This window comes from Haliaeetus leucocephalus, unplaced genomic scaffold, assembly GCF_000737465.1.
Source record: "Haliaeetus leucocephalus isolate CR32 unplaced genomic scaffold, Haliaeetus_leucocephalus-4.0 Scaffold162, whole genome shotgun sequence".
NCBI classification, from domain to species: Eukaryota; Metazoa; Chordata; class Aves; order Accipitriformes; family Accipitridae; genus Haliaeetus; species Haliaeetus leucocephalus.
The window spans coordinates 6,210,588-6,354,766 of record NW_010972598.1 but is presented as its reverse complement, the minus strand read 5'-3'; the positions used below and the strand labels follow the sequence as shown (position 1 = coordinate 6,354,766).

The following is a 144,179-nucleotide window of genomic DNA, read 5'->3' as shown; positions in this document are numbered from 1 at the left end:
TCCAAATAAATGAAAAGAGTATGTTTTATAATGCATGATTCTTGTTCTTATATTGCATTTAGTCACTTCCTAATTTGCAACATATAGTGATTCACTGCAAATTAATGCTATTCTAATGCACATATGTTTTACCAATGAATCTTTAAACATCTGTTCTTCTTCTCTCTGCGAAAGGTACCTGTGAGTGCAACTGAGAAAGAAAGCAATCGGCCAGCAGAAGAGAATGAAGTGTAAAGAGACACACAAGAAACACACAAAACATGCAGGAAAAGTCCCGCTTCACCTGTCTTGTCTTTTGACCACCAGGACTCACCAGAAGATATTTTGCTTTGCAGGATTTCTGAGATACTTCAGGAGCACGCGAAAGACTGACTAAGCTTCATCAACGCTGTGCTGGTAAACCAGAGTAACACTGAGTGAGGACCCCTCGTGAGGTTCGGGGGGTGGTGTAGAGCAACATCTGCAAAAGATGGGTGCGTTTGCAGGTCTCGTTCGTCGGGCAGAGTCGTGACATTGCCACACACCCCCCAGGACGCGGTGCGGGGCCACGGGGCTGCTCGCTCGCGCAGACGGACACCAGCTGCAGGGACTCGGAGCTGGAGCACAGCAACGAGGGGTTACAGGGGAACGGGGCCTGCCCTCTCTTCCATCTTTATGTCTTGCTTGCTACGGCATGACTGAGGTGCTGCGCAGCCTGGGCAAAACATTCAAACATCCCCTGTTCAAAAGTGAGTTGGAAGGAACAGATCCTTAGCCTCCTGGAAAATCACAGCAGGTTCCTTAGGACAGGATCTGACTTTGCCCAGTTATTTCGAGAGCAACACACAGATTAACACATGGATGAGAGAGAGAGAGAGAATGAGACAGAAAAGAAGATTGATAATCATAATTAAAAGTCTATGAGACACTCATATACGATGCTTTGTTACCGGAGTAGGTTGTATTGTCTCCGTGCCAGTGGAACTTAATAGCAAGTCATTAGCCATCAAATCACTAATACTGATTTTAAATCAAATATTGTCTCTTTGAGATTTATCTGTAAGAGCTTGGGTGTCTGAAAAATAATGTGCTACTTAATCATTAGACCAATTAGGGGCTGCAGGTTAAATATGCTACATAAAGGAGAGCCACTGTTTTCTGCACGACAATAGGTCTGGTTCTGATTTCATTTACTAGGAGAGCCCCCACCAAGTCAAATATTTGAAGTCAGATCCATGAGATCAGAGCTGGGCGTAGCCTTTCAGATTTTTTTCTTTTTTTTTCACCCAGTGATTAAAGACAAGACCTCATTACGTGTGATCAGCTGCTGTGGCATACTATTTTAAATGTAAATCTTTCAAAATGTGAGAAAGTGAGAAAAACAAAGTGGTTTAAATAAAAATATGTGCCTTTCTTTTTTGCCTTCCGGTATAATTTACACATACTCACCTTCCTGTTTATATTGTAAAAATAGTCAAAACTAATGAAAACAAAATCACTTCCTAGCTAGCACTTTGAAAGGAAGCTTGAGCCTGTAGGAAATTTCACAGCTGAGCTGTAGGCTTCTGGGGAAAAGGAGGCTTTATAACACAAGTGCTGCTGACACAACCTTCAGTGCAGTGATGCTGGTAGTCCTTACAATGTGCACAAGGTCTGTTAGTTTGACAAGTGCTAAAAAAAATTGAAGGCAGTTTGTTTTCAAAGGCATCACTTTCCATCTTATCATGGGCAGGTTGCAGTTAGGGGGGTGTGTATTTGCAATCCATGATATCTCTGACCAAGCCCTCTTTAGCTCTTTTTTTCTGGACAAAATTTCTTTTGAAGTGAGGGAGAAGCTCTGAACAGGGTATAGTTATATAGCAAAGCCCAAATTACTGAATATAATGGGGAGGACCGTAAAAGCTGCAGATTCCTTCACTGAGAAGGAGAGAGGAGGCATAGATGAAGCAGCTCCTGTTTTCAGCATGGTACAGGTTTTCCTATATGCTGCATCACTATGGAGGACTCAGCGCACTATGGTAATGCAGCCAGCTGATCTCTTGTTCACTTGGGCTGTACAGTCCCTATGCATCATGTTGTATGACAGGTTATCATAGCAGAACCTGGAGGAAGTCCTGGCTCCTTTTTCTTTGGTCGGTGGAAAAATTCCAGCTAAGGATTTCATCCCAAAGGTCAAACCCAGGGAGAAACAAAAGAGTGAATGGGGACATGGGTTTACAGAATTTCATACTACGGCCTCCATATCAGGGCAGGATGGTTCAGGTTAGCACAAATAAGGCACCTTTTGGTGCCTTCAAAGATGCTGAAAGAGCAACAGTTGGCACTTCTCATGCTCTTTCCTTGGGGGTACCTCTAAGCGGTTTAATGTCACCTCACTGATAATCTGCACCAGTCCTCCAAGATGCATTTGGCTAATCTCCTTTTTACAGCCCTCAGGGCAGGGAGAGGGGCAGGAAAGCGAGACAGGTGTGACAGGGACACAGAAGCAATCTTACATGATTTTAAAGTGAGATCTTTGGAGAGTCCAACTGGGTCTCCACAAAGGGTTACACTGCTGTAATGTGTGCCAGAGAATCACTAGTGACTGTACCCACATCACTGCTCTGCAGCTCCACTGACAAACAGCAACACCAGCCACACAGGGATCCCTATTGCCCACTGGGCTTACTGGTTTAGTACTTTGTCATGAATCATCATGATCATTTTCCATTGGTACCTGCTTGTTTGTGAAGCACCTTCATGGAAAGCATAATGAAGAAAATGCACCCAGCCCACAGCCGTGCGTGGCACACGGTATTAAACGTGTTCCCTTTAATGCCACACAAGGGTCTTTTGTCTGAATGACTTGCCATACCTCAGTCAGGCGCATCGTTCCAGGCCTTTTTGTTGTAGGAAATCTTTGGGTCTGAATAGAGAGCTGAGCTTTCTTAAATTATAACTATCCACTGCCAAACCCACACTATTTTTCATGACGTGGGCTGTGGGCCTCTTACTCGGCTGTTTGTAATCTAGAAAGTAGAAATTAAGCATCTTCCTTACCTGCCATTTAGCCTCCAGTTTCAAAACCCCTAGCTTTTGTTTTCTTCACTGTTAACCATTTCCTCGCTATTTATCCATTACAGCCTTGTCGTGGGGAAACGTTCATCTTCTGCACTAGCATTTCACAGAAACCGAAGCGGAGCCTTGAGGGTATGTCTGGGACGCAGGCGATGTCTGCAGTGTCAGTTGCTTTCATATCTCTGGAAAGTCATGAAGCGGCGAAAGCCCGAATAGAAGTGCCCTTCTCCGTGCCTAGGGGCTATAACCCCGTCTGCTGCGTAAGCCGCTGACCTCCAACTCCACGCCACGCATCGCCAGCGCTGGGCGAGGATGGGCAGGAGCTCTGCCGGAGCTGCTGCCCTGAGGGCTTGACTGCAGATGGTCCGTGGGAGCCATCCTGCCTCCTTCCCCTCTCGGCTCCATCCCTTCAGGGGGGAATCGCAGACCTTGAGCTGCAAGAAGATTCAAGGACGTGGTTCATCCTTACCTCAACTGGGAAGTGCTGGAAGGACCCAGGCAGCCATCTGGCTTCTCCATCAGGTTGCTTTAAAGCAAATCCGTCAGGAGTCTTTAAAGTCAGGAAGTGACCCTGGATCACTGGTGTGGAGAGGAAGGAGCTACTGGCCAAGCATTTCTGATTTCAGCTTCTTGTGACCCCAAGAATATCACAAATCTTTGCTGAGGGTTAAAAATCAGCCCATCAGAGAGATGGCTTTTATTCAGAGACCTAGGTTACTGTAAAGATCTGGATTTTGGAAAGGCATGAAGCAAAAGTGATTCATACTGCAGATTTCTGTTCAGCATTTATGTCCATCCACAAGAAGCCCAGGAGTTAGTAAATCTGTCAGAGATGTTTTAATAACTCCCTGCTAAAGCCTAATTCACTAATCTGTCATACAGAAAAGCTTTATTGCTGTGGAAAAGTAGATCCACTCAGTGCAAGCATGTATTTTGCTAAGTGTGGGAGGATTATGGACACAGATAATCTCCTACTTTTGCTGCCGGTTTATATTGTTTATTAACTGTCCTCTATTCCAAAAGCTCATCTCTTGCCACTTGCCAGCTTTTAGGTGGAATTTGGAGCGTATGTATAATTACAGAAGGACACCTACACACACAGAGCTACATATACATGTGTACCTACATGTGCAGTTTTCTATACAATTTCTTACATTGCAGAAAGTGCTGCCCAGGCATTTCCATTTGAAAAAATAATCGTATTAATTGCTGAAAACTTTCTCAGCCATTAAACTTTCTGACTGAATTGTGGCAGATCTGAGCAAGTTGCTTCATCTCTCTGCTTCAGCTCTGTGGCTGGAAAATGGGGAAACCAGATCCACATATACAGCTCTTCAAGGTGTCTCAGGTGCTGGAAGGAGAAAGTTGGAAACCCCTAGGATAAAAACAGAGGACACCACTTGGGGCATGTTCAAGGTTTCATAGGAAGTTCCTGATGACTGATATGGGCATTTTATCAGGCTCAGCATGAGACACCAGGCTATGCATTTTCTGATAAGGCTAGAAAGAAAACCACAGCTGCACAGTGTCTGTCCTTCCAAAAGAAGAGGTAAAGGTCCTGACAAAACAATTATGTGAGGGTGCAGTGAAAGTCTGTATTGTAATGGGGACACATGCGTGCGCACACACACACACAGAGGGTTACAGGTGTGAAAACTCCAAGGGCAACTTTATCACAGTCATTTCCCTGCAGCTGGCTTTGCAGCCTTGAAAACCTGAATGTTCTTCCAATATTGGACTTTTGGTATGGTGTTTTATGACTTCATTTGTCATATAGTTTTATCTTAGGTACTGCGTTTATTTGTGCTTTAAACCGGAGGATATGTGGAGAAAGGGCAATAACTTGCCTATAATAGGGGGCAGAAAGAACAATTTCCTTGCCTATTTTTGCACAAAACAGAGGCAAAATATTCAGTGTAAGAGAGTTTTGATGACACCTTATCTTTCAAGTCTTTCTCATATTTTCCAGTAATGGTGCTATTATGTATCTTTGATTCTTTTTATGATTACAGCCTGTGACATCCTAGTGCAGTGCATGAATTTATCTGTTTGCAATGATATGGAAGCTTTCATTTCCACTTCACTGCTTCCCTTATCTACCAGCTGCCTATCATTCTCTGTCTGTTTGGCATCGTCTCTTTTTCGTCAGTCCTCACCCCCCCTTTCCCCCCCAAAAAGAAGAAATTGACTTTCAGTTGAAAAATAATCTTAGTAAGATAACTTTCTGACCCTGGGTGGAAATACTTGTTACAAATGGGACCTGCTTGCCCCATGTCAATGAAGGGGTAAGTTAAAGACAGCGCCTAAAATGGAGAGCGTATAGAAGTCCAACAGATGTGCACCAGGACTTCTCCGTGCAAGACTGGCAAGGCTGGTGAAAACGTGTGCCTTTGCTCACGTAGGTGCTTTAATCGTGGCAGCCAAAACAATAACGGTTTTCTTTACAGCCTGGTAAGGACGCAGGTGGCCTGGAAAGATTATTACTTTGGTGATAGGATAGACAGGAATAACAATGATTAATAAATCAGAGAGCTCTGATGTGTCCTACCTAAACCCAGATCCCTAAACTCTCAAAGACCGCTCTGCATGCAGGGAGAGGGGAAGGGAAGGGAAGGGAAGGGAAGGGAAGGGAAGGGAAGGGAAGGGAAGGGAAGGGAAGGGAAGGGAAGGGAAGGGAAGGGAAGGGAAGGGAAGGGAAGGGAAGGAGCAGGACCTTTTCAGGAAGATGCAGTACTTGCCATGGATGTGGCCCATGGGCATGGCACAGAGCTGGGAGCTGACCTGCTGCAGGGTGATCACACTCTCTAGCTGCAGGCAGCTCTTGGGAGGGCTCTGAATCTCTTTTTGGAGGAAATCCTCTCGCCGTTGACTATAGACAAAGTCTAGGAACAAGTCTCTAGCCTTGGCACATAAATTAAAACACCATGACCATTTACTGTTCCTCCCTCTTTCTTCTCTACCACATGACTGAATTCCTTTTTCAGAGAAATGGGTTTATTTTCATAATCTGTTTTTTTTAAATAACATGAATAAAAAAGACTGAGGGAAGAGTTGGGCACTATTGACTTTATGCCATTAAAGCCACTGCGAATTTTTAACTCCCGGAGGCCTGCAGGCTTGAACCTCAGTCTTATAATCTGCCTGCCATGAGCTGCAGAGCACTAGTGATGATGGCTGGGTTTGTGGCTAAGGGGCAGATGTCAGAGTTGGGCAACCTGAGCTCTGCCACTGCTCCCGTGTCACCTTGGCCAAGTCACTAAGATGCCCCCAGTGCCTGTCCTTACTGCTTTTTTATTGAACCTTGTCTACTCACAGCTGACGGGAGGATGGTGCAAGCCACAGAGGACAGACGGACCGCCACATTTCTCTGGTTCCCACCTAGTACGGTGCCAAGGTAAAAGCAACCGCAATACCCTGGCAATGGAGCTCCTCTGCTTCACCACTTGCAGATAGCTGTATGACTCACTTAGCAGCCTGCAGACCACAGCCTCTCCTGCTGTAAGAGGCTGCTTCATTGATTTCAGTAAGCACTTCAATCCTCTCCCCAGATAATTTAGCCACAGGTGTATTTTATCTCCACACACTTTCCTGGAGTTATACATGACCTTCCCAGAAGCAAATTTGGTTCATTGGGTTTTATCCTTTGATATATCCCCTTATGCAAAATATAGCTTAGAAAAGACATATTTATCACATTCTCAGTAAAAGTAAAGAGAAAAAGCCACAACTACTTCTGAAAAAAAAGCTGCTCAGTCTTGAAAATTTTCTGGACGAAAATTAAACAATCAGCTTAAGCTCTATTTCCTCTTCCCTTCCCCAGAATAATATTAGCTTCTGCTTCCACAAAGCACATAGATCATCCTCAGCAGGAAGCCAGGTAGAGCACATTAAAGAAGAAATGATATAGTGGATTGGGGTTTATGAAGAGAAGAGGCAGTGCCTGGCTGGTCTAACCATGAAACATTGTCTGGCTGAGGTATGTTTAATCTTCTGCTACACAGACACCTTCTAAGCAACTTATCTTATACAATATCTTATGAGATATTTTTAATAGCCTTTTTGGAAGCAATGAATAAGGCCTTTCTCAGTGTCATGCAGTGATCCAGTATACTGCAAATCCTTCTAGCTACTAGAGGTGCACAGACCTCAGGAATTTCACATTTAAAATAAATATTTGGTCACTGAGACTTGCTTAGAGTTAACCATAAGGCAAGGTACTGCTCCAAAACAGCACTTCGTTAATGCAAGTCCCATTTAAATAGATTAAAAAAAAAGGAGACGAAGTTTGGATTCCCATCCAGATCGCAATCATACAAAATCTAAGCAACATTTGGTTTGAAGGCCTTTTTAAAAACACTCAGTAGTCACAGGCTACAGCTCAAATGTAATTTCAAATAGCTGGTGGTCAAACGGGAGATGTCCATGTCTAACTCAGGCATAGCATTGAGTTTGGCCATGTTTCTGATGAAAGGTATATCCATGTCCTAGTAAGAATTGGGGGGGTGGGGGAACAAAATAACAACTCTTATAGCACAAGCAAACCAAAAGGGTTGTCAAGTAAGAAGTGTGGCCCTGGGCTCTTTCTCTTCTTTCTCTCCCTTTTTACCTCCTTCAACACAGGGCTGTGGACTTCAGTCCAAGAAAAAACCTGTGATACCAGCCCCTTTGATATCATGGCGCAGAAGCTGATGAAGGTACTGGGTGGCTATTGCACTTCTACCTTCACCTTGTACTCCCGCGAGATTCAGGGATCAATCTCGTGCTGGTGCCGACAACACACGAGCCAGCAGTAACAACACGCGGCTGGGAGAGCTACAAGTGACAGGGGTGGATGGACCACAGACACATCTGGGCCAGCAGCTCCCGCCTGGCTGGTAAGCTGGTTCACCCAAGCAGATCTATTTAATTACAGACGCCGAACGCCCTTGGTCACTTCATACATTGCTGTCATTACCCGGCCAGGCCTGGAAGAGCATCTTTTCTAATCAAAACTGAAAGGGGCATTTATGAGCTCAGCTTTTTCTCGTCTTGCTGCTGTTTGGGGGCATGATTCAAAATCAGCCAAAAAATTGCCGGAGTTGGATTCGTCTGAGTTAGTTGCCCTCGGCTCACTTTATACCCTGTGGAGAGAAAGAGCCATGTTAGGTTAGCTAGGTTTCCTCTGCTCCATCCTGTTGACACCTTTGAAACAAACCATTGGTGACAGGCTACTGCTTTAATTGCCACCTTCAAAATGGGAAAATAGTGTTGCCTGTCTCCACCTCCCAAAGGTTATGCAAGATTTAATTCATCCGTTCATCTGCTCACTCCTCTTGTAAATGGCTTTGAGATTCCTGAAGGGGAGGAAATTAGTGGGTATGCATAAGGTCAGGTTAGCTCACCCACCCTTTGCTATGATGCAGCTCTGTGTGATCATCTTTTAGAGGAAATCTTGTGCTCAAACCAGCGCTAAACTCAGCAGGAGTGAAAAATCTTGCATTGCCTAAAAAATAATATTTCTCTTTTGGCATACTCTAATATGCTCATTCCTCATAAGCGTTGATGTTGTTAGTTCTGCTTGCCTTGCGATCTCAGCTGTAAGTAAAAACATTGTGAAAAGAAAAACAAAAGACCTTTCTGGGCTGATCTGTCATTTGCATTTTCGGTGTTACAGTCTGTGTGTGTCAAGGCTTAGAGGTTTTGCCTGAAAGTTTATTTGCTCTGGGGATTATCATTTTTCCTGCTATGTCTTCATCTTTACAGCTTGTTGTGCTCTTCCACCTGCCAGTGCAGGGACTGCCTGAGTGCCAGCAACACCTAAATGGTGCTTTCGCTCTAACAACCTCCCGAGGGCCCGGTGCTGCCAGCAGGTTGGCACGGGTAGGACACCTCCAGCAATGCCGCGGAGGAAGTGATAATGTCAGGAAGCATTTGTAAACGTTTCTTTTTTTGGCTGCCGCTGGTGGTAAGGACACAGCCACCCTGGCAACTGGTGAAGCTGGAGGAAGCACCCGCTTCAGTCACTCCAGCTCATGCACCTTTCCACTTTCCAGTCCGGGTGTTTTTCCTGCCAACATGGGAAACGGGGGCTTGAGCTGCCACGCAGGGAGCTGGGGGATGCCAGCGGCTGCCCACCTTCCCAGCCGCCCTGCAGCTGCCAGCTGGGACGCACTGAACCCGAACCCACGCAACTGCTCAGCACCAAGGTCTCCCCAGGGGCTGAGGCATGGGGACAACATGCGCCTTATGCGAGGTGCCCAGGCCCCCTGCTCCCCGAGGGCAGGCGAGTGATGCTTTGCCGTGGCACAGACCCTTCGTGGGGTCTCTTTGGACCTTTGTGCATGGAGGAGCTCCTTCCTCCCCTCTCAGCACTTAAAAAGAAGGAAAATAACAGCATCATGTTTTTAACCAAGGCAATTCTGCACTGGTGCCAAGTTTTATTGTCGTCCCTGTTGTTAGATTCTTACGATAGAGCCACCAAGCTAGATCCTTCACCGCACGCACAGAGTCCCTCTGTGCTGTGGGTATGGGTGCTACCAGAAACACTAGCGAGGATGGGGTCACAAGCCTTTACTCTTTTGCAACTCCAGGATAAGGAAAGTTTATAGCCACTATTTGAAAATGCGATGACAATGTTATGCTACTTTTGAGGGCTTCGTTAGGCTTTTCTTCCAGCAGGTCCCACACAATGTAGTTAAACCGACTGCAGTGAGGGGAGGAAGCACATACAGGGTCACAAAAAATGGCTAGGACAGGGCTCAGATAGATAAAATGTGTGTCTCTTGGGTTCCCATGTATGTGAGTGACGGTGCCCCTCTGACAGCATCCGCTTCTCTGTGAGAGCAAGTATGTACTGCTTGGGCACAACTCGTCTTTTATAAGGGTGGGCTCTGGCTCTTGGCAGAGCTCCTAGAGTTTAGCTTGCTCCTGCCTAGCAAGCTCACGGACCACTGCTAACGCACTGAGTTTTCTCAGGAAAAAAATATCTTTTCAGCTGAAATTACCATTAGGAAACTTCAGCTGCCAGGCAATATAGGTTTATAAGTATATGTATTTAAGGTACAACTGAAAGGAAATATACTGACATGAGGAAAATGCCCAAAGAAATTACGATGCGCACTAACAATGTTCCAATTAATTAATGGTAAGTGACACGGGAAGGAAACGTTTGATGCGGGACCATCTGCTCAGAGCTGTGGCAGTTCTACAGCGTGGGGCGAGTCGGAGCACAGGAGCCGTGAGTAAGCGAGGGCTCCCCGCTGCACTTTGACGCAGGTGGCTCCATAGCTGTGAAAGGAGATTTTTGAAGGACACAGGAGTGTACTAATTAAAAAGATAAATCTCCTGAATTGCACTCCTATAATTACATTGTCATTACAGCAAACGCAGCTAAATTAACTTACAGGAGCATGGCTTTTGCCATGCCCCACTATGTTTACATACAAATCCCTTCATGTAGCAGCCCCTTGACTGCTTTGCTGGCTTGTTTAGTACCATATGTTTCATCCTGTACACTCCAATGGGCAAATACAGTCATCTTAATAATCCCAATAACTACATCACAAAGTCCAGAACATTGATTTTGGTCATATGGTACTCTGTCTCCCCAGTGACAGGGGAGGCTGACTCTCTGCCTGAGCTCAGATCACCTGTCAGAACTCATCTTTTCTCCTTAAATCATTGCATTTGGTATTATTCTGCCACAGAAACACACTCAGACCTTTACTTCTTGCAAAGCTCAGCTCTGCTTCTCCACAACTCAGCATTGTGCCTTGGGATTGTTGTGCATGGCTCTTTCTGACTGTGATTTAAGTGAGGCCGGTTTGTACTGAAGCTGGGGAGTTCAAACCAGGAGCAGAGGAAAGGAACAGTAATACCAAAGCCCCAGGCTTTGCAATGAGAAACACAAGCATGATTAATAACAGCTCAGTTTCTCCTTGGGTGCCATTTGGGTGATGTTGTCCTCACTGCTGTCAGCAGGCAGGTGAAGGGGCTGTGCTGCAAAGAGCACCGTGTGGGACGGGGAAAGGGAACACCTTGTTAAATGTGTTTAATATCAGCTGCTAGAGAAAAAGCATCTTTCACTCAAAAATATACATGGGACAAATAACAGTACATTTCTAGTCCTCTTCCCTTCAAAGATAACTTTGAAAAGCTTGATAGACTTAAACCATTATTTAGCACCACAATAACGGTGCTAAAGTAGACATGGCCCAAGATTGTCCTGTAAAGCAAGGTTCTGCTGGAAGATGCCAAGGCCACATAACCTCTGGAAGAGCTGGTTTAGCTGTGGGCTGCCAGCTCACCTAGCAGCTCCTTGCAAGCCTGGTGTTTCCCAAGGCAACATCTCCAAATTTGCCCCACTGTACCAGGCCCCTGAACTCCAGGTCTGGGGCTTGGCCACAAAATGAGGAGCCCCGTGGACCACGGCTGAGCTCAGTGCCAGGGCCTGGGCTCTGGGGTCTGGTCTACCTCGACTAGCCAAGCCAGCTGTATACTGCTGCCAAGCTGAAGCAACATTTTTCTTCCCAGGGCTCTGCAATTTACTGTGACCTCAAAACTCAAACCAGGCACCAGATTTATTTGACGCAAAGGCACAACCATCATCGGTTGTGCAACAAGAACCGAGCTTCAATAGCCAGCCTACGCACGTGAGGAGGAATGCGCGCTTGCGCTGCCAAGCCTGACGTGTGCCATCTTGTGCTACCTTGCAGCGTGGGACAGTTGATGGTGCAGCGGGTTTTGGTGGCACGAGTGGCCCTGGTGTATGGGACTTGCTGGTGCTGCTTAGCAAGGGAGCACCGAGGCAATTGGCCAGGTCTGCTCCCCAGACCTGGTGGCTCCCTCTGACCACAGGCAAAGGTGTTGATACCCAGTGGCTGCTGCTTTGATGAGGCCTAGAAGAAAGCTGCTAGGAGGAGAAAAATGGATGGAAGTCACCCACTTTCCTCCCCTCCCTCCTCCACAGCGCACCAGCAGTTCCTCAGTCCTCATCTTGGCTGACTGTGGTGAGGAAATGTGCTGCAACCAGCAGTCCCGGCATGGCTGAATTAGAGGCTCCAACACGGCGTCTGAGGTAGTTGGGGTGGTTGGGGCCCTCAAGGGGAGAAGGAAGCTGCCAGACCAAAGCAGAACAAAATGCAGAGGAAAGGGGGAAGGAGACATGGCTGGTCCCATCATTCTGGCCAAAGGCAGGTATGCACTCCCTTTCCCGAGGCAGATAGAGGAGACTCCGCACGCAGCAGATATGTGGTGGGGGGGCACTGCCCGAGCAGGAGACACCTGTGTCCAAGCTGCCTCCCCTCCTCAGTGGGAGCAAGGCCTCCAATTCACACATGCTGAGCAGAACAACGCTGCCTGCCCCTACTTGTCTGGGCTCCTGGTGGGAGCCTGCAGTGGATGCAGCCTCTGTTGATGCCTGGCATGGTCCAGCTTCATCCCCTGAGGCAGGAGCAGGGAGCTCCCGGTGGTTTTGGAGCCGTGGGGAGGGTGGAAATAAGCGCCTCAGAGGCTCAGCCACTGCTGAGCAGAGTTTCGAGGGTGCCGATGGTTGAGCTGGCTGGAGCTGAGCTGGGAGAGAGGCAGAGCCTAGCGCTACCTCCCCAGCAGCCAGGCAGCCCCGAAGGCAGCGGCCCCAGCTGCCTGCCACTGCTGTTGACAGCAAATGCGAGGCTTGAGACTGAATCCTGCCTCCTTATCTCCCCTGAGCAGCCTTCTGATGGAGCGAAGAGGGGAGCCTCTATTTAAAAGCCTTATTAAACTGTCCGGGGTCACAGTCCGTAACAACATGAGGGGTTAAAAGTCACATAAATTTCCAATCCCAAAGCTTTTAAAGGGCTGGCACTAGGGAGGAGCCCTTCATTTCATGTCGCTTTGCGGAATAAAATGTCAGTGCAACAACAGCTCCAAGCTCTTTGTATGTCTTTGCAATTCTTTCTTTTCTGAAATGAAGAAAAACAAAAGGAAGGTGACTTTTGCTATTTGGCTGGCTCGACATCCAGCTACATGTCAGAAATATCCATAGGTCAGCCAAGTCACGCTCATACGGAGGGGGACACCCTCACCAGCTGCACTCTTTTATAAGCACAGGATCTTGGTCCCAGGAGGCAGGATTTTATCCCTTGCATAACACGCTGTTAATAATCAACAAGGTCAAATATTCCACTAGGACAGGGCTGTGGGTCAATCATGGCCTTTGGTAGCCAGGTTTCAAAAGGAGTGACACCGCTCTGTGCCCCTCGTGTTGCCCTGCAGGAAATGTGGGTGGATGGAGAGGAGAGAATGAAAGGGAGGAGGACAAGGAAGGCATCAAGGGGCCACAATTCAGAAAGGATCTGAACCTGCCACACCTTTTTCAGCATTTAGCCAACTCCGAAATAGACCATAGGCAAGTTTGATTGATACTGTTGTTCATCGCTTTGCTCTTCAGAGGATCTGTCTGCTGAAAGCCACCCTGGGAGCTTCCTTCAGATGGTTTTATTCCTTTCTTCAGGACAAGAAACAAAAGCTGAGTGTTCAGCTCCACCACAGATGGCTGCAACAGCATTTTGTCTTGGGTGACTTTTGTCTGGCCCACTGTCTGCCAGAGCTTCAGTTTGTGTTCAGTGATGGCAACTGTAATTTCTTCTTCCTTGTAGTTTTTTTCCTAAGGGACTCAGGGAACAGGATCATCATAAAGAAGAGCAGAGGGATCACCACCTTTCCTTTTAACTGATGGAAAAGTCTATACATTGCACACTTCATTGCCCTTCAGTGCCCATGATGAAAGTAGATATATGAAGCTTTGCAGCACTGAAGGTGCACAGGTACCATAAACTGGGTACTTGCAAACACAAATTTCAGTTCCCCTGTTTTCAGGAACCACACATAGAAATTAGACAAACGATGGCTGTGCCAGCCTCTGGCTTCATATTTCTTCTCCATAAGTGCATCCAAACAGGTTAACAACACAGCCCAGCACAAGCTTTTCAGCACTAGCTGTAAATAACCTGGAAACACCAAATTGTCCTGCTGTAGTGGTTCCCCATTTGGCAAAGCAGAGACCTTCACAGTTCCTCGTGCTGCCACCACGATGTACTTGTATGCGGGTATTGTATCTCTGCATTGCCCGTCAGCTCTCCTCATGAATCCCACATTGTTAGCACCATATGGATACAAAATAAAAGATCATCTGGCATACAGATGGAAGTAAAAGAGGCAATCACAGGTGAAAAGTCTGCTGCATGGATATAATAGAAAAAGGATGCTGGGCTGAAAGCAGTCACTGAAGGCATCGTTCTTGTTTGTTCTTCCTTCCCGACACAAGGCACGAGCAATGCTCCTGATTACCCCTGGGCTGTGGGGCAAATAAGGTGCTATTCAGAATGAAAAAGTGCCCCAAGGCACAGTCTGCTCCCTAGTTGCCTCTGATCCCTGGAGGACCCACTCTGCAGCTGTCCTTGGCCGGGTGGCCACGGCTTTCCCCTCTGCTCAGCCCTGCTACCAAGCCCAGCTACCAAGCTCAGCATCGCTGACTGCTGTAGGCAGTGTCAACGCGTCAGTCGAGACATCCCCCACCCTCTCCACACTGCTCCCCCAACCCATCTCCGTGGTAGGCTCAGGAGCCAGGAATCAGAAAGGCAAGCACATCCAGCAAAGTCACCCTCCGGGGCTTGCTTTCTCCTCCCTGGCAGCATGGTAAAGGCTGATGCCCGAGTCCCATCACATGAGAGAGCTGCAGAAGTAACCACGGTGCTTGGCGGTTTGCACGGTGGCCGAAACCAGATCCACCCCCATCGCAGCCTAAGGTGAGGGAACTTTTTTCTAAGGGAATTGCCCATGTACCGAGGTATGTGCATGCTTCTACGAATGCTCAAGCAATTCTGCTACTGTCAGCCACAAAGACTGAAAAAAAAGGGGGGGGGGGACAAAGCCAAGCCTTTCGATGCCCAGCACCATCCAGTGAAGCAAGCCATGCATTTAAATATGGCTTCAGGCATGGGTATGCTCAGATCAGTTTTTTTACTTAGAGCATTACTTTTCCATTTTTACTCCATGTATTTTCTGCACAGTAACCCTGGCAATGGAAGGATTGACAAGTTCATGTGCCCATCATGCTATTGGGCTGTTTCAGGGGCCTCCTGGAGAGAATACCTTACTGTAAACCTTTGCTTTTTAGCGTATAGTACTTCTGTGGTTATTTTCCTGAAATGTATTTATGGGTTACTCCTAAAGTAAGAGTGTTATCTACATTGCTATCACACAACAGACTTCCCTATGGGCTGATCTGGCCAGCACCAAGCTCTGTACCACTGCAGCTACAGAATTACCACTGCTGAAGCCAGTTAGATTAGTCCTGGCTGAGGAATTTGCGCACTAAACTGTGGCTGCGTCTGTGTGGATACAACCAAAGGTGCTGCCTGCCCCAGCCAGGTATTGCAGGAGTGCCCAGCTTGGTGGCATGGGGAGCACCCCACCCCAGGTGTTTGAACTCCTGAGATCAAAGGTGAGAGGAGGGTTATCTCCAGGAGATGTGGCCATGGCAGCAGGGGAAAAGCATAGTCACCTTCCTCCCCTCCCTGGGGGGAGGAAAGAGCTTGTGCCGTGACTTTCAGGCGAGTGGAGGAGGCACACCATCTTGCAAAGGATTTCCATCCCTCTGTCTTCCAGCACACCCATGAGCTGCCCCTGGTGCGGAGACCCAACAGCACTGCTGGAGCTCCTCAGCACATCGTGGTGGTCTTAGCAAAGCCCCAGGAAAGGGTTTCAAGTATGCACACAGCTCTGCCCTGAATATTGTCTGTAGCTGCTGTTTGCCAAATCTCACAAAGAGTCTGGCTCTTCTCAGATCTATTCAGCTCTAGTTTTCAGCCTGTATGGTCACAGCTCACAAGCATCTTGATAAGCCGTTGTGCCCCTTCTCATAAAGGTTTTTTAAAGACCGAGTACAAAAGAGTCTGGAATGTGTTGGAGACCTAAGCCATAACTGACATCTTGGGAAGCAAAAGGCTGGAGACAGAACTGGTAAAGTTTCACTGTCTTGAGTTTGTAAGGGCAAAACCACACAGAGCTGTCATGCCTTCATTTCACTTAGCAAGCAGCAGCGTGCTGGAAAACTTTTTTTCTTTTAATACATTTGCTGCAGGTGTGCAGAGCTCGATAATTAAGAACAATGCCATATTCAAGACATATCCACCAAACCTTGATTACTATAGATGTTCCTCAATTTAAATTCAGTTGAATCTAAATTTAACAGGTTTTTGTTATTGCTATTGTCATACAAAAGTTCTTGGCAGCTGCAGGGACCAGGGAGAGCTAGCTGACTGAAAAGCAAGGCAGCATCTAGTTCTTCTTTCACATCCTTTCCTCCTAGCTCTTGTTTCCTCTCCTGCCAGAAGCCCACACACTTCTCTCAGGGGTGAAGTACACTAGTGCTGTAGAAACACAATCTAACAGAGTATACAAGGCTTTATAAAATATATTTTAGATGTATTTTAAGCTGAACTGGTAGTGTCTCTTATTGTTGAGACCACCTCATGCTTCTTGGTATAAACATTTTCTGTCTGCTGATTATAATTTTTTACAAATGCTTTAAGGCTTTAGGTCCTGAAATTTTCATGCCCCTGTGTCCTCCACACAGTGAGGGAGAGCTTCAGTCAAAAAATCTTATCTGTTTTTGGAAAAGAAACCCAAACCCCCAAAAAGCATAGCCAAGCAAAACTATTCTGGTAAAAAAACTACCTATTTTGGGGTTGGTTTAAAGAACCCACAACACCATACTTCAAAGTCAAAGCCTGAAACCTGCAGCAGGAGTTGCCTTTTGTCAGGGATAATTTTCATTTTATCATTCCCATAAAAAGCCGCCTCAATTTGACCATAATGTCAGTTTGACGAAGCTCATTAAAGACTGCTAGCTGCTTGCTTAGCTGCGGGCAGGGTCCGGCCCAGGGAGAGCGTGACATTGCCACGGTGGTGGGTCCGTGCTCACAGCAGCTTTGGCAAGCAGCGACGAGCCCTGTCCTCCCCCAAAACATCTGGCTACGCCAGCATTGTGCCCCACGCCGAGTCCCCTGCCCTGCTCTGTGTGGCCCCGGGGGGGCAGATGGTTTTTTTGGTGGGGAGCATCTGCACCTCTGAGGCTCTGGAAGAGCTCACGAGACCCTGCGGTGCCTCACAGACCACAACACGTCCTCGGTGCTGTGAGGGCAAATGGAGCTGGGCTGTGGCAGATGACCCTCACCTTCTACAAGCCCTATCCTCCCGCTTACCTCTCCGGTAGCATCCTTCTTCGGGTCATGGTCACTAGAAATGAGAAGCTTGCCTCTCCTGGCCTCTCCAGCTACCTTTATGCTAGTGTACGAAACAAGACCAGGGTGTGGGCTCAAATACCAGTCTTTCATCATCTGCACACAAATAATACGCATGCTCCTTGGCATGGTGTTGGTCCACGGCCAACAGTACCTGGGCATGGTTCAGTGGCACATGCCAGGGACGGCTCCCCACAGACAAAGCCTGCCCAGGGTCAGGAGAAAGCTTCGGTGGGCCATACAAGCTGCGTCATATCTCTCAGACTCAGGAGCAGGGAGACATCCCCAGGTTGCGTAGCTAAAACTTCAGTGGTGTCACTGCTGGGCGCAGGCAATGTGAGGCTGGGAGGGTGCTGCCCAACTCCAAGCAAAATGGACAAGAAGAGTTGCTTCAGAGAAGGAGCAGGGAAGGCAGGAAACTAAAAAGATTGCACACTCTGCTACACATGTTCCCCACATACATCCCTCAGTGCAGAAAAAGGGATTCCTTTTATGCTCCTTTTTAAAGGAGCATAAATGCCAGGTACTCAAAGTCTAGGAGATGCCTGTGTGAATCCAGTTTTTCCTTTTTCTTTGCCCATTAACTGCATTCAGTCTTTAGAGCCATTTATTCAGTCCCTGTAGCACACAGGATATGGACACCTTATGGATGCACCATGGTTGGGTAGAGAGGGAGTCTCTTTTGGTGAAGGAGCTGTGGAGCGAATGAGGGAGGGAAGGGACTTCACAAGGAGAAGGATCTGAATACTGTCCAGGAGCACTAGCTGTTAGTCCGGCCTTTGCTGCAAGATCCCTGGGCAAAGCTGGGTGAGTCACTTAAGCCAAAGATCATCATAGTGTCTTGTTTTCCGTGTACCTAGCTTGAATTTTGGGCTTGGTTTGCAGCAGAGATGAGCCCTCAGAGGCACAAAGCTTTTCCTCTTGTTTCCCCTTCCTCAGTCTCACAGGGTTGTTCTGGAAAGAATTTAATTGATGTCTGAAGTCCTCTCATGTCATAGCAATGAGTCCCACAGAAAATCCTGGACGAAATGAATAGCTCCTGCTTGACAACGGTGCTTACATGGCAAACTGCAAGTAAGGCATGGGGCCACATACTGAACAAAATAGCAGCCAGTTGCTTCTGAAGCCGCTTCTCTTTCCCGTGCACTCAAGCTGGCAGGGGTGTGTAAAAGCAATTTAAAACTTCTCTTCCTTGCAATGCCTGCAGGAAATTTGACAAGCGATAAGGAGGCTGGTGCTCTAGGCTCCTGGTTTGCCTTGTTGATGGGCGCTTTCTTCCTCCACTCCTTCATGTATTCAGATCCATCATTTGCCTTGTCTACCACTCTGGAGCAGGGACAGGGCAGGGGATGGCTTATGTTGATACAGCTCTGAGCACACTGGGAGCCCTAGCCAAAAACAAGTTTCAGAGGCTACTTCAATGTGTATCCTAAATGACTGGGATAATACAAACATGTACACAAACCTCGGGCCAGTCTTCTCTCTCGCGTGTAGCTTCCTCTTTGCCTCCTGTTTTCCCTCTTTGTTTTAATGAGGCTGCAATTCTGCAATGTTGTAACTGGGATCATCTCGGTGCTCTGGCTTAGAGCCAGCGCAGGAAAGAGTTGTGATGGGAGAGCTGGCAGGACACGGGGCTGCATCAGGGCAGTGTGGGCATGGGAATGGGGGGCAGCTCCTTGCACTGCTTACAAGCAGCATGTGGTAAACTCCTGGTGTGAGATTTGTGTCTGACAGCTCGAGGAAGATTAAATGTGGGCCTCAAATCTTGGCCCAGTAAAACTTAACAACTCTTTTTATCTTCAAAGCACTTCATAAATGTCAACGATTTCACCCTTATAATACCACCCCAAGCTGGGTGGGGAACTTAAAGGCTCGGTAGGGGCAGAGCTGAAGGAGATGGGCGCTTGTAATTCAGGCTAGAGTTTCTAAAGCATTTAGTTCCCCCTGAAATGCCTCAGCATGAGTCAGATTTTCAGATGGGCACTGAATGCAGCTCCAGACCTGCAATGGGTCTTCGGCAGTGCCTCCTTCCCTCTGCTAGCAGATGATTTCTGGGGCTATTTGTCTCTGGTTCAGGTTTGCACAAGGAGGCAGCATTGCCACCTCTCACAGGGGCTGCTTGTCCCTTCTCAGGGACAACTCCTAAGGCTTTTTTTCCTGTTGTCTTCCCCAGTTCTCAGACTTGGACCCCCCCACCCCTCCCTGCTGAGAGACGCTGACCCCACCTGCCAAGCACTGCCCTGTGCTGAGCTTTATTATGTGAGTGCACTGCTGACACCAAAAAGCCCTCACAGCGTGAAAAATGTGCCCTCTGGCCTCTGGCTCACCCTGCCCTTGTCATCGAAGTGTTTCCTCTCTGCCACTCATCAAGCTGTTGCAGGAGCAAAGCAGAACCTCATTGTTTCTCCCAGTTTCCTGCAGCCTATCTGCCTTCACCCACAAAATGGGCTGTCAGCCACAGCAGCCAGGTACACAAAAGGGCCCGTGCTGTTCACGGGGGCTGCGTTCCCATCTTCTAGTGCTCCCCCAGCCTGCCTCTTGCCAGCACTCTTCTGGGAGAGCTGCCGGTAGCACAAGGGTTAGCTTTCTTTGCCGAAAGAGATGCCGTGTAGCAGAGTCATCCCCCGACACATGCTCCCCAGGATGCTCGCTCGGGCAGCGTGGGATGTCGCGCTCTGCTCACTTTGCACTGAACAATTTATGGGAGCGAGAGCCGTGTCTTCCCCTGCCTGCACACCCCAGCACAGGGCAGCACATTCGGGATAAGCCTCTCCACTCTCAAGTAGCCCACAGGGAAACTTTGCCTTTCCTTAGCAAGAAAAGCAGGATGTGTCTCGCAGCAGCTTTGCGCTTTAGACCAGGGAAAAGCCCGTGGTTGAGGGATGTCGGAGGCAACTTATCCCTTTGCAGAAAGCGGCTGGAGACCTGCTGGCCCGGAGGTGCTCTCAGAGGCCCAGGCTCGGATAACAGTGCTCTGATCTGAATCAGTGCTTCCCCTTCCAGGATGTAAAAATCTCACTGGCAATGCTTAAATAGGGCACCTGTTTTTCTCTCTCGGCCCCAGGCTGACCTAACGGTGGTGAAGCAATTTCTCTTCCACTCAGTAGCAAGACTCCTTCCCCTCAGCGCACAGCTTGGCTGCTGCTCACCGGTGCCGAGTCCAGGATTTTGGCCTTTGGGAATGATAATCATTTCCAAATTATTTTCCATTTTGCGGAGTGCATCCTGAGCGCGCAGCCCGGCTCGGGGCTCCTCACGTAACACCTGGGGCCATTATTTCCTCCCATGCTCCCCGACATCCCAAGAGCCTCCTCCAAACAAAGCCCCAGACAAACAGCCAGGGAGGCTTTTCAAGAGCCTGTGCGTGCTCTGAAGTGGAAACTACATTTTGTCTGCAGTTCCCAGGGGGTCGGGGCGTGAGAGCTTTTGCACTAAAGAGGAGAGTAAGCTGGGGCACACAAGGGGCTGCTGACCCTTCCCAAAAAAGAAAGGAAGGGAAGACATCACCAGGAGCTACGCCTCAGTGAGACACAGCAGGTGGGATGGGGTTTGGGAATATTGAAGTACTGGCACAGGTACTAAGCAGGAGGAAAGAGAAACTGCCAAGCATCACAGCTTTGTTAGCTATGCGTGGATCCAGCAACCAGAGAGGCTCCCATACTTTCTGGGTGGCGTACAGTGACCATGCTGTGGATTTGGGTCAGGTGAGACTGCCAGGCCAAGAAACCTGCCTTCCCTCCTCCGAGAGACCAGGAAAACAGCAGCAGGAGGCAGGGTCCCCCCTCCACTTGCAGGGATCTCCATGCTGCTCTCAAGCAACCACCTACAGACAGCTGTGCTTGCTCTGCTACGGCACCAGCTTAATTGGTGAATTGGTTGTTTATCTTTAAAAATACGCAGTTGCCCTTCCTGTCCAGCCTTATGTCAAGGAACTCAACAGCTCTGATCTGACCCAAAACACTTTTCCCCTTCCAGATCATCAATAAAAGCCTTCCCCTTGCAGTTTCTTGCTCTCTGCCTGCCTTGGTGTGGTGCTTCATCCTGGCAAGCCAAAGCAAAGTCAGCCGTACGACTCCACGGGGAAATGATTTTGCTGGCATGCCTCATGATGCTGCACCAGGGCATCACTGAGAGCTCTGCCAATGCCTGTCATGGTGGCTCTGCTTTCATTCAGCCCATGACTTAGGGATGGATTTTCAGAAGTACTTAAAGGTTGCGATTTACAGATAAGTGCAGGTTTTCTTTAAAATCCCCTAGGCACCTAGCTGCTCTAAACCCTTAAGTTTCTAAATGCATTTGAAAATATTGGCCTAGAGATGTTTAAACAACAGCAGCAACCCCCCCTACCCTAACTAGCTTCCAGGCGTTTCTCAAAGTGACCCTTGGCAGCTCCCAAATGGACCGAAATGCATTCCCCGGGGTCAGATTTTTAAGGAAACAAAACAGCAGCTGAGAACATCAGTCACAGCAAAGACTGTTTTGGCAACACAGAAAAACTCTGGATTAGGTCATGTGCAAATGGCACATATGCAATTACTCCTTTAGTTACAGGCTGAAATTTGTGTATCATCTCACGCAAAAAGGACTTTTTTTTCCCCTAAGTTTTTTAAGAGCTTTTAAGTTAAAACAGAGGAAGGGGACCTGATGTGAAAGGGTTATCATCATGTAATAAAGTGATGGTGCTGTCATGTGTCACATGTCTCATGAGAGAGTGGGGAGGAGAAGGGGGACATGGCAAAAAAAAGTCTCCAACAGGCGACCACATCCCCAAACACAACCAGGCAAACGCACATGTGCATGTGTATATACGCCTGTGCATAAAACACTGGCAGGATCCAGCTGTGCTTATCGTTTCTCCCAGACGTACTATTACAGCAGTGCTTCTAACCAGGAAAACTTTATAGCTTTAAGCCAACAGAGAGACTGGTGGTAGTGGAAGTCACGCAGGGGGAGTGGGATCCCTTAACACAAGAGCAAAGGGAGAAAAGGGAGTTTTGCTTTCCTCTGTCTTTGCAGAAAGGTTGGCCTTGTGCAATGCAATGCAATGAGGTTTTGCACCTCTTTTCTTTCTCTTTTCGGTTTTGCTAGGGCAATGGCAGGATCCAGACCACACTATGTTTATGGGAACGTCCATTACATAGCCCCTCGTGCAAAAGAGTGTCCAGTGAAACTGCTGATCCATCGTTTCCCCTGTGTGAGGCTGACGCCTACGCACTGCCATCACTGCTTTCATGGGCAGCCAGGCCACTGCAAGGACCCCGATTATGCTGGAAGTTCACTGCATCACCACATCTCTGCTTCTTGAATGGAGCTACAGGCTCGGCACATTGTGGGACAGCTGATAAAGACAACGATCTTGCTGGGAAAAATATCCAGGCCACAGCGTCCTTGAGAGTCCTGCTGCAGCCCCTCTGCCCCCAGGTCCCACCATAGCCCTATGCGATGGGCTCAGCGGTGCTGCGTTGCCTGGCTTTTGCCCCACTCACAGCTTGATAGCGGCATGGAGGGATGGGCGAGTTCATCCCCCCCACCCCCCTCAAGGTGTTCGCTTCTGGGAGGCTGCAGCTGCAGCCGGCCTCACCAGCTGGCCCCTGGCCAAAACCACGGCTTCAGTGAGATCACTGCCTCGGTGGGATCAAAATAATGTGGCCAGCGGAGAAGCATGGAAAACTGTAAGATTTGCTTCCAAGAATAATCTCCTTTTATTCCTTTTTTTTTTTTTCGTTTTTAACACAAGTATATTAATGGCAAGTATCTGTTAAACTATTGTAGCAGATATGATCCAAATATACACCAGAAATCTGTGTCACAAGACTATTCCTAGCAAATGCTACTTCTGTCTTGCCGTTCATTAAAGGTACACATCGATGTTCCTGCATTGTTTTGCTGCTACTCGGGCAGGGACCCTGTCTTTTGCCCCCAGAGCAGCCAGGTGCACAGCATGGCACAGGATCAGGCCCGTGGGAAATGCTGAGAGGCAGGGAGGGAGCAGGGAAACAGGGTATGTTTCCAAATCCTAAGGGAGTCACTGCATGGAAAATGCATCTCTTCCAGTCCTGGCAGAGTAAGAACAAAGGAATTGAACTGTTACATAGAAGAGTGTAAGGGAAAAAATTCTGAGCAAAATCAGTGCTCTGTCATGGCACCTCCTTAGGATGAGCCTTCAGTTTCATTTTTTACTTATTTATTTTTCACTATCTACGTTTCATTTGTGGTTTATACCCACTGTATGGCCCCGGTGGTGCCACTGCCCTTCCTGCTGCAGGGATCTGGCTTCCAGCACCCACAGCCTTGCCCACCCTAGGAGCCACCCACCTCCAGGGCATGCTCAGGACTCCTGGGAAGCACCATTAGCCACCAAGCACCCCACGGGGCCACCAACTTCCCCACCGGTGCATGAGAACTGAGTTGAGTAGGGACCCAGGACAAGCCCAGGGCCAAGTGTCTTAACAGGCAAAATAGTGGCTCGGCAAGTATCTGATGTGCACAACTCAATAAATGGGAGGTAAATCTGCTGTTTGGATAATGATGACTCCTCCTTATGGTCTCAGAAAAAGCACCACTGAAACCTCACAGAATCAAATTACCACCTAGTTTTTCTACTGCCCAGCTACAAAAAGACCCAAGATTGCTGAAGGCTGGAAGGACATGTTACTGCAGCCCATAGCTCCTTGAACTAGGAGTTACAAGTGTTTAGCAAGGATTTCTGCCATGTGAATCCTGCCAGGAAAACAGACCCCTTGGGCTGAAAGGTTTCCAGGCATCAAGCTTCTAGGCTACAGCTCCCCTGAGGCTACATACTCTGTAGTACAGCAAAGGGAGGAGTGGTAGGGTCACCAAATGGGGACAAAAGAATGAGAGATGGGGAAAGCACTAGTCCCCCACCAGCTCTGCCTGTTTCTGTATTTCTCCCCCATGCCTTGGAGGTAGCATAGCCACCTCTTCTTGGCCAGGAGTAACACTCAGGTTTGAGCACTCGAGGTTGGAATTCACGTCTCTCCTTTTAGGGGTGTAAGGTTTAGCTAGTCTGCATGGGTGCCTTAACAGTTATAGGAGAACGACAGACCTTGACTTCTAGAAGTCAATATATGCCACCCATTTTGACAACCTATTTTATGAAGATGACCCTGGGTGGGCTGGTGAGAGAACAAGCTTCAGAAAATAAGTCCGAGAAGCTAAGAGGGCCTCCGTAGCTAAAAGAAGATCAAACATGGGCTGTGTCTCTGAGACCTCCACTCAGTTTGTCACTGACCACCAGCAGTGTCATGGGAATGTGAGTATACAGTGACAAAATAAGCGCTCTATATTGGACTCTTTTCTTCACCTCCTCTAAATTAAGGAAGAACAATTAAATGACGGCAAAATCAAATAAATAGCAAGGAAAAGAGAAGAGGTTTCCATTTGTTCTGCTCGCTAGAAACCCTGCAGACACCTGCTGGGTTAGTGACAGACCAAAATGCTTTCTATTTGCCTTGGGAAAATGGCATCACACAGCAGACAAACTTAAGAGAGCAATGTGTGTGGGCTTAGCATTGCCATTGCAGTCACACTGGTATGCACAGGAGAAGAAAGTCATCAGTAAGTCTACTTCAGGGGAGAAAGGCAAAATCCAGGCCAATTAGCTTCTGAGGTAGCTCAGAAAACCTGGCAGCTGCACAAGGGAAGTGAAGAAATCAAGAGAAACACCAGACTGTGAGGGATCAGCTGCGAGAAACACAAGCCAGTATGAAAATCTTCTCAATCCTTCTCTAAATAAGACCTTGGGAACAGAGTTAATCTGTATAATATTGATCTAATGTAATAATATTGCTGCTCCTGAGTCTATAGCCAGAGATGGCTGTGTGAGACTGGAAAAGAGCTGCTGTTGAGTCCACAGCTGCTCAAGGCAGAGCGTGGATCAGCTCCTGGTCTGCACACCCCCGAGGTGCTCCTGGGAAGAGCTGGCTCAAGAACTGGAGATGAGAAAAGCAAGGCTTTGAGTACACTGACGGAGTAATGTCTTGTCACCTGGAAGGTGGCACGGCAGCAAAAGCTGTTCCTTAATGTTCCTCCCTGACTTTGGACTCCTAATACTGACTTTATAGCACAGTTTGGCGTCATCAAGTTTTGCTCTCACGGGACTGCTGCTGAGTGTAGACGCCTAAGCAGAACAGGCCACCTGCCTTTTTTGGTGGTGACATGGTCTTCTCTCCTCTTCACTCTACTTCTTTCACTGGGAGCTTCCCTCTTCTGCACTCTCCTACAGGGCAGTGGTGCAGGACACTTGGGCTTTCACTCCCACAGGAGGAGGAGCAGGTGCTGTGTCTCACCACCCCCTGTGGGGCTGCACTCAGGGTGCCCCCTCTGTCCTGGACAATTCTCCTTCAAACCCCTCCGTGAGGGCCCAAAGTGCAACACAGTTATAGGGTGACTTTGCAGGGAACAAATAAACTTTTGACTACGAAAGACAGATTGAAACAAGGGAAACCAAGGAAGGAAGAGCTGATGGGTGGACGAAACCCAGTGAAATAAAGAAGAGCAGGAGAAGTTCGTGCTGCAGCCAGGGGCCACCTGACTTGTGCACCCTCGATCCCATGCTGCCCAGACAAAGGCCATGCCCTTGACATAAATCACAGCTACCTGAAGGCTGCTGTAATTTATTGTGGACTGCCAATAGTCCCGTGAAGCAGCTACAGCAGCTACTATCGCAAAAGAAAAGGAAACCCAGTGAGTGATGTCCCTGCTGTCAGGCAGAAAGAGCAGGGTGGGAGAGCAGCGCCTGCTCTGTGGCATTACGGGAACCAGTGCGGCATTTCACCATGACTGCAATGCTAATGATGAGCTGTTGTCTGCATCTCAGTCTTAAAAAACTGGATAGCTTCAGCTCCTGGGTTGTTATAGCACTTTGAAGGCTCTCACGCTCGCGGGATGCTGGGTTGCAGCATCTAGCCAGAGATAGGTACTTCACACCGCTTACCCCAGCATGTCAGCACAAGTGGCGTAAGGCGATATGACTCAGACTGAAATTGAGGTGTTTACCTTTGGGGAAACTGCAAGAAAAAAAAAATAAAAAAAACACAAAAAACCCCCAAACCAGATTTAGAAAGATTTTAACACCCTAAATGAAAGGTGAGCTCACCACAACAGAGCACAGGGTAAGTGCTGGCTGTGGGAATGTCCCCGGCGGGGAGGACGGCAGGGCACAGGCAGCCTTTGGAAGGTGCCGTGTTTCCCCGCCAGCCCCGCAGCAGGCAGACGCAGGCAGGCTGCAGCCGTGAGCAGACCAGCCTCCGACTCCCGGCGGGCCTCCTCCATCCCGGGCACGACTGGGGCAAACTGCGTCAACAGCTTCTTGGGTGGAGCAGTCAGTTACTGATGGTTTCAAAGAAAGTAACCGGGGAAAGCTTCGCCTTTTCTTCTGCTGTTCCCAGGATAGCAAGGATCGCAGAGCCAGAGCCTTACTTGCCGTGATGGTGTTCACTCTGCCCCATTATCTGCTCTGGATAATGGCAGCTCCTTCAAATGCTCTGAGGATCCCCTGCAGAGCCCTCACTGATGCTCACCTGCTCCGCACCGCTGGTGCAGGATTAAATGCAGAGAGCCTGCCCGCCTCCCTGAACTCTCCTGAATTAGTGATTTGTACCCTCCCTTTCCTGAGGACTTTCTTTGCTGTCATTAGAAGTGCCGTTTCCTTCTGAGCACAAACGACTGCTGTGCTTTCCGCGGGAGAACGACGAGCCGTGCCTGGCAGCTCTCGGGGGACAAGAGGAGAGGCAGACGAGGAAGGGAAGGTCTAAGTGACAGCCCAGCCATCAGGCCTGAGGAGGAGAGGTCCCTCTGGGCCTCGCTTCAAAGAAACAGCTCAGAAAACGCCAGGGGAGAGCAGGAGGAGTGACCTGAAAGGTGCCCGGCCCCTCTGTGAAGGCCATGTCGGAAGGAAGGAGAGGGGAGGATGGCTTGGGAAGAGCAGTTTTTCGCACTGTGTTTAAACGGTACTTGGTGCCTCTGTAGCACCGCATTTGAAATGTCCGGGTCTCTGCAAGCTGTTAATGAGCTCCACGCCATTCGTTATTGCAGCCTTCGCCTACAGCCGAACAAACACCATCGCGAGTGGGCTGCGTGCAGCTCCCGAGGAAGGTGGTGAGGGGAGCCATGTTGGCTTCCTGGGGTGGGCTGAGCCCCAGGAGAAGGCAGCACCTGTGTGGTAAGACTGTGTTGGGGCAGTGTGGCAGATTTCAGTCCTGCCATCCCTGACCCTCTGACATCGGTTCCTCTCCTTTTTGGGAGAGACTCAAGGCTCGCTCAGGGGAGGCCTGCGGTGAACTTAATGCTGCTGTAAGTGATACCACTTTCTTCCCCGGGGCCCAGCGGTTTTGTGACTTCCCTGAGGCTCGAAGCTCCCCAGCAGCTGGGGTAGCTGGCTACGGAGAGCTGCCTGATGATATTCCCCTGTCTGGGCATGCTTTTATGTATATATTTATGTGCATCTTCATCCCATAGTGGGCAACATTGAGGTGCCTTTGGCAACTGAGAGAGGGTGAGGGTTCGTACAGATGCTGAGAGAGAAGGAAGCACAATTAGACTGAAGAAGGACAGGCAATAGCAATTTTGAAGAAAAACAATAACAATTTTAACAGTAGCTGACATCCTGTTTGGAAAGACAGCAGGAACATTTGTTATCTTTTCCGCCAGAATGGCCAGGTCTTGGTTTATTGATGTTATCTTGAAGACAACAGGAAAGCGTATTAATCTACCTGAAATGAGAATCTGGGCTTTGAGAACAGCAGTTGATGCCTTCTGAGGGACAGAGTGATTGAAATCAATCACATTTTACAGCCCACAGCAGTTTCTGTAAGCAACTTGATGATCCAACTGCCCCACTACTACCAGTTTTCCCTCAATGGCTACAATCCAGCTGTCAGAAGCAGCTCCTCAGCTCAAGTTATCCTTGCAGTAATGGTGGCAAATGAACAAAACCATATGACCCCTCCACACAAATGTCTGACCAGATGCGCAGCAGTGTGACGAGGCAGACCTGACTGAAGACTAAACTGAATTTTTTTGTCCCAAGGACAAGGCATACAAGCCAAGATACTCCTGACACATGAAGAGTGAGCTAGAAGAAGAGAAAAGTCTGAGGTATTCAGGCTGCAAGTGGAATGGGAAGTGACAGTCTGAACAACACGGTCATGAAGTAATTTTGCCTCTGGACTTCACCCAGTCCAACCCACTTCTCAAAGCAGGTCCACTTGCAAAGTGAGGGCAGGTTGCTTAGGGCCTTGAGAAGTAAACCTCTGACCATCTCCTCCAAAGATGGAGGTCCAGCAACCTCAAGGGGCAACAAGTCTCAGTGAGGAACCATTCTCACTGCAATAGTTTTCCTGATACCTAGCCCAAATGTTCCTAGTTGCATCTTGTGATGGTTGCATTTTGTTCTTTCTGTACCTTGGAGAAGAGTCTGGCTCTCCCTTCTTTATTAAACCCCCATCAGCTAGTGGGATCCTCAATTATTTCCCCCCCTTAACCTGCTCTTCTCCAGGCTGCACAAGCCCATCTTCTTCAGCTTCTCCTCATCTGTTATATGCTCCAGCCCCTTAATTATCTTGGTAGTTGTCTGCTGGCCTTGTCCCACTCTGTCCAAAATTGAATGCTACTCCTCATGTGGCCTCACGAGTGCCAAACAGAGAGGCATAATGTCTTCTCCTGACTTGCTGGTGTGCTCTTGCTAGTGCAGCCCAGAGTGTGGTCAGCCTTCATCTCTGCAGGGGGTTCTGCTGGCTGCTGTGCAGCCTGTTGCTCACCAGGGTCCCCAGTACTTTGCTACAGAGCTGCTCCTGAGGCTCTTGGTCCCCAGCCTGTGCTGTTTTATGAGCTTGTTCTGCTCTAGATACAGGTCTATGTTGGTCTTCAGGAGATTTTTGTCAGTTCATTTTCTCAGATTGTTGAAGTCCCTCTGAATGGGAGCCCTAATGTCCAATATGGTGACCACTCCCCACCACCACAGTTTGGCATCACCCAGATTTGTTGAAGGTGCGCTCCATCCCATCATCCTGGCTGTTAATGATCATGCAAAATAGTATAAGCCCAAGTATCAACCCTTGAAGACTTCATAACAAGTTGCCAGTTAGACTTTGAACTGTTGACCACTACCCTTTCACCCTGATGGTCCAGCCAGAAAAAGCTGTCTTGATGCCATCCTTCCCTCTCTTTCAACTTCTGTTTTCCTTCATGTGTAGTCATTTACCTGGTTAGTATTGCATGTGAAGTTGGGGAAAATGACTGACAGAATGTGCAAATGTACCCCAACATCACACATTTTTCCTTTAGAGTAACATTTCCATTTGTATGTCTGGCAGCACTGCCTGGGCAATTCCCTTCTGGTTTATTAACACTATCAGCAGGAGACATCAAAATTTTCCTAAGAAATACAAAAAACCATGACAGTTGTCTCAGCAGGTACCGGCCTCACATGCAATGCACATACTCTCCTCTATTGCTAAAGCCCAAAAGGGGCTGATTAGTAGTCCTTACCAACTTATTTGCATAAATACACACAGGGATCACACTGAAGAGACTCAAAGAACGTCATTGTTGTTTATCAGTGGTCCAAGGGCAGCAGAAAACCCCCTCCACATGCCTCATCTCTGACACCCAGGGGCTGTCTAAAGCATTCAGCTCCATGCCACGCAGGGTCCCACACTTCCACTGGGGTCATTAATCAGTGCTTTGCCATCATGGTGATGTAGGGCAGAGCTGAGGAGAGAGAGGGTGAGAGCAAAGGTACCAATTAGTGCTAGGTGGGATACGAGCTCCTGTCTACTGTGACAGGGACTGGGGCTTCATTCCTGCTTGTCTGTTTAAAATGTTGACTTGTGCTACCCGCTCGTACAACACGTGTCTTGCCGGGCACACTGATGGAGCTGACGGCAATCTGAGCTGCCTGCTGTCAGACGTACAGCCCCAGCCTGAGCTGATGGCTCTGATACTGTACCTCTGACTCCTCCTGTCCACAAAACTGATGAGGACAGCATCATAGTGAATCCAGAGGGTTAACAGAGAGAAAAAACACCACTGCGGTCTGATGTATTTGTGTATGGCAGCTCTTTACCATATACAGTTACTGTGCCTCCACTTATGAAGTGCAAAGCACGCAGGCATTAAGCACAAGAATTTTGTTATTTCCACAATCCTCTTCTCAGCAAAGGTACACCTGTTTTACACCAGGCCAAAATCAGAGACTTGGAGGAACTAATTTTCTGTCCACAGTGTGCTCTGAATCAGTTTTGAATGAGCAAAGGCTTCTTATCCCAGGCCCCCACCCTGGGCATGCAAGGAGGAATGAAAGCCTCCCCATGCCTGGGCTGGTGCATGCTCTGCAGATGATGGGGTCAAACACAACCATCTCCTCAGCTGTGTCAGCTTTGCTTGGCTTTGAGACAGCACACTGGAATGTCAAAGTACTTGGATTAGGAGAAGATACGTGCAGGGATGTGAGGAAAGTAATGCAGGCATCAGCACGCTGCTGCAGCTGCTGCAGTTCAAACCTCAGCCAGCTCAAATGCACACACCAGCCTGCTCACATACTCAGCCTGAGCGCTCCTCTGAGACAGAGGCGTGTAATTAATTAATTAGTCAATAAAAATATACACTTGGTTATTGTTTGTTGGTCACTAGTCATCACACAGAGCTATATTTACCCAACACCACTAGAAAGCTACCACCAGAAAGACCTGACCCCACCCTGTTGACTGCTGACCTCAGCAGAGATGGCATCAGGCTTAGGGACTGCTGCATACCTGCATGGCCAGCTGCTTTGCCTTTTGGGAATGTTTAAACCAATCCAGACCTTCACTTTGGGGAGATACTTCATTTAGACATAGATCTGTTTTTCTCAGGCAAGCTGGATGCCTTGAAAACCTCCTGGAAAAGTCATGCTCAGCCCTTTCTTTCTCTTGCTATATTGGCAAAGGGATGCCAGATCTTCATCTCTTTCCATCAGCGGGAGTTCAGTAAAGTGGAGCTGATCACTCCTCTGCCCAACGCTCCCTTTCCCACCTGCACAGAAGGATCAGCTCCACAACTGATGACCCTGGGAGCTTCTTAGAAGATAGAAAAAAACCTTGTTAACTTCTGTGTCCTGATGCCTCACGACTGAGGCTGCAGTAACTAAACATTTTAATCCTTCCCATTATCTTTGCCTTGAAGAACGTTGTAATATTCCTTAATAAGTTTTAATTTAGATAGGAACAACATGCTCCTAAATGCAATTCTTCTCATGCTCTAATGCACTCACTCAACTGTAATATTCAGGGAATTGAGTAATATCAGCAATGTATACCCCTAATTCAAACTATTTAGTGGAAGGGGGATCTAAATTGAGTTTCTGAACCTGATCTTCATTAAATGCAGCTAGGACCAAAAAAAGTTGTTGGCTCGCTGCAAAATAGCCAGCCCAGAACTTGGCCTTATGAGTTTTGAGTTCCCTTTAACAAACCCCTGAACGCACAGGAATTTGTTGGCTCTTTCCAGAGCAGCAATGGTTATCATCTGCACTCAGTGTTTTCTGATGAGTTTATTATGCCCACGGTAGCATTTTTAATATATGACTCGATTTTTTTCATGACTTTGTTTCTGCCTCATCAAATGGAATTGATTGTATTATTCATGGTTCAAATCCAGCCGGAGTTTTCAGTATGTATTACATGGACTTGGTACACACAATTTCCCCAGTAATTAAGGAATTGCTGTGGATGGGGCATGCCTTCAAGCATAATGCTTGGAGTACCTCTGCCCTCTTTGCAAGCCTCATCATACATAAACGTGCCTTGTCATACCACACATCAGAAATTGAAGATGCCTGTACAAATCTGGAAGAGAGATGGCAAGCTGCCATATCATCTCAGGCTGTAAGCACAGCAGAGGTTTAAACACACTGGAAGTTAGAGGCAAGAGAAACTCTTTGGTCCTGTTTGACACCGGAGATGAAACGTGGCAGCTGCTGTGCTCCATTTGAACCTGATCATTTATGAATCAGCTATCTTACCCTAAGGAGAGCCAGACCTGGTCAGTGGTCCAAAGGAGAGCCTGTATAGAGCAACATGAGTTACCCATGGGAGATGACTCTCTCCAGCTGAGAATGCAGATGTCCTGATGGAGACATCCTGATGAAGACGTCCTGATGGAGATGCAGGCAGCACTGTATTGAGGAAAGCCCTAAGTTCACCAGAGGTTGTTGTCTGGCTGCTCCTAAGGAGAAACACCAGACCTTACAGTGTATCTATAGCTACAGTGTCTTCTGCCTCTGTAATCCAGGGTAGGACTGAATCAGAGCCCAAGTCTAGCGCAGCAGATCTTGGTACATGTTTATGTTGGCATCAACACTTCCATTCTGAAAACAAAACAAGGATCCTTTAGCCAGGCATACTTTTTCCCACATGCCCATTTTTGTGCGTCCATTACACCAGCTGGCAAAGGAGTGTGGCCAGCAGCGCTCTGCAAACAGTCTCTTGCTTTTTATTTTGGGGTGTTTCTAAGCTGGTTGGTTGAAGTTCTCTTAAGTCTGCATACCTACTAACCCAACCCTGACCACTATTTCAAACATCACCCCAGATCCCACTCTCTACCCTTCCCTCTCTTACAAAGGGACGATTGAGAAGATCCTATACAAACTAAACCAGATGGAGTTTCCTGGGGAAGTTTTCCTGGCACAGCAAGAGACCTAGTCCCTGAGACCTGGCCAACCTGAGAAGCAGCACAGTGTACAAGGATGAATAACTCATCGTAGATGAAAAAATAATGTTCTGAATCAGTGAAAGAACAAAAAGAAGACCTTTAAATTTATTAAGGTGCATGATAAATTGTACCTTTAAGGGATTCACAGTGATTATAGCTATTATCTCACTGGTATGTCTTCAGGTAATGCATAGGAAGCTACTTGATTGGGAAGAGAGATGATTGTGTTTTGAGGATATTCTGTTTGTTTCATCCACTTTACCATACTGCATGCTGTTAAGCCACGCTGAAGACAATTGTTAGTGTTGTACCACAAAGTCGTCAAAACAAAATACAGAGCCTGTCCTTAGCTATGTTATTTCTGCACTTCTACCCGACCAGCCACTGCACTGTGGGAGGCAAAGGTCCTGGGACAAAACCATGTGTGACCAGACCACAACGCACCCACATCTTCAACAGGGCAGAAGCAACCAAAACTGGCCAGTCCTTTCTTCTGGGAACACTATTAGCTTAACCATGCAGTTTTCTACATTTTTAAGCAGAAGACGGTTCAAACGATTTATTCCATTAGAGACCAGTGAGCCTCCCCTCCCATGCCCCCCATCTGCCTCTGTGGGGCTGGGCTCCTGTATTTAGAGGCAGAGTGATGCTCTCTGAACCAGCACACTGACAGCAATGCCCCACTGCTGCAAAGGCTGCTACCTCTGAAAGGCAACCCAGCTGCTCAAACCACAACCCAGCTGCCTGGAAGGTTTGAGAGGTGTGGGCAGGCTTAGCTCTCTCTCCATCCTTCACCACCCCTGGTACTTGCAGGTGCTAAAACCTGCACCCTGCAATGGCCACATTCGCTTATTATTTTGGGATGCTGCTGACTTTGGAGAAGGTTAATGAAGGAAAAAACATCCATAGCAGTTTATAAGTAAGCTAATTCTAAAACAGATTTTTGTGGGTGAAGTCGGGGTATATCTGTAGATCAGCATCTCTCCAGATGCCAAATTCTAACCATCTGCTATTGGCAATGACAGAAAAAAAAAATCCCTAAAAAAAATAATCTCTTGTACAGGAAAGCATGCAGCAGTCCAACTATATAGGTAGATATCAGCAACCCCCAGGCCCTACTGTTTAAAACAAAACTTAGGAAACTGAAGGAGAAAGCACCTCACAAAGCTCTTGCTTTATTTGAGTTTCTGTACCAGGCAGAAGAGGGATATGAAAACCTGTCAGTGAAAAGTTACTTGGATTTTTATTTTTAAAGAAATGCAAGTCAAGCTAGTGAACGTGTTGTCTTTGCTGGAATACAGACATTATTCCAGGGCATTGTCATGTAGATTTGATTCTTTTTATTGCAGCCCACTGGCTCTTTTCAATAGCCTTCTTTTGAGTTACCTCCATAGCTATACACTGAGTGCCAGGCAGCTATGTCACGTAAACCCCGAACAGGCAGTACTCCCACGTGAGCAGTGGCAAAACCCTCATGTGGTCTACAGGGCTTTCGCTGTTGCAGATATGTCTGAGGACAGAGTCCACAGTGCTGAGCTAGAAAACTGGAGAGGAGCTCCTCAGGCTGGCAGCAAAGACAACCAAAAAAATAAAAAAGAAGAAAAAAAAAGAAAAATATTCTTGTGAACTATACATCACTAAGCACTTAACAGTGTTTTTAGCAAGGATTCCTATGATGTTTGTGACAGATACACCTTTCTGCATATCCCCTCCCCCGCCAACGCACACATACACACACTTTAAGATGCTCAACAGCATGCCGTATTTTTCTGTAGTTGTCAGGTCACATTGAAGATTACAACAAGTAACTTTACTAATGTATTATTACTGCCATTATTCAAGCAATTCCTTCTTTAGAAGTTATGAAATATGGATCATGAATAGAATCTGAATAAGCACATATTTTCTTTGTTATGTTAATGGCCTGGCTGAAGTCCACCAAAACAGGCTTGTTGTGTGTGGCTGATTGTTTTGCTTCAAACCTCTGGGTACTTCATACATACAGGCTAGAAAGAGAGCGCTCAGCACAGATCTGTTCATTTGATGCGACCTCTGCCAGGACAAAAGCCTTGTTTGAAAACTGTTTTTTAATCAAGACATTCTCACGCTAATGAATATAATTTTGTAATTGGCACTTGGAGAAAAATTCTCCTAGCAGTAGACAATGTGAGAGGCGTCTTTAGGCTCGTCCTATAAAATAGCATATTTCTTATGTTTATCAAAGCCCAATATAGTGACAAGAGATGATTCAGTAAAGTTACAGGATCACATGGATGAGCCAGTTACTCTAATAAATTCTAGTTTCTGTGATGTGAAAACTTACCCAGACAATGAAAACTCAGTTAAAGCACAAGCTAAAGAGATGGGTGAAATTTCTAAAGGTTGGCCACTAAATCCTTTCAAGGTATGCCCACCACCTTGGTTTAGGAAAACTGCTGTAAATAGAATTTCCTCCAAGCTTCACAGCATTTTTGGCCTGGTTTGAATAACACAGCAGTGAGAATATTCTCTTTTTTTTCCACCTCTGGTTTTGGTGTCCTTGAATTTTAGCCCCTCACCTGATCAGCAACCAGGACTATAATCATGTTTTCTCAGACCCCAAGCTCTTAGGCATCTGGCAAAAGACCATCATGAACAGGTTTTTTTCCCAGTAGGGAGCTGGGCAGACCATACAGCTGAGTCTCATGAGATGCTCCAACACCTGGAAATGGAGGACACGTAAGGTGACCAAAATAATATATCTGCCCTTCAGTCTTTGAAAATTTCCAGGAGGAAGTGAGGCAGTTTCCTGAAGTGTTCAAATGGCAAGGCCTTTTCATCCACAAAGTAGTCCTGTGAACCCTGGGCATCTGCCATAGCCCTGGCAATTTGCTTTGGAAGAAATTCTCATGAGCTGATTGCATCCAGCTGGATTAGTGAGAGAAGCTACCCTGGATAATCTCTCTTGACACATGTGATGTTCACCTCTTTACATGCACTTACAATGAACCATCATAAACATCTGATCAGAGCCTCTGGTTCCCAGTGCTATGGGAATTTAGGCTGATAAACACACCAGCAGCCTTCACTTTTGTTTTGTTTTACTGACATGGATTTGGAGCTTTTGAGAGCCTCCTCAGTGCCAGTCCTGACACAGCAGCACTGTGCACAGTCACACAGGACACGTGGAGCTTGAGCAGCCAGAGTGTGAGTTCCCTTGCTCCATGCAATGATCACATTTCACGTCTGAACTGGACGAAGCACATTTGGGTTGAGTCTCCTGTCTGTAACTCAGCCTTTTGCCTCTCTTTCAGGACCGAAAACAAAAGTGCCTGCTAGCAGCCGTTGTGATATTAATACCTTTTAGAGCCATTTCTAAGTATGTAATTGGAGTATGACAACATACTGCCTCACCACATCTAGGCTACCAAAAAACCTGCTGCTTTCTTTGCTCCCTGCAGCTCAGGGAGGAGTGTGGGGAGTGGGGCAGGGAGGAGGAGGAAGGACTGCTGCTCTAAGCATGTAAGGTACAACCAAACCCCTGAATCCTCCTCTTTCCCTGTCCTTTACTTTATTCTTAAGCCAGAAGTAGTTACTGTCTTTCTGAGCACAATGTTAAGTCATCAAAGGTGTTGTGCCTGCCAAATTGCTCACTGAAGATGGAGTTCCTTTGAGCGGTGCTCCTCTGGAGCCATTGCCTCCTCAAAGCACAATGCTGATGCCACACCAGGTAACCAAACAGGAGAACTAGTTCCCAAGGATTTGCAGGCTGTGGGATCTGGCATCTGACTCTGCTTTTATACCCCTGTGTAAATCAATAGTAATGCCTGACTGTGGGCGACCTTAGATCTGGGCTCCTGAATGAAGACATTCCACCTTGTCTCCTAAGAGGAGCAGGCGCAAGCCCTTGAGCTATAAAAGTGCAAACCATTTGATGAATTCTCCCATACGAAAGTTTCAGAAGACATAAATACAGATCTGCAATTTCATTTCGGAGCTGCCCAGAACACATGTGTTCCAGGGAGGCACCTGGAAGTAAGTAACAAGAGAGGGGGAATGAACCCATGTTAGACCTTTCACCCAAAGCAAATGCCGTCTGCTGTGCCAAGACTGCTGCTTCACCTGCCACATCCTGCCTGCCCTTTTCTTCTTGCGAGATCCCAGGCTAGAGCTGGCAGAGGCAAGTGAAACTCCCTGTCTGAGCCATCCTGTGGGTGAGAAGCTTTCTTCAAGGGAGTTATCCTACTCAGGGAATCTGGCAGTCCGTAAATCACAAGATTAATGTTCACTGTAAATTAAGGCAGAATCAGCCAGGCAGAAAACTCCAGTGGCTGAACATTTCAGGTGTTATAAATAGGAGTAGTTGCCTTGTACAACATGAAATTACCAAGAAACAACAGGACGTCCCTTACATTGTGGCTACAGAGACTCTCTCCGTGCACCTGGAGGAAGCACGCACTGTAATAGTATCATATATTTTATGGTCAATTCTTAGGCTTCAAAGACAAATTCAACTCCTTGTTCTTGGCTGCTCTCGGGTGAAATTGAGTTTGTTGTTCACTTCCTGTACTAGAGAGGGAACAAAGCTTTATGCATTGTTCATTTGTGTGGAAGGTAAATAAACAGATTTCAATTTAACATTTCCCTGTCTCCAATTCATATCAAAGTGCCATTGAACCTGCTAAAAGATTGAGACTTAATGACGTACTTAGACCCATGGAACCACCCAAATCTGACTCAAGGCTTATCCAGGGTAGAGAGAGAGCCTTACGGGCCTGGCTTGGAGCAGGCTGTCAGCAGAATATATGGTGGAGGTGGCAGTGACTCTGGTTTCCAGGACGGTCTCCCCATCTTCTACTCAATTTAACTCAATTCCCTCTCCCAGGTCTGGCTGTCCAGGGCTCTGGCCCAAGCAGAGAAAACACTGAGACAAGACTCATTTTAAGAAGACCATCGCTACCCCAGCTGTGTGCAGCTTGAAGCAGCAGAAATCAGCTGCTGAGGAAAGAGGTATACCTCCAGAAACAAGTCAGATGTCTGACATATTAATGAGTTGTGTCACTGGTTTTTCATTCTTAAAACAAAAGTCGATATGCCTTCATGCACAGTGGTGGTGCTTGAGTCACATCTGGCCATGGCAATCTGCATGTTGGGCACTCCTGGGAGGTGTAACAGCCTGCTCCACCTGGGATGGGAAGCCACATGGGACCACCAGCAGATGTAAAACCACATCAGCCCAGAGCTCCAGGAGGAATAACTGAACAAAGCCTGTCACTCCCATGCTCTCCATCGCTTCCCTGTTGCTGTGGCTGCACTTACATCCCCCTAGCCCCCCCCTTCCAAAGCTCTAGACTTTCACAGCCAACTGCCTTTGAAGCTCCCCTGGCTTTCCCATGCATGCACAATTCTTGCTGGTGTCTGAAATGATGAAGTCAATAGTCTGCAGTGTGAGCAGCCAGGTCAGGAGTCCTTACTGCAGCAGTTCTACTTAAGTGGTAGGAAAATGCCATTCCTGCCAGGAAAATATCATTCCTCCTCATTCTCCATGGGGAGATCGCAGTCTCACCACGTTTCTAGGGATTCTTCATATTTTTGCCTTACTTCTCTTTATGTCCCACATAACCAACCTTTACTCACCCATTAACAACACTGAGCAAAAGGACTCTCAAGGTAATGGATGTCATGCTTTGCTGTCCCTATTTACTTCAGTCTGTAACTTTCTAATTTCCCCTGGATGATGGCAATATCAGAGGGTCTTGTGTTGTTTGCAGCCACGGGTGGGGTAACCCACATTCCCTGCCAGCCACTGGGGACTTCACAAAATGCCCTTCAGTGTCTTCAATCCCTGACCTAAGAGCAGAGTTCATGCAAGTCATTAGCAAGCACAACATCAGCTCAGCAAAAAAACAGATGAGTACCCTTCAGACAGGCAAAGCAGAGGCAGTGTTTGCATTGCAGAACGTCCAGAGGACATGTAACCATGACTCCGTGCTGAGGAATCTGCTATCATTGCCCATCAGTGGCTCTACTGGTTTACATCAGTTGCCTGCTTGACCCCATACCTCAAGAACTGATGCGGTGTATGAAGGACCTCAGGGTCACAGCAAGCAGGGAGGTACCCAACTCTACTACACTCAGTGGGGGTTAGGCAAAGAGGACCACAGAGTTCAAATGCTCCTGCTGTAACACATGCTACCTGGATTCACATGACTCCTCAGGATGAGCTCAGGGCTCCTCAGATCTGGTAGCTGACAAATGTGGTGAAGTTACTCGCCCGGAGCCACTCAGGCTCTGTGGCTGCATTGCAGCATGGGAAGTGCATGGGACCCTGCACCCCCCCACAAGGTATTAATGGGAGAAGTGGACATTTCATCTCAGTAAATCTGACTGATGATTTACAGATTCATAGAGCAGGGTTTTTTTCAATTTGCACTCTCTTTTATCTTCAAGTGTCCTATTTCCTTCAGCAGCGATGCCATTTACTCCAAGACTATCAATGAGCATTTTTTAAGGCCTCAGGAGATGAAGTCACTCTATGAAATCCTGCACTCTTTAAATCTAAAAGGACATTTGATATATGGTTAGGGATTATTATAAAACATACATATGGTCCTAAACCCAGTCTTGGAAAACTCTTGTATTCCTTTCCTAAAGGATAAGTACCAGATATAGACTGGAAGTCAGGGACAGCGTCCTTTCCCATTCTGAAAATAGGTCTTCTCTGTCATGAGACTAGCAGTGTGTATTCGTACTTAACAACAAAGTCTGGGGGTTTTTTTCTGCGTTGGGAATCCAAAATATAGCATTTTCAGCTGGTTTGGTTTTCTTCCGCAGCTGAAACAGCCTTCTGAAAAAGGGAAATGGACATTTTCTCAGTGATAATCAAAGAAACTCATGATTCCACAGAAACACTGTGACTTTGACTGTCATCTGTGTATAATGAGGCAAGCAATAGAAACAGCATGTCTCCTGCTACTTACACTTTCGGTGTGTCAACATATTCACCTATATATACCTTACATCATCCTGTGTATATTGGCTCAAACACAATTATTTAGAAAATCTGTGGGAAAAAAGTGTGTGACCGAAAACCTGAAACATGGTATTATCCTAATAACTCCTCGGTAACCTTACATAGATCTTAACACAATCTCTCCACTCATTTGATTTTGCTACTAAATCCCTCCTGCTTTCTCAGGCTACTTATCCTTGCAGGCTGGAGGTCAGGTTGCACCCAGAATGGCAGATTCTTCTCTGATAGCATGTCCAATATGAGGGAGATTCCCTGCCTTCAGCAAGTTTTTTAAATGAGATTATTGATTTCACTTTGCAAGCGAATCAAAGTAGATCACCTGACCGAGAGCACTGGGATTTCATTTGAGGGGTAAGGACAAAAGGTGAAAGTTTTTCTGTGGAGTGACGAGCAGAACAAGCAAAGAAAGACTCCTCTAGTTTTGAAACTCCCAACTCATCCTTGGACGTTATCGGAGAAAACAGAGCGCAACAGAAACCCCAGTTCTTTTAGAAGCTCGTTGAGTTGTGGTTGCTTAAAAAGATGTAAGATTTTCCTTAAGACATTTGCCTAATACAAGACTGCCTTCTCTACATTGGTTATCAGATCTAGCCACCAAAACCTTTAAGTGCAAAAGGGCCTTCATTTCTGAGTCTGTGGAGCATATGGAAGGAAGGCCAAATGATCTGAAATACAGGATAGCCCCAAAAGGAGATTCTCCCATGAGGCTTGACACTATCTCATAACATCACTGTTCCTAAACCCTGCCCTGGGTACGCTGCTAGAGAAATACACGTAAAAGAAGGAATACTTATCGGCTAAGGGTAGTCTTGCAAAAAGCAACTAATTTTGGTTCGTCTTTTGACAGGGGATATCGCACACACTGTTCCCATAATCACGGTTGAATTATGGGTCATTTGTACCCCTCAAACCAGTGCCTGGCACCAGTACTGTCACCTCTGGGGTAAGGGGCTCTGTCAGCAAAACCAAAGATGCTCTGCCCTCTGGTTTCTGGAAGGAGGGACAGAACTCCAGGCTCCACAGAGCTGGGCTAGTTTTCCTGCTACAGCACCAGTTAACATCAAAGGCATGTCCTGCCAGACTGAAGGCAGTGTCTTTCGACACCCGTTTCTGTTTAGGGAATGCACGAAGTTCTCTCCAGGCTCTGAAGAAAGGAGACTCAACTCGGCCAGTGCAGCAGCGTGGCCTGCCCCAAGCACAGCCCACGTTAGTAAATCAAAATAACGATATTCCCAGCCAAACTCTTCCATAGGTATAAACAGGAGAGGGGGAGGAGTCTTCAACCTCTCTACAGATCGGCGGCTAAGGCACTCCAGCCTCCTGGGACTCAAATCTATGGCACATACCCCAGGCTGCAGCAAGGGAGCCCAGAGCGTGAAGAGGGAAAGGCAAGTAGAGGGAAAGGCTGTTGCTCTTTCAGCTACTCTGGCTCTTGAGATCCTGGCTCTGCTCCCCAGCAAAATTTCCATTACCTTGAAGAATGATGCAAACAACTCCAGTAGCATGATTGAAAGAGCGTGAAGAAGATTCAGAGGTGATTCGGTATCTTGGTGCCATGGGGGCAGAAATGTACTGACATATCTTGGTCGTCCCTGTTCTCCTCTGCTTCCCGCGCAGCCGGAGGGGCTCTGAGCACCAGCGACCCTTGAAGTAACAGAGAAAGCACAACTCCTCTTAACATATTTTCTACAGTTGCTATATTTGGCCACTGATGGCCCCCTTTGGAGGGGGCAAACCCAGAAACAGTTCACTGTTTCACATTGATGTGCATTAGAAATAACATCCTCTGGAACCGCAGGAGTTAATTGCTACACAGTTATTGGGTTTTGTACATTTTTGCTCTTTAGAAACTTTCATCTGTGGAGTGTAAGACAAAGGCATAGGAAAAAATCCCTGTTATTACCTACTTTTTTGTTTGATGGTGCTTCTGCTTTGCTGCTAATGTCATTTACAAAGTGATCATAATAATGAATTCATTTATTGGTTACTTGAATCATGTAGCATATTGAATTTCATTACAAGGATCCAGAAAACATTTATATTCAGATAATCCTTTATGGCTTTAATGTTCGAGGATCCATTTGTCTCACAAGACAAATCAGAGGTCAGAAATTCAACGCAGTGTGACAACACTCTGTTATTCCACTTATTATTATGGCAACATGCACTGGTACCACAAGCGTTAAGACTTGCATAAACATTCCAATTTTAAATCTTATTTTTAGAGATCTGCAGCTCACTCATAGCGATTTGCTGTAGGCAGAACTTGTCATACAAATATTCAGCCTAGAACTAATTTTCTTTAACTTGTTTTAACATCTTCCAAAACAAACAAACAAAGACTTCAGCACTTTTAAAAACACAGTTCTCTGTATCTTGATCAAAACACGGGACTTGATTCAACAATGAGCAGCTCTAGTTTGAAGCTAATATAAAGTATAATAACATTAAGTGCATTGAGTTACTCTAGAAGTAAACTAGAATAACACACTGGCAGATCAGGCTCAAAGTCTCTTTGTTTATTAGATACTCTATTAGAGCCTCTGCTAGATTCTACTTTAACACCAGCTTGAATCCAGCTGAACTGTGCTCCTTATAATAACCTGTCTGAAAAGGATAGAAATCCTGGGTTATAAAAATCTGTTTCCAGATGATCAGATATCATTTACGGAGACATCCAACAATGCTTCAAATTTGTCTCAGCCAAGATAAGTTATGTGAGTGCATCTCACATCCCCTCATTTGTTCAAAATGGGATAATACCTTGTGCAGAACACAAACCAGGACTGCAAATAATCCAAACACTGATCTTGCTTGCTAGCTAAAGCAGGTCAGGGTGTTTCTCATTTTGTTCAAGATGTTCATAAACATTCATTTAAACATTAAAGGCAACGAAAGTGATGAACAACAAAAAACTCGGGAAAACAGACCGTACTGCAGAAGTCTACACCTGAGCTCCTTTTTCAGTGCTCCTCTCATGTTGAAGAGAGAGAAAGAGGGTCTGTCACTGGGTGACTCACTTCAGAGAAGCTCTGGGATATTGTTCAGCTGAACCACCCTCTGCAAACCCTTGTTATCATTCTCCAGCTATTAAGAAAATGTACATGATGAGTTCAGACGTAGGAGGCTTCATCCGGACTGATCTCCCTTGGGAATCTGTAGTAGAAAGACAAGTGAAAGGATTGCTACCCAGCACCCTTCTTGGATTTGCATAGCAACAGCCTGTTTGAAAACAGTCTTGAACTAAAGGAGGCTATTTTCCTTTCAGTAACCACAGTCCTCTGGGGAGTTTCAGCTAATGTGGATCTCACAGAAGGTGTACGTATGTGTTTTTTACTTCAACTTCTGCCCAACACCAACATTTTTTATTGTGTCTATCAGGACCATGTGTGCATCTGTGGATGTCTTTACCCTTGTCGCCACCTCCACGGATGACATAAATAGCAAAGCATCTCTTGTCCTCAAACCATAGCCAACAAAATCCCAGATGTAACAGAAAAAAACATTGCTGCATCTCCAAAGAGCATTGGGGTTGGTTGGAAAAGGAAGGGAAGTGGCAGGAACTACAGTTACGCTGCATGTCCCTGGATATATGGGGTAATTAACCGTACTGGTAAGCATTCAACTGGAATATTGTGTTCAGTTTTGGACTCCCAGTACGAGATGGATGGTAATAAACTGTAGAGAGAACAGCAGAGCATTGCTAAGATGGTCAGGGGCCTTAAGCATATGGCCAAAAAGGGGCAGCTGAGAGAATTGGGCTTGTTTAATCTGATGAAGAAGAGACTAAGGGATGATTTAATAGTGGTCTACAATTATTTGTAAGGCATTTACCCACACAAAACAGCCAAAATCTTGCTGCTGCCAGCTGATAACAAGGGGCAACAACCACAGACTGTGGCTTGCATGGCCATTAGGAAAAAAAAAACCTTTACTGGTGGATAACATGGGGTACCCAGGGAGGTTGTGGAATCACTGTCCTTGCAGGTTTATGAGACTTGGCTAGACAAAGCCATCCCTAACCTGGTAAAGTGGCAGTGCTAGTTCAGGAGGTTGGACAGGATGACCTCCAGACATTCCTTCCAGCCAACATTTCTGTCACAAACTATAAGTCCTGTTAATTGACAGTAACTGAAACAGCTTCAAAAGGAAATGTGGTTGCTCACAGGGGAGGAAAAAATGCCTATGCATGTATGAAAAATGTACTCTGGACCCTGCAAATCCATACAGGCCAAATGAAGAAAATGCACTTAGAAATGAGAGAGAGCGTTTGCTTTTCTGGCAATGTTGCCTTAGCAAGTTTAAGGTCATCAGATAATTTTAAGAGAACAAAAAGCAGCCTCACTAAAAATCAGAGTTCTCCATATTTGCTGCTTGGAGTTGGAATATAAAGCCCCAGACATACAAGGTTCATAAAGGAGGGCTTTTTTTGACAGTACAATACCTTAAACATACTGGGGGTTAAATATACTTTCAAAGGGATAGCTCTTCAGCTGTACAGTCAACTGCTTTGACCACCAGAAAAGATACTTCATGCACATTGAATAGAAGTCCTATGGTTACTTCCAAAATAACCTAGGAACCCTGCATTATTTGTCTGCCACTCGGCAAAGTTCTACAATCAAGTTCTGAATTGTCTCAGGGCTTCTGTAATAGTTTGTTAAAAAATAAAACCACATAGAAAAAGAAAAAAATAATCCTATTTAGCCAGTGAAGACCAGCTGGCTGAGGAATATAGTTTTTCCTCAAACTATCTGAAGTCTCTTGTGCTGCTTCTCCCTGTAGATGACTTTAATGAGACTAAGCTGTTTACATTTTTTCAAACCCACATTACTTCCTGCATTTCCAGCTGCAGTCCACAGTTGGTGCTCAGTACTGGTAACATCAGATTGTCCAGAGTTATCATTACATGACCGCAAGGAAATGTTTCAAAATCACTTAGGTAAGCGGGAAGGATAGTATCTCTCGTATTTCATAGAATCACAGAATACCAGCTTGGAAGGGACCTCAGGGATCATCTGGTCCAACCTTTCTTAGCAAAAGCACGGTCGAGACAAGATGGCCCAGCACCCAGCATTTGCTCACTGTTTGCTGCATGCATGTTGCATGTTACGGACAGTTTAAAAGGCTACAGGAGGACAGCAGAAAGGCAGGCTGCTTCACTCTGCCATGCAAGCAAGCAGCTTGCTGCAGCACAGGGGGCAGGTGAAAGCCACCGGAGGAAGGGCAGCAATAGAGAGCAGGGAGCTTGCAGCCTGGCTGGAGACTCCAGAAAGGACAGGGGTCTTGCCTGTAACAGAAAGACTCACAAGTAACCAGCACACTGCCAGGAGAAATGACATTTTCCTCAGGTGTCAGGCGGGACTGTGCAATCCAGGAAGCTGCTCAAAGCTCCACAGTATGAGCAAGAGGAAAAAGCCAACCCTCATGGGCATGGAGCAAAGATTTGGTTGTGAACTCTAGGAAAAAAAAGTATTTGTCTCCATCAGATCAGCGTCTCTCTGTCAGCAATTACCTTGCTCTCACCTGAATTCTCATCAAATCAAGCGTTAGAGACTGGATGCCCTTTTGCTATTTCAGGCATATTCCCTCCGAGGAAAAGGTGCAGGTATATCTGTGCCTCTGATGCCTCGGAGCATCGCCGTTTCTTGTCAGCACAGCTCAGCGATCTCACTCTCATTCACAACACTGACGAAGGGGTTCATATCATGAAGAATAAGGGAGCATTTCCCCATCACTTTAAAAAATGCAGCTTGGGTATTTCTGAGAACTTTCCTAGAGATGAAAAATAGTGAATTTTATGGAGGACATCTGTAACATTTCTTGTAAAACATGTGGGCAAGTCATTATTACCATATTGTTAGTCATTCACTGCAATGTGGTTTGCTGTCTGCAAGGCTTGACAGAGAACCTGTGGTGCAGTCAGGAATTTACACTGGCCTGTTAAATATGCAAGCCTAGTTATTTCTCTCTTTTTCTCTCTAAGATAGAAAGCATCTCTATGACGTTATAAAAACATTTAGAAAGGATGCTCATCTGTGCTAGTCTGAAGATTGATTTCTCTGCTTAGGTTTCTTTCAGAGTCTCTTCTATTTCATGTTCGATTTATTAAAAAAAAAATATCAGTAGCTGAACAACTCTGGGCTGCTCTGTAACAACAAACAAGGATGGACTGGGAAGGTAGGAAGGTACTGATAGAGTCTTAGCAAGAATTCACACTTCAGGAATCCAAGAGGATTTTATGCATGAACCTTAATAAGGCTATTTACAGATGATGAAACTCTCCTGTCAGCATCCCTTTAAAGTTTCTCTGTATAAATATCAACAATCTTGCTGGACAATTGGCGAGACATTAGGAGGCTTACTGCACGCTGTGCTGTGAAGCTATCTAGTTTTAAAGAGCAAATGACTCATTTAATAGATATGGTTCTGTTGAAAGAACATTCTTCAGAGCTTAGTAAGAAGTTTAAAACACATTAACATTAGAAATCAATGAGCCAAAAAACTGGACTACTGAGGTCATGGTTAATAAAGAAAGACTTCAATTTTATTTTCACATCCTGCTTTTGGTCTAATCACTTGACCTCATTTTTAAACACAGTCTGGATGTAATTCACCATTCCACACAAAGAGACTGATTCTTTTTCCCAGTTTTACTCTCTTCAGTAATTTCAATTATATTAAACCTGATTTACACCTGAGGAATTGAATATATTTGCTGATATTTTCAAAGAAATCAGCCACCCAGCCCACAAAGCACAGTCCAATTTAATGGTGCCATTCGGAGCTTTTCTGGCTACATGATATACAGCTCTGTTAGCTATGTGACATTAAAATACATAGGAATGAGCCCACTGTTTGCTTTCTCCTTTGAATAGCAGATTACTCATTCCTCACTGTCCAAGCCAACATGGACCGGAGTTGATGGAACAGCATTTCCATCATAGGAAACAAGGCCGCCTCTGGTCTGTATGCAGACTGAAAGCATGCTGAACAAATTTTTGTATTAAATAGTGCTTATGTTTAAGATCCCCTACTCATACACAAGCATTTCAGTAAACAGGCTTTGAATTGCTCAAGCCCCGAGACACCCTGAAGTTCCTTTTTAAGCTTCCTGACAGGAGAAGGCACAGAAAAGAACAAGATATTTGTACCTTTAAAAAAACCCCTGCATTTCCTACAAAATGAAGGTGTCGCAAGTCTGAAAGACTTTTTGATTTGTGCTTATTTTTACTGAAACCCCTACTCTCAGAAAGTCAGCTCTTGGCAAAGGAAGGGAAGACCAAGAATCTGGGAGCTGTGTGGCAGAAGATAGATAGTCAACCTTGAGTACAAACAGCTTAAGAGTCACGCTAGTGGTAGAATATACTTCCTGGAGCACTGTTCTTACACACACAAGAAACATTTCTTGTTGAAAAGAAACACTGCATCTTGGGTTTGTGAAAGGAACATCCATCACCTTGAATAAAACATCTGTCTAGAGGGAGAAACACAGCATTGATGAGAGCACAGATATCTCAGGCTTGCACAAAAAAAATCTTCAGAAAATATTCTCTATCAATCAAAGTTACACCTAAGCTGAAAGCGAGACTACAGTGTTAGTGGTAACAAGAACCTCAGATGGCTAGACTAGGGTTTACTACTGGACAACTCTAGGGTCACTTATTTATTCTGTTATTAACAGCTTTGGTCACTCAAATAGTCACACACTTTCATCAGTTTCAAAACAGGAATCAAAGACGAAAAGGAATGAGCTTCTAACACTTTAAATACGGGTTCAGTATAACCAAGCCCTACTGCTTAGACATTAAGTCATAACTATCCGAGTACTGCAGACTTTCTCCCAGATTTCTGGTCAGGGCTAACTCATGACAGAAGTTTTTCCTGAGGTATTCTCACACTTGCTTTCTGGGTTCCAAACAGTGGATTTACAAAAGATAAACAAGTTACATGAAAATTTCCTAATTTATTAAAGTTCTAGTCTTTGGACATAGTCATCTGGCACCAGTAAAAGCACAACTCATAATAACGCCCATCATTACTACTGGTGCACTTCGCATGTCCCACTTTCTGACATGGCATGTTTTTGTCTCCTTACTTTCTATCATCTCTCTTCAGATTTATTTTAAACACCTCCAGCTGATGTCTAGACACAAGGACACCTGAACTAGTATCAACAGCATATTCAAGAAATTTTTTTTAATTTTTTATGACACTGATCAGAAAATGCTCATCTGCTGTTTTTCAGCTTCTGAGATTTAATGATTTGCTATTGTAGAGCAGGAACAAAGAAAAACATGAAAGAGATTTATAGCCTATCTTCAAAACTAACACATTTGTATCATTCATCTATCAATCAGCCCCAGTTTGTTCCAATGAGGACAAGGTCAATACGACTACTACTAGATTAATTCTGTGATGCTATATAGCAAAGAAGCCTTTAAATATCAATGGTTAGCAGAGGGAAAAGGCTCACATGTTAAAAAAATGGAAGAAAGGACATAAAAGTATTTCCCTAGAGAAGTTAATAAAATAAATAGGATTCCAACAATGATATGTTTGAAACCTTCGAGTGATTTCTAAAATGGAAAGCTATGAGCAATTTGGCCTGTTCATTCCATTCTCTGGTCCTGTTATGTTCCCATAAGTTGGTGCAATAGCCAGCAACATTGGTTGTCTGTCTGAAAGGAGTATCAAAGTAAAACCCAAGAAAATGTCTTCTCTATCCCCCACCCCCTTTTTTTAAAAAAAAGAAATTGCTTCCCTGGTGAAGCTTTTGGAAATCTGCTCGATACAGTTATTTTGGCAATACACATTCTTGCTTGATTGCTTTACCCATGACTCAAAAACTGATTCAGAAATCTAGTACCGTGGTAAGACAGTGAGTGACACCAGAGTCTGCAAAACAGCCAATATTTACATTTGCAAGGCTGCATGGAATCGTACCTGCCTCGCTTTCTGTTCTGCAGCCACTGTGGAGAACAACATAGGAGCAAAGACTGCAAAACATTTAGGCTCTGCCTCTCTATGGCTTCGTCTAAGCCCCCACAGACCTCTCCCTGGCTGTCCAGACCAGGGATCTATTGCAGAAATTTTCCTTCTGGTTCATGTGTCTTGGATTCTTCTTGAGAGAAAAGCAAGAGAACATGGTGAGGGAGTGAAATAAAGGAAGTGAGAGGAATTGAATGAAAAATACAACTTGTGTACATTGAGGAAAGAGCTGAGATTTAGATTTATATTCCTCACAAATTTATTTCTAGGATTACTAAAGTATACCCTTCCCTCTCAGTTTGCGCAATCTGCTCCCAAACACACAGAAGTAAGCTTTTGTTTGCTTTTGAGTTGAAAGACATTCTTTTTCTTCTAGACTTTGCTGTGGAAGAGAGAAGCTGGGGTGAAGAATAACTTGCTTTGGCAATCATTAATGGTTCTAATGGTTTCAAATTGTACACCACCAATTCCTGAGTTTCATTGACTTTCTTATATATTAGAACCAGTCAGCACTGAGAGCTCAAGAAATGCTGCACCAACATAATACACATAGCAATTCTCTTCTTTTTTTCCAGACTGAAAATTGTTTTCCTAAGCAACTGCTCTACAATAAGCTAGTTTGTATTACAAATATTTCAAACATTTTTCCCACATAGCTGGATTTTAAGCACAAAAAAGATTAACTACTTTGAGAATTTATATTTAATAATACACAGAGGACGTAGATAGCTTCTGTATAAAGCTATTACATGCCTAAACCACAGTATGACTATGCTCTCAGGAACAGAAAAAATACCAAAAATTACCCTTTATGTTTGTAATAGTGGTCTCAGAAAAAAACTGTACATAATAAAATACAGTCCACATTGTGAGAAATGTCTCAGTAAGGGTCCCTTCAATAAAGATCTCCATATAAATTAGGGTGCCACTTTTAAGGCAGAAGCAAAGCATTTTGTAATTTTGCCAGGATTTGTATTTGACCCTTTTACAGAAGTAAACACCTGTGTTGGCTCACATGTTTGATTTCTGCATCTCAGTACTTCACAGCACAGCCTGCTGTGCTGGGAAGACTTTGTTGACTTTTAAAACACTTCCATATTACTGTTTTAATTCAGATCACAAACACATCTTTGAAGTGAATTTCCCAATCATCCCCACTTACTCTGCTTTGGTTCATGTGGATTGGTCTTAGAGCACAGAGCTTCCAGACGAAGCTAAGCCAGAGCCCACCTAACATACGATGAAAAGGTATCCAGTCATGGGACTGGTAAGAAAGACCCTGAAAAATCTCCTCCCACCCCCAAAACCTGGGTTTGCAACACTCTAAATTTTCCTAGTGCTCGACACTAGTTGTTTATGTAGACTTAGCCTTTGTCTGCACATGTCTGAAACAGGTATTTTTGTTAGCAAAGTGTCTCTGAGAGGATTACTCTTAAAAACCAGTTCATTAAAATGTCCAGTTAAGTGTCACAGAACCATGGAATGGTTTGGGTTGAAAGGGACCTTAAAGATCATCTAGTTCCACCCCCCCTGCCATGGGCAGGGACACCTTCCACTAGACCAGGTTGCTCCAAGCCCCATCCAACCTGGCCTTGAACACTGCCAGGGATGGGGCAGCCACAGCCTCTCTGGGCAACCTGTTCCAGTGTCTCACCACCCTCATGGTAAAAAATTTCTTCCTAATATCTAATCTAAATCTACCCTCTTTCAGTTTAAAACTGCTACCCCTTGTCCTATCACTAGACTCTCTGATAAAGAGTTCCTCCCCATCTTTCCTGTAGGCCCCCATTAGGTACTGGAAGGCCACTGTAAGGTCTCCCCAGAGCCTTCTCTTCTCCAGGCTGAACAACCCCAACTCTCTCAGCCTGTCCTCATAGGAGAGGTGCTCCAGCCCTCTGATCATAGAATCACAGAATCATTTAGGTTGGAAAAGACCTTTAAGATCATCGAGTCCAACCATGAATCATCACCACGGCCCTCCTCTGGACTCGCTCCAACAGGTCCATGTCCTTTACCTATGCCAAAACTGTATTATGGTCTCTGATAAGTATTGTATTCACATGTCATTAAAACAGTAACAGCCAGACTAAAAATTTTTTCCCCATGATGAAAGTTACTCAAGGAAGAACCATGTGCCTCAAACACAACTGCTTTTGTCAGCAGGAAAAAGAAAAAAAAAAAGAAAAAGAAGAAAGAAAATTACTGAAAATCTTTTTTGTGCAGGTAGTTATAATAATGCTTGTTTTCAGTAAGTGAGAGATAAAGAGTTAAAATGAATATTGGACTATAAACTCTTATACAAACCTAATAGCATCCCTTCAGAACAAGCTTATTCTCAAATTCATTTCAGTTAGCACGGCTTTTCAAAGTGGACAAACCAACCCTCACAGAAACATGCTCACAGACAAATTGCCCAAGTTGTTCAGCACTGTTATTTGGCAAGGTCTCCAGCCAGATGGGTTTGCTAATGACTCCTGCAAGGTGCTTAAATCAGAATCTAGTGTAACACATGACTGCCATGTTTAATTACCCTGTTAATACAGCTTAATGGATATCGTTTGGTATGTAAGAGTCAGAGTTTTTGATGAAAAATACAATGACAAAATAGTCTTTTTCATATGAATGTAAGGATACCATGATTATCTGCCCATGTATAACCTTTCCTAAGAGCAGTCATTCAGAACAATTGTTACAGAACAGGCAGACATTTGTTCAACTTGGAAAACACTTCTTAGCCAGTGTGCCCTAACAATGGACACAGAATTTTACTTGCATCAGTTGGATATATCTTTTAACTATTCAACACTTTTCTGTAGGTTTGCCTGAACGCATTCAGCTGCTAAAAGGAAACTGGGATACAACCATGATCTTGAACTATTTTTTTTTCTCTCAGAAGGGTAACTCAAATGTGCTTATTAGCTTCATTTCATTTTGCAAAACCGTACTTTTTTGATGTAGACTTTAAGCTCAGTACTATAAACAAAACATCTCGCATATGCTAACACTGCAATTTAATCCTCAACTGTAGGCACAAGAAGATGGCAAGCTATTTGCTGCTACAACTGAAGTAAAGTAATATGAGAAAACTAGACCCCTTTTGAAAACTTTCTTTAGGACATATTTTCTTTAGGACATAGGGTAAAAAACTTTCTTTAGGACATAGGGTAAAATTTTTTTTTTTTTTTTCTTTCTCCTAGGTCACTAATCAATGCCTGTGAACAGCCAAAACAGCTTTTGTTCCTTGACCCATGAAGCTACCTCCTCAGTTATAGGACAGGACACATGAAAGAAATTAAGTTTGATAATGTTGACAATCCCCCCTTGGTAACAAGGGATCATGAGAGCTCTGGGGCGTTGGACTGTCTCTGGACTGAGAACCTAGAGGGTGGGCTGAACAGAGACCTGAGATATTACTGATGTCAGTGATTATAGATAATACAGGATAAAATAATTCAGGTTTAGATTTTTAACATTTATTAAAAAAGCAGGATGTATGTTCATTTCAAATTAAACAGTTAAAAATGTTAAAGCATACAAACAAATCAATTGTGTACTAGCAGCATCCAATTGTTAGAATTTTCTAGAACTCCTCAGTACAGTCTTGGCAAGCTAAAAATATTACAACTTGCAACCAACTGACCTCACCATAGTGCAGATAAAACAAACTTTATAAAAACAACAATTTAAGGTTAAATAAGCTTAAATAAAGGTGTTAAATACAAGACACTTGATCAAAGCTTCTGTACAAAGATAAACAAATTTGGCATTGTACAATTGATTGGCTGGCTCACACCATACATGATTTCAATAGTTAAGCAGTATAACTGTTTAGCTGAACATCAACTATACAAAAGTAACTGAAGTTGGGAGTGGGCTAACCCCAGTGAGCCATTTACAAGGCATGTGTATTTTTAGAAAATCAGAACACTGTTTATATTCAGGCACCATTTGTTCCTGCAAATAAATAATCTCTAATGTATCTGCATCCAAACTAGTGTTAAACACATCAGTGCTAACATTTTATAAACACAGCTTTGTGACTATTCACTATACCTCCATTCTTATTGCTATGACAATGTGGACTGTGGAAATAAAACTACTGTACATACAAAAAAATAGAGCACCTTTTAAACATTAAAGTATATGTCTGGTTATTCTTTTTATCTTACAATACTGAAGCCCAAGCTAATGTAAATTGCTTTAACATCTTCACCAGCGCACCTGAAATGCAGGAACTAAAATCCCAAATATTCCTCTTCAGGCAAGCCCCAGCCAGAGCATCTTCTAAAAATGTCTAAAATGACACTAAGGATTTTTTACATTCATCTGCACACAAACAAATATCTGCTATTCTCTGCTTTCTTCATATGAATTTAAAGACGGATTACCACAATTCTCTCTCCTTTCCAAATGAATAAAGCTGGATAGAGAATGTAGCAGAAACACCTAAAATGGATTGTGAACACAGTGAAATTATTACCCCGCTAATTCAAAAAATACAGCTGTTATATTGTTCAAATAAGTATCTTCCAGAGGCCCAGTCATTAGGGTTTTTTGTCTATCGTATTGAAAAACCATTCTGTAAATTTCCTCAGTTGAGCAGCTGCTGTTTGAGACTCCTCCTGAAGTCTCATGTTATCTTGTCTCAGATGCTGTACCTCTGCTTGGAGAACTGCCTTGTCCTGTTTTTCCTGGTTAACAAAGATACAAGTTGAGTAAAGTGAGTAGTCATGATGACAGCACTTATTTTTGTTGTTAAGTCATACTGCCATATTTTGTTGAGCTCCCTAATCTGTTCTGACAACTACTAACTGTAATTAATTCATTCTGAGAAAATACTGCAAGCTAAAAAGAAAACTGGATGCTACTTTAATACAAAAATTATAGTTTACTCCATTTAACAAAAAAAAAAATCAAGCACTAAAAGGATAAGAAGCTTTTAGCTATTACAAATCATATGTGAGAGCCCAAGTCATAACATAAGGAACTGATTTCAAGCATACGCTAAGGAAGAAAAATATCTAATTTCAAAATTTTCTTTTACACGATTATTTTCTTAATAAAAGCACTCTCGTTTCTACCAGTCCTGGCATTGTCTCCAGCTAAGAAATTAGTCAGCAAATGAGACACAAAGCAAGTCATTGATACATGATCAAGATACCACAAGTCAACGAGGATGACAAATCTGGAGTGTTAACTACTTAGCAATAGTACCTGGGTCCATATCCCTATCCTTTGTTAAATCCAAGGTACCATAAGTGGCAACAGAGTGACTAGTTCTTTCTGAGGTATGATTATATGGAGGACAGTTACTCTGGAGTAAAGACCCATAAACTAGTTAGCAGCGTGTTCACATAACCATTCCCACAGGACCTTGGGCACCTTAGTGTTCTGATCAACCCCTGAGCTCTATCATTCATTAGTTACACTAGCTAGCTTAACTGATGTACTTTTCTCAAGCCCTGAATGAACTCTGCATAAAAATACAACTATTAAAACTGGGAAGAAATAATATCGCTAATGATCTCTTGCCTTTCTCAGGTCGGTCTGTAGTTGCCGGAGGATGACTTCTAGTTGGTTTACTTTCCCAGTCAGAGTACTTGGAGCATGTTCCCTGTAAAGTAAACCACTACCTTCACTCTGGGTTAGCGAAAAACATTTTAACCCCTGGGTTTTGCAGAGTAAAACATTTAGTGACAGCAAAGGAAACAAATCAGTTTAGGCATAGTTAGGAAAACACAGACAAAACCAGCATCAGCAAAAGACTATTACTGGAACATAAGCCCATTGCTGCAATATCTGAAATATGACACTGCCTCTCATGCAAATCAGGCAGAAATTACTGTGATTTTAAGAAGGAATGTTTTAGGAATTATTTGCACGTACCCTCACAGTGCAAGTCAAACTTGCTGCTAAATGGTGTGCCGAGCATGCTTATTAACAAGCTGCTTTCTGATAAGGACTGTACTAATCTGAAGCAAGCTGCAGCAGCAATTATTGTAAACCAAAAGAGCTGTTAAGAGTTCTTTTGTCTGGCCTGCAGTTGTGTCATTTCCAGTGAAGGATAAACCTATGGCTTTATGGAGACAAATATTTTGTTTAAAGGTCAACACATATGAAATATTGCCACAGGTTAATCAAATGCATGACTGCAGGAAAATACTGAGACTAGCTTCTCTTTCCTGTATGACAATGAGCACCATGGGAGACAGGTTCATAGACTTTATAGATGAAATTAGCCATAATGTGAATCATTTTGTCTAGAAGAGAGAAGCTTTATATACAAAGCTGAATCAGCTGCTTCAAGCAAGTGCACAAATCTGACGGATTTGCCAATGCTAAAGTGGAACATCTTTACCAGTCTTTTGCAATCCTCTACTGATCACTAGGCTAGGGAAAGATGTGGACTTAGAAGTCATTACAATAAATGCGCTTTACCATGTAAGTTAATTTGTGTAAAATTGGTTCAAACTAAAATGTGATAGTCTAACAAGCAAGAAGACTTTTCCCTCCATTTCCTCTTCTTCCCTTCCTGCAGCTGAAGAGCAAAACCAAAGATGTGTTTTTCTTTTAAAGCATGCTAGTGGACAGATTATATTGTGGAATCTGTGTTTTTAACAAGTATACTCTTCACAGCAGGGAAGACAGGGGGAGAAAAAAAAAAAAGAAAAAAAAAAGAGAATAATCTCTCCCAGAGCACTGGGAAGAATTTGAAGAACTGGGCAGTTTGGCATGAAAATTTCCTGCAGCCCTCAGTTACAGGTTCTCTTGATTAATTTACCTCTGTACAAATGAAAAAATATGGATTTGCAACTTGCAAAAGATAGGTAGGAACACCTGTTCCAAGGCCTGAGACATTTGCTGCAGTTAGGGTTATTGCATACTACAGAGTTGAGCTCCTGTTATCGGTTCTATTGAAATGAAAATAGAAATAAGCATAACACAAATTATTGTATAGAAGGAATACAGTGAAAGATTTGATTAGCCAAAATTCTGCATCTAACCATACTCTGCATTAGAGGCCTATTCTAGTGAGAGAACTTTATCTGACTATATTACAAATTTTCTAGACAGAACTGCTCAGAGGTCGATTCCAAGAAACAAAATTTTTCAGAATTAAAGACATGATCAGTCAAGGTAACAGGTCTGCCATCAAACAGCAATGAAACATGCATACAGGCAATCTGACATGCAACATGAAGAGAAAATCTTTTCTTAAAATATTTTTGTAAGAAACACGCTTTAATTCTGACATACCCAGTAGCCTCAAGGAAATCTTTTCCATCTGTGGGACTCTCATCCAAAGGTAACTCTTGTGCTCCTTCCAAGCCCTGAGCTTGCTGCATATCATTCAAGGTGCAAAAAGATGCTACTCTCTGATCTGTAAAAAAGTAATGTAAGGATACGTTTAAAGCTGGACATATATACAAAATAAAAGGCTAATTACAGCCATTATCCTGGTTCAGTTAGAAAAATGGATGTAGGTTTCTACATCACAGCTTTGAAGATAATCAGCAGATGTAAAGTATATTCCAACTAGTTGGCTTCCCCACATCTGCATCCAAAGGCAACCCCAAAGCAATTTTTTGTGTCTATCAGCAGAGTAAGACAGATTGGTTTGGACCAGTTAATACTGATATGAACAGTAAATTGGTCTTGATGAAATCTGCAGAAAACCCTTTGAGAATTCAGGGTCACAACCAATGACAATAATAATTCAGCAAAAAGGTTTGCATTTTCCATGGACTTAAAGCCACCAGATTCCTCAGAAATCTGCACTGTTCATTTCATACTGTTTTACTGTCTCAAGTATTTGCAGAACCTAACGGTAATCTGCATACTTGAAAAACAATAAATTCACACTATTTTTATCAATTGAGTTTTTGTTATATATAGTACTAAGGCACGCTATTACTTACATTGGATTCCAGTAGAACATAATCTAACAAGCACAGATGTAATTACCTATGGATATACAGTGTGGTTGCCAAAATACATCAGTCACCACATAATAGAAGTATGCCATGCAGATCATCATTGCACAGAACAGGAGTAAATGATGCATTCATTAGGATTTAATTTGTCGTCTTTAAAAAAAAATAATCCATATTCTGTGGAGATTGATTTAACTTATTTCTGTCAAACAAAATCCATGTCTGTAGGCTTGTATAAATTCTGGCGATAACATGCCTGCCTTGCCCTTTCTCCCCTTGCTGTACCACCCCACAGGCCCGAAGCTTGCATTATCATGCAAACGTGCAAACATAGGAAATATTAAAGAAAGTTTACAAAAGGCAAAAGTCATCAATCCCAGACCATCACCTAGAAACGGCGTGTGATGACAGAACGGCCCAAATTCTTCATCTGAGTCAAAACCTGGAATAAGATTTAGAATGTTCCTATAAACAAGACAGTCCATCTCCACTGGAGCAGCTGTGGCCCTCACAGACAACGCACACCGTGGGATACTCCCCGTGCAACTCATGCTGCCTCTCACTCTCAGCCTTGCAACGTCATTTTTACACACCACTGACGTTACAGTAAAGCATGAGGTGTCATGCCCCATGTTTCTAATAGTAATACCCAGTATTGCGACACAACATGACAACTTGGCGTGACACATGAAAAGACAACCCTCCAACCTCTAAGCACCCAAACAGTGAATACAGGCCAGATCATTTTAACTAGGAAGGAAATTCTGGTTTAAAAGTTCTGCCAAAAGAAAATAGGCAATCACTAGAAAAATCTTTAAAGGGATTTTTTTAAAATGAATACTTTTAAGGAATAGCAAAGATTGACAATTCATTTATAATATAATGAAGAAAAGTTGCATGTCATTTTTTGTCCAGTTTTAAAGACCACAGCTCAATTCCCCTGCTTTTATCCTTACTTCTGACTAGTGATGGATCTCAGCAAATATAAACACGACTTTTCCATATGTGCTGACAATAAGTTGAGAACATAACTTTAAACACATAATCAATGACGTCATTTACAGATTTGAAACTTATTAAGTTGAATAGATTTAATTAGTATAGATAAACTAAAACTAGTTTTCCAGATCAAAGGCAGTACGTAGGCCAGGAACAAGACTGTGAAAACAATCAGTCTGACGTACATTTCTAATTATTGATTTCACCTTTATACTGTTCACATTTTCATTACCACTTGATAGCAGAAAACAAAGCCAGCAGCAAATGTTATGCTGTTGCTATTTTTTCGATGGCCAACAATACGTGACACGTGACATTGTGTCTCAGAGGCAATTCTACTGTAATATAAAAAAATATGCATTTTTCACTCTCTGCTGAGTAAGCTTAATTCAAGAGAATGGCCACTTGTCTGGTTTATTTTGTCAGCTGAGAAAATGTTTTGTCAGTTTGATCTTCCCAGCAGTATTTGAAAGCAGGTGCAAGAACAGGTACATGCAGCTGTTAATGAAATCGTGTGATGCCATTTTTAAACACAGTATTTTAAAATATTTTCTTATTATTTCAACACACAACAAAAATATAAAAACATGGGTGCTTGCAATGAAGTATAAGGTGTGGATTAACTTTTTCTTCCTTGTGTAATCCCTAATGAATTTCAACTCCACATAATTTAAAAATAATATTAACACTTAGAGTAGGAAATAATTGTTAAACCCTTTCTATTTTCCTAGTACAAATGAAATATATTTTTGCAATATTCATATCTTTATAAAATAATGAAACCATATTCTCATATTCATCAGGTGAGGAACAAAGTCACTACATGGCCACCAATAACCAGAAGTCTCCAGTCATATAACATACTATGTAAATCCCTGTGTTGCTCTTCAAAGAGTAGTTCCTTAATTTTCAAAAACCAGGTTAGTTTCAAAATCATTCTCTGAAGAAGTTAGTAACACAATAAATCTCTGTAATGACTAGTACACCAACAAGATCCTGGACTATATCAAATATCACCAATCACCCTATAAGTATCCATGCTTAGCAATAACTTCACCAATTTACTATTTAACTCAGAACTGGTTTTAAACCTGAATCGTGGTGAAGGTTGAATTTGTGCTTCAAAGAGCAAAATCTTCCTACTGATTTTTGTTTTATTTGTTCTTAACAGAATTGGCTTGATTTTATATTCACGAAAACGAACTAAAAGCTACCTTCACTGACAGTTAATTTTTTGAAAGAAGAAACAAGTGTATTTCTGACTATGATGCAGTAGACCTAAGTTCTGCTTCCCCCAAACTACAGGGACACCTCGTATTCAATTCAAGTGATATGTACATACTAAACAGAAGAAAATACATGTAAATCTCAGAGCTCTTATTTTTACCGGGGACATCCTTGCCAAACCCCACACAGGACCCATGCATAGAAAACTATTTGCAAAAATATATTGGTGTTTATATTAGAAGTTTAAGTAACAGCTGACTTAGCAAGACCAAAGATGAGACAAAAATCAAGTCTCACTCTAAAGTAATAGAATTGTACAGTTGTAACCACTAAGAATTTTAATTTGGATTTTCATTGTTCCAGACCACTAACAGAGGCGAGAAAAAACTCCAGACAATTTTGATATACTGGAGAGCAGAAAAGGCTAAAATGAGTATATTGCATGAGGCCGCTCTCTCATTATTAAGGCGAAGTCTACCCACAAACATACACTGACATATGCACTGAAGCAAAAAGCATTCCACATGCATGCACTAGAAATGACCAAATGTTAACTAAATATTTTCATTTTTTCTTTTTCTAGCAGTTTAACATACTAATTTGGTTAAAATAATTATCTCTCATGCTGAATGCTTCACTTCTTTCTCATTATGTTATGTGTAGCGTTACTCACATTAAGCTATAAAGATTTTGAACTGAAGTATTAAAATCATATTAATTATAGTAGCACAGATGTTTCTGCATAGATAAATTGGCAGTAAGAAACACTGGATTGTGATTGGTGCTAGTAGATGTTCACAAAAATAACCTGGGAAAAAAATCAGAAGTTGAAACCACCTATTTTAATGAACTAAATCAGAAACATCAGAGGGACTTTCTTAGGCTGTTAATTCCCACAATATGATTTACCAAACACTAAACAGGTTTTTTTAAGCACAATAAACCCAGTTTAAAGTAGCACAAATAGTACAAAGTTCTATTCATAATAATCAATATTTATGTTTGTGTCAAATCTCTTCTACAATGACAGTAACAGATACAGACATCTAGAAAGGCTTCTTTTGTTCCCCAAAACTTCAAAAAGATCCAAAATTAGCCATCAGCAACATAATACACATCTTGAAAGCCAGTCCTTCTTCCCTAACTTGGAGATCTATTGGAAGGATAATAGAAAAAGAGAATTAAAAATATACATTCTCTCCTTTTGCCTTATTCTTTTCTGACATTTTTGTTCTCCTTTTTTCTAATTCAGCTTCCCAATTTAGTCTATAAAGATATCACCATATCTTTATCTTTACTCAGTTCAACATGCTTTCTTTCATTTTGCTGCTTTAACTTCTCCTTTTTCACCCCAACTGCCCTCCCTAAAACCCTACCTCTTTTGATGTACAGTCACATCCAGTTCTGGTTTTTATTGTTTGCTTCAGGGATGGATACAAAATTATTACAACAGTGTACTTCTGGCATGTCAACTGCTCCCTAGTTACTGCCTCTCTGCAGCTCCCACCAAAATAAAAGAAGAGAACTGGAAGTAGCCTATCCATGCACAAAGGAAATGGAAGGGTACCCCTTGCTACTGACTGCATACATGCTAAAGATGATCTCTGGATAAATATCAGAGTCAAAACTATGTCCTGCAAAGGAAGGCAGTGCGAAGACTTAAAATAATGTTGCACTGTGCTCCAGCTTGTGGACACTGACCCTCAACAGGCACAGCTCAAGCAAAACCCCTTACTGATGCAGCTTCTGGAGCCGGTGGAGTTAACGCCTGCACAGCTCTCCATTGCGCTGGGAAGACCTGTCTTAGGAATAACAAAGGCTTTTCAGGAAAAGTTTGAAGTAAATATTCAGCTTCCCACAAAAGCTCTTGCCAAGCAAAAGCAGTGAAAATGAAATCCTCACAAAGTGAAAAGCATTATCATCATACTTTCAGTTAAAAAAAAAAGAAGTAATGACTTACTCCACCCTCATGGACCACAGTTTAAAAACTGCTGTTCTACATAGCACTAAGGCTTCAGTTGGATAAAAGCTAATATTAATTAACAAACAACCTAGTCAACTGTTCATTGGGGGGGGGGGGGCTAAAAATGAGACTGTTATTCTTGTTACACCCATGAGTAAACTCTGAGTACAGATGATGGTAGCAAAAGTGTTGCTATTATATTTAATTCTTAATCCAATTAATGCCAACATTATAAGCACCTAAAAAGGCTATATTTAACATTATTTGAGATACAATTGCAATGTAAGACAGACAGATGACGGATTGTGAGGCCCACATTATGGATGTTGAACTGATCAAAACATGTAAGTTGTCAACCTACAATCTAGAGAGATCACAGGACAAAAACCCTGACCTTGGAATCAGATTGGTAATTTTAATAAACCAATATTAAGAAAAGACCTTGTACAAAGAAAAAAAATAAAACTAAGTCTTGTATCTAGGTTCTAGAACAAAACACAACTTTGAAAGATCGGGTTGGCAAAGCTAAACTAGAGCACTCTAACGTTGTTAATTGCTTAAATCAGTATTAAACAAGTCCTACCCATTTTTTTATCTTTTTCATTGAAGGTTTTGGTGGGGGGGATATGATGTTTGTTTGGTGTTTTTTTGAGACAGCTCTCTATAAAATGTGATCATATTTCCACCCAGTTTAATAAAAAGACCAAAGCAGTTTTATATTCAGAAGTGGACAAACTTCAGAATCATCCACTCTTCTTGTCAAATTGATAGAATGCAGAACAGTAGTTCCAAGCTATTTTTAAATAGTAAGTTCAAGCAACTCCTAAGTCAACAACATTAAAATACACAAGGAAACTGCATCTGCTAATTCATATCCAACACATTCTCTCCAAGCGATTTTTTATATGACGTGCCTATCAGTTATTCCTTTTGAAATGACTTTCAAATTGCAAGACGCAGGATAGAGAAAGTTGAAAAAGGGCTTAAAAATTCCATTCCTTGTAAAAATTTCACAATACTATGAATTTACTCAAAATATTTTATAAATCACCTAACATATACACAGATGCCTCTATTGCACTCCTAAACAGAAAATAATTACCTTCTTTCATACAAAACTAGATTATTTACTACTCAAATTCTTACAATAATTAAAAAAAAAAACCCCAATAAAAAGTTTCTATCTTGCGACTCAGATCACCAGTTATTCGGCGTTATCCACAGATTTAGCTAAGATTTTTGCAATTAAAACCCAACAAGTGAATACTCCTTCTCCCTAGGATAGGCCACCATGGATAGCTATGTTGTTATATCTCTCTCTCAAATTCAAATGGTAATTACATTCACATTACACTTACCACAGTGAAATTATTTTAATCACGAAATTAAATAGCAGAAATAATGAAAATCTACTGAAGTTTTCAAAGAAAGCTAAAAATACAGGAGCATAACTGGTACACAGAATGACCTTTTGGTCAGCTGAACTAAAAGTTTTTATTAGCATTTAAAAATATTCTTCAAGCACAAAGTTACAGTTAGTCATTTACTGATCCAAATCTATTTTCAGTTGTTTAAGACGTCAACAACAAATAGCAGGATGTTCCCTGAGCAATCAAACTTAGAACTGCATGGGAACTGTTGTCAGATTCTCAGCATCACAGCCCTTCCTGCCCGCTACAACAGGGCCGTTTGAGCAGTACTGAATAGTACTGAATGCACATACAGTTAATCAGGTTAAGAAACAAAACAGGACTTTAGATTGCTAATCATCACCATTGGTTTCGGTTTTTAACAATGCCATTTAAATTAGTATAGTAAATAGTTCTGAAGAGCTTTAGATCAAATTGAAATTTAATCACTTCATACTTAGGGAAGGAATCAGGTACCAGAAAACCAATTCCTATGGTTTCTTTTAGTTAAAAAAAAATCTCACCTCTAACTTCACAGCCAGTTCTCCTCATAAAGACCTGTATCTTATATAATGACGACTGTGATAATGTCATCCTTATTCACAGATACCTCTGATTTCCCACACATTCACTAATGAGAGTAACACCAGTCAAGAAATGTTGGAAATTTTAGGACAGCACAGCGACCTAACCAAAACCCCCTGAGGAACAACAAAACACAAACATTCAACTGTATATATTCATATATCCACTCAAACCAACATCTGCCTTTCTGTGTTTATACATGATGTGTAGATTTAGCTCTCAGAGCAGCAAATGAGGTTTTTTTTCTTAGTTAACCTGGTCTTACAATTTAATAATGCAAACCTGGTCTGTATCCTGCAGCTCAAGTTCTGCTACTGGAAAGTATAGCGTACATTTTTGCTGTTTTTCAAGGGCTCATTATGAAAACTGAGAGGGACTGCAACATCATTTGGACTACACATACAAGTTCATAAACACAACACAATAAGCTCAGGGAAGTTTTACTCCCAGTTTCATTTTAAACATCTAACTTAAATGCTCTGAATCTCTCCTTCAGAGCACCTGATTTTTCCAAGTGATTACAGAAGGAACTTAGGCCCCTAAGTGGATGAGCTGTATCTAAGATAGATACTAAAAGTATCATGAATACCCCAAATTTTCAGTGACAATCTTCCGCACTGAGAAGTGATACTGCCAAAAGAACTAAAGGGCTACGGAGGCAAACACTGGACTTCTGTAATTCAAAATGTGGCTACACAATATATATTTTGAAAAAGAAGTTTGTGTACTGAACATTGATCTTTATTCAGGTTTTCCTGTTACCTTCAAACGCTCGTGCAGCATCTACCAGGTGGGACCAGTCTAGCCCTGTGGCAGTGTCTGGCAGGGGCATCAGGCCAGGATCATTGAATTTGGCTTTATCAGATAAGGACCCATCTGAGAACCAGAATTCATCTAAACAATAAACACAATAATTAGTCTTCCTATAACAATGATGTACAATTAATTTTGAAGCCATTATAATGAACTGTAAAAAATGTATAAGCAAAAAGTGCTTATCTTCATTTCTCTTGTTTCTGTCTTTTCCTGTTCAATACTCAGTACGGGTGGAACAATTTTTAAACTTTGCCAAAATAAGATGGGAAGGGTTTCTAAAGTTTTTTTTGTGCCACTTTGCACACAATGTGTTCTTCACATTTTCATGTGAATGCTGTGTGAGTAGGCAGCATTCATTCTTAAAGCATACCATATTAAACAAAGCATACCATATTAAACCTGAGCACTGAGCAGAAAAGTTGCTAGATACACAAAGTTATATTTTTAAGAAGGCTGTGAAACAACATACAAAATATTTACATGCAGAGTTTTATTCTGAAACTCAAATATTTCAGTTCCAGAAGTAAATTTAAAAATATCACCTGCTTTTCTTTTAATGCATTTGTAAATTCTAGCCTATATCCAAAACTCACTTTCACATTGAAAATACTACCCTATTAGTCTAATCTTTGTAGCTGTACACCTGAGGACATAAGACTTGTGTGCTGGTCTCTAAGCTCCAGAGTGAGCAGTAACACATTGTATACTGCAGATAGATTGTATATTAATTAAAATGTATACACTATAAAGTTAGTTCAAACACAGCTTTCAGTTATGCAGTCTTTTAGAAAGGTACCATGAACATACATCTTGGTAGAGGAGATGGTAATTTTCATAATTATCTTAAATAGTTTTACATTTTCCTTATCTATCCAAAGCAATCTTCACTCTGATCAATGTGAACAGATTAAAATCAATACTGCTGAACAGGCACACAGAGGTTCTTAAAACTAAACATAAACCAAACACATTATTTATAATCATATTTCATTTTAAACATAAAGCTAGTGATACAATATTGTACTTTTATTACATAGTATAGTCAGGAAAAAAAGAAATTTTGCTTCAGATGTATCTATTTCTATTAAATAAAAAGGTCAAAATAGTAATTTTTCCTCAAATATTTCAGAAGGAAATTTCCATCTAGTTATTCCAGTGATTCAGAGTATAAAATTTATAAAAATCAATGAAGGAAAAAATGCATACATACAAGTGAAAGATACATTATAGTTTAAGAAAATGGCCTGTTGTCATTATCCTGATACCAATGAAAAAGAATACCAAAGTCCATTTGAATTAAAGATTTCTGACCTAAAAATCCCAAAGCAGTAGCCTGTTACAGAGCATTCTACTCCATGGAGCAATGATTAGAGCAGATCATATTCTTTGCAGAAAGCTTGTTTAAAAAAAAATAATCAGGAACAGGAAAGTGAAGGAGGTTTGCAATCCTCTGTCAAAAATTAGGAGTCCCACAAAGCAAAAACAATGCAGAAGAGGTAGAAATCCTGTTTACTGTGGAATTTATCTTGTTCTACATCTTATATGAAAAATGCAGTATTGTCATATTACAAGTGAAAGTGGCTTGACAAATCTTTGTAGCAATATCTTTCTCAATACCCACTCTTAGTTTGCAAAAGTGGATGTTATATGAAATGGGAAATGTAATATACAAATATAGTCTACCCATACATCTGTACTAAGATTTTATTTTCAGTTCCTTATAAACATACACAAAATCTTATCTAAGGTTACCTTGGGGTGCAAATACATTGGAAGCTCAACATTAGAGCAGTCTCTGAACTTTGGTATATGACCTGGGAATTATAAGAACCTTATTTATGCAAGTGCAAATGTTTTTCACATCCCTGTTGTGGAAAATAGACAGAACGCCTTATTTGAAAGGCTGGCAAGCCAGCTTTTGGTTGGAGACCAGCAGGCAGGCCCTAAGGGACAGCCCTTGCTTTTGTGTGATCAGCCTACAGAGCCTGATTGTGAAACCTGTCAGGAAGATGCCTGTTCCCAGTGCGATTCTGCTGGCTTTCCAAATTAAAGTGTAGGAGTGACAAATTCACCAGTAGTCATCCTTCATTATGCACTGTCTTTGTGAGAACCTCAGTTCACCTTAGGGTGGATCCTATTCAGTCCCGCATAAGACCTGACAGAGCAAGTCAACTGCAGAAAGCCTGCCAGAGTAGAGATTTGAATATTGATAGCTCTGAAAACGCAAGTCCTCATGCTGATGGCTGAAATCATAAGCAGAATAACTGAACAGGCGTGAGTATGCCACCACAGAATAATTCATTTTCAAGATATATATTATGTGTTCTTGTGCAATGTGGGGCGGGGCGGGAGGAAAAAGGAAAAAAAAAGAAGGAAAAAAAAAAAAAGGACCTCTAATGATATAGGCCTCTTTGTGCTTCTGAATTTCAGAGAACATTGTTTGTATTTCAGGAATGCTCTGGGTGAGATGAATTATTTCTAGCCTCCTGTATTTGCATTTCCTCCCTGCTCCTCTTACCTCCTCTTTTTCTCTGTATGACTGCTGCATTAGCAGCTGCAGGCTGCCTGTTGTCTTCCTTTTTGATTTGTGCAAAGGTAGCAAGTTATGCTTGAGCATGCCCACCTCTATGTGTCCAGGAGGATATGCTTAATCTCGTAGGCCGCTATCTTCATTGCCCACAAGACTGGTCTTGAAGCAACACAGGCTTACCCCTTATTTCCTTTGAGGAAACAATGTGTTATCTTTCAGTTTTAAAGATTATTTTATTTGCTGTACTCTTTTTGGCACAAAATCATCGATCTGGTCTCTGGTCTTCAGTTATGTCACTCTCTTCCTACACTTAGGAATTATCTATTTTTATTATTGATACATAAAAGTATAAAGCATTTTGAAGAGTCCTTATTTTCACCAAAATTATATGGTCACTTCAGTTTCCAACGGAGCTCCTCAAATTGACTGGTATCGGTCCCACAGACCTCTGTATTCAAAAAGTAACTGTTACACAGAGAGTAGAAAAGTTCACCTGACTTAACCTTTTCTACTTCCAAGACAAATATCCTGCTTCAGTTGGAACTGCTACTTTTATGTAGAGACTGCAGATCATGAAAAAATGTCTGCTAAGAACTCCTCACTTACCATGCTCAAACACGACATGTCATTTAACAAGTAGATTATCTCAAAAGGTGCTGCAGCTGAAGGAACATATCAAGTCATACGCAGACATAAATCCCACTGTCTGCTCCCTGTTCTTCTTTCCTGCAATCAGCAATTATATCTCTATGGTCCTCTTAAACAACAGCTTCTGCCTGCCAAACCCTTCCCTTCTTCAGTATTATCTAAGCTTGCCCAAAGTCCCCTTCAAAGATGCCAGTCTGCTAGTAGACATTCTCTTGGACATATGCTCACATTACTGTTAGAATAGCGGACAAGGGCTCCCAGTAACTACTTTTCCCTTCCCTTTTGCTATCGAAAATAGTCTCATGGTCTGGTATGGTGGATTATTCACTTCATGAGAGTCTGTAACAGACAACATATATACTCCTTTGGTTGCATGAATTATTTAATCAACAGTCTTTATTTGTTTACTGAAAAACTGATTTCCAAATTGTTCACATTGTACATCATCAATACACAGTGATACCCTTCCATTTTAATACTGCCCTTTATCAATGAGGTTAGTTTTGGATTGAAGCTAACACTGGTAGTAAGCCAGTTTTAAGATAGACTTTCATCTAATAACATCGTTGCAGATATATCAGCTGCACTTCTGGCAGCCTTTTCCCTATGGCACGTATAATCTGAGAACTTTCAGGATTTGTTAGTGTATCATTGCAAAATATTCCCTTCCTTATGACCCTCCACTGCAAGTATCCTGCACCTTGCTCCCGTCCTCACAGCACAGGAATGTCATGCCAGCGTATCACTTAGGGTATTTTCCTTTCCCCTTTCTTTTTGTGTTTCATAATAGGAGTGGACCATGGTGCCTGTAATGTCAGTCAGACTGTCTCCATGTGTCTTGCTGGGTTTCTGACTTCTGTTAGTACACTAGTTCTGTATCAGTGGTTCTCATTGTTTTCATTCTTTCCCTGCTAGTTCAGCTGCCATGAATTTGCAAGACGGGGATAGATTTGTATCTGCAACCACGTATAGCATGCTAGAATCACTCAACGTGAACAGCACTGTCTCAGTTCGGGAATCTTTAATGTCCCTAAGGTAAAATTCCAGAGTTCTCAGCTACACGAGTTCTGCTTTCTGTTAAAAAGTTAAAAATAAGATAAAATGAAATAAACCTTTCTACATTTGTGTACTGTGTGCAATCAACAGCACTCAACTGTCAGAGCTTGCATTTCAGGCTTTACTGAAAGCAACTCTTCTTTCACTTCACTTCCCCCAGTGATAAAATAATTAAAAAATCCTACAGCTTCACTTTCTCATCTCCGTCTCACAGACAACATCACGCAGAGTTGAAGTTTCTGTTTCCATATTTACATGGTCGTTCTGTCTGATAATTCTGATTTCCCAGTAAACTGAAACCCTTCAAGTTGCCTATTATGCTTTGGTTTTGGTGCTGCCTCGCTTACCTATTAATCACACACTTTTCCTTGCTAGAGGGATCTCACGAGACTTGCTGCTGCCACAATATTTCATGTACCACATGCTGGATAATAACATGCAAAAACATATCTTTCTATAATGAATTCCAGCCAAAACCACACTATTTCCACTGATTTCAGTAAACATTAAATATCGGTAAAATTACAATTTTTAAGATCACAAACATGTATTTTACAAAAGACTTTACTATGACAGCTAAGAATCCTGGTCCCTGAAACTACAACCTCAAGCTAAGATTCTAAATGAAAAAGAAACCTCTCACACCACTGCCGCTATAGAATGGAAATACCTGCTATACATTGATTACAAAACCCTTCCTGACAAGAGCTGAAGTTAGTTTCTTACACAGAGACGCTGACTAACCTTATTTTGAAAACAAAGGTGGGCAAGTCACGATGTGTTTGTTTTCAGAGTGTAATTACAGATAACCAATTAAATCTTTGTTGAAACAGCCATCATAAAAGATCCTATATTTCTGGCATTGGAAGGCACTTTTATAATACAAAACCAGAAGCAGAAAATAGAGGTTGTATATCATAGAGGTTTTATATCAATAAAGGTTGAATCATTCTATGATTCTATATGAAAATAGCATGAACTACCTTGGATATCAACAATCAGCTTCATTTTGACTGACAGGATACTATTTTCATGTTTTTTTCCCAGCTATGTGTATAAATAACTTTCTGTATCTAAGAAGCAGCAAGAATGGAAAATGAGGTGTTTAAGACAGAACTAATACACCAAACACTAAAGTTTCACTGCTGGAGGAGCAGTATGCAGCTTGAGTGTATACCATTAATTGCCTTCTGTCAATCTCCAGAATAAAAGCACACTGCAGGTTTCATCCCATTGCACATTTACCTTTACAAGAAATGGCTCTAAAAACACAGCCCTATAATAGAAAAAAAAAAAAAAAAAAAAAATACAATCAGGATGTCTGATTATATACATAGCTCCTTCATAGACTACAAAATCTACTGAATTAGTCTCACATGAAACAAAATGGGTCTTCATTCTCTATCAGTAAAAGCAAAGAATCTTTTCATATTAAATTTATAGTAAAGAGTTTCACTTTGATAGAAGAATATTTTTAGAATGGCAAAAGATACACCAAGCATGCATTCCCATCTGAAGCAGGAATTTAGCACTTGTTTCTAATACTAGTTTAAAATTAACCAGTGGTTAGTGACTAAAACTCAATCTCATAGCTGATGCCACTGTAACTAGAAAAGTGTTTTGCTTATAAGGCTTACTTCTGAAAGTTAGCAAGTGACTGCCAGTTCCTGAAGGACATGATGAATGACAGAGCCCCTTTTCATTACGATTTCTTTTAAGTCATCTGTCTGCACTCCCTCTGAATGTGCACCTACAAAAGTCCTTAATGCCTTCAAGAAATCCACCTACAGCTTCTTAACTATGGACTTCAGAGTCCACAGTTGCTCTACTGTGTTTTTAAATTGTGGTCTGCTGTGATGCAATATTAAAGTAGCTAACTAAAAGTGCTTTTTTTTTTTTTCTAGATTGGGTGTCCCCTATAGGTCAGCCTCAAATAACTGAGAACTGAAGAGATTTAGCATTTTTTTTTTAATTAACTCTTATTAAATATATAAATATGGATATGTTGCCTACATCTATGTATCTGGCTGCGTAGATTTGGGCTGTGGTATATCAGCATATATTTTTTTCACAATTTCCTTTTTTTTTTTCTTTTTTTTTTAATTTTCATTCCATTTTTCCCACAATATTACTACAAACTTTATAGTTCATCACTCCATATTGGAATTATTGCAAGATAAGCATATAATAAAGATCTTGCTTACGAAGACCTCACAAGTAAAGAGTAACCTTCATAAAATGGTTTTAATTTAGCACCCCAGACTACTCTTTTTCTGCCATTAAAAAAGTGTTATTTGCAAAGGTTCTACTAACATGTTAAAAAAAGTCTCAGCAAATTCAGTTTTGAAATCAGAGATGACAACAACAACTAGTGCACATTTCCTTTTAAGATGTTACCAAAATGTAACATTTAGATGTAACCATCTAAATAGAAGCTGTCCCATTTAGCTATTATTTTGAATATATTCGTGAATATTTCTGTAATTTGAATGCACACAAAAAGTGAACAAATAAAAATATTAAAATAAAACAGGCTAGCTTGGCTTAATTAGGTCACCACTGGAAAATAAAATGATAACAAGAAATATCTTCAGAGAAATGTTCGTTGCCTATCACTGGTCTTATGAAGATTTTTGGGAAGTAAAGCAAATGCTATCTCCAAATATGATAAATCTGAATTGATCAGTAGGGCAAGCATAAGCATGTGCTGCTGACCTAATAAGCTTTTACTAGGATATCTAGAACACTGATCTGACATTTCATAATTTCACCTTAAAAGTAAAATCTAACTTAATATTTGGTGGTTTGAGTTTATTACAAATATTCTAAACTTAGCAACGACAGCAACATCACTTACTTCTCAGATTTCCCATTCCAGGAGTCAGGGTCATTCTGGGAGGCAATGTGCTGTGATACGGTGGAGTAGTGCTGAATAAGATATCATTTGGCAAGGCCTGGTCTAGCATTGAGCTTCGAGAGCTAGCATATGAAGATCCTCTTCGATTGCTACATATACTCTCATCAGATAGGGTACGGTAAAGTGTCCTCCGTGGAGAAAGGTTTCCATAAAATGCAAACTAAACATCAAGATATGAAGATATAAGAACACATATTACTGGATAAATAATTCACACAATCATATCACATCATCAGTGTTGGGAGTATTTTTCTGGGCAGGCAACTCTGGAATTCTTGAGCTAATATAGAAGATCAGGGATTTGTTCCACCCTATCAGATCTACTGGGGCCTCAAAAGAATTACTGAACTAGATTTTCATACTTCCTCTTGATATTTTGGAACATGTCACCATGAATTTATCAGATACTGTATAGTTTTATTAATTCTGAAATGTTAAATGAAACCTCCATAGCCTTATGACAGCAATGTTTTCCAGAAATATATATATAAGATTACCAGCTCTGGCAACATTTATTCAAGACTATACACAGAACTGTTTGATTTTAATTTGAAATGACTACGCTTTAATGTTAAACATTCTGAACTGATATATGGTGCAGTATAATTCATTGGACGATAAAAGTGACTTGAGACACTGCAACTCTCCAGATATCATGAAACAGGCTTAGAAAAGAGGATAATGGAGTTCAGTGAAAACTGTTTATGCTTTTCAAAAAGTTACTTAAACCACAACCCAAATATCTACAGCAAAACAAGATGTTACTGTATTGTAAAACTGGGCCATTCCACCTCTAAGTCATTCTTCAGCACTGCAAATCCAGTTATTCTTCACATCTACAAATGTCAGTTAATGCCTTAATTATTTTAACTGGTTTGTCCTGCACATAACAATTTAATGTCCTGTCCTGTTTTCTTTGTAATTAATTAGGAGTTGCACACTCCCTGTACAGAATGTATGCTTAAGAGCAGTGGCTTTTTAAAACAGTGAATATAGCACAGAATTAAAGAGATCTACATTGCTATATTTCTGACAAAACTTGCTCACTGATGAATACTTCTAAAAGGAATACACAGAAACACTCAATCATGCCACAAGACACAGTCTTTACAAAACACTTAAATACACTTCATAGTGCTAGTTCAGGAAAGCATCTGTCTTGATGACAACTAAGAACCATTGTTAGAATGCTTAGCTGTGTCCCACAGAAAATTGGGGGATATTCAGATTCTAATCTAGGAAAGCATCAAAATTCTACATCGGTTCTAGAGATTTGCCTGAAACAGATACGGGCCGTGGAATAAACATCATCCAAAACTATTTTAACATATATGTAAAATGTTCACAACAATAGACATAAGCAGCATCCCTAAACGAATGGATAGAGGACATACAGAGCATCCTTAAATGGATGGATATATGGTATCCTTCTATAAGCAGTGGTTACAGAATATCAAAAGACACCGAGCCTAATTAGGGCCCACATTGGGCAAAGGGTTGAAAGCCTTCACCCTCTGAATTGAAGGGTCTCCGACCCTCTTTCCTGAAATCAAGATTCCCAGCAACCATCCTGCTGCAATTCTTGCCTGTTACTCAACTCTCCTCAACCTTATACTGCATCTTCTATCTATAAAGGTTGTTCACTAGCTATCCAAACATGTTGAATGTTAATTGTTGGAGCTTTACCGAGTTTCCTTTCAGGGTGCAACAAAAATTAAATGTTACCTAGAGGGCTCATTATTCCCCAATCTATGAAGAAGGTAAAACCAAACCAAACCAAAAATGTGATTTGATTCTGTAGAATCTTACATATTCAGAAAATCCCTTTTTGGCTTTGCTGTCAAAGACAACTGACTCACCTATACCAAGATTACTATGCTCTATGAAGGCATAATCAAAGACTGGATACTGCCAAGCCGTACGGCTGGGGATCCCCTGCGAGTCAGGGCCTATGGTCTCTCTCACTTTGTGAGCTTTTGTTGGAGTGTCTTGGGAGGGGAAAGGGAGAGCAGTAGTTTATCTCAGGATTGCCACACCTCCTCACTCCTTGCTGTTTCTTATTTAGGTAGCCAGAATCATTGGAAGCTCTTGAAATCATCACAAAAAAAACTATTATTGTATCAATCATAAATCATAAAAACCTCTAGGACATTATTCATGGGAATTCAAACACATACAATGCATACTTAACATACTGCACGTTAAAAAATATATATGATCTGAATTTTAAATTCAATTCTGCACTTAGAGGATTCCCATGCGTTACTTTTGTTCAGACATGATGATTATGCTATTTAGCACATTGTATAAACACAGTGGGTTAAGGGAGCATTGAGTTAATATCGAAGTGTGACAACTATCTCAAGTAATTTAACTGCTTTGTGCTGTATTCCACATTAAGCACAGAATTCAGAATCATGTATACTTTGGGGAGCAGTAAATTTTAAGTTCTCTATCCACTTTTTGTGAACTTTTAAATATTACTGATTGTCTTCATACTATAAAGATTAGATGTATGTTCTCCACTAGCATTGACAATTAAGCCTTTTGAGCAGTTGCCACTGACACCTACATGAATTCAGACTTCCAACGAAATTGTTGGTACTGAGTATCACAGGGCAGGGGAAAGCGGGCTACTTTTATTCATGTGCCTTGGTATCATGTGAGGTGCATAAATTCAGGCGTCCAACCTTGAAAATGTTACTTTTAATCTTTGAAACTATAATTAAGTTGCTCAGCCTGCACCCGTCTCTGCTCAAGCTAAGCAAAGACATACTTAAGTAATACTGTATTTCATACATAACCATCAAACTAGATATCATTTTCATATTGTGGAAATGATATTTTGGGACTTATGGTCAGTACTTATAGCATCCTCACAGAATATACTTAACTTTTACAAAATGATATTGCCTTCTCTACAGCAATTTTGGGAATACCAGAAATTCATTTCTAAGGTAAATGTGTCTGAGATACAAAGAGCCAAAGAAAGTAGCTAACCTTTCTTCTCCCCTCCTCCATAGAGAGGCTGTCTGGCAGCATCAACTTCAGAAAATCTTCTTTGGACAAGACTTGCTGGCTTTCAACAATGGCATTCCTCACAGAAGTTTGGAGTGGACTTGATGCAGACACAGCATCAATATCATCATACACTCTGTTGAGACAATTGGTGGTTTTAGCAAGAGAAGCAATAGTGCTCTTGGATTTGGAAGACTGCATTCATGTTCTGTCACCAAGTAAAAATTGTTAGAATTATCTCCTAACACAGCACACTCTTATTTAGAACATTTTTTTGATCATTTTATATTTATGAAACTGGTTTTGGGTCCAAAATGAAATTCTTAAATGACTGAAAAATCAATTCTAGCAATTCTAAAGAATGATTTAAAGAAGCATAATGCTCATATCTCCTAGCTTGCCTCTCTCTTTTTTACACACCACACTTCTCTATTGTAAAAGTTGTATTTATAGCAACATTTCCAATAGTTCATCACAAAATATTTTAACTTTTACTTCCTTAGCAAATAAGAAAACCAGTATTTTATAGTGTGATATTGTATCCAGCTTCACAATCTGGCAAAATTACTATGGTCATCAATGGCAATGTTTGAAATGTATTGGTAATCGATTGTGCCATGTGCCAAGTGTGTTTTATTATCAGCAATTTCATAAAGCACTTCAGATGAATAAAACAGCTGTCTTCCTTAATTACTAGCATATAAAAATTTATTTACAGTCAACAAAAGAATGTCAAACTGAATTATTATCTTTCAGCTTCCTTCTAGTGAGAAAGGAGGGAGAGAATTTTAACAGGTTTACTCTGGAAATGCGGTCGAAGGAACTAGAGATTCCCAGTCACACAGAACACACATTTGAAGGCATTACTTACTGCCAAGTGTAGCACAATCAGTGACTCTGTCTTCAGCAGAGAGGAAACAAGCTTTGCTATGGTAAAGTGTAATTCTCAGTGAATTATATCCTATAGTGGCACAACATTCAGCAATTGACCTGATTTTCATCATCACTGCTAATTAGAGATGTTATTTTATTTCAACGTAATTATCCTCAGAGAGATACTTCCTCTCTGTGATGTATAGAAAGCTTTCCTAGAAAGAGAGATGTGAAGCAATGCTGTACACCATGGAAAAATCTCAAAATATTTTCTGATATATGAAGTGCTGCCATATTAAATTAATATTTCTTAGATATAACTAGCTCTTAAAGATACTTTTCTAAATTGCTGTGGTTTCAGTCTAAATACCATGATTCATTACACAATTTTGTTTTAAGGGTTCCGTTCAAAATAAAGAGAAATTGTTGCAGGAGTTCATCAACTTCAAAATGCAAAAACTTGTGGGAATCAATGAAGTTACCACTTTTTAAATGCAAATACTACTACGACTGAACCATTTAAGCAGTTCAAACATTGGGGGGGAAAATATGAAATCACTAGTACAGTAACTCAAAGAAACACAAATAACCAGGACAGGAAGGTAGTAACATCTATTTTTGAAAATTAGGAATTTAAGAGCTTAACTTCAGGCTCATATTTCATAGCATATATATTCGAGCTTGTATTTTTAAATACAAATTTTGCCATAAATATGCACATATATGCAATATGAGACATTAGATGCAAATAACCCATTCCCATTAAACAAAGACTAATCCCATATCAAACATTTGAAAATCAGGTACTGCATGTCCTCTTGTCAATTTATCAAGATATATAGGGCTGACTATGATTTACTGAGAGATAGAACTGAATAGCTTATGCACAAAAAGAAAGCAAGGAGGTTATTTGAAAAGATGATTTTGAAGATAACAGGAATTTAAAGGTTAGTTTTAAACAGCAGATTCAAACATTACTTATTACTGCTGCAGCACTGTGAAAGTATCATCTCTATCCATATTTGAGATACTGCACCTTATCCTTTGAGTACAAGCCTTTTTCTTCCACCTAAGAAGAATACATTTCTCATGAGCTATGCCTGTGTTAAACTGTACATATAGCTGTTCATTAGAACTGCTCTGAATATTTTTGTCTAAATGTTGCTTGCTAGAAAAATACGCAGTTTTATTGAAGCCTGCACATTTTGTAGAGTCTCGTGAAGAGAGGGTGAGATATATCCACACTTGATCTTTTTCTTGTGGGGTCCTAACCACCAGTTTGTACCTGTTCATTAAAAACAAAGCCAGTAAAAGATACCAAAGAACCACTAAAATACCCCCAACTGGCACTAATTTTTTAGAATTATCTACCATAGATCACTGATATGTTTATGGTCATCTCTCTCATCTGTAATGTATTAGCTGATGTGATAGGCAACAAGGTAGTAAGGTTTACCACAGAAACATTAGGAAGTAAGCTTTTTTCAACTAACTAAAGTTCCTGAAGATTTGCAGAAAAGGTCTTGAAGACCTTAATAAAATTGTACCTTCCCAATTATTTACTAGAGATTCAAAATGGAAATTCAGAATGTCTGATGTAGTCATACATTTTTGCCTACACACACTTTCAGAAATTTCTGTCAGCTTGCTGTATTTGACACACGGGAAAAAGATGCAGGTGGAGAGGACAGAGAAGAAAACTGCATCCTGTGTAGTTGTTGCCTTTTTTTCTTTTTTTTTTTTTTTGGATGTATCTTTGGTACATAAAGGTACATAAAAACCCCCAAACATTTAAAAGCAAAACGGAATTTGTAATTTTTAATTTTTCTAGCCTATTTTAAAATTTATTTCCATTACCCTTCTTCCCCCAACAAAATGAAACAGTGTTCTTACTCATGGCATTCAGAAACTTCAGATTCTTCAGGTGTAGGACTTCCTTCTGATTTTTTCCATCCAATGACATATTTACTCACTGCTCCTTGTCTGTGGTATGGTTTTGAAACTGACCCAGAAATCTGTTGACTGCTATTCTGCGACACTATATAGACTTTGGAGGTATCTAGGGAGCCACTCTTTTTAGAGCAATGTGTTGATGGGCTTCCTGAATGATGTGACCCACTGCAAAAGTAAAGAAAACACACAAAAGCAAAAATGAAATCTATACAACAACAAATCAGAAACGCTTCACCTGGTATGCAGCTATAATTCTTAATGTTAAGTTTTTCTCAAGATTAAAATCAAGGTAGCAATATTGGTACAGTAATTTTCTACATACGAGCAGTGTACACATTAAAGCTCTTTGAGAACAGAATTCTGATGAGTTTCTAAAAAAAAGTAATGTATATAATTCAACTTGCTGAAATGCCAATGCAAACTGATACGAATTAAAATTAAAAGACTAAGTTCAAGACATATATATAGAATTTGTGTGTGCAATTTTAAGTAAATATGTACATACACGTTATTAATGGTATAATTCCATTTACATCAAGAACTACATAGGGAATTACCCCAAATATCTCTCTAATTATAAAACTTCTGTGCTTTTCCACTTCATGTTAATTTTGCCAGTTCACGCCAGTTTAAGCTGTGTCTTTCATTCAGTACCGCTGAGAATTTAATATTAACAGAAGTAAATTTCAGTTCAACAAAAACAGTCCTCTGGATAATTTTGATAGCCTCTTTTATTATGAATAATAGTACTAGTAGGCACTAATGAAACCTTTTACTGAAGACTCTCAAAATGATTTAAAATGAACTAAAGCAAACACGTCCTTGAAGAATAAATTTCCTCTTTTCACCTTGGAGGTGAAGTAAGCAAAGCATTCAGAACCCAAGTGCCTGGCCTAAAATCACAGGCTGGAACCTGAAGCAGCAGCTTCCAACTTTTGTTGTTGGTTTACAAATACCGAACACAGTGCTATCTTTTAATCTAATCCCAAAAGCATTGGATTAATTCAGAGGACCAGGAGGTGTTCTTGAAAGTGTAACAGAAAGTGGCTACTTTGCTGTCCATGCAGAGTCAAATACAAGCAATGCACATTAGATCAAATTAAAGTGCCTATTGTGGTAGAAAGTTGAATCATTAAGGCAATGGATTAATAATTTTGATCACGGTTAGTACGTGCATTTAATCTTAAAACCAATTTATTTTCTCTCCTCCCTCTTCCTCCCCAAAAAGCAGAAACAAGGCTGAGGTTTTGGGGGAAGAAAATAATGGGGGTGATGTTCAAAGGTTTTTTGCTTGCTATGCTTGCAAATAGGCAAATAAATTATGTAAATATGTGATGAATAAAATAATTCAGTTATGAAAAACTGAAATCTAAAGATGAAGCACACACTGAAGCACAATGTAAAATACATATCAGATCAACAGCAAGGACATTATCCAGAGAATTTTAGACTTCTATTTGCAACTAAATTTAAGAAAATTTGAGCATCCAACCTCATTCTGTACGTTTTAAACAAGGGAATATTTTTGAAGTGAAGAAATAAAATGCCTATAAAAGCCTAGTTTTAGATAATGAGTTCAATGCAATGGTTGGAAAAAGCAGTATATATTTTTAGGATCCAAAAGATGTTCTATGTAAGAAACAAAGCAAAACTAAGGGCAATGAAGCTAAGCTGTTTCAGCTACAGTAACATGAAGGTATTTGATAATTCATGTGCACAATTAATATAAAATAGGAGAGAGAAAAACATTAATAACAGAGTTGTGAGGCATAATGTTGTGCATAGCTCAAGTCAGTATTCTTGCTTGAGATACTGTTTCCCACAGCAGGTTTAATTCTGTAAATCTCACTCGGACACTACAGTATTAGTTTTTTCAGGGGGTTCTTTATCTGATGATGTTAGAGAATCAGGCCAGTACCTTTCAACCAACATCTTTCCTGTGCATTGCACTTTATCTTTTCAGTAAACCGAACACAATTTCAATACAGAAATGTTCCATTTACAGATCAATCACATTCCACCAGTCTGTGAGCTTGTTTCTTGAAGTTTTACACTGTTCAGCTACCGAAGAACAAGTTTACTATTTAACATTTGTAAAATAATTGTGAATGAATGCCTCAATAGTGTTAGAATTTCATCATTATAGATTACAAAGAAATACAAACTCAGTGTCTGACCAGTTGGAAAATACATATAGGATTCAGCAGTAGATATCACATGCTTATATGTTAACTCAACTTTCTTATCTCTATTTGAACACATCAGTGTTGCAGCATCACAGCTATAAAATGAGGTATTTTTTTGTAATGTATGCCTGTGGGTGCTGTATAGGTGATGCTATCTTTTAAACCCAACTGTAAAATTATTTATCACTCCAACATAATTCGAAGGATATGTAAGCAAAGTTTAAATAGAACAGTTGGGTCACATAACATAAGTCAGACATTTTCCTATAGTAAAAGGATTTGGCACACAAATTAGAAGGTGATCATTTGAAAACATTGATCTTGCCAAAGTGGAATTGGGCAATCCTAATGTGAGTCGTCATCTCAACAATAATTGCTACTTTGGAAATGCCTAGCTAAGCTCACTTAAAATCTACATGCTGCTTCTTTTTTTAAAATTTTTTAATTAATCCATAAAATGTTTATTCCATAGAAGTGAGCAGCAGATTACTTAATGGCTGTCTGGCACTTTAAATATGACAGCTGCCACACAAGTGTTGAGAATATGTATTCTAGCCATTAGAAATCTATTTCAGCTCATGATTATGAAGTCATAGAAACACAGAGCTTACTTCTCGTGCTTTAGAAGTCTCAATATATAAAATTAGATCTCAACACACACAAAGCAGAGTAAAGCTGGAGCATCTGCGTTATCACATGGGTAGCAAAAGTTTAATGACAAAGCATTTACCTAGTTTTCACAATAGTCTATACTATCTTCTATAACTTGCAAAAAAAAAATGATCTGCAAGTTAGAATAAGTATACAATACTAATTCACTCATGTCTAGCGCATAAAGAAATGAGGACACAAGATATTATTTGGTTATTTTCCTGCACTGATTGACATTGAAAACAGGAAAATAAGAGGGAAAGAAGAATAATTTCCTTGCATCCTTTACAGAGTAAAAACCTTAACACATAGACCAAAGCTTCAACTTCAAAGTCACCATAAAATGGGAATTGGGAGATAAAGGCAACCAGCTGTAAAAGAGTACTTTCAAAGTTTGCTTTCCAACAGATGTACCATGCAGACATTCTACTGGTAACAAAAAGAGCTGAAAATCAATCAGAAATTCAGTTCAACAAACAAAATTGTAAAGCATACATCACAATAATGTAAATTAGGAGGGACGGTATGCAATGCAGTTTCACTATATGTAAAAATTGTCCATCACTATATGTAAAAATTGTCCTTTGCAATTCTTCTGATTTCCGTCAGCATTAGCTCCCAGGTAATTTGTTGCACCGTACTAAAAAAAAATAAAATTGAGTTAAGTTCTAGGTGCAAACTTCCCTTTTATTCAGGGATGTTTCCCAACTTTAAAAACCTAAGCAATGTGCACAAGGTCACATACAAAGTCTCCATCAGCTCTGGGAGTAGGGCTAGCTATGCTTTTTAGGCAGACTCATCAGAAATTGCCTGAAAATTGCTCATATCGGCATTTAAATACAACAAAAAACCAAAAGCAGTTAAGTGCACTTTCAAAGAAAGATAGACAGAGTAACAACAATGAAGAAGAGTTCTCTGTATGTTAATCTGTAATCCATAATCCCTAATTTGTAAGAAACACATACCTGGAGTGAGAGGAAATTTCACTTAGGTCTCCCATACTGCCTTCAGCTGTATGACTGGTAGAAATAGCAGCAGCATAGCTATGAACAGCATAGATTTTAGCTGGATCATCATCTGGCCCAGGAGTTTCAGAAGACTCGGTCCACTGGTCAGTACGACAATGTACTCCAGACCTGCTGCCAGCAAGGTGCAAAGGGGCCAGAAGAGGAGCAGGCATGCAGGGAGCTGTATCAATTCCACTGTCAGTAGAAGCCCCCTTTATATATGTTAATCCAAGCAGCTCAGGATCCATCAGATCTCCAGAACCAAAGTGTTTTTCATCACTGTTGCTGGATGTATTACTGGATAGGGTGTTGCTGCTTGAGTGGCTTGAACAGCTTTTGTCTCCAATCTTAACAACAAGAAAACAAACAAAAAAAAAGATGCCCCTCAAGTTAAACACTAAAATATTTATTTTCATATAAATTACTGAATTTGTGCCATTCAAAGACCATTCTGTTATTTTTCACAGTATGCTGTAGTATAACTGCAAAGTATGAAAAGAGCTAATTACACCACCAGTTTCTATGAAATTAATTGCACAGCTGGCTAGACACATTAAAGGTTGATGTCACTGCAAATAAAAAGGCTCTAGTTCCATCTTCTATGGCAAATCTTAAGATCACACTTGAATTTTCTGATTATAGGACCTGCTTAACATCCATAAAATTGTATTTCTGAACAGTTGAAATAAGCATTTGTTAAAGCTAGAAGCATTGGTAATTATTTGTTAAAACAAGTTCTACTGCAAATCTGAAAAACACCAAAGACTGAATTATCGTTGGCTTTTTCTCAGTGTGGGTGAAATATGCAGCTTATTGGATCAAATCCAATTGGATGTGTGGCTAGTTAAACTGAAGCCAATTGCAATGTGTGTGTACCAGATGAAAGTAACTTAAGTCACATAGCATGGCTACTGAAGTGGAATAATTATGTCAGGCATTTATGTCAATAAAGTTGGGGGGTTTTGCTGGTTTTTTAAAAGAGATTTTATAGAGAGTTGGATTAACTTATCTCTGTGACACAGTAGCCAGAATAAGGGCAGATGGACTTCTATTAGGTAGAATATAAGTGAAATAAACAGGACTCAAAATTTGAGAAGATTATTTTAGAAAAAAAGGAGGTGTTACACTTGTATTCATTCTAACCTTTACAAGATGGCTGTCGCCTTAAAAACAATGGAACAATTGACAAAAATACAGTGAGCAGTTTTTCCAAGGACAGGGACTTGGAAAAAGGTGTCTGGAGAAAAGGCAGGTCACTTCTTACTGTAAATGTAAAATGGAACCAAAGTGGAAAGAAACAAGAAAGGGAAAACGAAAAAAGCTCAAAGGCATAACATTAGCCTCAGAAGATGTATTGTATGTATGAACCTTTCCCAAAATCTCCTCTGCTGAAAATACACGCTTAGGTACCTTCCTGACCCTGCAAGCAGCAGAGAATCTGGACAACAGCTATTGATACAGACATCTTGAACTGCTCAAAGTTCACTATGGCCATAGCTGAGGATCATTTTATGCATTTCCTTGTGCTAAGAGAAATTATTGTACGAAAGCTCACCATGACCCTAATTGTTATATGTTGTTAAAGACTGTGTTGTGGAGCAAGATTAAAAACCAAAAAAAACCCCCAAGAAACCACCACCCCCAAAAAAACCCTCCCAAACCAACAAACCAACCAAAACCCAGCAGGAATATGATATTTATTCCAGGAGAACAAAGATATCTTGAAGATAGCCAGTGAAATTCCCCCCACTCTCCTTCCCAAGTTAAAACTTATAAAAAGAGAGCATACACATTTTTTTTCTAATGGGTAAATATTTTACAAAGTTCTCGTACATTTGTTGTAGCCCTCTCTGTGAATTTCACTGGCTGGCAGAGCCTCATATGGCAATTTGAACTGAACAAAAAGGGGATGCACAAGAGAACATTACAAGGTCCTTTACAAGGTGATTACATTTTTTTCCTGTTTTACAGCATCGAACAACAAAATAGCCTCATTTTATTAGTATTATCTTTATAATAATGCTGGTTCTTACTTTGTACAATACAGTTCTTTTGCACCTGCACTACATATATGCATAGGCAGGCAAACACAAACATAAGGCCATTATGAAATTTTCTGTTCAGACCCCCACCATCCTAAAAGCATGAGAGCTGCCATTAGCCTAAAACTCTGGTTGAAGTTAAGCAAACTCATCATTTAACTTTGGTATCGGTGCTCTGTTTAGTACTGATTGTTACATATACTGATTCTAGCTTCCTGTCAACTTTGGCTTAAAGTAAAAGAAAGTATTTTTGTCTTCATGTGTGTAACTCTACAGCATGGTTCTGTTTATGATGGTACTTTTTTCGAGAAGTATCAGCCTAGATTATCATAAAGTATCAATGTACATAAGATGAGAAACAGGCTTCATATTCTTACCAATATAAATCTACAAATAGTGTACAGATTCCTACTACATATAGCAGGTTTTTCCATGTAACAAACACACAAAAAAAAATAGAAAAAGACCATGCATATCATTAAGGTACTTTCCATCACTAAGTCATTGAGGATTTTGCCATTACTGAAGACAAGCCACTAAACTAGCTAGTCTAGAAATCTGTTCAGCATTCCCAACATACAAACTACATTTTTACGGTGCTTATTGATAATTCTACTACATGGATATTTCACACAACATGACAAGTGGTATGGGGAACATTATTTTTTTTTTGAAAGGATATGAAATACTTCACAGAGTAAGCAAGCCAGTACAAATGAAGCTGTAAATACACAGCTGAGTGTAGACTATGCTAGTTTTATCTCCTCAGTGCCCCAGACCCAAGCCTTCTTAGAGTTCTTAGTTTTTAAACACAGATTAAGCATACTTAATTCACCCCACATGCAGGTGAGCATACTCCTTGCCTCCCAAAATTACTAAAATGTATTTTCAATATGTACTTTTTTAAGTCCAGGGTGGGTTTTGTTTTGGTTTTGGGGTTTTTTTTTAGAGTTTTGAATGACATCCAAGTAAAAGACTTACATGTGAAAGTTTGTTTGGCGACTCCTTGCCACTGCCTTCTTTCTGTAAAGCCCGGTCTTTGTAGGAGCTCAGGACTTTGGTCGATGGTGCATGCCACTTGGTTTCTGCCATAAATAATTGTGTTTTAATTTCTGAATGCTAAAAAGATGAGTATACTGTACAAAGAAAAAAGGCACATGGCTTAGCATCAGGTTTCAAACCTGTACACTCTTTGGAATCAGAGATGTGTATCTTTGCAGAATTTCCTAAGATCTAGTTTTTCAATGATAATCACATGAAGTTCAACCTGCTTTTCATCATTCACGAGGCTTTCTGAAGTTCAGGAGTAGTTTGTTCCAAGTATTATCTAAATATCCCACACCATATTCTGTTAGACTGTCTGTAACAGTCCTCGCTTTCACAGTCGTATTACATGCTCTTTGTGTATGAAACCTCCACATCGGAAGGTGGCTGCACTTCAACAGGCACTGCATTGCAAAGAACATTTATTTTTAAGATACAGTGGTTTTTATTACCAGAATGTCTAGTTCCTTCCAAAGTTTCCTCTCGTTCTCTGCCTCCTTCACACTCCAGCGAGCCTGAACCTTGGTGGTGTTCATGGAGCAAAGGGGATTGGCACCTTTAAGCATAAACAGAAAATTAAGCTGTTGGGTTTTTTTCCTAGAAAACTAGTTACATGATGAACAACAACACTTTTTACTCTTCAAAGAAAGTATTCTGTAAGTGATTTGTTTCAACAACCATCACCCCCCGCCCCCAAGTAAGTTTACTAACATTTCCAAACAATGCATGGAAATATTTACATGCAATTTTTTCAGCAGCACACTGTTATATCTTAAGTGTGAACAGGACAAGAAGACACTGAACTTGAAGAAGAAATGCATTCTTGGGGCTACATATCCAAAGGTTTTGTAATGGAGAACTATGGTAATGTATGCTTAACCGCTTTATTAACTAAGCCCCACAGAAAGTAACCCTGCAGTTTTGCAGGTTTGCACACTCAGAACATGTAAGCTAGTACCAGACCCATTGCTTTGCATTGTATTCCAAAAGTTAAATTATTTCACAAAGCAACACACTAAAACCAAAGCTGCTATTAGAAATAACTGTGCTGGAAAAATGGCACAAGATGCATTTTCATATGTTTACCATAAAAAAATTTGCCAAAGTTTTATTTGAATTATTAGCATCTATTTAGCTGCCAGAGATTGCAGTGAGTATTCTGAAATTCCTTGAGGAGTCTCCAAGATATTGCATATGTATCTGCTACATGGAATATCTTATCCGCAAACAGTCATGCCGAAGTAATATTATGCTTACAGACAAGGAGTCAAGCTGATGTTTTCAATATTCACTTTTTTTCTGAAAAGCAGCTTCTGAAAGCCACGTGGCAAGTCTGGAATGCTTTTATATTATGCTGTGTAGATACTGCCATAGCTCAACATTTTATAACAGGAGCGTTTTCAGCAGCTATATTTATACAACAAAGTGATAAATTTAAAGTAATTTAGAACAGACGTCTCACATAATATTCTTATAACATGGACAGTATATGGGGGTGGTCTTTTATACACAGATAGCTAACTTCTGAAACTTCAGCCCCAAGGAATTAACAGGGATGTGAAAGAACCATCTATATACTGCAACAGCCTTTTAGGGAGAAGAGACCTCTTTTAGAGCGCTACTTTTTTGAGAAGAGCTGCCAGGGAATCGATGCCACTGGAACAAGCACAGTAGGAAATAAAACCTTTGAAGACCATGAAGGTAATTTTTTAATCAAATACCCTTCCACTGAAGCAAAAGAAGGAGATGATATTATTTTATTCCAGTTCTGAGTTACTAGCTGATTTCTGGCCTGTTTCTGGGAAAGCAAACCGAAGAATTGTTTGTTATTTACCTAAACTGTGAAATAGCAATTTGGTCCTAAAGAGTTAAAGTGGTATGGCTTTAAAATTTTATTGGCATACATGTTACGTTAAAGATCAGTAAACCTGTCTGAAAATATACTAGAGGAGTTTGCAAATAAATCTATGATACACAACTTTCACATAAATTTTGTTTCAGAAAGAAGATGCATGGGAGCTATAGCAAGATTTAAAAAAAAAAAAAAAAAAGAAAGAAAAATAAAAAATCACCAGTACCCATCATATCCCACTTGCTGTCTCCACTGGCTGCTCCCACTGGGTCCTGGGTCACTGGAGGAGGACTGGTTGCTCGGAGAACTTCTGTAATGTTGACTAGAGTCATTAACAGTGCACTGAGGTATTTGCAGGGTTTCAGATTTCAACTGGGCTGTGCTTCTTTTATGAAATACATTCATTTTTACAAATAATGCAGATGTAGTATGAACACTTAATTATTTTCATTTTGTGAATTTACAGTTTTATCTTTGTTTCATAAAACTCAAACAAGAATTTTTAAAGTATATTATTTATTTCATCACAAATAAAATCCTTCCAACTGAATATATGAAAAAGGCACAAAAAGAGGAAGACTAAGTACCATATCCTATTTTTCTTATAGCTAGCTTTACTTCTGAACAAGTGGGATTACTCAGGAGTCAAAGCAGCTGGGTTAGGTCTCTAAATTTACATGTTGGAAGCTCTCATGATGGATCAGAAATGATTGTTAGTTGCTTTGCATGTATTCCAATTTTCAACATAGTAATTTAGAAGAGGTAATAACAATACTTTTTTTTATTAATTCTTCAACATAGAAGAGCAATAAGAAAACATTTTCATGAATAGTATTTTTTGTACTTATTATTTAAACTTTTGTGCCTCATGTCTTAACAATGTCTCCAATTACTCTTCTTGGATTTCCAGACCGTTGAAATGCAATGCTCAAATTTGGTTTTGACCACCCTCCTGTCCTTCACTTCTGTGCATATCAGTCCATAACTACAATACAATTTCCCTCAGTGACATTACTTTTTTTTTTTTTTTAAAGGCTATACGTAGAAATTAATGTATGTACTTAGGGAAGAGGTGAAAAGAGGTAGTTTTGGATTTATGCACAACACTTTCCCAAGGATGTGACATTCAATAAGCAACTTTACTGTTCAGCTTGAAAATTTTAAAGACAGTAGCTATTATATTTTGTCTAACAGCCAAACACATATACAGTAAGTAGATAGTGTAGCACCTAATTTTTCATCATGTCTCCCTCTGATAAGCACTGACAGTACTGAGCCTCTCTCAACCAACTGAAATAGTCTATAGGCTACAGTTGAATTCAGTTGCATGTTCTTGCTTCTTACAACCAAGAACTTTGCATTTCTTGCACAGCTTAAGTGAACCTGCATTAAGGGATGGGTAAGTTACGATCCCATATGTTTCCAGTCTCCAGACTGATGTTTAGGACATTGTCCTCAAAACCGGGACATTGGTTTGTACTATCTCAGGCTGAAGAATGTCTAGATCCCAAGCCTCCCAATTGCTGGAGAACTGTCTAGCCATTAGCCTACTAAACAGTAGGTGGCCACAAAAGGAGAACCACAGAAATCCAGTCAGGGAATGCCTCACGCAGTTCCTTTATGGAAGAGTTGCAGCTACCTGCTCTCAGGAATGGATTCCAGACCCCAGGTGAAAGGACACACTTGCCTACAAGTGTGACTGAGGGACTAAAGTACACAGAGACTTCCTGGTGCGAAAAAACAGAAGAGTGAGTCTGAAGCTTCACTTTTAGGCACCTGCTATGAGCGGCTGTCACAGAATTAGGCATTTTGTAAAAACAGGAGTAGAGCTCAAGGATATCCTTGTATTTCTTAGTGACTAATTAGAGTAAACTCCTTGATCAACACAAAAACATTTGTATTGCCTTCTCAAAACACTTAACTCTCCTCAGGAGCTGTACAAGGGGTATAGGTGTTCACCTCCCAGTTTTTAATTTCACTCCAGTGACTGGGCACCTAAATGCTGCGTGTCACAGTAGTTGAACTGTTGCTACTTAAGTCTTTTACTATATCTAGCCCACATTTCTGTTGCTTCTTCCTCTTTTTATCTCTAAAAACAACCATTTTATCACCAAGTTCAATGTTAGCTCATCTTCAGATCCATTGCTATAACTCCTCTGTTTATCAACCTGCCTGCACTCTTCAATTTGTCTAAATTGATATTGGGTCTCTGACCCTCTAAAATCTCTTCATCATTTTCTGAGCCAGAGTATACATTTTCACCCTTGCAAGACTACTTACAAGTACTAATCAACCCTACTTCAAACTCTTTGGTTTTAAGCACATCTTTCTGCCAAGCCATCAACTATGCCTCTTCCCATGTGGAAAGACCTTGCCAATTAGGTATCTTTCTTTTCATGTTTCAAGACCCACATGTCACAGTTCATCATTTTCCTCTCTTTTCATTATTTATACTCTGTACCATGTCCTCCCCAGACTAGCACTTCTGCTTTGTACTTGTTTTGTTTAAGTGATACAGGAATTTCTTCATGACAAGAGATGGCCTCTGTCTCAGCATTTTTTCACATGCTTCACTGAGTGTTAGGAGAAGCACCACTTATGTTTGTGAAGGTTCCTGGAGATGAGTAGTATGTCAGAAACCTTCCATTTTTTCCTCTGTATAGGCATACAGTATGTTTAAGAAAGCTCCATAAATCCTGAAGTATTTCTAGACACTTGATACATTGTCCCCTTATGCTAGATGTTACCGAGAATTTCAGCAGCAAGACATTAGGAAAAGCTGAAGCCCTATAATGGTATATACATGCTTACAGAAATGCACCTCTCTTTTTTTCAGGGGGTGAGGAGGGCGGTAGGGGAGAAGGAGAATACAAATGATCAAATGGTCATAACTGGGAGTCTGCCTTCCCCAGACCATGACATAGACATATTTTCAAATATGTACTACTATTACCTGCATACATTTCAAACAATCTAAAAAGTCACTAATTCTTTTTTACTAAATAAGATAGATAGTGTAGCAATAGCGGTATGTCATGATTTCGTCCAGAATATTTTAAAAGCTATATAAGACCAGTATTTTAGATTTTCATATCAATTAGATATTTTCAAAATGCAGTATTTTTTTCCTTGGAAATTAGAACTACATCACCCCATGGAAAAAGGGCATGAACAGAAATAATTGCAAACAATAAAGGACAGAGAGTTCTGCTCAAGACATATGGTTTCCCTAAATAATTCAAAGGTCATGTATTTACAAATTTTTAACTTTAAAAATAATTTTTATCTTATGAAAAATTATGATTAAATTAGAACAGAGCTAATATTTAAGGATACCATCCCCTCATCTAAGAGGTGTTACATATTCAAATCACAAGCTCTGCTTTGTTTAATTAAAAGCAAAGCAAAGCATAAGGACTGGTAATGAGTTACAGAACCCTTTGAAACTATGCCAATAGCTTGGTAATGAGATTAAATAATTCATTTTCAAAGGGATGAGCTCATTTTATTTACACTCATTATTTGTTTAAATAGGCTCTCAAAAGGTGGGGGACAGGACATTGTTGAGATCAAGAAGTCACAAGGCAGTTTCCCATTTTATTGATTTGGGACTAAAGGGAAAGGTTGGCTGTCCTCAGCAGTAGGCTCCTCAGTACAGTCCACTTCCATCACAAACGACAAAAGTCACTTGTTTCAAGTAGAGGGAACTGGGCTCAGTGAACGCCCTTTAATACAACCTCAGAATTAGAATTACTGTCAAAACTCCACAAAATAAGGTTTAAAAAATAAGTATACCAAAGTTCTAGAAAGCAGAGATACCTAAAGTAAGGCACATTAGGAAAATGACAGGCATTAAACAGAGAGCATATTACCTTGCACCATCTGGCAGTTTTCTATCAAAGGAAGTGCTGCGAGGAATGGCTGTCTGAGCCTGCTGGAGAAGCTGCTGGCACTGCAGTCTGTCAGATGTTCCTAGGATTGGAGAGGCACGAGAGAGAGGCTGCCCAGCGGGAGTCGGCACCCGATGCCAAGTGGTATTCCTTCTGAAAGGGGTTTTATACTCACATGGGGTGCCTTCACTGTCAAGTTTGTATTCCACCATGGGTATACGACAAAGTTCTGAACAACCCCTGTGGGACAAATAAAAATGCTGATCAGTCTCACTGGAGGGAACAGAAAAAGAAATCTTGCACTCTACAGTCAGAAGTATAGGCATGTTTTTCTTCCAGGTGACCAAAGGTGTTCATATAGCATCGTACAACCCTTCGAACGCTTCAAAACTATCATGCCAACCAGGTGGGAAACATTTCAAAATAAAGGATCTGCTCTCATGTGCTCAAAGGTTTTTGACCTCTCGCCTTACCCTTCAAAAAGGAGAAAATACTAAGCTTTTACAACTTAATCTGCAGCTTGAATTTTACATAATAAAAACTAGTAGAAACAAAGCATTCAGAAGTCAGAAAGCTCAAGTTCTTCTATAACAGCTTTAGTTTGTTTAAATTGCATAAATACAAATAATTTCTTAATGTAAAAATTTACGTATCCAAAATTACAAAACATGTAAACTGAATGGTTTTTAGCGGTATTGAGAACTTTCCTTTTGAATCCCACCTTGTCCCCACTGAATGACAGAGCATATACGCTGCGAAGCAAATGATTAAGTGGCATCTAAATATTTTTCTATTTGTTTTCAAAGTATACTTTCTAATGTCTCTCTTCCTGGGCATCTCTATGCCTGGAAGAGAAACGGGGAAATGGAAGGAAGAGATAAATCAGAAACAGTCTGGTTTACAACCTCTGCTTGAAGCTTACAGCGTGGTTAAATACTAACAGTATTCCCAGAAAGCATAAACTCAGGTAAAAGTAGTGACAGTGTTCCCCAAAAGATCGGTCTGCCTGTGGGATATTTGCTGTAAACTCAGGCTGGACTTGAATTAAGGGTTACTGTTTCAGAAATTAGTTAATAGAAGCTTCACACCCTTTTTAAGACAGCACTAATTATCATTGCAGATATTTTATATTCTCGCATATCTCCTCGATTATTTGTCTGACAGGCAGTGTGTACTAAATTAACATCTATAAAGAAAACACCCTAAATAAACTTCATGCATTGTGTTAGAATTAAGTAAGAAATAGTGAAAATTTGCTTCTCTGTCTCAACTAACAATTCTGCTCTATCCCTTGAGCTGAGTCTTGACTGAGCTTTGCTTTTGTTGAAAACTCAACATTCACCATTTCCGACTAAATTAAAATCACCTAGAGAAAGCGTAATAGAGTGTAAAGTGTTTGCAGTCTTAATCCTGAAAAAGTTTTGGCACAAATGATTTAACACAAATGTGCAGTTAAATAAATTGTATAGGTTCTCATACATTAAATTAATGTGCCCCCAAGCTTCTGAACCAAACCCAAAAGAACATTTTCATTGTCAATGTTCTGGTAAGCAGACAAAAAAAAAGAGATATTATAAAAATGCTAACTATGTTATTCAAGGCTGTTGAAGAGAAGATGCATGTGCAGCTGTAGCAGTTACATTCTAGATACCTTGTACATGCCCAGGCTGCTGAATTTTGTGGTACTAAATAGGCGGGGTTTGGGTTTGTGTGGTGGGGTTTTGGTAGCAGGGGAGGGGGCGGCAGGGCCGGCTCCTGTGAGAAGCTGCTAGAAGCTTCCCCGGCTCCAAGTCGGACCCACCTCTGGCCCAGGCCGAGCCCGTCAGTGATGGTGGTAGCGCCTCTGGGAGAATGTATGTAAGAAGGGGAACCAGTAGTGAGTAGGGGATTGGAATGTGAGAGGAACCCCTCTGCAGACACCGAGGTCAGTGAGGAAGGAGGGGAGGAGGTGCGCCGGAGGAGGGGAGGCCCCTGCAACCCGCAGTGAGGCGGCAGGCTGTTCCCCCCCAGCCCGTGGAGTTGAGCGGGGGAGCAGATGCCCACCTGCAGCCCGGGGAGAGAGGAACCCACACCAGAGCAGGGGGACGCCCCCCAAGATGGCTGTGATTCCATGGGAAAGCCCGCGCTGGAGCAGGCTGTGCCTGAGGGACTGCAGCCCGCAGAAAGGACCCGTGCTGGAGCAGTTCATGAAGGACTGTCTCCCATGAGAGGAACCCCAGAGTGGAGTAGGGGAAGAGTGTGAGGAGTCCTCCCCTGAGGAGGAAGGAGCAAGTGGTAGAGAAAACTGGGAGTGGAGTTGAGCTGGGAAGGAGGGAGGGGTGGGGAGAAGTGTTTTAAGATTTGGGTTTACTTCTCATTATCCTGTTTTGATTTGATTGGCAGTAAATTAAATTGATTTTGGTTTTTTCCCCAAGTTAAGCCTGTTTTTTGCCCGTGACCATAAGTGGTGAGTGATCCCTCCCTGTCCTTGTATCGACCCACGAGCTTGTCTTTGCATTTTCTCCTCCTCATTCCACCGGGGCGGAGGAGGGAGTGAGCAGCTTCGTGGTGCTTTGCTGCTGGCTGGGTTTAAACCACGTCAGAGGCAAACTGTTTATCCTGTAGCATTAAATCTGAGTCTCTGCTGGCACTCAAACATATGAAAAATGTAAAGAACTCTAAAATATAGAGGATGAAGCACTAAGCGTGGAGATTAGTAGCCAATGGAGGGTAGAAGACACTGTGATGAACACGAGCAGAAGAGGAGTCACCAGAATGCTCCAAAACAGAACTCAGAATTCCTGTTTTTTCAAGGTTATTCTTTGATCAGAAGTATCAGTATTAAACACCCCAGTAAAATTTGACATGTGTAAACTCCCTGACAAATCACAGCTGGACATGCTGGAAGCATCAGAGAAATTCACTTAATGATTTTCTGGTTTTGCTTCCCTACGGAGGTAAGACCACCCCAATAGTCTCCTCCCACAGACAAGGAATGGAGCTACAAAGAAACCAATGTTATAGAATTGCCAATTAATTTCAGAAGGTCAATTTGATGTATCTATAGCCTTCCCCCCCACCCTGAAAACACCACAGTTATTCAGACCACCACTTCAAACTACCTCAGTTCATGTATCTATTTTTTAAAATTGTTTCACACTTCTGAAAATAACAAAATACATGTTGGGCTCTTAGAATGATGAACATCATAGAAAGGCCAAGTTAAGCAAATTGCATAGCATTGTGCAAACATTTCTACTGCTGAAGCATATATAGAATAGTTTTCTCCAGTGCAATATTCAACTGCTTATATCCCAAGACTGAATAGTCTTCACAGAAGTTCCCTGCCTCATTCACTGCCTGCAACAAAGATGACCAAGGCGTAGGAGACAATAGCCTCCAGCAACACAACCTTGACTCATTCCCAGAGCAGGTCCATGTTACATGAACATAGAAAAGTTCTTAAAGGAAAAAATAACCTAAGATTGATTATTCAATTAAAGACTTTCATAAAGCTTTATATACAAAAGAAACAGAACAAAAAATGCACAGATGACATAGCAAGGTTAGTATTAGTTTAGTGCACTGCATAATCTTTCATGTGGCCATATATACAGTGTCATTATCTGACTAGGAAGTTGGACAATTATGTAGGCTACAATTTCAATCACCCTTCTGCTGATTTCTTAGTACTGTTTCACCCCCTTCTTCATTCCTATAGACCTTAAGTGTTAGAAACAAACCATCCCTTCCCCAACTTTTATTAAGATACCGATTTCACAGTCCGTCTTGGTAATTGAGAAAGTTATAGCATGTACTTGTCATTGTATCCCTTATTAGATAGTCCCCGTAAAGTACTTTAAATGCTGTAAAAATAGCCATGGGTTTTGAAGGCGAAAGAGATTGTTGCTACTATTTAGTTTGACTCAGCTTGCTAACTGAATAACTAAAGCATGATATAAAAATAGCAAACAACAAGCTTTCCCGCAAAGAATAAGAATTTAAAATTTTGTAAAATTTTGTGTTTGTTTACATCATGAAAATTTATTCCTCCGACAAATGAAAAAATTATTCAGGACACCATTCCTGCAAACAAAAGGCTTACAAAACAACCCGATTTCAAGTCACTATGAAAATCTAACAAAGTTACTTTTAAATTCAAAATGGATCCCCAATGTGACTTGTAACTGGCCCCCCCAAAATTTCCATGGTTAAAATGGAACTACTTCATATGGCTTCCTTTGTCAAATAGACTTTTTAATTTTAAAAGTGACAAACCAGTAAGTTCAACATTTATATGAAATATTATGCTTTATTGCTTCACAAGCACTGCCTAAAGAACAGATACTGCAGTATACTGAGATATGTAAAGTCATAATTGTAGCTACCTCCTATATCAGAAACAAAGAGAATCAATTACTTCATGCCTGCAATCCAATAAGGATCCCACCCCCTGCCATGGATCAAACTGCAAGTTATCTTGCATGAAAAGAACCACAAAATTAAATGAAATTTCCTATTAAATATTTAATTTGTCCATTATCTAACTTCTATTTATAATACTGTTACTTATTCCACTGGATGAAGAATATACATTGGCACTGGTTTTGAATAATAGCTTTTAATTCACTTTTTAATTTAATTTTTTTTAAATTCAAGAATATGTAAAGACAAATCTATATTTTATGATCTTAAAAAGATATTTAAATTTATGCTAAACAAGTATAGGCTATCAAACATCTTTCTCAATTATATTCAATATAACATTTTGAAAAACAGACTCATGTTATTTATCAAGCAAGTGTGACCAATTCTTAACCACACATCAGAAATGATAGCACTTTCTGTCTTTCGCCATAGTTTGGTATTAATTAAATCAATCCTCCAACATAAAGCACAGGCTCCTGCTAATATCTTTGGTTCAAGAGCCATATTATCCTATAAAAACATTTGGTTAATAAAACCTACTCTGCAATTACACAGAGCATGACTCTATGATACAGCCAGCAGGTCATGACTGTATATTAAAATTTAAGAGTCTACTATAAAAATCTGCAATATTCAAACGTTACTGCACGGAGCATTATGTTCTGAAACAATTATCAAGCAGTCCATTATATTTTTCAAACTACATTAACCAAAGCTTTCAATATTAATTTAAGATTCCATAGAAACGTTCTGTAAAAGGCTCTGTGAAGGGCCTATATTAGGCAAGGATGCTAGTTAAAAAAGGTAAATGTTCATCACCATGGAAAAGTTAGAAGCTTTCATATACTATGACCAGCAGTTTGCCACCTTGATAACTACACAAAAGCCTTCTTTTCTGTTAGATCCTACCACTATCAACTACTCAGTATGACTTTGGTATCTGGACCCCAGCTATTTATAGATTTTGTGCATCATGAACGGTTTGTTAGGGTAATAACAAAACTAGAATAACTGGTTACAATTTAACTTTAATTCAATGTATCACATATCTGAACCACTAAGGGGGATGTAGGCACAGAGGAGCAATCGCTGGTGTTCACCAGTTGTACTACACTGGTAAATTATCCCGTACTATCATCATTTCAATTCAAAACATGTAATCTTGCTTAATAAGGAGTCTTTAACTATATCTAGCAGTACAATATGTAATTGCATTCTTCTAACTCAAACTTTGTGTTTAAAAGTAATCACTTCTATTACGGTGCATGTTTGTTCTTATGCTGTAGCACCTCGCACCAAGTGTCGTAATGAGACTGAGGACTCATCATGGAATCTATTAAATCAACATTATAAAACATAGGTTAGTTTCAGATAATTGTAGGGACTTAACTGAAAAGCACAATTTAGTAGCTTAGTTTTGTTTAGACTTACTGTGTAGTTAAATAAGACATACACATATTTTCCCTTCTCTGACACTCTAAATCACCTCCTGGACTCCATTGACTCCCTATACCAACTAAAGCGCAAGCCCAAGATACTGGATAAGATTCAAATGGCCTAAGAGAACTTTGGTCAAAAAGTCAAGACAAAAATTCCAAGTTCTGACATCTCGGAAACCTGTTAACAGTAGTCACACTGCATCAAAAAAGAAAGAGATGTCATTGGAAAAACAGTAAATCAGTTTTACTTTAAAATAATTTCACAGCACAATAGATGTACGTGATGATTGCTTACGGGCAACCTTAGATAAGGCTGCTGCCCACTTCACCACTCCTGGTTTGAGGCGAGTGATAACTCTCTGGCAGTTCCTTCATAGAGCTGAGGAGTTGAAGCAGACAATCCCTCCTTTATGAAGATACACTCATTGTCCTTCTGATCTTTGTTACTATTCAGTTTTAAACCCAATCTTTGTGTTGGTGAGCTGACAAACAATTTAGAGGCCTCCTAAGAGCCTCTACACCTGCATTGTTGTATGAATGAGACAAGAGAAATACACACAGGATGTTGGGTGAAAGCAGCTAGTCAGGAAATAAGAGGAGAAAAAAAATGCAAAACAACCAAAGTATTTGGTGTACTTGCATGATCAGTAAGGCAGTTAACACCCGCTGCAGTCTCTGCTGATGGAAACTAGGACATGAGCAGAGCAAGTCACATTTCTAAATCCCAGAGAACAGGAAAAAAGCTACACCAAAAGACAACAATTATGGGGAATAAAGGCTTGAGACGCTATTGGGAAGAAGGAAAAATCACTGGGAAAAATAGATAAATAGGAAAGATTTTTGTGACATTAAAGAGAAAAGCCTTCAAAATTCACCATGAGACTGTAAGATGAAGAAGAGCTGGAAAAACAGCGGCAGGGATGTAAAAGTTATATTATGCTCCAACTTAAGAAATGGAAATGATGAGTAAGGGAGAGGACAAAGGAAGTAGGGGGAACAGTACCAAATGGAGACTTAAGTCTTTGAGCTCCAAAAGGACTGAGTTCAGAATGAATCCTGATTGTGAAGTAGTCTTTTAAGATACTGGAGAGACAAGATTAGGAATAAGACCACACATGAGAAGATACAGGAAAACACAAGTGATCCTCTTCAAAGAAAATGAAGCCGAACATGTTTCCCAGAGAGAAGTTATGCAGTCTCTATCCCTGGAGTTTTTGAATCCCCGACTGGATAAAGCCCTGAATAACTGGCTTGACCTCACAGCTGACTCCATTTTGAGCAGGAGGTTGAACCAGATAATCCTCTCTGGTCCTTTCCAAACTAAATTATCCTCTGATTCATGAACCCAAAAGTTTTTCAATGAGGTAAAGATCAGATCACTTCCAATTTCTGCAGAAATATTGCACATTCCAATCCAGAAATAACAAAAATGGATCCTAAAAAATGCTTTATATAATAGTAGGTATATATACCCCAGGTTATTTACAATGAAAAACTTCTTTGCTGACCCAGAATTGAGTAGGCAATATATTAAGCTTCAAAATGCCAAAAACGTGGTTCTTTTTGAGTTTCGTATTGTGTTTGTGTGGCAAGGTTTTGGTAGCAAGGGGGGGGCTACAGAGGTGGCTTCTGTGAGAAGCTGCTAGAAGCTTCTCCTATGTCCAACAGAGCCAATACCAGCCGGCTCCAAGACGGACCCACCACTGGCCAAGGCCGAGCCCATCAGCAACGGTGGTAGTGCCTCTGGGATAACAGATTTAAGAAGGGAGGGAAAACCTGTGCAACAGCAACTTCAGCCAAAGAAAGGAGTGAGAGCATGTAAGAGAAACAACCCTGCAGACCCCCAGGTCAGTGAAGAAGGAGGGGGAGGAGGTGCTTCAGGTGCCGGAGCAGAGATTCCCCTGCAGCCCATGGGGAAGACCATGGTGAGGCAGGCTGTCCCCCTGCAGCCCAGGGAGGTCCACGGTGGAGCAGATCTCCACCTGCAGCCCAGGGAGGACTCCACGCTGGAGCAGTTGGATGCCCCTGAAGATGGCCGTGACTCCAAGGGAAAGCCCATGCTGGAACAGTCTGTGCCTAAAGGACTGCAGCCCATGGAAGGGACCGATGCTGGAGCCGTTCGTGAAGAACTGCAGCCTGTGGGAAGGACCCACGATGGAGAAGTTCATGGAGGACTGTCTCCTGGGGAAGGGACCCCACGCTGGAGCAGGGGAAGAGTGAGGAGTCCTGCCCCTGAGGAGGATGTAGCAGCAGAGACAACGTGTGCTGAACTGACCCCAACCCTCATTCCCCATCCTCCTGTGCTGCTCGGGGGTAGTTAGAGAATCTGGGAGTGAAGCTGTGCCCAGGAAGAAGGGAGAGGTGGGGGGAAGGTGTTTTAAGATTTGGGTTTATTTCTCATTAGTCTGGTTGATTGGCAATAAATTAGGGAAAATTAACTTAAGTCAAGTCTGTTTTGCCCATGACGGTAATTACTTGAGTGATTTCTCCCTGTCCTTATCTCGACCCACAAGCTTTTCATTGTATTTTCTTTCTCCTGTCCAGCTGAGGAGGGGAGTGATGGAGCAGCTTTGGTGGGCACCTGGCATCCAGCCAGGGTCAACCCACCACAAGTCTTTTCAATCACGTTGAATAATAGAGAGAAGGGGAGGAAAAAAAAGAAAAAAAAAAAGAGACAGTCTGGAACTCCTATTTACATTTCTCCACAGAGACAATCAGAGTTTTGCCTGGCATTTTTGGTTTTTTTTCTGCTTGACTGTAACAACTGTACACAGAGTAAACTTCAGTAATTACAACTAACTCCTACTAGGAGTTCATTCATAACTAAATGTAAGAAAAACTCAAAGACTTTTTATTTGGATGAGAAATATGATAAGCATCAGAGAATTGCTTTCAACTTTGTATTTTTTAGTTTATATTTCTTTTGTTAGACTATTTCTTTGTGGAGACCATATATTACATACATTGCCTAGGTTTTCCTTTGTTTTGATGCAAATCAAAATAGAAAAAGATGCTCGTACAGTAAAGTTTCAGCTTCCTAAGGATTGTAGTAACACTGCATACTTAGCCTTACTCTCTTAAGTACAATGAATTTAAGAAAAGATGTTAAAATGCAAATTGTATATACTGGCAAAGGCCATGTTTACACATCCTTTTCCTTGAAAACTATATTGGGAAGAAAAAAGCTCAAAAGAATTTCTAAGAAGTGTCAGAAAACAAGTCTTTATTTTTTTAAACAATAAAAGAACTCTTTTTCTTTTATGCAGAAGAAAACCACAATGTTTTGGTTATTTAGAGAAGAGACAAAGCACATGGTGCATGATGTATTAGAGATGGGGAAGAGGGCAGGCCATACCTTATTCCTAAAGTTCTGTTGTTTGTTTGCTCGTGCTGCCGCCCTTTGACATTGACCTTCTATTAGGACTTGCACTTCAAATGTAACAGCCTAGGTTGAAATCTCTGGTGCTAATCAGAGTTCTGACAGAGTTTGTTTTTGCCAAGAGCCTCCATCAGGCTAAATCACAGTGTGTATGTCTCATTCCCTGAATCTAACAATGTTATAAGTAGCACAGTAATTCTGACAGTAAAGACAGTTAAGCATTTTCTACCATTTTATTTTTTGTTCGGTACAGAAGATAAACTTTTGCAAGTGATATGGCTTCCAATTAATATCACTATATTTCCTTAGTGCTAGTTCTTTCAGTCACCTCTAAAAAACATCATCAGCTAGAGTCTTCAGGTATTTACAGCCTTTGTAGGTTAGTAGCAGGGGTGGTAATTAAAAGCTTTGGTACGTTAAAATTCTACTTTTACAACCAAAAGTTCAGTTTCAGGTTTTTCTGCTTTAACCTGCCTCAAGTGTTGTTAGGCTGGCAGTATCCTGCCAGCAATTCTAGACCTGCCTTCTTTCTAGCTCAGATGGCTTAATTAAAAAATAAATAAATAAAAAATTAAATAATCTGAAGGCCCCATGAACTATCCCACTAGCTTATGGCAAACACCCTTGGGAGAAGACTTGAACTCCTCCACACAGTAAACCCTTCCCCTTAAAAACATTTTCCCAAACATTCTATACTCTGTTGGTTTTCTGTTACTTTAAAGAGCCCTAGAAACAAAATTGCCTATTAAGATCACAATCATTTAAGAGGAACAAGCATCAGGACTGGAAAATACAGGAAGTCGTTACACCTATTCTATTTGTAAGGAAGAGTTTGCAAAGTTCAAGAGAATAAAACAACCTCAAAAGAAATGCAGTAGTACTTAGTAATGGCGCACACGCAGTTTCAGTCATAGTTACTGAAATATTTCCATTTTCAAAATTAGCTACAACAGCAGGAAAAAAGTCTGTTAATTTTTCAGATCAACAGGTGGAAACTATCGCTGCTACATCTCTTACAGTGATTGTACTGGAGCTTCTGTTTCTCGCCCATCCCTGGAAATTTTGCTTGAAGTTTCATCTGTTTTCTAAACTTTCAAGAAATTGTTTCTTAAGCAGTTTCTTTTTATATATAATGGTAGTTGAACTATGTTCAACAGAAGTTTCAATGTAGTAAGTAAGATTCTAGTAGAATCTACAGATTAAAATGGATTTAGAAGTACTTGAATTCCTTGACTGGATTTGACTGATTAAGGATATAGTGTCCTTGAGCACTCCTGTGACAACACCAGTGAAAGCAAATGAGAATGTACATCACTATCCTCCTGTTAGGATGTGTATAATTCTAGCTACTGCACTGCAGTACTAGGTAATATTGACAACAACAGAAGAACAAATCAACAGTTCTGAAGGGAAAAACATAGTAAAGAAACAAATATGACACAAGGATACTTATTCAGATCCGAATACAATGACCAGCATGTTTGTTCTAATACAGCTTTGTAATTTAAAGAATCTATGTTTTAAATAGCAATTTCTTCTTTCTATCTAAATATCAGCCTGGTGCCATGCAAATAATTATGACTCTCAATTTGTGCGTGATTATTTAATTGCTGGGGCAAACTGAAAACAGCAGGAGCTTAGTCTCAAGTTCATTAATTTTACAGGATAGTAAATGAAAGGCCTTATTCCAGGATTGCTTTTGCATATCCTGTTATCAAGACTATAGGTAGAAGTATCTACATTAAGTAATGGAATGCATTTACTGAGCAGAATTTTCCTCTAATTTCCTAATCACTCTGTAACATTCCTTTGTAAGCACCTTCAACATTCCAAATAATTTATTTTCATGCTGAAATAAATTAATACAAGACAGTCTGCAGCAAAAAATAAATTGACTGTTAATAGTTCATTGCTAATATTCTCAGTGTATGCACACTTACACTTTGTTGGTTTTCTTTTAAAATATAAAGGGCTGATAGACTGAGGATGATTTGTGGGTAAGCTAACAGATGAAAAAATAAAATCAAGTTAAGAACTTGATTAAAGATCTCCACTTCAGCTGATACTTTTCCAAGGGACTGGGACTGCTTTGGAAACACCCTTGCACACTTGAAATTAATTTTCATTTGAAGGGTAGAATTCCCAAGACACTCCATGGCACTCATGTCCAATCTGTGTAAAGTCACTTCAGAATTTGATCCCAGCAAGGAATCAGTGCTAATAAGCAACCTAAAGAGAAAGTCCTCATTGCTTCGTATTCCTAAACCCCAGCATAGCTAAGCAGAAACTACTCTTTCAAGCAGTAGAAATCATCTGATTATCTCAGTAAATGAAAGACAGGCATTAATAAAATGATACATGGGGATTTTTCATGAAACTATGAATTTTCTTTTTGCTAAAATTATTATTTATATTCTTGTAAATGGATGTCAATTTTTATTGCAACTGATCCTTGTAGAAACAAAGATGAATGTATTTTTATACCTATGCACCGTGGACAAAAATTTGAAACCCCAGATTATGGCATTTAAAGCAAACATTTTTTATAAACTACTAATATCTACCCTGAGAAATAAGGCTGAAATACATAGGAAGAAAACCAAAACCCAACTGTCAGAAGATCATATGCTCTGTAGTACCAGTCAAACTTTCAAGGTACTTATTTCAGCCTCCAAATCTACTCTTCTACATACGTCAGATAAACTGAAGTATCATTTCTTAGAAGAAAATCTCTAAAAAAGCTGTAAATTAAAGCAATAATTATTGGAGCATACATGTGAAGCTTTCTCCTGCTTTTGAACCATCATTCTTCTAGGCATGTGTAGCATGTGGATCAAGGATTGATGAACTCACAACTTTGAAGGAAATATCTGTATGTCTGTTTTGAGTGTTATTTGATAATTATTAGGGCTACTTGACAGTAAAAAAGTTCTCTCCTGATGAGCTGGAACACCTGCCTTAACTGTAGCTCACAGATACGTGTTGGAAATCACTCAGAGAGTCCCAATTCTATTCTGTATAGCCACGCATGGATTCTCCAAGGACAGTGACATTTCTTGTCAAGTGAAAGTGAAACGGATTCTAGTTCTCCAGATACTCCTGTTTTACATCCAAAATTACTGCCTGTAAATTTCTGGGTAAACCCGATACCAGAGTACAAGAGAGACATGAACATACTAGAGCAAGTCCAGCAAAGGGCTACAAAGAAGATAAAGGGATCAGAGCATCTGAAACACAAGGAGGGGCTGAGAGCACTGGGATTGTTCAGCCTGGGAAAGAGAAGGCTCAGGATGCATCTTATCAATGTGTGTGTATAAATACCTGATGGGGTGATGGGGAGAAAAGATGACAGAGTAAGACTCTTCAGAGTTGTATTCAGTGAAAGCACAGCAGGCAACACGCACAAATGGAAATACAGGCAATTCTACTTAAGTATAAGTAAACCCATTTTTTATTGTAAGGATGATCAAGCCCTAGAACCAAAGTTGTGGAGTCTCCATCCTTGGAGATATTAAAAACCCAGTGAACATGTCCCTGAGCAGCCTAACCTTGCTTTGAGCAATGGGGTTGGACTCAACGATCTCCAGAGGTCCCTTCCAACCTCAGCTATTCTCTGTTTCTACAATTCTGCAAGATAAGACATTGCAGATGGCTAAGACAAGCAGTTGAGTAGGAGACAGGGAGATGGATTTGCACAAGTTTTAACTAGTAAGTAGCTGTGATAGACTACTTTCTTTCTCCAAACCTCTGGTAATTTATGCCTTACTGCCTTCTCCTCATTCCCCTGCATGTTCATATTCATAACTTGAATGCCTTGGTGTTTTTTGTATTTTAGAATAGAAACATAGTTTTTAAAAAAAAAAAACAAAAAACATTTTCCTTAGTAATTAGTCACACAGTTTTAAAAATGCAAAAAATTTATAAACAATAACAGCTTTTGCAGTTTTTTCCCAGTTTGGTGGCACTCAGTTAAAACTCCTCCTACACATAGACTGCGTGCCATGTATCATGCTGATTTGGGATTTTAACATTTTATTTCTAAAAATGTATCAAAGAAGATATAAACAATTCATACAGTATGTATTTTTCCATCAGGGCCTATAAAATACACGTTTTTACCTTCAATATAATAGGATCAGCTCATTAGGCTCATATTCTGTAAACAGCTTGGAAATGTATACCAAACAAGTCAGTGGAAATTCATACCCAGAAGCAGATGGTGAGAATAGCAAAGCTAAGCAAAGGAGGCTTAATTGCAAATTCTATCCAACTAAGCAAAACGGTGGTACTCTACATTCACAGGCATTTTCTTCAGAAAGGAGCCCAATGCATCAACATGCAGGTTGAGGCAGGGGAGGGCACTTCTGTGTCATTCATCAGGCCAATGACTACTTGGAGAATCGCCACCAATTAAACAGTATTCGTGTACAGTTGGCACCAACTTCACAGTGCTGCATGCTACGTAAAATTTTATGGCTTGTTGTCTTGCCAAAAGCAACACATCTAATGTTTTTTCTGTTAAATTAAAAATCAACAAGAGATTTAAAGTTGGCCTTCTACAACATGACAAGTAATTCAATTTACTCTGGTACAGTTCTCATTTAAAATGAGCCAAATTAACATGCCTAGACAAGGTATGTGAGAAATAAAGTCACACTATTATAAAGTTTTTATTTTTCTCTACTTCTTCTCTACCTCTTAATATTCAAAAATGGAGAGAGAAGCAAAAATCTTTTTGTCACCAAAAGGAACACTGACGAAAGAAAATTGCATTTCATCCCTGAAAACAATGGTAGACACTATAATAATCTTCACTACAGTCTTTTCCTGAGTGTGTGAGCATTTATTTCAGTTGCGGCAAGATTTCTTTGCTTTAGCTGACAATTTCATTGATGTAATTCACTATTTAATATGACTAAATTAGATACCTGTAGAAAGTGAGGACAACTCTAAGACTTGGTACCATATATGTCCAGAACCCAGTATTTCACTACTTTTGTTAAAGTTTCAACATAAGAAAAAATAAACCAAATCTTTTTCAATAGTTAGGAGTCAGAGAAATGTCAGCGATGGACAAAATACAGTTTTCAGAGGATTCCCAATTTTCAAATTTAGTATTAAAATATAAAGTTCTCCTGTGGAAGAAAAGTCGTATCAGCTTTCATAACAGCTCAGTCATGATGCACTAAAGTTTACTTCTTACTCTTTCAAAGCCATATGAAAGTAAGTTTCCCATTAAATTTCTTACAGGATCCCATTTTATCTTCTATTACAAGCCAACAGGGGTTTTGAGGAAAAGATTGCTTTAAGAGCCTCAATAATATTATCACCAAACATGAGAGACAATATCAATTTCCTGAGGGCCTCCAATAAAAGAGCCATTGTTTAAGTAGCAGCAGAGAAAAAAAAAAAAACGAAACCAAACAGATACAAATGTCACATTGAGAACTGTTGCTCGTTACCTTCTAGGCGCTCCATCCTCGTGTGGTTGAATAATCACCACTTTTACTGTCACTGATGTACGTAAAAGATCAATCATTTGTTCATGAGTCAAAGTTGCCACAGCCACTTTACAGATCTCAACCAGGCGGCTCCCTTGCCTTAGGCCTGCCTTCCATGCAAAACCAAAGGGCTCCACGTCTGCCACTATCCCTTCAAAGTTCACGTGGAATCCAAGTTGGCCCAACCCATTCCTCCGCAGGGTCATTTCTGTGGTTTCACATCCTCTGGTCACTATCTAAAGAAGTATCAGAATGTTAATGCTATTGTCAGGACACCCACTTCTTTGGACAAACAAACAGGTCCGTTTTCAAACACTATAAAGCCGTGTATGGCTTGACATTAAATATCTGTACTATACTAATACTAAATTATTTTAACGTTTGTGGTTGAATGAAGGTTTCTGCATAAAACAAAATGAACAAAACATTTCACAATGCTCAAAATCTTACAGCCCCAGAGCAAGCAGCTGACTGGTGTCAACTTCCTTCCCCCTTACCCAACGTTAACACAATACCATTTACATTTTATTGAAAACTTAACAGCTGCTTTAGTTTCAAAACACAAAGCAAGCAAAATGCTGTCCTGTCAGTTACTTCATTCTTGTTGGCTGACTGACTGCAGGTGTGCAGGCATTTTTTATTCAGTATTAGACAGTATTAAAAAACTTGAGCTATAACATGAGCCAAATTGAGTGAAATGCTTCAGTTCTAGGAGCTTTTCTTCCTCAAGAACACAGCAATGAAGATAATTTTGATTTATTTTGCCTTGTAGTCAGATTCCTAACTACCACCATCTCCAATGTGGACATCACTAAAATGGGTAAGAGCTTTCATGTCACTGGGAAATATAGAAACAAAAAAGTTATTTTCTTCACTTTCAAGGAAAATGTAATTCTGTCATTATACAGAGTAGCCAAAATCCTTCAAATTCAGACTTTGCTAGGCAGGCTCATTTCTATATCCTATGTAACAAGTCCTCAACAGTTTTGCCCAGTAAAAAATAATCATACAATAGTGTGTGTGCTGGGATACTGCACCAGACTCAGAATGCCAAATTCTAGTCCACATTACAAGGTAAGTTTAAGAGTTACCCTAGCATTCCCTTCTGTCGGTGTCACAAAACCAGTATGTATTTTAGCTCCATTAGTACAATTGGAACAAAAACTTAACCACTGTGAAACAACATTACCAAAAGACTTTGTTCATAATGCATATCATTCAAAGATCTCACAGTGCTTTATAACACTCCAGCAAGGCAAATATCTGTCCTTTAACGATGCGTATGTTATGATACAGATCAAGGGATCTTGCCAAGGTCACGCTGCATTAAGAGCAGTTCTACAGTGCACCTTGTACCACAAAGGCGTTCACGCTGTTGATGGTTGCTTTTAGCTTGCATTACAAAGATGCAGACATTATTCAACTTCAGGCATCTAATTCAAGGTGCTTAAGTTAAGAGGCTACTGTCCTGTGTAGTCATTTATACAGGACAGGTCTTTGCAAAGATTGTTTTATAGCCTGAGCTTAATTCAGGAGGCTGTTTCGGAAGAGTTATTCTCCCCCTCCATTGCCTACTTTTCGGTACCTTAGTGAGTTTTACTCACTGCCTGAGTAAACTTAGCACTCACTAAGTGCTATTGCCTTTATAGAATATTTCTATATGGATATCTGTCATTCATCAGAAAAAATTAGAACTTGCACATATGAGAACAAAGTGCCACAAAACCATGAGTTATTGTAAGTTTGCTGATCTGAGGGAGATGGTCCATGCTCATGCTTTCAACCTGTGATAAACCCAAGGTAATGAAATACAGTTAGCCCTCATTCATTACAGGCTAATCTTCATTGAGCTGTGAAACACTGGAGAAAAATCTTGCAAGGATCTCAGATGATCTGAGAATCATTGCCTGGCAAATTTAGGCTGCTTAAACTGTAGTACTTTGACTTCATAAATGTTCCAGTTATTTCTGAAGATGTAGGCTTCAAAGTTAAAAAGTGAATGTCATTCTTGAGATGTCCAAAACATACTCTGGAGGTTTTGTTCACAAAATCGTGTTCTGGGTCTTCCTATCAAACAAAGCAGCTATTTCCTTTGTCATTATTTAGCTCAGAGTTTTTGGTGTCTTTTAGAAGCTTTCCATTTTAAACAGAACTTTCTTTTGTGCTTATAACTGTGCATGTAGTATTAAGAGCTATAAGGTATGCTGAAAGCACTAAGCTTTAACTCTTTTTTTTTCCAGCTCTGAGTTTCATCTTCAGTCACAAATAATTTTCAACAAGACTTTCATCATTTATGAACTGGATAAGTGAAAATGAAATCTTCAGCTCTTCATTAGTTTCCCTACACTTCTGTCACAAGTTTCTAAAATATATACAGTATTTAGTCATGCAGTGAAAAGAAGGACATGCTATGAGAGTCAGGAGCTCAGCTGAGGGATGGAATTTTATCCTTATGAAATTACATAATATTCTTTGGGGGGGCCGACACCTCTTTATCATTATGTCACAATTATAGACTACTGCAGAATGAATGCACCAGCCAAAATATACAGATTTTCCCAACTCAAGAGCACTCAAAATCTTTTCAAGTTAGTTAGAAATTCAAAGGTTAAAAGAGAAGGAAGATAAACATTCCCGCCAAAGATTCATCTATTCCCAATGGAAAGGATTCCAGGAGATCAAGTCCTCCACGGGTATATCCCCTGAAAGGTGACACTGCATGTTACATAGTAATGTCACATAAAACATAGTACTGCTCCACTTCAAAATAGGTCATTCTGTTTACTTGGTTGCTGTTTCACTGAACTCATGGCTGTGCATGAACTAAGAGCTGGCTTCTCTGAATGCACTTAATGCAGATGAAATTAAAAGCCAGAGACCCTTTAAGTCCCAGATGAAATTGAAGAGGTTTTTAGTATACAGGCTTCTAAGGAAATTTTGCCGACTCAGATTCTTGCCTAAAGATCCATTCAGGGTTTTAATTTAATTTTATATCACTCTGGCATTCTCTGTTACCCTAAAGGTCAGAACCACTGCTTTTTCTGCCTTCAAACACAGCTCGCCAAGTTAATCTATAGTTTGCTTTTGCTGCTCTTTCTACTTTATATCACTAGATATTCTCCCCCACAAACACAGAACTGACTCTAGACTGACAAACCCCACCTCTTTTTTTAGTCCTGAACTGTTTCTTTTGGTTCAAACCAAAATTACAGTCTCAGCTTTTCACGTCTTTGCTTTATCTGAATATTCAGATGGGTTTCCTATTCATCTGCATGATTTAAAACCAGGCAATAAAATGTAGTTATTTCTTTGACAATCTCCTTTAGTAACTGCAACATTTTACTTACTGGTTTTAAGAAATGTTTTTACTAGTGACTAAAAAGGCTTAATAATTTGGTCACTGAAGTTTAATATTATGTCACAATTTGAGCTTTTATCTTTAGCATCTGCTGGCACATGTGGTTGTTGACCTTAGCTGCATTCTGAGTCACTTAAAAGGTTTTTAAAGGATGCATATGAAGTGTGGAATCAGAGATTTAAATACTTTTTAGTGGTTGTAATGGTCACCTCTGAGCTTCTATATCAAAATGTATATAATGACTGTTTAGAAAGCATTCAACATCATAAAACAACTAGGGAACGACATTAATATGCACCTTTCAAAAGAGAGGAAGAAGCACAGAAAAAAGAAGAAAACCATGAGGTAAGAAACAGGAATGAAAAAAGTTTTAAAACAAGTAATGACAGCTAATTTTTTTAAGCAATGTGAAAGTTGGATAGGTGGCAGCAAAAGAGAGAAGGTGGCCAGAGTTCATTGGAATAGATACTTGAAGCTAATATTCAGTTAACTTGGCAGTAACTGATGCTAAATTTTTGAGGCTTAAAGCCATTTTGACATTATTTAACTCAAAATCTGACCATAAAAAAGAGGAAGTATTCAAGTAAATATAACCATTTCATGTTTTTAATTACTGAATTTTAAATATCTATCCTCAGCAACTGGGCTATTTCCATGTTTTGTAAAACCAAAGTAAAAAACAGCAGAAGGAATTGTCATCACTGATGACAGCATTAAGTTTTCACTGGAACTTTGAATCTTGTTTTCCATCTGTGTTAAGCAATTTATATAGTTCATTTAGCAATACTTCACAGGAGTGTACTACATGTACACTATTTTTCAGAAGGGAAATATCTGTCTAAGGAAAGGATAATACAACAGTGGCAAGAAGAGTTTAAAGACATTCATCTATTGAAAGATTAATTGTACTTTGGAAGAAAAAGGTTGTTATTTAGAGCATGATATTGAGCAATGCTAACTAAACGTGACTGAAGAACTACAGAGGCCCTAAAACACCAGCTGCAATCCAGCTGTTCCAGTGTGATAACAGTAAGCGTAATGATTTCTTTTCAGTACCGGGCTTTCTAATAGAAACAAAACGGAGACCATCTAGATCACTTAAATTACGATCAAAGGGTGAAGCGTAACCACATGAAATAGATGCATCAGCACTTTTACCTTGGAGCTCCCGTCTGTTCATTTGTACTGACTGAAATAGTTACAGGACAGTTGTGCTAATAGGGTCATCAAGCATCTGAAAAACTTTATCCAGTCAGCTGTAAAAACTGGCTTTAATTGCTCTAGTTTTCTTTACTTCCTGCAGTTGCTCAGTATAGAGGAACAAATCAGCAGAATCACTTATACAAATTTTTCTGCTAATATTCACAAAAAGTCCAAGTGAGTATATTTTACACATTCAGATTTTGTATTTTTTTAAATTAAGGTATATTTCTACCTACAAAAGTGTGATTTGAGAACAGGCTACAGCAAGAGAAGACAAAAGCTTAGCCTTTCAATCCTGATTTCAACACTGAAACCATCCATGGCCTTAGCTAAATCTATCAGATTATTGGTATCAGATTCCTGATCCCTGAAAATGGGTTGATAACACTTATCTCATACACTGTTGTGAGGATTATTGTTTGTAATGCTCTCTGAAAACACTCCCAAAGTATAAACGTAGGAGATTTTTAATTGTATCTCAAAGAAGATGGAGACAAGTAACACTTCATAAAAATTTGGAATTCCAGTTTAGAAACTATACTTACTTCAAGCCTTTGAACAATTTCTCTGATGTCTTCAGTACAATTATCTGCTGCAGACAGAAGAATACATTCTCCTCTTTCATAAAATATTTTGATGCTCATTAATCCAGACGTCCATCCAATAACATCTCTGCAGGAGCAGTTAAACACAACATTTTTTGATTCCTTTTCAATCAACATGATAAACTCATTGGAGATTCCAAGGAGACATTCAATGTCAGCAGACTGGCCAAAATCTCGTGCAATCACATTCCACATAATTGCTCCAACACTGAATAGATGTGCATCTTTCCTTGGTTTCACTTTTTCCTTTTTTTTTGCCCCCAAAGTAATAAAGCTAAACTTTGCTGAAGTATCCACTGTAGCTGTGGTAACAAAATTTTCTGCCAGATCTTTCAAGTATTCTTGACGTGTCCTTGTGGCCATAGCTCGAAATTTTTCTGACTTATGTGCCGCGTTTTCAGCATTAATAACTTTGGCTAAAAGGAAGTCCCTAAAGACTGCTGATTTGGGGAAAGTTACTCCTTTGGGAATGGGTGGACCGAACGGAGGTACATCTTTTGATCGTGAAACACCAACACTGGAAATAGAAAGAAAAAAATATAATGGTTAATTCCTTAAAAAAAAAAAAAAAAAAAAGATTGGATGATAAGCAGAACTGTGATCCGTGCAGTCCATTTACATAGCTGGGTTTAGCTTTGACATGTCAATTTTCAGACTTTTTAGACACATCCAATAAAAATGATTGGGTTGTCTGTTTTAAAATGGCTTTTTTCTTTTAAATATATGAAAGACTTTATGGATGTATCTTACTAACACAAAAAATATCAAGGATGACTTCTTAGGGTGTCACTGCCTCCTTTCGTTAATGGAATAAATATCAGAATGCTTTGTGAGACTTAAATGAGAGAAGTATTTTTAAAAATTCTATTTTTTATTTAAGTCTGTATCATTTTCAGCTGTCACTTAGTTGCATGATCTTAAAACTAAGAAATGTATATATAGAAACAGAATTTATTTTAATCCTCAGACATTTCGCTACAATGAAGTGTGAAGTCAAAGTATTGGTGTCAAATGTGTCTACAATGGGAGCATTCTGCACCTGTTTAAGTTGCCTACTCTATTTTCATAAAATTTCAAAATACCTGCAGTTCTTGATATGGACAGTTCACAGCAAGATGCAAAAGGAATAGGAATATTTTCTCATTTATACAATTGATATCTACATAATGTATTTCAACTGAAAAAGGATTTCAAAATACTGTGTGACCTACATAGAACTACTACTAGTTTGACTGAAACGCAGTCACATTTGGGATCACAGACAGACATCATTTAGTACTAAGAAATATGTAACTTATGAAATATCATGTATTATTAAACACAAAAGAGCTACTGAAACAAAATTAAGTTCTAAAAGACAGCTAAAAGACAGCAATATGACCTGACCTCATGACGTACTTCAATTTCATTGTAAACAATGAATAAATAACATTTATACATGCTAAATCTGCACCATTATGCTTCAAGTACTTATCATTATTTGCACAATTCCCAATCAGTTCAAAACCACGCTTCCACCCTGGTTACCTTGCTAGAATTCATGATCCAGTAACTTAAATGTGAGAGTTATGGTCATCTGAAATTTGAGATGTTTTTATACTCCCCAAAAGTCCTCATTCATGTGCTTAAAGGTCATGACTCATCCCAGTGTCATATTGTCATACTTGGGGGATTTATACAGGTTAATAGTCTTCTAAAATACTTTATTTTAAATCACTTTCTTTGAAAAAGGAAATGTGCAATACAAAATCTAAATTAATTTATATTGCTATGTCTGCAAATCTTATTTTTCACTGACTTATTATATCCTCATTTTCTGCCCATAAGTCAGCAACACAGAGTTCTGCATATACCCATTTAAGTCCACAAACTCTGCCCCATAACTCTGTGCAATGGAGACATTGGGGTTTCAAACTCACAGAAAATGTAGCAGAAATTTTAAAACTGTATACATAGTATCTCTAGAAAATACCAAACTGTTAGAAGAGGCAGTGCCATTGTAGTCTTAATAACAAACTTAAATAGTTATAAGGCTCTACTCACCTATAGCACACATTTTCAGTGCAAGGATTATGCACTTTGACTATGACAAATACATGTTGAAAGTGGGAACGAATATTTTTTGGAGTAAAAGGAAGTGCTCCTGGCTCTTGGAAGACAATGGTAACTATATCATTTCCTATATGCCTTTTCCTTAGCAGCTAGACAAGAAACATGCATTGAAAAATTAGTTATAAAAAAATAATCACAGTCTCTTTATTTTAGCAAAAAAATCCCCAAACCAAAATAAATGAAGCTTAAGTTTTCAGAAATAACTTTTAATTAATCATATCCTGGATAGCTACAGATAAAGGATATTGGACTGAACTGCAAAAAGATAGGGAAAGGAAACTGGTCTAAGTTCACAAAAATACTAGTGCGTTCTCTCGCATCCCCACACTAGTTCTGCATAGTTTCTGCTCATTTCTCTTTTATTCTATAAGAAAAATATATTTCTCTTACTTTAGTGCATCATGTTAGTAATAAAAAAAGTTACATCACTTCACATTTCTTACTACCCAGAGAACTGTACATCAGTTCCCTCTTTACAGTGTAATATTTGCTTCTATATGAAAAATACAATACTGCTTTCTTTCTCAATGAACCTTCCTTTTCCATGTTGCATTTTTATTAAACATTGTCCTTAATATTATGAGCTTAATTTTTTTTAAAAATAGATTATCATTAATACTTATCACAAATTTTAACAACTGCAGTTTGAGGAACAGAGCTGAGGCTCATGGAGAAACAATAGCTATTAGAAACTCATTAATTAAAAACTTATTCTTGTAATTGGTAGTTATTATCATCAAAATATATTTAAGGAATAATTTAAAGTATTAAATCATTGTTACAGGCTAAAACTTAATAAAAACTACAAAACATGTCCAGAAATAAGGGACCACTTCTCTCTCTCTCCCAAAATAACCCCCAACAAAACAACACAGTAAAATGATGTTCACTTTCCTCACGGAAGTATATTGTACCTCTCAAATTTTTTACACTCTTTTCTTAAATACCTTTGCTTATAAAACATCCATGTATATTACCAGATGGAAAAAAGCAGTCCAGCATGTGCTGCATTTTAAATATCCACCCAAAGTCTGTCAAAGACCTTGCATTGTCAACTGATAAAGCATACAGACACTTAAAGCTTTACCTTAGTTCATGTGTAACTAAAAAGGATACAAGAATAAATTTATTTGAAAACTTTATGACAGAACAAGTAAAAATTTCTCTATCGAGCTGATTTTACAGAACATAATCTTTCTAATAGAAGAGTATTTGCTTGTATTTTCTCAGTTCCATCAAAAGTTAGTATGTCAGCTACCAACAAAAAAAGCAAGGTTGCACATGCTAAAGCCTAAGACCCATAAGTATGTTTCATTACATCTCCTAAAATAACACAAAGATTGGTATTCTAAAGGTAGTAAGAAGGGCCAAAGCCACAATTTTAAAGCACTCAGTATATCTATATTATTGCAAACATAATCAAAATCCCAAATGCAGATTAAAGAAATAAGACTTCTGATGAAACTTTAAAACAGAACATAATATTTGGTGTAAGTCATGGGGCTCAGTCAAGTTTTCAGGTTTTTAAGACTAAAATCAAAATAACTGTCTTTGAGCAATTTAACTCAACATCCTGTTGCATACAAATTACAGTAGAAATATACTACATGGAACTGATCACAGAAATAAGTATGTCAGGTATACTTTAATTTGCTGAGCCATACAATTAGATCATAGTAGTGAAGCACAAGTTCATGTTTAGAGGCTATTATTATCTCACAGGTTGGAATTTGCACCTCAGTTAAATTTGTAAGAAACCTTCCAATTATAAGGTACAAGGTGATTCATTTCTGCTTTTGTTATATAACTAACTGCCCAATTACTCTTTCTTGCTATAGTGGTTCACGCCTATGCCTATACATTTCCACAGAGCAAAATTACAAAAATTAGAAAGCAACATCCTGTTTAAAGTTATATTTATTTCTCAAGACAATCACTGTTTTCAAGAATATTTTCTGCTTTTGTAGACCTCTTTAGGAGGTTCTGCTTGCCATCATAGGTTGCTTAAGCGAGAATAGCAGTCACTTAATACGAGGTAAGTTTTAGAAACATTTAAGATTTTAGTAGCAAAAAGAGTCTTTTCAGAATTATGGCAGTTCCCATATCCTATCTCTAAATTATTTTTCAAGAGCTTAAACCTCTAAGAGGCACAAAAATAGGAAATAGGAAGTCAGGTCATCATTTTTAAGAACCTTACCAAGCTTGCAGAGATCTTAGTGACTTCTTCAACATTTTAAAATAAAAGCAGTGTAATACTGTTATAAATAACTGTCATGCATAAGTGGTCAGTGCACTTCAACACAATGCAAGGCAAAGCACAGTTGTGGCTGTGCGCAGTTTCATAATGCAAAGAACTTGGAAAAGGGAGAGAAGTAAACTGGAAGATGGAAAGAAGTGCTCTGGATAGGATAAAGGAATAGGAAAAGAATAAAGTATTGAATGGAGAAGAAGGAGGGAACACATACTTCCCTGGGAAATGCGAGATAAGGATAGCATACTGAAAATGAAAAAGGAATTGAAGGAAACCGGAACTAAGCAAAAAGATTTATAAGAAACCCTTTTCTAGTTTCCATCCTATAACCTAGATTTTCCTCCCAACTTTTACCTCCTAGGTTTTTTTTTAGGTTCTCAGTTTCCCCTTCCTCTCCCATTTTGAGGTCTGCTCAGATTTGGGGTTTTGGGGGGTTGTTGTATTATTTATTTTTTTTTTTAATCTGCCTTTCTAACATATTCTAAAGAGTCTCATGCCAATGCAGAGCACAACAGGAACACTCAACAGGGTGCACAGATTACAGAGGATTACGTACAGTAAGGAGACATCAAACACACTTTGACATCGTTCTAGTATCAGTCTAAATTGGCATGGTAGAATTTGAAAATGAACCCAATCAAGTACAATAAGCAACCAAGAGGAAATCAGTGAAGTTTTATGTAAGAATACAAGACAAGCAAAGGGGAGTCCAGTAAGGAAAATATGTTAGAAAAGCAGAATCCATTAGATTAAAATCTCAAAGTTAATATAGCTTCTATTATTTGGTATAAAGATTTTTAACTACTCAATTCTTAATTTTCAGATATGCATCTCTGAAGAAAAGTACTGTCTTAAAACTTAGCATATTTACAGGTTATGCCCAGCCATGAAAATCTACCCACTTCTGTGGAATTTTAATTGCCTAGTCAAACTGCGAAACAACAAGGAATTCTTGTTGCAATAGCAGTGAAATATATTCTTTGTTCAATTAAATGATGAAATGTTAAGAGTGAAATAAGAAAACCATCAAACTTATTTTAGTACATTTCTAAAATAAGTGGTTTCAAAAATTTTATTTTCAATTTTTGTTCTTAAGCAGTACCAAAACCAGAAACAAAGGGCAAAAGATACTTCATCAGATCCAGTTAAACTGAGTTTGGTATAACCACATGTCTCATTATCCCAACCATTTTAACAGTAGCTTAAATTCAACAAGTTTATTTCATAATTGCATATCTGTTTCATTTTTAAGTTTTCATTAAACCAGGTGAAAACTGGTTATTTGAACTAATTTGGATCAGTCAGGTCTGACCATGTGTACACAAGCAGACTGCAAATGTGTGAATGGGAAACTTGCAAGGGAATGATTTGGAAAGGGACGTTGCAAAGGTAAAGTTTAAAGGGGAAAGCCTTGAACTATGATTTGAAGAAAAGGCCAGTAAAGGAAAGAAAACTGGCCACACCAGGGCTGGTAGTCTTTTCTGTCCTAGGGAAGGAGCAGCTGACTTGAAAGTTCCCAGCCTATGTTGCAGCCAAAGTGAAAATTACCTTGCTCTTTGGATCTCCTGCTGGCTCTAAAACTAGAGGGATGTCCTGATCAGGGACCAAGCAGGGCGTAGTTATGTCCTGGAAGAAGCAACAAACAGTTCTGGTGTGGCCTATTTTTGGCTCACAGGTATTTGGAAGCTAAGCAATGCTTAGTGCTTGCTCATTGAAGGCTGTAGTCCTAGATGAAGAGTGACTCAATACCTTGCCCAGTCATTACCAAACAAGGGACATAGGGATAGGATGCAATAACCTCATTGCCAGTACATACACAATATGCTAGCAAAAAATAACTATTGAATGGGGGTCTTCATTGCTAACATAACCTAAAAGGAAAATTACCATGGGGTCTAACTTCTCCTTGCTTGGGTATGTAGAGTTAGTGAGCCAAACCCCGAAGAGACAAAAAACATTCATATTCCACAGCACCTGTAAGTCTCTCTCTGTCTTGAGCACAACTGATGCAACTGCATCTGTGGTCTTCAGCATCTGAAGTGTCTCAAGGAAAAAGACCTAATCGAATTTTATCCTAGCTTGTGAGAAATAACACTGTTGATACATTTCACACTTCAGTATGTATTCTGGAACTAAACAGTAATAGGAGAAAATTAAACAATGATTACAGAACCCTTTTGCACATTAAGGCTGGCTAAATTCTGGTCATTTGGGTGCACTTGTCACATTTCATTAAGAGAGTGTCCATGCTGTGCAAACACTGCTAGATTCCAGCACCTAAAAAAATAATGTGGTGGGTCTTCAGATAGGCATGCTACTTGAACTTGGAAAACTGCCACATTATTTTGATCCCAAGAAAGGCATGAATAACAACATGGTGCTTTACTAAATATTGAACCTGTTAAAGTGACAATGATGAGAGCTTACTACAACACTGTGGAAAGGGACTGCTTGTTGCTGGGGAAAATCATGAAGTTAAAATTGGAAGATTTTGCTATACACAAGAATCGGCACCTGACTATAAAGAAAGACGCATAAGGAAATTATGAGAATGAAAGGAAGGCACAGGAAGAAGTGAAAGGACAGTAATAGGAGGTGGCTGAGCAACACAGGAGTGAAGTTGACAAACAGCAAACAATCATGAAAATTAGCGGATTGTGGTGAGAGGATATCCTGTTCTCACAAACAAGGGAAAGTCATGAAAGACAACAAAAGTAATAAACTCCAAGTAAGGCCATATTTACTGTCAGTGCCTGTGATTAGCCATGCAAATATTATTTTTTTTCCTTTTAAGGCAAGCTCATTCGGTGTATTATATCTTCTTAACAGTGTACAGTTTTCCCTATTTACATGTCATTTCCAGTCAAAGAGTGTTATGACTGATTACAGACAGAACAACTCCTAGTGCGTTTACTAAATTACACCTTATCACAATACAGGATTAAGTGAAAGTTTAGAGAAGTGAAGCAATCTCAAATCAGTGATGATGATCCTCCACCTTGATTCCCAGCTATTGGCACAGTTGAGTGTGTGACATAGCTGAACATTTTGTTTTCTGAAAGCCACACATTTTAAGATGTGAGTCATCTAAACATTCATATTATTCATATAGTGAAGAGCTTCTGCCTTTTGATTCTTAATTTAGTTTCTTTAAACCACATCTAAATCCTAAGTGTAATGGAGTAAAATTTGCAGTTGTCTTAACTGTTCACTTGAAACAGTTCTTCAAACAGTTCAGAACATTATGCACTGACTATTTAAAACACATAAATACATTATATACTTTCTTCCATTTCAGTTTTCATTTATCCTTTCTCAAGAATTTTAATCATTTTCCTTTATGTTTTTTTTGCTGCCTTGACACATCTCTTTTCCTTCCCACAAGACCTATTGATGGAGTAGACATGAAAGATACAACTCACATATGGTTTAACAATCAGTAACCATCTTTTGTATGCTGTTCAAAAAGAAAGTGAGATAGCGTCTTTTTTTCATTACAACCCTCCAAAATGTCTGAAATCTTTGTATCTTGCATGGCAATGAGAGAATATTCTAAAACTAACTAAATAAATCCAACGCTTATTTCTGCAGACCTAGAAAAATGCAGAGTGGCAGCGCAGAAAGTTACGAACTATCATCAGTCTGACCTAAGAGCAATTCTACCACTTTTTCTTTTTTTAAGTGTTAATGTTGATATATTACACCAAATGTGCTTGTACTTTTTTATTCAGTTGCAAGAAATATTCAAGACAGGCAAGACAGAGTAACCTTACTGGTGCACTGCACACTTTGGATGCTGTGCTGTTTTTTAGCCATCCTTAATGCTTTAAAGATATCCTGAATTATTACATAAGCAAAGGGAATACTCCAGAAATAAAATAAGTACACTGCAGTTTTCTGTCTTCACAAGCAGACACCTTGAAGGATAAAGTTAAGCATTTATTACTAAGCTGTCACATTAATAAACATTTCAAGATCTGTAATATTAGGATTAAGTGGAATCGTTTCAAAAATCTTATTACATGCATATTTTAACCATCAGACTATTTTCAAGTTTCATTCCATTCAATGTTTAAAACATACATGATGTAAATCCAGTCCAAACTGAAAATAACTCATTCACCACAGGCAACATTACTTTTTAATAATATCATGATATGGGGGAGATAGGATTTTTATATTATATAATTCAGGAACTTATCCTATGAGATTTCTAATCCCTTACAATATTTCAAGAAAAAAAATAAAATACAATTGAGTCATACTTCATATAAAACAATTCAGTTTTAAAACAGTATTACTTTTAAAAAAAACCCTCAATCTCAAATATTTATAGTGCAAAATTACAATGAAAAGTTAAAAAACATACCTGTTGCCTGTTACTGGGCATGTATGGAAGCATTGTTGATACATGAAACATTAACTCATAATCTTTATAGGTAGTATAGAGGGAATGAGTTCCTGTTGAATCAGCTGAAAATGGATTTAATTGCAAGAAGGTCAGTAAAATAGAACATTCATACTACACTTTTTAGGACACCACTCTTCACATGCTATGATTTAAATCTATTAATGCAATTTAAAACCTTTTTCAATAGAACAAAACCAGTTTGCATCAGCTAAAGATCTACTCTTTAGTTTCATATTATGACATAGAAGGGTCCTGCAAGAAATTGCCCAAAGAATTTGCTATCTATGAGGCCTAAATGATCTAATTTTGAATATATTGGCATTTCACAACACAAAGAACAATCACTTAGCTACTTGAGAATAGTTTTATATAACAAATATTCTCATTATTTAAAACATTAATAAGGACAATTGACTAATCCCATACTTTACCAAAAATAAACTGACAATGCTACTCCAAATCTGACATTAAAACACATACCACAGATCTGACATTTTTAAAACACGAAATATGTACATAATACATTGTAGTACAATGTCAAATAATTTTATTGGGAATTTTCAGATCTTTAAAAATTATTAAAATACATTTCATGTACAATATAACTTAATATTTTTATTTATTTTATTTAGGAAGTTTATAAATAGGGATAGCATTTCAGAATGTTTACAGCAAATTAGATGAGTTTTACTCTGTAGTTATAAATTAATCCTTTTTATTCACCTTCTTTAATATGTATGGATTATTTAAGTAAGCACAACTAACTTTAAAGCAGGAACACACTATTGAGTCAAGACAACCATCAATTTTTCTTCTCTTTTTCCATGTTCACTCATCTTTTAATACAGTTTTTTATCATCTACACCAAGAAATGTTCTCCTGCACTCTCTTCCACACACTGTTTAAGGTTTTGGGGGTTTGATTTCTTTTAAATAGTAACTGTATTCCAAATAGAAATTGATTGGCCATGTTAGTTCTCCGGTTAAAAGTATATAAACATACACTTAAATATAAAATTCAACAGTAACAACACTTTATCTCCAGTCCTAAATCTGAAAATATCTATGTGCGTGTATAATTTTGAACACATTCATATTACTACTGGCTTTATCAGTTATGTTTGTACAATAATAAAATTAAGTTCATTTATTAATATTGATGTAATATAAATTACACTTACACAAGAAATAGGAGCATAATTTCCACTGAAGTTTCTTACTTGAGTGTTACCAAAAAAAAGAAAACATTATTGCACTCCTCTATTTTAAAATCTTTGTTGAAAATGTAATTCCCTTATAACCTTTCCATTGCATTTTAGAAGGACAGCGTTTTGAAGGGATAGGAGGGAATAAACTATATTGGGAAATGCAAGTATCTGCCTAAACTACACTGATCTCAGCAACCCTACTCCCCAACTCCTTTTGCAATTAGATATTAAATAAAGCCAAATTTTCTTGAACAGATATTGCACAAAACGGTCCCTTTAAATACTTATTACCAAAAGGCAGATTCCTTACCCTCAGATCAATGCTTTCCTAATACAACATCCTACTTAGTTGAATACTTTTGATTTAGCACCTGTCTGGAAATGAGCTAGCAAGTTTTTCTTCTGAAATTTAGTCCCTTACACTAAGCAAGCTGAAATCTTCTAACTCAACAGATGCTTTACCGAACACCTACTAACGGCCCACTGTGATTACGTTTACATAACGGTTGCTACTACAAACATTACTCTGCTGACAATTTTAGTGGAAAAAAAAAATTGTATCTGGGCTGACATTTTTGCACCTCATTCCTTTCTGAACATTAGTTTAATTTCACAAAGTTTGAGAAAAATTGGCTATTTTTTTTTTTTATTTATGAAACATTGCTGCTTTTTTGCAGAAAAGTACCTTTTACCAAACGAAGTGAAACAGCACTATTCCTCTGTAGATATAAAATTGCAATGTTTCCTCAATTTCTTTCACCTTCATTTTTCTCTTTACAGGTATAAGGAAATTAAATGCAAACATAATCCAATTTACCCATAATATAATCCATAATGAAAGTCTGAACATTACAAATGAGAATATTAATGTTCCAATAACAACATTTTAATTCCTCATTTCTAGTAGATGGATATGTTTTAAAACATATACTAAACAAATTATATAGTGTTGAATTGGTAAAATTTCCTCTAACTTTCTTATTTCTTGATCTTGGGATTTAGAATTACATGCCATTAAAACTGCACTAAAGAACAGCAGAAAAGAGTCTGTAGTTAACATATTCCACATGTTCTTCAGATTTGCACTGGGTCTGGCTTGGATGGAGTTAATTTTCTTCATAGCAGCCCATCTGGTGCTGTGTTTTCTATATGTGATCAAAACGGTGTTGATAACACACGATTGTTTTAGCTATTGCTGAAGAGTGCCTGCGCAGCATCAGGGCTTTCTCTGTTGCTCGCACTGTCCCCCCCTGCCCCTGGGAGCAGGCTAGGCAAGTGTGTAGGTAGATGGGCAAGAGTTTGGGAGGGGACACAGCCAGGACAGCTGACTCAACCTGACCAAAGACATATTCCATAACCATATAACGTCATGCTCTGCAGTAAAACTGGAGCGGGGGGAGTTTTTCCGTGGTAGCTGTTGCTCAGAGACTGGCTGGGCATCAGTCTGCTGACGGGAGGTGGCAAGTGATTGTTCTTGCATCACTTGTTTTGGGGCGGGGGGGGGTCGGTTGATTGTTGTGGTGGTTTTTTTGGTGGGGTTTCTTTTTGGGGGTGTGATGTGTGGTTTTTTCCTTTCTTTCCTTCACTTATTGAACTGTCTTAATCTCGACTCACAAGATTTTCTTGCTTTTGCCCTTCTGATTTTCTCCTCCACCCTGTTGGGGGGTGAGTGAGAAAACAAGTGGGTTGGAGCTCACCAGCCAGATAGGTCAACCCACCACAATTTTCTATATTCTGTATTCCATAAGAAATGGACCAAATAATTATCAAAATATTAAATAAACAGTCCAAATAAAAAATGAAAATAACAGAACTTTTTAAAGAAAAAACCCACAGCTAGTCAAACATTTGAGACTAGAAAAACTTAATAAATGTGAACCCTATGAAAACTGAAAAATAAATTATTACTGAAACACTATGCATACCAAAAATTTAGCTACTAGAGATTAAATTATTACACTATTCTGAACCTGCAGGCAGTCAGATCAACGTATTATCCAATTATAAGTATGACACGCAGTAATACTTGTTGTGCCATTATATTAAAAAAACAAGTATAACACAAAAAAGATGATAATTAACTCAGTATTTGACATTTAATATAAAACTGAAGACCATATTTTTGTCAACTCTCTTAATTCCATTCTCTTTGTTGCAAACTAGGAGAACATGAGAAATATGAGAACATATTATTACAGGCCAATATCATTAATGGCACACAGCACTAGTAAAACATTAAAATTATGTTACTGAGTGATATGTACACAATGCCAATCAGCAATGTACATTCATACTGAAGCATGGCAAGTACAGAAACTGAATTTACTTGACAGACCAGCATATATTTTCATATGTAAAAATTACTAGGTGATATTCAGTCATGCTGTCTGGGGAAAAAAAGCAAAACCAACACACCCCTTACTCCTTTGAATTTTTCATCCCTATATATCAATTCATCCCAGAAGTCTGACATCCACAGCATGTTAATAAATATTTTTACACATTAATTTGAAAAATGAGTTATTATTCGGTACTGAAATATGATGCAATAGTCTCTATCAAGCCTGAATTATTAAAGTGAAACAAGCATGGATTTAAGCAAAGAGGCAATAATGTTAATAAAAATAAATGTGGTGCTTACGCAGGTTGACAGGGCTATGAAATTGCAGCTTTCCCACCTTATAAGTCATAAATTAGAATCTGTCATAGGATTCAGCTCACTTTTTTCACTATTTCCCACCACTACTAGAGATGCAGAATGTGAAAGACTTCTTGAGTTGCAAAGCTGGTCTCCCTTCATTGCAAAAGCATGAGGTTTTACCACCAGCTTCACATATCTCATTCCCCACTGGAGATTGGCCTACAGACAGTTTATCTGCACTGGGTACCAACCGCAAGGTACAGGCACTAGACATTTCCAAAAAAATTCTAATATGAATCATTAAGTCTCCCTCCTAACAATGTACAGGAGATGATAGTCCATCAGGGCATTACTAGTTTGATAACAGAAGAGAAATCCTTTTATGACTATGACACTGATCAGTGTTCAAATGTACCATTTAAAAAAAATAATAAAAAAATTCAGATGTATTCCAGGTAAATGAAGACTGACATTGAAGTAGGAAAAACATGCAACAGATTCCAAAGAACCAGGCTAGATCAGCTGGATAAGTGGCAGGAGGAACAGAGAAGCAAATAAGAGGACTTATTGATTACTAGATTTCTGTGACTATCTGAAAGGCAAAATATCCCTTGCAAGAAAAGAAGATCTTCCCTTAATTTTCTTTAAGTACATCTTCCTAAGCTTTCTTCTTGTCAGCTTATCTCTACCAGTTCAAGGAACTTTCCCATTTGATTAGAAGAGTAAGTAGAATACACACACAAGTAGCATGATTTAATAGTTTAAAAAGATGTACTTCACTAACAAAAATATTCCTTTTCTATTATACACAGACCATATACAGTATATAAAAAAAATTTCTGTTTTCATGATGTAATATGCAAGCTACAACAAAAATAAGGATACAAATCATAGAATAGTTTGGGTTGGAAGGGACCTTAAAGATCATCTCATTCCAACCCCTCTGCCATGGGCAGGGACACCTTCCACTAGAGCAGGTTGCTCAAAGCCCCATCCAGCCTGGCCTTGAACACTGCCAGGGATGGGGCATCCACAACCTCTCTGGGCAACCTGTGCCAGTGTTTCACGACCCTCATGGTAAAAAATTTCTTCCTTATATCTAGTCTTTATACCTATAAAACCAGTATGTTACAATAAAGTAGATGAACACCTAGATATTCTTAGATCACAGCTCATAGTGATCAGTTGTCAAAATCCTGTTAAAACTACATTAAACTAAGAATAAGTCAAGTTAAAGGGCAATGAAAAGCAGTGCTAATAAAGAAGTATGTTATCATATGATTGACTTTTTTAACAGGAATACTTCAGTTCCTATTTTTGCTACAAAACCCAACAAATTTGTGCAATTAAATTATTATACTATTGCACTTAGGGAAACTGAAAGACCTGAGGAAATGGCAGTAATAACGCAGTGGTTAGGTAAATGAATGTTTATCAACTGCCAAATGATAACATGCCTACTGTGCATGTGTGAGAAACTAGAAAACTGAGAAAACTTGATTGCTCCTCAAATATAGACATCAATACGTATGTTGATTAAAAAGAAGCCCAAAAGTTTCGTTGAAATGAAAATGGTCCCTTGTCATGACTCCGTATTTTGAAATACATATCTTTTCTTTTGCCTTTTTAAGGATAAGAAGTTAAAGTGTAGCTGGGAAATACTGAAATATATAAAAAATATCACTCACAGTATGATTTTAACTAAGTGCAATCAAATGAAAAAAGTTGCTTTGATTTTCAGTTCTACTAATGCCACAGAAAAGGTAAATAACCATTCAGACAAGGTGTGATACATGCTCTTATCATATGCTTCATTTTCTTCACTTACCATATAATCTTACTAATCAAAACCCAAAGTCTAGAGCATGGAAAGACAAAACAGGATTTGCAGAAGTTCAACTGTATAATTATAGTTTCTACCATAGGTCAGAAACATAACTTACTTTTATTATCTAGCTGAGCCCTGTATTTACTAAATCCTTTTAGCCGTACTCTCTGACCCAGCAGATCAAGGAACTCTTCAAAAGCTGGTCCTGCCATCTCATTGTTATACATTTCTTCCTCTGTGCTTTGGCCTGCTTTGCAGTAAAGGATACCAATCTTATGTTGAAAACTCAGCTGAAATAAAAAAAAATAATAAAGGAAAAGAAAAATTATAGAAGCAAAGGAAAGTCAATACTAGAACAAATATTAACAATTAAAATATTAGCACTGTTATAACCCCCGGCAGAAGTTATCTGAAAGTGAAAGAATAAGTGTTCTGATTTGGGAAATTAAGTCACCACACAAAGAAAACAAACAAACAAACAAAAAACCCACAACAACTATCTTGAAAGAAAACTGGATTGTCACTATCCAAACACAGATAACAGCAGTACATGAAGACTTTTGACTTAGCCAGTTATCTATAAAAGCACACTCTACTGCATGTTATCGTATGAGAACTTTAACTGGCAATATTTTTATAACTGTCTTTCTCAGATTCAAAACTAGGTGAGCTTATTTTCCCTTATTTCTACCCTTTAAAGTTCAGTGCAGTTCAAACAGGCCCTCAGACCAGTAATTTCGGTTATATGTAATCTTTTACCCTCCCCATAAAATCATCCATTGTTAAAAATCATTCCCCATTTTCAAAAGTATACGTCAAGCTAGAAATCAGATTGCAGTTAAACAGTTCTGTTAAACAAACCAGAGTCTCAGTTCTAGAACATTAAAAAGAGATTAATTACTTCTATAAAAAAAAAGTATAAAACCTACAAAAAGTTAAGTATAAAAAGAGGTGATCACTTCTTAAGCAGAGTATTGTCTTGTTTTCTTAGCTTTAATGCATACTTAAGATGAAAAACAGGAAACCTCCGTGTGAATATATTAGTCCTATTATTCTTAACTGACAACTTTTAAGAGCTTTGCAAACTGACAGAGACTATCAGTCACACCAGATTCCCTTAAGACATTTATCTATATTCACAACTCAAATCAACTCTCCAGCTGTAGACTTCTCTTAATCAAACTTCAGGATTAGTCTCCCAAATGTGTTATACAAAGACTGCATATATTCCTATTAGAGCAAAGGTGACAGGAACAGTCTGCTTCACCTTAGTCATATGTAACACAAGGTCTGCCATGTCAAGTATATTGTAAAACTCAAATCCATAGACATACTACTGCACCAATGTTTTACCACACCAGTTTTGAGAAAAAGTTACAAGATGAGAATACTTAAAGGCCAAGTCAAGAAAACATACATACATGAAAGAAGAAAGTATCAAAAAATATCATTCCAGACTTCAAATAATCCTTAACCTTCCCTTTTCAATAAATGCTGCATATCTCCATTGTAAGTGGAGAGTTTTATATAAGGCAGTTCAAAAAAAAAAAAAAACCCACTACCCAAATCCTCATCACCCCTGGCGAAATAAAAGCTTTCACTATGCTTTTACTAACCTAGTCTTCTGTGTTTTCATGATGCTACTGCTTTTTTAAGCTAGTATTCTTTCTTTGTCTCCCATGCAATTCAAGATTTAACTTGACAGCATTCTTGGTTTAACTATTTACCTTCATGCACAACCAACACACAAGGAATCCCCAAGGTGTCCAAGTTAATGAAGATTTTTGAAGGCCATAGATAGAATCATTGACACTAAGAATCTCATGCCCAAAAGGTAAATGTATTAAAATGAAGTAACAGGGACTTCAGAACATCTATTGGGCCTGGAGTTCTTTTCTTACTATGAAGTTAAGCCTACCAGTAGGATGATTTCTAATACAAACAGGCCTAACTCTGATTTCAGCAGATCTATATTCACAGAAATGCACACTACAGAATTTGGTCTACCGGAGTAGAAAACCTGCAGCACAGCAGGAATAAGAGTAATGTATGATGGCAGCCCTCCCACCGCTCTGGTGAGCCCCAATCCATCCTCTCCCTCTGTTCACTTCTTCATGTAGAGGTGACCCCTGTGGAACATACTCTGGCAGGAGGCCATTGACCACGGAGCAGTTAGGGACAAAGAACAGGCTTAGTAAGGACAGGAATGAGGAATGGTGCTGCAATAAGGTTTCACCTGGGCAGCACAGAGCATGGAAGAACTGGGAGCTGTGCCAAAGTTTGATGTGGAATGGGAGGGATGACCATCTGAAATACAAGGAGATTTTGGGTTACGGATGCACTGTAGGAGCTGCCTGAGTCAGACTGCTGAGCTCTGGAGCAGGGCAGGGTTAAGATACCAGCTTGCTCGCTGCCATTTCCTTTTGACTGTCATTAGATGCTATCCATCCAGAGTGTTTCCTTGTTTGATCCTCATTTTGAAGCACTGCCTGGAGAGAGTTAGGTATTTAACAAAAGGTTCCAAATTGCACACTGGTGACTATTTTATTCAGTGGAAAGCTAGCATGAACATTTCATGGAGGAAACTGGAAAAGAACTGATCATATAAACATTAGATTACAGGAAGCAGTGCTGTTACTTGACACTTCCCAGCAGACTTAAAATGATTGTGAGCACACTGCCACCTCTATCCCAGCTCCATGTCAAATAGTTTAGGTTAAACCACAGGGAATTTAAGTTAATTTTCTTGACTTCACACCTGGGCAAAATACTCGGTCTAGAAATACACAGTCACACTCCTTCATTCTTTCTAAGGACACCAGTCATTCCTGAATCTGTTCATGAATATCAATATAGTTCCAAAACAGGAATGAAGTACACCTCGATCTTCCAAAACAACCTACCATCTCATGGTTTAAGCATTGTCCTAGGAGACATTGAAGATGAGGATCTGAAACCCCCAAGCCCAAGGAAGGAGCTAATCCTGGGTTTTCACTTCATGGACAAGTACTGTAAACACTAGGCAATTATGTACAAATTTGATTCTACCAATACCACTATTCCTAAACAAGGCAGCAGCTGCAAGCTCATTTGTAGTAACCTGAATCTCCAACCTGTGTGCTAGGAGCACTCATGAGTGTGAAATTAGAAGACTTAAGCAAAAGAACTCGCATGCCAAGATCATTGGGACTGTGCAGAAGCAGAAATCGAGGTACCTTTAGAACATCAATGCCTAAGAAAGAAATAACTAAATGAGCTTTGGCAGGATCTTCTTATGTGATGCATTTAACTGGCATGTAAAATATCAGAATATTTAAAACTGATAAGAGTTGGCCAGTTTTGAAATGGTACCACATGCTTATTCAGGTCTTTTTGAGTAAATAATTGCACACGTGTTTCTGATTTCATGATTTCTAAATTAGAAATTTTAGATTTAGTGTAACACTGAGAACAATTTAATAATGTGACATCAGAAAATAATTTCTAAACCCATTTAGCTACTTGGGTATATGATATGTATTAAAGGTGCGTAGCAGTCCTTCCTGACTCAAAATGACTATGTTCTAGTCAGAATCACTCACTACTGAATCTTCGCATCTTGTCGTCTTCTTGTACAGTATAGATTCTTTATCATGTAACAACAACTGGTTGACTTTCATCATGTGAAGATTTTAGAGTTTTCCTGGCAAGGAATCTCAGGAGATTAGACACTCAATAGCCACTAAATATCACTGCAGTCAAAGCTCCTAATTTCCCTGGGCTTTTCATAAACTTCAGCCTTTGGCCTAGAAAGAAGTGAACATTCCCAGAGGGATGTGAGAGGAACCAAAAAGCATATATACCATAAACAACCACTAGCGGAAATGGGGAGGGGGAACTAGGGGGGAATTAGAGAGACATAAACAAAACAAACAAAAAAAAAAAAAAAAAATCCTGTTCAGGTTATAGATAAATAGTTGACTTTTCTTGTAAATTTACAGCCAATTCTAATGCTGATCACCATATGCCAGAATAAATTGGGAAAATGCAGATTCTTTATTTATATATTCAAATTAGGTCTACCATCAATTTGCATCTACTTTCTACTGTCATTTTAGAGACAAAGTTTTAGCCACACATTTCCTCCATAATACATACTAGATTTCACTGAAAACTATGAGACAGGTAGAAAATGAAATCAAAACACCAGAACAGTCTTCAGTCTGCTGAGGAACTACGCAAACTTTTAATACACTGTTACGCAAAATTAATATTATTCTGATGACAGTATTAATCCTCCAGATCATGATTCATATTTTCAAATTCATGACACTTCAGCCAGTCATCACCTTCAGTTGCCAAGCATAATTCTTTTTATATTTGCTTGATTAATAAACTGAAAGCATCAAGTACATAAGAGGATTAAAAGCATAAATGGATCTCATGCCAGTTCTATGCACAGCTTTCTGTCTACGTTCAAGTAATTACCTCATAATAAGCAGCACATAAGATACATTAATATTACATTTTGCCTAGTGACAGCCCATTTCACAACAGGATTGAATTTTCAGAATTGATCACCCAAAATAAAAAGAAGTGCTAGGTACTGCTGTTTCTCAAAACCAGGGGTTGATGATTAAATAATTACTTTGGTCGGTTCAGTGGATAATCCCCATTTCCAGTTTTGGGGAAATACTTATAGTGAGTTTGGGAAATATTCAGGTCAGGTCAAATAAAGTAGTACTCTATACTGCCTAAAACATACTGCCCCTCTGAGCAGTGAATATTATTTATTACATTAAACTAAATTTACTCTGGAGCTCAAACAGAAAAGACAGAGAGCAACAGTACATCCATCAGGAACTCTTAAATTCTGAACTGAGTGCTTCTGATTCCCCTTCATTGTTTTACCAGAAGAACTGACAAACACCGGAGAAAATAAGGACATTTGGCAAAATGAATTTTCAATTACAAGTCCTTCTCAAAGACTACAGTGAACAAAAGTAGTAAAAGATAGATACAAAACCAGCTTAACAATCCACCCCAAAAAGCAATTCTCTTCCTCTGCCTACATTTACTTGGTTTTGAGCAATTGCTACAGCCACAAGAGAAGACAGAAGAATTCTGGTAGACACCAATGCTAGATGCAATCACTATATTTGAAACTGAATTAGCATTAAAAAAATTAATTATACCACCATCATAATGAACTGGATCCATCAGCTGATTCAACTTCAACAGATAGATACTGACTTTTGCCTAGAAAGTGCAATCTTCATTTTAAATAAACATTTTTTTAAAAACATGGTTTTAAAAATTGTTTTAAAAGCCATCACAAGCCTGTCCTTCACAAAATACTCAGAAGCTATAAATTTAATCACTAGCTCTGAATGAAGCAGATTCACTTTATTGAACCCAGTAAGCCTCACCATTTTCTCCCCAAATTTAAACCATATGAATATTTCCTTGCAATGTAGTGAATTCATTAGTCTCAATCACAGTTTTGGTTGTTTGAACCCAGAAGCATTCCATTCTAGTAAGACTACTGCAAGTTAATCAGAAAATGTTATTGTAAAAGCAACCCAAAATTTCAGATGTGGAGACATAATGTGTTATATCCTTTTGCCTCCTTACCTATACACAATATTAATAAAACGTTAGATGTATTTTCATTTGCATTCAGCATTTGTACACATTAAAGTGCACATACAGATTATGAAAACCACTTCTTACTGACGTTAAAACTTTAGTTATAATCTTTCTCTCACTCACTCGATCTAAAGAGAATCTCCATAGACCAATAATTTTTTTCCTAAGCTGCAATGTATTTTAAAAATAATTTGCTTAGATAAGCAAACCTCATTTCGTCAATGAAAATACACAAGTATCTCCAAAACCAGGAAAGTGAGTGGTTTGCATTACAGACCCATGTTTATTAACATTGCCTGCAAAATATTTAAGATTTTTTTTTTTTTTAAATGAATAGTCTTTAAAGAAAAGTCACGTGCTACATACCCCTTGTTCATCCAGTTTAAGCAGCTGTTCAGGTACTTTGGGTGAGTTGGAAGCCTGCCTCAGGCACTGAATGCTCAGCTCTGGTATTACATACTCTAGTACCTCTTTGAGAGGCAGACCTCTTGCTGTGCCATGCCGAGCAGTGGATGGTATAGCATCTTCTAAAATTGCTCCTCTGAGTGTAGTAAGCTGCAGTAAAGTAAAACACACAAAACATTTTTAGTTCTAATAGTACAATGACTTTTAAAGATATAAACTTCAGGTTTTAGCAAAAGTATGGAAGAAAGAATGGGAAGAAAAAGATCCTTATTTTTAATTTTTTTAACCAGAAAAAAAGATTACTAAATAACCTTTGAAGAGGAGACAGGCTCTTATTGTCTCAGTGACAAATATATTTTTTGATTAAGGAAATTCAGTGATGATCTTATTAACTTACTCTAATTCCTAAGACTATTACTTATTTTGGAAAAAAAATATTTAAAACACCAGGAAAACTAAAAATTGTTAGTTTTAATGCCATACTACCCTAGCAGACACAGTAGTTGAATGTGAGGTTGGACAGGTGAGGTAAGCCACAGCTAATGGCACCTTCATTTAACCCATCCACCTATTTTTTAGACCATGCTGCTTTATCTTCATTGGATTTGGCAAAAAGAGAGTCATTTCTCAGAAGTGAGTCAGCTGAATCACCTCTCCACAGATACTTACAGAGGCACCCCTTGTTTGACAATAAAAGAAAAACCTAGCCTAAACAAAAAATTTATATATATCTGTTTCTATCTCTGTTTGTAAAAGCACTTGAGGCTAGAGATATCAGGAGGTCTAGCTAACACTTCTCTATGTCCTAATCACAATAAAAAGCAATAGTCCTAAGGATTATGAAAATTTATAGTTGCTTGCTACAATAATAACATCACATATTTTCATACAAATCAAAGCTAGTTGCTGTGATAAAGAAGAAATTAGTTTGCAAGAGATACTAATTCACTTGAAATAGAAGTTATGAGATGTGTCCTTCCACAACAATCTCAAGTGAGCTACTCTTCCAAATAAGACAGTTATTTTTATCAACATATTAATATTCATTCCAAAAATCATGTACGTAGCAGTATAAAAAAAACATTTCACAGAAAAAAGCTTCTTAGGAAGGGTTTTGAAACAAAACACAAAAATACAAATAAGTCATAGTACTAGCTTTCATATTTTTCCCTTCCCTTTTTTCCCCACATTTCTTAATCTTTTTTTCCTATGATTAGAAACGTAACATAAAGGAGCTTGATTCAAACTTATCTTCAGATTTGTTCTTATTATCTGTTCCCTTGCTTGCCCCTTGCAGTTCCATTCAGCCAACTTACTTCCTTTTGCATGCCCACTCAAAAAGAGAAAAATTTTATGCTGCACAGAAGAGGAAAACTGTTCCAGGAGCAACTACATTTACTAACGGTACAAGATACATCCCTTTCCCATTAACAGACTTACTTTCAAAGTTAGCAACATATCCACAGACAACCAACTAGTATCCTAAGTTCTAAGTTAACTTTTCCATTCCTTTGCAGAATTACTGAAAGAACATTACCTCACTTGTCCTGAAGACTATACGATAGTTGAACTGAGATCCTTCTTTCTCCTTGGCATCTTCAACCTTCTCCCTCCGGATGCTGACTGCTACAGGTCCAAGATTTTCATCTATTCCAAAGTAGTTCTGATGCTCTTTTACACAAGAGTGAAGAAAGAAGAGAATAATGAACCATGAGTCTCCTAGAAAATGTTTATCAAATCTCATTAAAAATTTCTTCAGCAAGAAAAAAATATTATTTTTGAGCTATGAGATTTGTAAAATACACTAGCTTGTGATCTTCTGAACTGCACAATAAGTACATAAATCACAAAATGCTAATTTTGATGAGCAGAATGGCCAGTCATATCACATAGCTCGAATTACTGCAATTGCTGCCACTGTGAAATAATAGGTTTTTGCAGGTTTTGCATTTTTTGTTATTATGAAATTAATCATTTTGCTTGATGCTGTAAGAAGCTACTTTGGAGAAACTATCTACATAGAGTCTTCAATAAAAGCTAAGAGTCTTCAAACAAATAAGGTGCTATGTAGCTTCCTTCCATTTCATTCAATTTATTCTTATTTAAAGCTTTACATTCAAAGCAGCAAGTCAGCTTTAACAAGTGAAAACTGAGGCTAGAAACTCTTCAGTCTTTGATGAATAGTTAAATCCATCCTTGAGCCAACTGTCCCAGTCTGGGAAAGAGTAAAGCGCTACCGACATAAGAGAAAATTCAAGTTAGAGACTTTTTAAGCAAACTAGACCCACTCAAGTCCATGGGACCAAACAGGATACATGTTGAGGGAACTAGCCAGTGTCACTGTAAGGCCACTCTATCACCTTTGAAAGGTCATAGTGAGTGGTTACACCCACCTTTAAAAAGGCAAGAAAGAGGGTCTGGGAAGCTATAGACTAGTCACCATAAACTTTAGTTCCCAGGGAGATTAAGGAACAAATTCTCATGGAAGACATTTCCAGACACATGAAGGACAAAAAGATTCTTGGAAACAGCCTGCATAGATTTACCAAATGCAAATCATGCATGACCAACGCAGTTGCTTTCTACAATGAGATGACTGGCTTTATGGATGAGAGAAAGGAGCAATGAATGTTACCTACTTTTATTTTAGCAATGCTTTTTACACAGTCTCCCACAGTATCCGTGTAGCTAAACTGAAAGGACATGGTTTGGACATGCAAATTACAAGGTGGACATAAACTGGCTGGACAGCTGGCCTCAAAGGACTGTGATCAGTAATACAAGTTCCAATTACTGGCCAGTTACTAAAAGGTTTAACAAAAGTTGATAGTGGAGCTGTAACTGTTTAATATTTTTTTAAATTACCTAAATGATGGAATGGAATGCATCCTCAACAAGTTCATGTATATGACCAAGCTCAGGGAGAACAGTTCATGTACAGAGGTTAGGGCTGTAGCTGGGTGCAACAGATGAAGGGGGAATAACCGGCAGGCTTTTAACAAATGAGTAACACGTGCATAGGGCAGATACTGAAATGCATAAACCTTGCAGTATTTTACAGAAGCAGGCAAAGGCATTTAACTCATTCACACAGGTAGACTCCTATAGCTGGAGGGTCTCTGTGCTTCACTGCCCACTCTCCCCTTCCCCTGGAGGCAGCTGCTGCTGAGACAGAACAGCTGGGCTGCATGTGAAGCAACTCCTAACCCACTGAAGTTTGCAACCTGACGTGTTAAAACAAACTCTCCCTTTGACAATCTGAAAAAATGGACTGACAAAAAAAATCTCCTGAAGACCAACATAGACCTGTATCTAGAGCAGAACAAGGTCATAAAACAGCACAGGCTGGGGACCAAGAGCCTCAGGAGCAGCTCTGTAGCAAAGTACTGGGGACCCTGGTGAGCAACAGGCTGCACAGCAGCCAGCAGAACCCCCTGCAGAGATGAAGGCTGACCACACTCTGGGCTGCACTAGCAAGAGCACACCAGCAAGTCAGGAGAAGACATTATGCCTCTCTGTTTGGCATTTGTGAGGCCACATGAGGAGTAGCGTTCAGTTTTGGACAGAGTGGGACAAGGCCAGCAGACAACTACCAAGATAATTAAGGGGCTGGAGCATATAACAGATGAGGAGAGGCTGAAGAAGATGGGCTTGTGCAGCCTGGAGAAGAGCAGGTTAAGGGGGGGGAAATAATTGCAGGATCCCACTAGCTGATGGGGGGTTAATGGAGAAGGGAGAGCCAGACTCTTCTCCAAGGTACAGAAATGACAAGATGCAACCATTATAAGGTGAAGCCCTTCATTGAGAGGAATCAAACACAGCAACAGGTTGCCAGGAGAGTTTGTGAAATCTCCATCCTTAGAGATGGCCAAAAGCTAAAAGGGGAATAGGTTCCAAGCAACCTGTTCAGAATCTACCTTTAAAAGCAGCTTCAAACAGGGAATTAAGACTGGATGACCTCCAAAATGTCTTCCAATCCAATTTATGCTATAATTCCATATTTTAAATAGCAATGAAGTAATAATTTCTCCTTTTCAGATTGTCTCAATTAAAAAACACTTGCTAGCAATTTTAAGCTAGTTTGATACTTTTTTTTTAACAATGCATTTATAGAAATGCGTAAGAAAGTTTTCACAAAATGTCTTTCACTGATAAGTCATCCATGCTCTCAGAATGGATACAAAAAGATAAAGTTATCTCTAGATAAATGACAGTCTTATTTGTCAAATCAAGTTTAAATTAAGTTTCCATTAGCCTTTCAAAAAATCTATCTATCTAAGTTGGTTGTTACAGTCCATCTCCCAGTGGAGAGAAAATGAGTAGCAGGACATTACAACTAGCATCCTACTTTTGGAAGGAACACTTGGGATCAAAGGGGCACAGACATTAAATTATTCACTCATGCTCACCAACTACATTCCTTCCCCACCTGAGCATTCTACCTGCATGGATAAATTTTACCTCATGGATTTCCTACTGTTAAATTAAAACTTTGAGCTTTAATGGACAAATTTATCAAATATAGAACAGGATTTCACAGACGAGAGAGAGAGAGATTCAGAGGCCAAACACATTCAACAACATAAAAACTCCCCACAGCTGCATATTCAGGCTTTGACAAAAGGTAAACTTCTCAGTTAGGGTTTCTATAGCCTTCCATTTTGATGTAAATCTAGAAAAGGGTATTACACAGTTACTAGATTTCTTGGCTGCAGTATTACTGAGCAGAAGAATGCTAGCTTGGCAGATAACTGCTTATTTCTTGTACAATATGAAAGACACAAACCCAAAGATGTTATTTTTAATGTACATTAAAATTAAAATAGACAGAACAGATTCAAGAATGGGAATTAAAGAAGCTGAAATAAATTAAAGAGTAGCACGGCTACTGATATTCTGGGATTTGGGGAAAACATTTTTAATTCAAGGTGCTTTTTTTCTTAAATATCATAAAGTACAAACTCATTAAGCTCATTTAAATGTATTTATGTTGATTTAACAGTATTGACTGGAGAGAAGAGAAGAAAATAAGTGCTATTTTCTAGCTGTTTAAAGAGAAATGGTAAAATATCCCTCATTTCTTGCTTTTTTCATTCTGAGGAATAATTGTCAACTTTTCTTCTAATACAAAAGTCTTACTTATACAAAACTTAGTTAATACCAAAAGCCTGCTAAGCCTGTACATTTCTTCTAGGATATTTTTTCAGTCTCATATCAGCAGATAGATACAATAGCACCCCTCAAATAAAAAGCACGGTAGTAATAGTCAAGTCTCAAGGTATTATGAGGATAATTGCACAAGGGGAAAAGGACAAATCAATGATAATAAAAGTGTATTTCAATTATCCTTTTTAAAAATCAACATAGCTTTTTTCCCCCTTCTAATCCCCTTTATCCCACAAAAATATAGTTCACTAAAGGACACCATTAATAAATCAAAACCATGAGATAAAAGAAAATATTCTAGCTTTTACAAACCTTAACTGAAAACTGAGAAGATATTTTCCATAAACATTAACATATTTTAACATCAGTCGTGTTGGATTTGATTTTAACAATAGTTACAAAGCTTATAAATATGCAGTATAAAACTACAGCTCATTTCAGAAGACACTGAATTCCAAATCTCTCATTTCTTGAAAGGGAATGGAATAATTAGTGCTACACATGCCAGGGTGTTTCTTCCATGCATCTTAAAACAGAAATAAAACCTGTATGCTGACAAGTGCCAATTATAAAACTGCAAACTAAATCAAATATTCAGAAAGTTATTTCTTTTTCATAGATACCTTATTAAAGGCAAAGAAAATTGGTGGCATTACATATGTCTCTACATAGAAGTGAATATTGTTTGCTAAATTTTTATTTCATCCTTCCACAATTATTTTGCTAGATTCAACTGTGCTATTAAATCTACAGTTCAATGAACAATCAGCTAGGAGAGCTCACTGTCATGGAAGAGCATCAAGTAAGACTCAGTATGCATATAAATGTCACTTCTTCTTATAGGAGAGATCAGCACAGCAGCAAGACATTTTGGTGCCCAAGGAAAAATGCCTGGTTTATTTCCTCCATCCACAATAAACTTTGCTTAGGTAAGAACTGTGTTCAGCTGGAAATTATCCGGAGATTCCTTACATGCTTGGTCCCTTGAGATAATCGGTATTGAAAATTTAGTTTTTAGTTCCACCAACATGTTTGCCCTGACTTGCTATCTGTCTCATAAGAGCCATCCAATACAGATTTCTCTCATGTAGCTTCTGTCACAGATCTATAGAAAGATAATGTGGAACAGGGCATGGCTTATATATCACTGTAAAGGTGAGAGGGTAATAATTTATTACTGGATATTAAATGCATCACAACATATTTACTTTTGAAGAACTCTACCTACAGAACAATTAGTAACAAGGGCATAACAATTTAAGTTTCCTACTGTTATACTATGTGGCATAAAATTCTCAGATGCTACTTCTTAACTTTTTAATACTATATCAATATAAACATACTTTACTTTTAGTCAAGAGACCTTATATACATAACACCAGAACAGAAGTTAATTAAAACTAATTACATTCCCATCAACTTTCCAGAAAGGTCATTAGGTTTGTTTATAGTATATTATTTAAAGTGGGTTTGAGTACTCTTTCTGTTTTCCTTTTCTTAATCTCTCTGACAAGATTTTTTCTTCACAAAACATGTTCAGCCCTTCAGAACCTGGAACTCATCCATGATAAAAACATTTCACAAACAAGCCCTCTATCATTTGGCTTAATCCTTGTCTTTTTTTTTTTCCCCTATCCTGCCACCACCTTTGTCCATTGACAATCTTCCTTTTATTTCCATCTATGCCAATCCTTTCTCCTCTCTGCCCCTCAAAAAATATGCTACCCTTTTGTTACAAGTTTACATTCATTCTCTTCCACTCTGACTCCCTCAGCCCTTTTTTGTCCTTTATAACCTGCCTAGCTTAAAAGCCGTTTTGAACATCTAAATTTACTGCCCGTTCCTTCCTTAGCTCTGGGTCTTTTTCTTCCTCTCCCATGACAGATCAAGATTCTTTTCTTCCTTGCCTTTTAAATAAAGTGGTTTTACAGCCAATATGTTCTAGGTGTCTACTGTATTGGGAAAACAAGCACTGTACTGGATCGTCTTTTGAGCCCCCTTAAAGGGTCAGGGGAGGAAGGAGTACAGTACAGTGCTTATTTCCTGCTGTTCAAATATAGTTAGAAAGCAGAGGAAGTATGATTTCAGGAAGGCTTGAGCAGTAACAAACAGTCTTTTAAGGACAGATGCAGATTTTTTTTTTTTTTCTTTTCTTTTAATAGCAGCAAAAAGACTGAGCTGTAATTCATAATACAGAAAGGACAGAGACAGGTATTTTGGGGTTGTCCCCACAAAAACAGAGATTTCACACGCACTGCACGATGCAGTACTGAATCTACTGTCTGTAGACAGCCAAAGTAGATCACAGAGTGGAAAGAGTTTATCTGAATAACGATTCAAACCAAGATAATGACTCTGCTGAGAAGAGTACCCTGGCATTTTGCAGTGTGAACATATCTGAAAAGAACAGAGTAAAAGGCTAAAAGAAAGGCATAAACGAACCTTCTTTAATCTGAAAAACTAAATGTCATCAGAAGCTCTCTGTTTAAGGAGTATGTATATGTGTATACAGTAGGAAAGGCCCCAAGAGACACTTGGAGACAACAGAATCTAGAAGAAGGAAGTCAGAAGCCTCATAATAAAGCCTTTTCTTTTGGAGGCACCTTTTAGGAAAGAATGATTTCCACTCTGGGTATCTATATTTCCAATGCATTTACTGGATATAAATGTCTTCTTTTCCTCCTGCCCACCAAGAAAATTTGGTTCAGAGGAGTTAGTTTACGTACCAATTTAAAAGACCCCACACTTAGTGAACTTACACAAGTATTGCATAACTTTATACATAACCCACTGGTTGTTGAATATCCCTCTGGGAGAGCAAGAATAACAGGCTTAATTTTAGTAAAGAGTTTCAGGATCCCCTGTAATACTTAGGTCTCTCTATAGAGAAGAAAGAGGAAAAAAAAAAAAATCTTTACTAAGCAACTTATATCTAATGCATGAATATCTCAGAAAAGTTGCATCAGAAAAAATTTACCTTTTCCATAGAAGAACTTGCGGTAATAATATGCTCCGAGGTCAATGTGTTCTATGATGTAACGCTTCACTTTCTCTCTGTGAATGGACTGGTTTTCTCTTGGTACTTCCAGTACTGAAACACCAGCGTTTGTGCAATGGGAACTCAGAGAGGACTCAAAAGAACAACTTTCACCTGAAGAAAAAGATGCTGAATTTGCCCTAGAAAGTGCAATCCGTCTATCTCCTTCCCCACCAGTTTCATTCCGGAAGTAAGGGCAACTCAATACTAAATCATTGCTTTTCCCATCACCCTCATCAGCATCTAAATTCTCTTTTGAATTGAGGTCCTCTTTGCTTCCCAAAGGAGATTCACAGTTTCCCGTTTGGCCTGCTGGCATCTGAGTTTGTGACGCAGCTGAAGCCCCAGTGGTTATATTTTTTCTTTTTCCTACATTTAGTCTGGTTGCCATTGCTTCATTTATGTTAAACAAAATGCTCTGAACATCATAATGTGCAAAACATTTCTGACAGTTCCAAGAACGAACATTTCTGTCAAGTCTATCATCCAGATCAGATGAAAACTTAAAAGTTTCATGTTCACTTTTAACTGTTCGCAATTTTCTAAATAGAGATGTTTCTACTGCTTCTGATTTTAGTCTCCTCTTGAAAGATTTCTCCCTGTCTCGACCAATAAGTAGGGCACTATCCATATAATCCAAGCCAGAAATCCTGACAAATTCTCCCCTGGAAATCTGCGCAGCAGCATGAAGACTTGGAGAAACTGTAGGATCACAGTGAAAAAACTCAGAAAATCCAAATGGAGCAAGGGTTTTATGTTCAAAATTTTCTACTCGATATCCTCTTAGCATTGCAAAAAAATTTTCTCCAGACAAGCCTTGTCTATCAATTGAAGAGGTACTGCCATATTCTCTATGAAGAGCTGCTCCAGTATTTGGGTTAACAGCATTCTGGTCTAACACATCTTCAGCATCAATATCACTTATTGTCACATCACTGTTGCTTCTTTGCCTTATGGGATGAAGTCCCCTTTGAGGGGAATGAACAAAAAGATCTCCAATCGAATATTTTCCCTCTGTAAATTCCAGTTCTAGCTCTTCTTGCTGTCCATCACTTTGGTCATTTTGTCCATTTGGAAGTACTGAGCCAACACTTTCGTAACTGGTTGGAGGTCTGTTTTCCCAAGCAGCTTTACTCAGCTCTTTAGAGCAATCCTTTTTAGGAGGCCATTCAGATACCCTTGCTCGAACACCCATTTTAGGCACAGCTGGTGTACCATTTGTTTGATTGTTTTCAGTTTTGCTAGATGCATTTGAAGAAACAGGAGGACCCATGCTACCATTCAAAGTTTTAAGTTTTCTAGCAAAATAATCATCAGATTGCATGCTTCTTGAAGACTCCCTGAACTTGGAGGAAGTTCTGCTAACTTTGTGCTTATCTTCTTGCAAAGACCTTTGATCACTCATGTCCAGTCAGTGGGAAGGGAACTGCTACTATTGCATAAATTTATTGTTACGTTCGTTATTACATTATCTTTTGTAGGCCAATAAACTGCAATATAAAAATACAGTTACAGTCTTCCCAGAAGTACAAGCAGAAACCTCAGTGTACCATTTTTCTACAACTTCTGTCAGGAGACCAGTCTTAAAATGTTTCCTTCAGTTCAGACGCATTCAGTTCAGTATTAATCCAGACAAATTTATCTGTTCATAAAAAAAAAAAAAAAGAGAAAGTGTATTAAAATGTTTCTAGTCAGTAATGGTAAGATTCCAATGTTGCTTGTATATACACAATACCCCATGAAACTGGAACTAATGAGTCTTACTTTGTATGGTTTTCTATCCTCTGCCTCCTTAAAACCCAGCAAATGCAATAATCCCAGTTTCCCATGATGCCCACAGGATGTGAGCAGTTTGAACCTGCATCTCTCTCATGGGCTAACCAGTACACACACACACTGAATAGCAGACCAGGTTCTGCCAAGCAGAATAGCCGCATAAAATTCTCTCTGCATTTCCTTCAATGCTGACAGCCACTCAGATTCTTATTCTCTGTCTAATCACTGGGGGTTTTTTACGTAACATGAAAGAACATACCTATCTCTAAGCACCTTTTTCAAGTTTGCTTGAAAGTGGTTAATGCACACAGGAGTTACTGGGGCAAGACTGGTAGAAAATGTAAGTAAAGTATATGAAACAAAGCGCACCTTACACAGAGAAAAGTGTTTTGTCCCATTTAAAAGAACATTTGAAAGATAAGGAGGCTCTCTACTAGGATTAATGCAGTGAAAAAAATTTATTTTGCTTCCCCCCCCCTCTCCCCAAAGGGAGATTTACTTACATTCCTTTATTTGGAGTATAAATTATTATTTAGCTGTGTAAAAGAGCTATAGTTGTTTCTGTTACATTACCTTCCTCCGGTTGGAAACCTAGACTGTTAACTCAGTTACTGTACTAAAGAATATGTCTGTTGTCTTCCACAAATAAGAAAATATAGTAGCCCTTTTAATAAGTGTTCATTTAATTTCAAAATTGGGATTGTTAGGATATAAAAATATTCTTCAATGGCTGGAACGGTCTTAAGAATGACCATGACTCATGCTGTGAAGATTCATTTGCAGGCAGAGGCCATCCTTTAACCCACTGCATAAAATTAGACTAAAATTTGAGACAAGACTGCATGTTATGTACTTCCTTTTCAGCTTTTGTTCCTTGAACAAAAATGCCAACATAATGATCTTTTAAGATGCTGCAAATAAGCATAATATGCATTTACCAGAGTTTAGGTAAAAAGTTCAAGTCAAATTACGCTGGAATATGAATTCTCCCCTTACTTCAGTGAAGATATAAGGTAGTAATAGGAGCTCAGAAGATAAGTGGGTTTTTCCTCTACATTTAGTAACAGAAAAATTCTCAAAAAAAAAAAAAAAGAAAGACAGAGTGTGAGGCAGGGGGGCAAAGGAATAATATAAATTAAGACTTGACAGATTATTTTTTCTGCTTGTCAGAAATCTACACAAAGTTGTGTTTGATACAGCAAACTTTAGGACTCTTCTACTGTAATGGGTTAATAAACACAGAGTTACAGCAGCATCATGATTGACACAGTTTCTATGTGACTGTTACTAGGAATAGGTAACGAACAATATATCATTGCAGCTTACTTTTGCTACATATGAATTCCTCAGAACTCCTGTTTGATGGCCAATGAAATCAATTAAAACAAGTTTTAATTAATACTCCTTACAGGAGTCCAAAAGATTGTTTAAACAACTGATGTGTTCAGAGAAACACTATTTCAAAAGTGGCATGTAGGATTTTTAAACATTGACTCATGAAAATACAACACAAAAAGGAAAATATCAGTCATAGAATCACAGAACGATTTAGGTTGGAAAGGACCTTAAAGATCATCTAGTTCCACCCCCCCTGCCATGGGCAGGGACACCTTCCACTAGACCAGGTTGCTCAAAGCCCCATCCAGCCTGGCCTTGAACACTGCCAGGGATGGGGCATCCACAGCGTCTCTGGGCAACCTGTGCCAGTGTCTCACCACCCTCACAGGGAAGAGCTTCTTCCTTACATCTAATCTCAATCTACCCTCTTTCAGTTTAAAACTGCTACCCCTTGTCCTATCACTAGACTCTCTGTTAAAGAGTTCCTCCCCATCTTTCCTGTAGGCCCCCTTTAAGTACTGGAAGGCCACTGTAAGGTCTCCCCAGAGCCTTCTCTTCTCCAGGCTGAACAATCCCAACTCTCTCAGCCTGTCCTCATAGGAGAGGTGCTCCAGCCCTCTGATCATCTTTGTGGCCCTCCTCTGGACCCGCTGGAGCAGGTCCATGTCTTTCTTATGCTGAGGACCCCAGAGCTGAACACAGTACTGCAGGTGGGGTCTCACCAGAGTGGAGTAGAGGGGCAGAATCCCATCCCTCGACCTGCTGGCCACCCTGCTTTTGATGCAGCCCAGGACATGGTTGGCCTTCTGGGCTGCAAACACACATTGCTGGCTCATGGCCAGCTTTTCATCCACCAATACCCCTAAGTCCTTCTCCAGATACGTCAATATGCTTAATATTTGGGGGGCACAAGTAATACTATAAAGGTGAAATACAAGAAAACTTCTGTGGAATAGACATTAACATGAGCTGCTGACAGCTATTTTATCATCTTCTCTTAGAGTGTTCTTTATACAATCATAGAAGTGTGAGAAACCTTTGCCAAATAAAAACACTGAACGAAAACTAAACTATTCCAGAATCATCTTTTCTGTTTCTGCAAGAACATAAAATAGTGACAACACAGAAAGGTCAATTTCCTTTATTGGGAAAGATATTTAACTTCTTATTGAAGATTAATTCAATTTTCTTTGAAATTACAGTGAATTACATCTCCTAGCCTTCTTGCCTTCTCCTACAGAAAAACCATTCATAGAAGTCATTAGTATATGCATTTTTTAAAAATAAAAATAGTCTCTTACAAAATGGGAAAATACATATAAGGTCAGAAAAGGCTATCCTGTAAAAATACCAGTCTTTTCTTCCCTTGTGTTAACCCTTTTTCTATCATAAGCATTTGTGCAAAAGTAGTGAATTGGACCAGGAACAAAATCCAGGTTGAAATTAAATTGGGGATGAGGTGGTAGGAGCCAGAAGACCAACAAATGCACACCACCACCCCATTTATTTTCAATTCAAATCCACAATGTGATTTACTGTTTGGCCTCACAAACAGTTGTATCTGTGGAAAGCAGGAGAGAGACTGAAGGCCACAGGAAAACAAGACTTTTTTTTTTTTTTTTTTTTTGGGGGGGGTAGCTTAAATACTTGATGAAGTATGGCCTGAGTATTTTAAAACAAAGGTACATTGCAAAATGTAGTATTTAAAAATGGAATTATTGTTCTTTACAGTGTACAGTTGGTGTGATAGAAGACCAAAGAAATACCCGTTCTGGAACTGTAGATTGACATTTCATTGGAAATACTAGTATTTGAAGATGTGATGCAGTATTTTTAAGGTATACTAGTAAATATTTTTTTTTAAATCTGAAATTGGCTCAATTAATAAAATATTCCTGGTTTTAATATAAAGGACCATTCCTGTAAATTCCTATAACTCAGTGCAACAGCATGGTTTTGCTGACAGCTGACCTATGTCGACGGATAGCACTATATTCTCCTGTATTTGTTGTTCTCTCTCCATGGTAAGAATTTAGCAATTCACAAACACTCCCCTATTGATGTCAATGCTATTTATTATAAACCAATTTTGTTTGCTGAAATTTAATAAACTATTACTTCCACAAAGAATGCTGTCAATATGATCATGAGTACCCTTCTCTTCAGACCTGTACAGTCCTTTTGGTCAAGTCCTTCACTTCTCTCCCTTTTCGTCTAATCCTAGCATTTAAGAATGGAATCACTGACAGATATGGTCAGAGAAGAAAGGCTGGATGCCTACCCTGCTGTTGTGCTCCTGCCAACCCTTCCCACTAAGGCTGCTGGATGTTATGCAAATAACTTAAGTTCCTTCCCCACAGCTACAAAGACTTCCTTCTGAGTTCAATACAGCAGCTGGTTTGTTAGCCACAGTTACAGTTCTTTAACGTGGAATGATTCCAAGTTTCCTGGGGACCTGGACACATGCCCGCAAATGTTCCTGTGCCAGTAGCAGAGCAATGAATAAGAACTGTACTATTGGACTATCCTGTCAAAAGGAGGCTGTTTGGTAACGCTGCCTCATGTCAGCCTTGATAGATGGAAATGAATTATTTAAGAAGTCTTTCTGTGATCATTTTGTTGATCAAGACTTTGGAAATCTGCCCCTATTATTATGTAATGTTATCATCCTAAAAAGAATGCATAATTTGGATGAAAGCATTAATCTCTACTATTTATCAAGATGACAATTCTATAAACCATGACTCTCAAGCTCTACTAATCTTAAAAAATGGGAAGTGCAATTTGATAAAATAGGAGTATAGGCAGGAATAATATGCCAAAAGCTGAAGACCAGACATTTAATTTGCATTCAATTGATTCTACACAGCATC

The 144,179-nt window shown here is 39.7% G+C and overlaps 1 protein-coding gene across 1 annotated transcript; it reads right to left on the bottom strand.

Moving 5' to 3' along the window:
* Positions 1-52,465: 52,465 nt before the first annotated feature.
* Positions 52,466-139,754, bottom strand: SIPA1L2 (signal-induced proliferation-associated 1 like 2). Its single transcript, XM_010562652.1, has 21 exons — positions 138,133-139,754; positions 131,527-131,660; positions 129,951-130,139; positions 124,072-124,246; positions 118,239-118,342; positions 111,550-111,707; positions 109,447-110,023; positions 104,302-104,576; positions 89,597-89,854; positions 85,951-86,034; positions 84,325-84,428; positions 83,810-83,913; positions 80,745-81,133; positions 76,883-77,107; positions 74,099-74,252; positions 71,039-71,258; positions 63,894-64,025; positions 57,337-57,390; positions 56,272-56,395; positions 54,547-54,628; positions 52,466-53,705 (listed from the first exon to the last, which is right to left on the bottom strand). Exons 1-21 carry the CDS (start codon positions 139,595-139,597, stop codon positions 53,559-53,561), a joined length of 5,154 nt encoding a protein of 1,717 aa, XP_010560954.1. The 5' UTR covers positions 139,598-139,754; the 3' UTR covers positions 52,466-53,558.
* Positions 139,755-144,179: the final 4,425 nt, after the last annotated feature.

Coding starts and splice junctions, on each gene's coding strand:
- SIPA1L2 (XM_010562652.1), bottom strand. CDS start 139,597: ATGAGTGATCAAAGGTCTTTGCAAGAAGATAAGCACAAAGTTAGCAGA. Junction 111,708..118,238: donor TGCCCAGTAACAGGCAACAG/GTATGTTTTTTA, acceptor TTTCTTGTCTAG/CTGCTAAGGAAAAGGCATAT. Junction 83,914..84,324: donor GGAAGGAACTAGACATTCTG/GTAATAAAAACC, acceptor TATTTATGGCAG/AAACCAAGTGGCATGCACCA.